Genomic DNA, 144,179 nt, shown 5'->3' with positions numbered 1-144,179 from the left:
AATTAATTCTTTAAATTCATTGTCAAAATGAAGTAAATAAAACTTCTACAATTAACGAAATAAAACAATTAATTCTCCTTCTTTTCTGTTCACATGTGGAGATTTTGGCTTTCTATTTTGTATGTCTGCCAATACTCGAAGAGTTGATCCCATTCCAGCAATAAAAAATTCTGGGAGATTGAGATTTGACGTGTTTTACTCTCAGAAGTAACAAAACCGCATTACATATTCATTGGTCTCTCTTAATATATAAGTCTAGAAGTTGAATAAATCTTGTTGAATAAATAAAGAACAGACTTCAATTTGAGTCCGAGAATTTAGAAATTTTTGCTAAATTTTCGGAGTTTCTTCAGCGAATTCGGGAAAGTTGGCTTTCCTATGTCAAGAACACCAAACAAAGACAGCAAAACGGCAATACACTTAAATGACACATAAAGCATTGCTAAAATTAAAGCCATGCCAGAGACAGCCAACATCAAAAATTCAGTAAACCGAGTTTTATTTATATAAAATATGATAATAATTTTCAATGGCAGGGGTGTTTTAAATTCATATTATATTTACTACTTATTTTATAATGATTAGCGATTTGGAAGTACCATTTCTATAAGTATAGAAGCAGAAGGGAAGATTGATTGCAGTTGTAAAGCTTTGCTACAAATATTTCTCATTTTTGTACACATATTAATAATATTTATTTGAAAACTGTTTATTACACGTAAAGAGACATATAGATTTATAATTATGCTTAAAATTATTACTTAGTTCTATATCTAAATTTTTTATCTTAAAAAATGATAACAATTTTATAATTTATATTCATATAAACCTCATTATTGAAAAAGTATAGTTAACTAAATAAGAGTGGAGCTGAAAGGTACTGTCAGTAAAACGTGTGAATTTTCTTTGAAGTTTATAAATTTTTCATGTCAAAGAATAGATTTAACGGTTCGGTTACTAATGAGATTTTACATTAAATATTCAAGAATCAAATGTCATATATGAAGTATATGAAAAAAAACAGCAAAACAAATTATCATTATTTAAAATAAAGTATTTTATCACAGATGTTTTTGGCTGAAAAATTAATAAATTAAGTACAAAAGTTTTAAAAGTTAACTATTATATTTAAATTAATTCTTTAGTGAATTGAAAAAATTTCTAAGTTTACAAGATGTAAAATATCTTATGTTGATATTTAAATAATTTGCTACATATAAGAAATAAGTATTATTTCATACATATGAAGTAAATTTACTAGGTATGAAAATATATAGTCTATAAAACTTTGAAATTCAATAATATTTATCAATTATGACTTTACAAATGCATACTTAAGAAATTCGGCTTAATATGTACTGTTTAAATATATATTTTTTAAATTTCATCATATATTACTCGCACGTTAATTTAGTTCAACGTCTATTAATTCGAAAATAACAAATGAAATTAATTGAATACGCTATACTGTAGTTTCTTCTCTGGAAAGTGCTTACCATAAAGTAAGTTGGCATTGCTTTAAGTACTGTAACAGCTGTGTGGAATGTCTTAACCTCTTGTAAAACATTTAATGCAAACTACAAATGACATATTCATAATATTTGATAGTTTCTTTAATATTTTCCCATTATGTTAATAATTTAGATTTTAAATATAATACACTGATATAACTTTTGATTTATTTTTGTAACCAGAAGAAAAAGAAAAACATTGTCACTCTCAGATATAAATGATAACATCAAAACATTATAATGAAATTTTATGCTGTGTGATTTCTATATAAAAATGTTAGTAAATTGTATATTCAAGACCTTTTTCAAAATTTTAAAAGTGGTTAAATGAAATATCGCGGCGAAATTCTTATATTATAATGATGATAAAATCGATATGACAAAAATTCTGTAAGATATTAATCTCTTGAAAATTTATGTTTTTAATTCCAAACATGAAATAGTTAATAAGCACAATACTAATTATAGCAACTTCTACTTCATATCACTCTATGTATAAAGCAAATTTCGTTTCGGTGACTAAATTGACATAGACTACCTGTCATAAAAGATAAAGGTATCTTTTATATCTTTTGTTGTCTGCTAAAAAGAATTTAAAACATTAATTTTTTAAAAGTAGAATCTTTAAAAGGAGAATATTTTACAGTGTATTAACTTGCGTAATAAGATTTTTTTTATTAAAATTACCTCTTCAATTGTGTATATTTTGAATTTTTGATTTTTCTTTCAGATCCGTACAGACGGATACTGATATAATTAATAAACTTAATATAAAATTCTTTTAGAAGTTACACAATTATATAGTTTATTATTACTACGATATTGCACATTTTTATAATTAATTTTACCTAATATTTAATAATATATTTTGAACAGCTTTTTCCTTTAAAATATAAAATAATTTTCAAAAGTTTATTTAAAATCTTTCATTCAATCTAATATTATAAATTAAAAATATACAGTACATTTTAAAAATGATATCATCAATCAAATACATTATGCAAGGTAACACTTTAAAGAATTTGTTTGCACGATATCATATTATTATTAACATAAGTCAATATTATATTATAAGCGGATATTAACCAAATGGTTACATTCAGAACTTTTCAACAATGCCTCGCACTGTCCTGATGGCGGTGAGAGGCATTATCACTCAGCAGAGAACTTTGAAGTACTATTATCCATCTCACAGTCCTGATCTCTCTCCTTCGGACTTTTCGACACCGTTAAAGATGCTTTAAGAAATCATTGACCTGTTTCAGACCATGTTGTCTAATAAGCGGTGCATATCTATCTTAACTCTAGCCTGGAAGTTTCTTTTCTATAGATAGATGAAGCAAGTGTGTTGAGAATCTAAGGAACTGTTGAAAATTGATGTAAAATTTAGTTTTGCAATAGAGTTTACAAGAACATTGCAGAAAATTTCAACTTGAGCCTCGTATTTATGATTTTTAAAAGAATCAGTGCAACGAAAACAATTAAAATGATTATTTTAAAATGAAATTATTATAAAATGCAACAAGAAAGTTTAAAAAAGAATTATGTGAAATCACTTTTAATTAAATTTCCTTTATTTTGCTCTAATGCATCTGAAAAATGTTCTGGCAGTTTTTTAACTATTATCTTTTGTTAAATAAATCTAATTATATGCAGCGTGCAGATTTGTTGACAATTACGTGGAGTACATTACCTTGGTTCTATTTTGAAGCACATTACAGAAATATTAGATCGAAATACGAAGTATTTCCTTACAGCAAATACACATGAATAGTTTTTTCATTCTAAATATTATGTGTCATCATTATTTCACTGGGGTTTTCTTTTTACTAGAAGTACAGAAGTAAAAGTTTAGAAAACTGCCAACACGAACAATATTAATTTGACGACCGTCAAATAAGTTGACATTTCATTATAATAGTTATATAATTTAATTAGTATTTGTGTGTATTTGTACAATTTTGTTATAAATCGTATCCATATTAATTAGTATTTGTATCTTCTTAGTTCGGTTTAATTATTATAAAGATATCAATGTAATTAATTGTATTATTTTCTATCAATTCTAATATTCATTGATATACAGAGCTTTAATTCATAACTTTTCTAACTTCTGAAAGTACGGAATTTAATGCTAATGAATTTCTAAATTAGAGATGTCTCTTTTCATTTAATATTAAGGGATAGGTTTATAAGTTACACAGAACATGTTTACCCAAAAACGAAAAGTTAAGAACTTAAAAACAAAAATTGAAATATGTAAGCATTGTATTGCTTGTTTTTTGCTAAGAAAATATAAAGATATTTTTTCTAAATGTCATTATCTCATTTTAAATGATGCTTTCATAACATTTAAACTGTAAACTAGCATTCATTCTTTACTGCGCGTAGGCAGAAACCTACTTAGCGAATAATGCTTGTTTACAAGTAAAAGAGATTTGCCGCTGCAAATAAGTGTAGGAAGAAGAATAAAAGATTATTAAATGTACGCATTTAACTTCTGTTAAATATTTAATAATTTGAAACTGTAATAAAATACATTTAAAGCTCTGTTACATTGGGCAAGTTTAGTAACCATTTGTCGACGAATTTACTCGCTGCTATTAAACTCGCTCAATGTAATTACTTCGACTAGTAAACTCGCTTGACGATTTATCCGAGGGATTGAAGACAGGGCTACTTTTGTCGTTATTCATTTGCAAGTTTACTCTTTGACTATGAAACTCTGTGTACATTAGCTCATAGAAGATTTACATCTATTGGCTGAAGTAGCTCATATGAGAATTTTGTCTGTTGCTTGTGAGACTTCGAGACGTAATGGAATAAAAAAACATAATGAAAATTTTCTGACAAATCTAATACATTAAATAATAATTATTAATTTAATGAATTTAATTGATTCTTTCGGAATTAAATATAAGTGTGATTTAGACTACCAAGTTAAAATTAGACTTGACAATATTTCATGTTATCAACATATAGGCTAATAATAAACAATGCTTTTAGCCCACGACTATAAATTGGTTTGATAAACCCTCCGATCGTTAAGTCCTATTTATTTAGGTTATCTAACTCTATCCAATTTATCAATATATGTTTAATATATTTTATTACTTTTTAGTATAGCCTTGAAAACGAAGCTAGTAAGAGGATTTACTATATAGCCTAGTTGGTACTCACTGTGTGTGTGTGTGTATATATAGGTATATATAAACTTGTTTACTCTTTTGCGAGTTTGCACGATGGCGAGTAGCTAGTAAACACGCCCTATGTAATTGACCCCTCACAGAATCAAATATTACAAATCTTTACCAATTTAACAATTTTTTTTTAGTACTGAAAATTAATTTATAAAATAAAACAAAATAGTATTAACTGACAAAAAATATAAATAATATGGACCTAAATATAACAACAAATATTTAAACTGCGTTTACTCTGTTTGTTTTATGTAGAATATTTGAAGAGCATTTAAAATCAAATTTAGTATATAAATAAAATTCAAAATTTATAGATTTACAGTCTACAAGTATAGTACATCAGATAAACTAAAATTGAACTTCTAAAAATGTTTGAAATTTATAGAATTTCTATCAAGTTAATTAATGACTACGTAATACCTATCTCCATAAATTACAATTCTAAAAAGTAAGCTTAGTATAAATTAGTTCTATGAATTTTCACAAAAGAACTAAATCCAATCACAAATCTCTCATTCTTTACATATAAATGTTACTATAAACATCTATTACGTGTTTTAGCTATTAAAATATCAACTATTAATTCCTTTTTTTTATCTACAGCTAGCGGAGATACTCGGAAAAATTTGATATTGAACCCTGAAATTAACATTGTAAAAATTTTTTAAAAAGACAATTTACATTCAAAAATAGTTTTTATTATAAATCAGAATGATATAATGTTTTAGTTTTAGGATAAGGTAATTTAATTTCGTCATTGCAAAAGGAATGATGGCTTAAATTTAAAAGTTGCTTGAAAACTTCATATATCTGGAAATATGGAGCTGAAAACTAACATGCCAGTTTACATAATAGAATCGCTCAACAAATGCTTACTCTCGGTGTTGGAAAAGTACTAATCGATTCGAAAAGCGGACTCATCCTGTGACATTACAAAAACTAGGTATCAGTTTGGAAATTTGATATAGAAATTATAATTAAAAATGAAATGATAATGAAAAATAATCTTTGAAAACCTCTACAAACATGCATCGCCTCTTAGAAAGTAAAAGAGACCTGGGGAAATACATGTTAAGGATCTATAGAAAATTAAATTAATGAAGGAAGTAAACGAAAAAATATGTATAGGTGCTCCTATTTCTCGGAGCCATTGCAGTGGCATCGCTTACTTGCTAGTTTTGAAGAGATATGTGACAAAAATAGTCGACCATAGTTCCCGACTAATGTTTTCGCACTTTATTTTTTATTTAAAATAACAGTATTAAAAGGCTTAGAATTTTTAAAAGGATTGTGGCTACATGCCTGTGTAAGCTAATGAGTTATTATTTATTTTGAACTTTTAACGCCAATTTATCAATTAATAAAACACTCCGAATGTTTAAACACTAATTAATTATACTAAATATTATATTATATTTACAAGATCACGCGACTGTCTGATCTGACCGATCTGTAACCGTCCATGGCTGTATCGTTTGCTCATTTCCGAACTGTAAGATATATAAGCCGATTGCAATCTTTATATTCGACTTTGGAGGAGTGACCCTCTCCTCCATATCGCTATATAATGAAGCCTTTGGCCCAGGGCAATTTGCTCCTTTTGTCGCTTCTTTGGACGTCCCTGGATACATATCCTATACTTGATCACAGTGTGATGTTTAGTAGTGCTCTAATACTACAGAATGCAATAATTTCATTGGTTAGATTTATAGGTCATCCTTGTAGACGGAGAACCTTTTTCCCTGGATAAAAGTAGCTGTTGACCTTCGCTTCAAAGAGAAGATGACTTTTGAAAAGTTTCTTGCATTTGCTCGTATCATCTTCAAATTCATAAAGAACAGACAAACAAACTTTTCTCTTTATATGACATGTAGTATATAAGATGTAGATTATTTTTGCCCATTTTCGTAATAATATCAAAATGTTAATGTTCTTATTCTTAATATAACATAATTTAATGCTTAACAATATATCATCACTTAAAGATCATTTTTATAGGACCTAATCGATCTTATAATAACTTTTGGCATCTAGCTTAAAACTATTTTCTATTTAAAGAAATTAATTTAATATTATTTCAAATTAAAAAACTATTTACTCTAAATTATTTCTATTGATTTTTATTTTTTATTTGTACCTATATGTTTTACCTATAAATTGTGTAATAATTTATAGCTAACACATTTATACATTTATATTAAAACACAATTTATATTACATAAATGATTATATAATTTACAAGAAAAACATATCTTAGAAAATCTAACAGCGAGTTGCTTAACTTTCCCGGTAACTTTTGGTCGCCTATCTGTTACGATATTTTATTAAAAAAAGAACTTTTTATATTTTTAATTATCATAAAATGGCAAAAAACTTAATTTTGAGAGTAGGGAAAATTGTAATGCTAATAAAGAGTAAAATCGTCATTGTCAGACCCTACTTGACATATGACTTTGGAGATCCCCTTTATCTCTCCACTCCTTCGATCTTTAATCACCAAAATTTAATAGCATCAATTCCCCTAATAATCAAACCTATCAGGCTTCAGAAATTTTCGACAAAAAGCACAGGCGTTATTAAGCTTCAAACATGGTGGACAATATCATGTACACACACACGCACACACATCCGTACATACAGAAAATTTCCCAAATTTTTTTTGCATTTATCGACGTTTCAAGGTCCCCTGAGTCAAAAAATGTAAAAATCTTGGGTGTCATTTTTTGACGCTAGCCGTACTTTTCCTCTGTTATGTATAACACCCGGAAAAGTAAAAAATAATTGTTTCGAAACGCGAAAGCGCTATCAGATTTTGATTTTATTAACCAATTACTCATTGTTAATTAGAAAAAGATAAAAGCATTGAAACGAAATTTTTATTTCATTTTAAATTTATTTATTTCAATATAAATGAAATTTTAAATTCTATCTTATTTAAAATTTTTATAATCATATAGCTTACATTAAATCTTGGAATATATTACTATTTCCTTGTCTACATTTTCTGTCGCTGAATATTAGATATTTCATCTTCATAGTAATTTATTCACATAAGAAGGATTTGATTGATATCAAGAACTCGTTTACATTCATTCATATCATAAATTGACTCAAAGATGCGAACAATTTTCCTTGCGCGATGTCTAACGCATTATTAGTCATACAAAAAGAATTATAGTTAATATATTTTCATTTTATTTTGTAGTAAATGAAGAAAACACGAATGAAAAAGTCTGCTACAGGAAATGTATATTTTCTTGAAACAATTCTCACACATTTCTTTATATACATTTATTTTTTACATTCCGCTATATTAGATAGGAAGTTATGTAAAGACAGATTTATCTAGCAGACACATCGATTAAAGCTTCATCTATAGACTCTTCTAAACATTTATTCTGTAAAAATAAATAATGTTTATTTAATTTAACAATTATAAAATAAATAAATAAATAAATAAATAAAGTACTTCATTGTATTGATTGTTTTTCTCTTTGCGTACAACTTTCTAATACTAAAAGATGACTTCACGTTTAAGCTTGACTGTTATGGAGCAATGTAATACAGGTTACACCAGTGGTTCTTAAACAGTGGAACACAGGTGATCCGCAAATCTGTCTCCAGTGTTCCACGAAATATTTTTTTAAGGTTTTATTACATCTTTATCCTAATGTACTACAATATATTATCATATACATAGATAATTTCATGTTTATATTTTATTTCAAGAATCGTAATGGGTTTTCCTAAACCGAGTTCTCGAGAACAAGCAACGAATTTAACTCGTTGAGTAACATTAAAATACTCCGATAAGCCAGATCACAAAATAACTTGGTTTCTATATGCAATTACTTAATGCGAGTAGAATTTCCATTGATTGAGAGAAATGCTAGTTCTTGATTCTCGAATTGGCTTGTTTGCTATGGTTCGAGCTCATAAGAACCACATGAGTTCTCGGTAACAACGAGAATTTTTAGTCTGTTTGTTACTTCTCAATTTTTACATTTGAATACTTCCATATTTAGGGATGAATCACTTTAGATTCATCTAGATTACACTTTAGTAATAACATTATTTTAAGATCGTCTGAATGGCCATAATGAGAAATTACTTGTATATCTAAAACTGTATAAATTCGAATAAAATTTTTAAATATCAACTCAAAACTAATTTAAAATAATAAATAATAATACAAAATAATATGAAAAAGTTAAGATCATCTAAAGAAATTTTTCATCAATAAATTTACAATTTCTTTTACATCATAAATTTAATATTTTTATAATTTCTTTTACATCATAATTTAATATTTTTATTGTAATATTTCAAAATTTCAAATATTAACGATATAAATTAAATTTTTATATTTCATTTATCACATTATTTATTTAACGTTAGAAATACACTTCGTATGCGTGATATAATTTTTTTAAACCAGCAAAAATATTAATTAGCTATTAAACTACAATTGATTATTAAATAATTTATATATTTTCCAAGCAGTTATAAATTACTTTTCTTCCCGTATTTTAAAAAAAGGTTTTCCTTCAATTATTTTGTTTTTACTGGTATATTTCATACACCAAATGATAAAACGCTATAATTTACGTGATAACTTACTATTCTATCTAATAGAAAATTCGGACTAAATTTCAAAATATTGTTTTATTTTTGGAAGCATCCTTTTTTTAAATCGTAATAAATTAAAGTACACAATTATTTTCAATTTAATCATTAATTTAATTTGTTTAAGTTAGACATTTTTAATAAGAATACTTTAATTGATATCCACGTATCAATTCCATTTTAATTTATTATATCAAAGTTTCAGTATATTAATAATATAACTTATAATTCAATAGCTAAGGTAATAAATGTCGTATAAGATATCTAAACAATAAAAAGTATCTTTAGGAATTTAATAACATTTAATAATATCTTTTTTTTCCAAATTATCGAGTAATTCGCGGAATGCAAGAATTTCTTAGATGTTATCCAAGAAATTCTTGATCCTCCTTTGTGTAAATGTTTTCTACCGAGTTTTTTTTTTTTATCTTTGCTTCGTTTTTGATGTGTGTATTCTATAAGCTGATTTTTACTTTCCAGGCTCAGTGCCGTCTTTAGGGCAGGGCCTACGGGGTCCTGGCCCAGGGTCCCCAGACCGTAGGGGGCCCCCTAATCCGAAAGTAATAAAGTTACAAATACAAAATAGGTTAACTGAAATAGTTTAATTAAACTTTGATTAAAAAGTTTCATTATAATTAAAAACTCAATGATTAATATATTAACTTAATTTTTAAAATAATAATTTTTGTTGTTCTTAGAATAAGAAAACTTAAAAAATTTTTGATACTTCTTATTCACCACACCTCGGCCGAAAACGGTAGGCCTACTTTCTTCCTGCTGCGTAGAAAGAAAATTCCACTTCCTGGCCAAGGGAAGTGAAAAATCATATATACTCCACAGGAAGAAACAAATAATTCATCCCTACGTCTGTAATATACTATGGTTTCTGTTTCCTTAAGGGGGCCCCATCTTGGTCCTGGCCCAGGGCCCCTTACGTTCTAAAGATGGCACTGTCCAGACTGTTATACTGTATATAGTAGAGTGAAAGTATGGCAATCGGTGAAAAAATGACCTCCATGATTTTTACATTTTATGACACAGAAGGCCTTGAAACGTCGAGAAATGAAAAAAAGAAAAAATCGGGGGATTTTTCTGCATGTATGAATGTTAGGTTCAGTGTGTATGGGGGCACGATTTTGTTCATCCTATTTGAAACTTAATAACTTCTTCTGTGCTTTTTGTCGAACACTTCTGAAATTTTGCAAAAAGTTTGCGTATTAGGGGATTGATACTATTAAATTTTGGTGATTAATTAAAGGTCGAGAAAGTGCGGAGATAAATGGGGTCGTGTGTATCTCCGGTATGGTCGAACTTAATAACGATTTTACTCGTTATTACAATTTAAAAGTTTTTTATTAAACTCCTCCCTACCCTCAAAATTAAAAGTTTTTTTGTCATTTTATAATAATTAAAAATATAAAAATCTTTGAAAATAAAATATGATAACAGATGGCGCAGCAAAAGTTGCCGGGAAAGTTAAGCAACTCTTTACTGTATTTTTCTTATTAAAATTGATATGTATTTTGTTAAGAGTTTAATAATAAGTAAAATAATAACAATGTAAAGCAAATCTTCATTAAACAGCGCTCTACAATTTACTTTTTTTAAAATTTTTCTTAATGATTTTAATTAATAATTAGAAATTTTTAAATACTAAAAAACATTCTATAAAATTTGTAGAAATAAAATATATATCCGTATTAGGGTTTGACTTTTTCAAATTACTAGTATTTTAAGCAAATTTTGGAACAGAATCATACTGTTGGAAAGATTTCGAGAAAATTAAATAACTCAAGTTATATCTAGAAATAATTTTAATCTATTTAGAATATTTTAAAATAGGAAAAACATAAAGAAAATATTATTTCATTAATATATTGTGTATTTATGTAATATATATTATGTAGATTATATTAATTCTATATATGTTTTTAATATATTAATTCTGTGTTCATTAAATTCGAAAGGATGCAAATATAGCATACCTGTACCTAACTAAAATCGACTTAATCTTTATTGTTTGATTCGTGGTTAAAACTTTGTCATTGCAACTGATGAGATATAAGTAATTCATCGAAGTTTGTAATTGGTGATGTCATTTCCGAAACGGTGACATATAGCTAGCGTGTTTCTACCTTGACCAATACATCTTTCGAGAATTAATCTTATTGACATAGGCCTATGACATTATTTGTATCTTGTGTCATCTTCGTTTATAATGTCATTTGCGTTTATTTCTCGTTTCTCTGACGTACTGCTCTTTCTATCTTTATTGTTGACTTTATACATGAATAGAGAACAACACAACAAAAACCTTTTTAAAGGATTGAAATATATTACGGTATTATCTTATCTATTTTTTCAGCTTTTTTATTTTATAAAATAACAATAGAAAATTTTAAAAAGAAACAAAAAATAAACATTTAAATAAAGTAATTATAAATTCAATAAAGCAAATCATCACTTAAAACATCGTCCATAGGTTATTGAGAATTACGACGTTAAGTGAAACGTCGTATAACGAGACCAATAGTACCATAGACTAAATGATATAAAGAAAAGTTTCATTCTTACGGCTCATAATAACATCAATAAAATTTTAAAGAATCCAGCAACGAGTTGCTTAAACTTTCCGGTAATTTTTGGAGGCTCCATCTGTTATTATATTTTATTATTTCTTTTATTTTTATATTTTTAATTATTATAAAATGGCAAAAAAAACTTTTAATTTTGACGGTAGGGATAGGTTTTATAAGAAATTATAAATGCTAATAACGAGTAAAGTCGTCATTAAGTTAGACTCTACTGGAGATACACATGACTCCATTTATCTCCGCACTTCCTCGACCTTTAATTAATCACCAAAATTTAATAGCAATCCCCTAATACGCAAACCTCCTTGAAAAATTTCAGAAATGTTCGATAAAAAGCAAGGAGTTATTAAGTCTCAAAGAGGGTGAACAAAATCAGTAAACAGTAAGAGGTTTCAGTAGAGGTGCGGCATTTTATTAATACAATAGCAAGTTAATAAAATTAATAGCAAATTAATACAATTGTAAGTGAACACTGGTCGTTGATTTGCGCCTCTCCAATGTGCTGACCATGAAGAGTTTTCCGGGTTTTTTTCACGTTAGTAACACCTAAATAGGAGCCACTTTCCCATAGAAAGTCCTACTGGGAGACATCTTCCCTCGTCAGATTGCTCATGTGTCGTGTAGCCGTAAACAAATAAACCAAAGCAAACTCGTCGCCAATCAGAGAAAAGCGACGTTAGTTGCAACTATGTATTGTATTACAAGAGATGTTTCTCAAGTACAGTTCATGCTATCAAAATACAGTGGCCGGACTTTGAAATTGCAATTGACACTTCGATCTATAATTTGAGATATAGAGATTTTGGGAAAAAATTATTTCAGAAAAACGTGGAAAATGTATTGAATTTATGCTGAAAATGCAGGGGGAAAATAAATTTTGAGATAAAAAAGTTTTCCAGATAGACAGGTTTCAACTGTAATTTAGATATAATTCAGAATTAAATATTCTGAATTGCACATGTATATCTAAAATACAGTTATATCTAAATTATTTGAACAGAGTTATAACGGTTCTCTTCTGAAGGAGATTATTACTATCGCTATCATCTAAACTCTAGTATAAATTCTTAATATAAAGAAGCGAGATATTCCATTTGATTTCATATTACTTCTCGTTTACTTTCTCAGATTCTGTTAAAATCGTTAAAGTAGTCAAAAAGTTCAAAAATCTCATTACTCAGTTGTGTATAAGTAGGTTTTGAATTCATGCTTTGATTGTGTACTCCAGTTTATTGATCAGAATATACAAATATGTAAAATATGCGATATTTTCGTTAGAAACTACAAACAAATATTCTTGTCTTTTTAATGAGTACGTTTATTTTAAAATCAACACAAATACAGCTGAATAAATAAAAATAAATACTATAAAAATCTCTTTATAAAAGATTTTTTATAGTGTTTAGTTCTTTACGGTATATTTATGGCAATTTATTTTCAAATCTCTTATCAAGAGATTTGAAAATAATGTGAAATTTTTTATTATAGTTTATCAATTAATTAATTTGTTTGTTATATAAATCATATATTTATATTTTTCTTCTAGCATTTTTTTAAAAAATTGACTTAAATATTTAATTTTAAAAATTGTAAAGACTTTTCTAATGCTATTTCATGTTTTATTAATAGAAACAAGCTCTGAATTCGTAAGCTGTATGCTTCTATTTTAGTGGTTATTTTTTATGTTCATTAAAAACTTAAAAATAGCTATTAAATTATTTTAATTAAAACGTATACGCTTATTCTAAATATTATTCGAATAAATATTTGAACTTTATAATATTTTAATGATTTTAATATAAAAAGTGAAGTTCCGAAACTATGTGTAAAATTCACAGAGCAATATTAATTATAATTATTTTGTATTATTCAAATCTAATAGAAAAATTCTATAAGTTTTCAATCATTTACTGACTTGTAACTTATGGATTCAACTAATGAATAATCAAAAAGTTCAATCATTTTTCTATGAAAAGTGGAAAAAGAAGAAACGTTAAAATATTTTAATAGGATGGGATCGATTGCATTTATAAGCTCCTTAAAGTAATTTTTTCTTTAAATTAAATTAATATTCCTTAAGTCTGTAATGTTTTCCCTTTTAATTACGGATATGGAAAATGGAAATTTTGAATTTTATTTAAACATACTTTAAATCATTTAATACATCTGTATTATATTCTATCATTCAAGCGCTAAATCTAGATTCATTTTAAATGAATAACTTATTAAAATTCATTTCTATATTTCTATATTAATTATTTTTCAATGATTATATTACGTTTACTGATTATAACTAGAAAAAAATAATGAAGAATATTTGTGTATAACAATACTTGTACTAATACGAAATTCAGTTATATAATACAATATACTGTATATAACTTTTTATTATATATTAATAAACAACTATAATACTTAGTGTACATTATCATACCTCTAGTTTTCTAATCAATACATAATTTGGAGAAATATTAAAAAGCATTAAACACCATCTCTAACGTAATACGTTCTTTATAAATACTTATTTTAAAAACGTAATTAATTAAAATAAGACAATTTCTAAGTAAAATGTTCGTTCTATGAAATTTATATTTCAAAAAATATACGTTATAATGAGTAATAATCATATTATTAGAAAAATAAAAAGGGAGTTTATAAGGCATCTCTAGTATAATGATATTTATTTACACATCGTAAAATCAATTTACAATTTTTCAGAAAGTATACAATAAAAAAAATAAATAGTGTTTATTTTTATATAAAAATCTGCTCGATTGGTTGGAATAATGCAATTTAACATCATTTTTACAGATTGCTTGTAAAAGTGTAGAGAAAGACGTCAGGTTGATGTAAAATGTGCACTAACCTAAAATAGAACAAGCCATGAGGGAATGCATAACCATAATATTCTAACTTTATTCTCGATATAAAAGCTTTGCAAAAAAAAGAATAGAAAAAAAACAAAAGTTTAAGTAGAAAACATTTCATTATATTATGGATACATTTTTATCCATTTTAAATCAAACGAAAGAAAAGATTTTATTCATGTTATCAAATGCACAAATGGAATTGACTACTCAAAATAATACAATACTTTTCTTAACAATTTGAAAAGTTGGTGGGTTTTTACCTCTAACATTTTTTTTTTTTTTTTTTTTTTTTTTTTTTGTTTCTTGTATTTATGAAATTTCTTACGAGAATCAACCAATATTCATTTTAAATGTGCTATCTTAAGCGTATACTTTCGTGATGCTTAGAACTTTCCCTGTTATTGAATATTTAGAATTTCTCTAAAAACAAGACATTTATTTAAGAGTTATAAATTTATGTAAGGTATACCTTTATAATGCAATATAATTAGATCAAACAGTTTATAAGCATTTAAATATTTTAATAACTGTTAATTGTGTATTCGTAAAGTAAAGTTTTCCTACTTAATTGAACTTTAAAAGTGCCTCACTAATTGTTATCAGATAATTTGGATAAATACTAAAATCATTAAGAGTCATCTCTGTCGTATATCGTTTACAAATAATATTTTAGTAATTCGAAGAATGTAGACGAGTTATTCAAATTACATCATGACTTTAATAATAAAATTATCAGCAATAAATAGTGCATATTCGTGACACGTTCGTTAACAACTGAAGTTTACAACTCTATTATACAACCAAAATAATAACGAATTTTATTATGCTTTTGGTTATATAAAAAGTTATAAAATTCAGTTTTAAAAGCGGTTTGAATGTAAAGCGCTTTATATTTATACGGTAGGATTTGATAATCTAGCTTCAGAAAGTCTTCTCCCTTTAAACTGCTTCGAGAATTTCATCCTGTCTAAGGTTATAACAAAGTGATGAATCTCATAGGTGTTAGTTATATTGATAAATTTAGTTCATATTAGTTCAAATAATTTAACAATGAAATCAAAAATCACGAGTAAAGAAGGGGAAAAAGTCCTAACTTCTTATATCACGAAAACAAAAAGTTAAAGATCAAATTTATAGCTACTTCGATGTTTCATGCCACGTAAAGCGCTCGCGGCTGACTGGGCTATTTTGGATAATATTTCAGGCTATTCATAACTATTTAAAACTAGAATATTAAGAGAATTAAGTCAGCTAAATTCAGTTAAAAATATATATATATTATATTGTTATAACTTACAGTAATGATGTTTAAGTAAATTAAAAAGCTAATTAAATAAAGCATTCATGAACAATTGAAACATGAATACTTGTTTTAGAATTTCAGCGACGAAGTCAGATCAAACAAATTGTTCGACTCTATTTTTACTTTCACTGATTTTCTTCTTTTGAAGAACAGACTACAGTTCAAATTCATAAGAATCATGTAGAATCTATATTAAATTGAGAAACATTAGATATAATGTTAAACACGTGCCGCCATACTGCAATATCATTTAGTTAATCTCTATAGAGTTAGAACTTTTTAAAACTGATCCAAGATAAACGAGTAGCAATATTACTGGAGATAAGATTAATGATTCAACATCAGTTTATTATCGACTATCGCAACTTAAGATAAATATTCATTGTTAGAAAGTAATCATAAACTCATCTGCGAAATGCCGATTTAGTGAAATCATCATAATTCGAGCAATCTGTAATGTTATTTTATTTGTGTAATTTCTATTAAAATCGCAGGGATCTTAACTCATTTATATTTTTCACCATTATTAAAAATTTTCTGATGTGCCGATTAAACCAAGATTATATAAGACCGTACTGTACTGTACAGTACAGTACATTTTATTATTTATTTTTCTTAATTCTTAATTTAATTATAATTTATTTTCCTGGCGATGAAATTGCTCTTGTTCTTATGACATTATTAAATTAGAAATAGAGGATTACAACTTCGTTGAGATTAAGTTATTAGAAAACTGAAATGATAATTAAACGAAATATTATTGTTTATATTAATTAATAATGCACTAATTAAAAAAATATGTATTTTAAATATAATAAAAGTTTAATTATTTAATGATTTTCCTTTAAAAATCGAATATAATTGAAGCATTTATTCAATTAAAGCAATAATAGAAATTTAATAAATATTAATGATAATAAGCAATTATTTCTGGGAAAAAAGTTGTACTTAATTTAATAAAAATTTTTTCAAATTTTTCATGGGTAATGTTAATAATTTATGTTATAAAATACGAATTTTATTATGTATTTTCTGAAAGTTTTATGGAAAAAAGTCCGCGAATCATACTGAAAGATGGGAGTTAGGTTTTAACATTCCAAACGGAATTTTAAAATGAATAAAAATGAAGTAAAATAATCAAAATTAATACAAAATTAAAGCAATTCGTTAAAATTTATTACGAATTTGCAGATTTTGAGAAGACATTGATAAAGAACTCGGATGAAATAAACGGAAGGGAGAATACATGTCGCCATCTATTGGTTGACCATTGAAACCACGAACGAAAGATCTGCGGTTTCTGCAGTTATTTTTATATTATTTATCCTGATTTTTAGCATTTTTTATCAATTAAACTAATTACAAGTTTTAATGTAATGTACAGTTTGTGTAAAATGTTTAATTTTTATACGAAAGGTCGTTTAAAAATAATTTATTAAATGACAATTAATTATAATTTAATAAAATTATTATATACAGAAATTTAATGATTTTAGAGATTAATTAATCAAATAATTAAGTGTTTTTAAATCTGATTAATGTAACTTTACTATTTAATTATTTAACAATTAGTTATTGATGAATGATTATAAGAAAATTATTTATATTGCATTGTGTGATCTACAACCTACAGTAGTGTAGATTACAAAAATGGAGCAGAGCTAAAAGCACTACGACCTAAAGAATCCCCACGAGAAACTACTGTAAAGACTAATATCATTTAAAAACAAAAAAAGCAAACTTTCAAGAGAAAACTGGGAGATATCATTAGAGATTAGAAAAGAAGAACCCATATAAACAAGTCTACCTGAACAAAAATATACACACTGACAAATGAAATGTAGAAGTTTCTTCACCAGATCCGCAGATCCAGCGGCAAAAAGCTGAGAAGGAAAGTTTCATTCGGCACAAATGTTTGCAAAATTGATCAAAACTGGCTATAATGACGACTAAAATGTAATCATAATTCTTGTTATAAACTAGAACATTCACTGTTCGTAGAGAAAGCAAGCTTGGCAAAATTCCTTAACTGCTTTAGACCAGGAATTAACCTTTATTACTTTCAATGACTGAAAATAGTTTTTGACAACTTTAAAAACAAGCAATTGGAGAAATACTGATTCGAGCCTTACAAAGAGCATGAAGCTCCCTTTTAAGTTAATAAATCAGCACACTCGGTACAGTACAATAAAAACAATTAATTAAATTTATCATAAATAACTATTAGAATATTTTTATTTTAAAAATTTTTGTTCAAAAATAGGAATCAAGTAGAAAAATAACAAACGTCAAACAATAATGATCGAAATTTTAAAAGAAAATAAAAAATATCTTAAAGCATGTTACAAATACACATAATTAATTATTATTAATGAATAAATTTCCTTTGAATAATAAAAATAATATAAATTTATAACATGATGAAATCTATAAAAATTAAAACAATTGAAACGTTATAGATTTATAATTGAACTTATTTAATCATTTTCAAATAATTTTTATTGAATTTTAAAAAGTGTTAATTTTTCCATTGCAAAATAAAAATTCGTAGATAAATTTTTAAATTTTTTAATAATATTAGTAAAAATAGTATTACTGTAAATAGTAATTATCTACGCTTATATGAAAAAGTATTAAAACAAACTGCTCTTAAATAAGATTAATTAATTTTCAACAAATTACATAAATCAAAAACAGTTATAACATACTAAATATAATAATTATTATCTCATTTTCGAAACCTATCCGTTGTATTTATCTTTATTGATTACTTTCAAAAGAAAAACTAGTCATAAGTTACAACAAATGATTGTTGTATTATGAAAGTGTAATTAATAACCTGTCTGTAAGTAATAAAACATTTTCTTCTGTTTCATTCTTTTTCGAATTAAAAAAATATTGTAGAGATTGTATCGGAAACTTTGATATTTCATACAAAATTATCTTTAATTAACGCGTTACACACAATTTTTTATCGTATTTGAAACAAAAAGAAATGTCTGTGTCATTGTTTAAAATCAAATTACTGTATTTTGATATTTATTTCTACACATTATTATTTTAGGATTAGGATACAATTTTAAAAAGTTGTAGACTCATAAATTCCCACTCGTCCGTCCATCCATCCGTTTGTCTGTCTTTACTTCTTTAATCTAGAAAACGGAATTAGATAGTTGAAAGTCGGCACAATATATGGAAAGCTTAAGAAATATTCCCCTGAAAGGAGTTACATAGTTGACCGGCAGGACTGTGATGCTAACAGAGAAAGTATGATATACAGGGGCATGACCTACTAATTTGAGGTGGAGATCATATATTTTAAATTTTATAAATTAAAAATTGCATCCCGGAATTGTGAAGATGTCACAATAAATAATTTGTTTTTACTCTTTCCTGTTTATGGATACTGAGTGGACCATTTTTAGGTACTTTTTTGTCCAGGCGAATAACAAACGACGGATATGAAAACAATGTTCCCCGAGTGGTGAGGGACTGAGTCCGACATATTATGGACGGATCATCCCTAAATATTCCTAGAATTTTCGTGTCGCTTTGATTCGATCTGGAGTCTCCCTTAGCGTAAGTTGAGACTTTAACAGTCTCTGACATCAGGCAGGCTACTATTCAATGACTATATAATTTGTCATTAAAATCGACTCTTCTGTTTAATAAATAATTAAATGTATTTAAATATTTTATTTTACAGTTTAATTTATTCACACTGTATAAACTTAATTAGGAAATCAACTAATGTTCGAAAACGAAACAAAATATATTTAAAATATATATGTGTCTTTATTCAAAACATAATTTGATTTATTTCATTAAAAAATTAAGTCAGGTTAAAATTTCACTTATTAATTAGCTTTAACTCTTCGTATTTTTAATTTTACATGCACTGAGAATGCTTTACTAAATATAATTTCTTATACAAAATATTAATATTGTTAGTAAATTCTTATAAATTGAAAATATCGGCTAATGGAGCTATCGAATGTTTAATTTCGCGATTTTAAGTGTCTTATATAAACAAATTTAAATTTATATCAGTTATTTTTTGTCGATGCTTTTAATATCAAATTTTATAACAATTCATCCAACCAAGCTATTGTCACATTGCCTCTTCATGCGATCTTAAAACGTAACTATAAGATAATACGAACATAATCCTATTGCGTGTGGCCACATCTAGTTAATAAACATGAGTAACACGCAAAAGGATTATGTTCGTATTGTAAAAACAGAAAATTTCACATTACTTTAAAGGATTTTTACGGCTCAAGAAATACGAAATTCACAGCAGTCTTTTGATTCATCAAATCTATACTTATTAGGGTTTCTGCCTCAGAAATTCCCGGAACAAAATTTCCTGAAAATTTCAAAATTTTTCTTGAGATTTTTATAAAGTTAAATGTACAAATCTAAAGCAGAAAAGTGTTCAATTTATATTATAATTTCAAACTTCAAAAACTAAGTATTGTAGCATAGAACGTTTACTGCAAGTAATGTAACTATATATTAACCAATAAATTGTTGTTTATTTTTTATGCTTTTGTATTTCTTTCAAATATAATACAATAATATCATTTTAATTAATCTGACTATAAATAAGATGCAACAAACACGCTCAGATAATATATTTTTATTGTGCTTGTTCCTTCCGAGTAAGTTCGTGTAATTATCAACGATATCAGATTTGTTAGTTAAACGCGTATGCGAATTCAAGGTAGGTATTTTCCTACTGGTGTAAACGTTTTATATAACCTAACTTTATACATATTTTTTATTATAGAATTATAAAATTTTATTATAATTACTAATTAGTTCATTTAGAGCAGACTTAGACAAATTATAGTGGGATGTGGTCAACTGTCATGAATCTAATGCACTAATGATCTACCATCATATTTTCATTCTTTCATAGAAATTTATTAACGTACTCTTATAAAATAATTTTGCAAAACGCAGTAATGTTTATTTAGCACACGGTAATTAACATTCAAGGTTACTTCTTTTTGATAAAGACATTAAGACATTAATTAAACAGCAGAATTTATAATTCACAATAACATAAACATATTTGTTACTCTCATTTGTCGAACAAATCACGAGTTTCGCTTCACTTTGGCTCACTCGTTTTGCAAATAACTGAAATTGATTAGGGCACAACAAAGCAATTTCTAAAATAACAACATAATCTATTGATAGATACGACCATTTCCACGTATTTCTTGTTCAGTGTCGTTATGGGTGAAGATACTGAACAAGAAATACCGATTTTGATTTTCTAATTATGTCGCATCAGAAAACAAAAACGGCCATACGCTATCTCATACAGCACAGCATTAACAACCTATTACAGAGTACGGTACTTCAAAGTTTCGAGAAGGGAATTCACATTTCCATAAAAATTATAAAATGTTTTTTTATATTATATTATGTGGATGATGTCTAACTCTCGTGGCTGTTGGCGTGAATTGTTTTGCACTTTTTGATCTGATTCACTTTTGCTTTCTTCTGGAAACATGTCAGAGTTTCCGTCTCAGAAAAGGAAAAGTTATTCGCCACTATCTCAAGACGGATCACTACGAAATGTAAGAAAACGAATCGGGAGCGAAGAAAATGTCTCAGGTGAGTCGACAAAACAATTGATCTTCTCTTATATAAGTGCAGAAAAAGTGATTAATGTTCAAGAAGGAATCCGACTTTTGTTGAAACTGCAAGCTTCTTCAAATAATAAATTAGAAATACTTTCGAACCATTTAGACAGAATACAAGCACGGGTTGAGAATATATCAATAGATACAGCATTGGTAGTTGTCAAATCTAGGCTATCTGTCCTCGAAACTGATAGAGAAAAGTTTGTTTTAAAGATGACAGACAAATCAAACACAGAAATTAGTGTAATTTGTAATAACCTACATAAACAGTTAATGAAATCAGAAGATAAAGAATGAATAATATTGTAATTTCAGATATAGAGGACAATGATAAATCGGACGATTGTTAAGGTTCAAAAACTTTTCAACGATAAATTAAAGGTTACAGATGTCAATATTAAACGTGCTTTTAGAATTTGAAAATTTAAACCTAATATAAAAAGACTGATTATTTGTGAAGTGTTTCATGTTGACGATAAATTAAAAGTTTATGAAAATGTTAATAATTTAAAAGGCTTAAATATATTCACTGTTGATGACTATTCGGCGAGTACCAAAGCTATCAGAAACTAACAAATACTGAATAGAAAATAAATGTGTTTAAAAGGAGCTAAGAATGTCAAACTGCGTATAACAAACTAGTTATAGATAATACGCGTTTTATCAGAAATAGGCTCTGATCATTCATCTGTTTTTCTTTCAATGATTCCTTTGATAACATCAGGAGTTCCAAATAGACAATATGCTGGTAAACGTGCAATATAGAAGGTTAAATTTAAATCTTCTTTTGCTGTTAAATTGAATAAAGCTTTATTAGATGAATACGGAGGAAACCTCACATCCAACGATCTGGTGAAATGTATAGCTAATCTCTAAATTTAATTTATGACGTTAAATCTGCAACTTTTAAAAGGCATACAACAAATGCATGGTATGATAGCGAGTGTTACTTCATGAAAAAAATCTATGGAAATTGTTTAAGAAAATGAAAAGATTAAATACGGATGAATGCTATGTTTTGTGTAAAATTAATTAAAAGAATACAGTAAGACCCCGCTTCACATTGCCTCGATTAGCGCTTGATTCGATATAACGCAGTTTGCTCGAAGTCTAAAAACAGTTCAAAATTTACGCCGATTCAAATTAACGCGGCATTTCATTGATTCGTATATAATACGATTATTCCTGAACACGAACCAATCAGTAAAAGGTGGCATTTTGTCGTAGCGCTGTACAGTACATAAATCTATGTTTTATTAGTGCAATTTTAAAACAAATATAACATCATGAATGCCATAGGCAATATCGACTTCGCTTGGCAAGAATTAACTGATAAATGCAATGAACGAAGTGTGGAAAGAGTTATGGCTGAAGGTATCCAAAAATTCTCAACGAGAAGAGCCTGCATCATTAGGTGATCAAATTGCCAACCTAATCGATACAGCAGGACTAGGAGATTGAAGATGAGCAGGATATTGAGGAGTTACCGCAGGTTTCTGGTGAAAGCCTTACCAACGACGACCTTCAAGAACTGGCAGAACAAGGAAATCACGTAAAACTGGAAAATAGAGATTCTGAAAACGAAGAACCCAAAGAACATGCTACAGATTTCCTTAGTAAAAGTTTGGTCACGGTAACCGAAATCGTTGATCAAACTGTAGCGAATGAACCAAATTTTGAAAGGAGTGCGTAAAGCAAGACGAGGCGTTTTGGGTGCGATTTCTTGCTACCGACATTTGCTTAAGGAAGGGGAAAAAAGCGACAAATGAAACTACACGACTTTATCGCAAAAAACAAAAATTTCAAAAAAGCCAAGACCTTCATCACAAAAAAATAAACTTTACATTTTTGTCTGCATATGTTTATGTGTTATTTAACATATATTATTATGCAAATTAATACAAAAATAACTTAAAATTAAAGTAAAATCAGTTTATTTTTGATCACGTGTTTCTCCTTTTCTATTTACTCTGTGTTAAAATGACCTTGTTTAACGCTGTTTCTTTTAGCGCTTTGTCGTCTAGGTTAACCTCCCGCGTTAAGTGAGGTCTCACTGTATAAATTATTATGTTAAAAGAAAAAACCAGTCTTATTTTTGGAACTTAAATAGCAGTTTGGTGACATGCAATAACTCTAAAATATTTTAGCAAATAATTAATAGTTTTAAACGTAAAAGTTCATTGGGTAATTCAAGAATTCCTTCGGTAAGATGGTTCAATTATTATGCTACTAAATTCGCTAAAGAACATTTTTTTTTTATTTATTAATGATGAATAATTGTTGATGAATGTGTATAAAGTGTTTCCATAGAAACTGAATATTTTACATATTTTACACTGGAGGAGCTAAAAGGAGATATTAACCGTTTTAAATCTGGTACCTCATCTGGAATTGATTTTATTAGAACAGAATATTTAAAGTGTTCTTTAGAAAATTTTTTCTTACAACATTGGACATACAATTTTGTTCTTACAACATTCTTACAACAATTTTCCTTACAATGTTTTTTCTTACAACTCTATTAATAAAAGAAATTCTACTTTCCAGGAAAAATGGATTGAATCTTTGATTAATCCAATATATAAAAAATAGCGATGTGTATACTCCAAAATTATTGACCCATATCTTTGGTTCCTGTAATTGGTAAACTATTTACGTCTTTATTAAATAAAAAATTAGAAGATTGGATTACTAAATATGATATTTTGTGTCAGGAGCAATCAGGTTTTCGATCTGGTTGAACTTGCCAAGATCAAATATTTGTATTAAATGCTTGAAATTACAAAAAAAAAAAAATAGAGAAAAAACATTATGCTGTTTTTGTATACTTTAGATCTTTCGATACAGTAAAGTTCAAATCGTTTCGTCCGGTCTCCGGTCCGTCAAAAAGACACCTTTCGACTCCTTGAACTCAAATTAAGTCCATTTATTTGACGCCTATTTACAATGTATACACTGCAATATCTCTTGCTTGCTTCTAACGACAGTCTTAGGCTAGACTTGTTTCTCCTCACAGACTTCCGTTCCAAAGGTCCCGTTGCCTTATATCTAAGTTCTAGATCCGTTGGCCGACCAATCAGGAGCTGAGCTGAGTTGAGTTTTCTATTATCAGGGCGCTTAGTCTCAAGTTTTTTGTGTTACAACTTGAAATAACCAAAATGCATTTCTCCCAACTTGTTGAAGATGTCACGTGGTACCATCTCACACTCTGACGTCAAATTAGTAGTCTCGAGTTATAACTCACGTGCTTTCCCATCTAACCATGTGAGTTCCTACTCACTTTGAGTTGAGCATGTGAGATCGCTACACGAAAGTGAAAATGACTGACGAATATGCTATTCTTATCGCAATCGAAGCATTAGAAAGAGCTGAAAGACGTAATTTAAGAAGGCAAAGAATTTTTCGATCAATTATTTAATATAATTTATAATAATAATAATAATATAAATTATTAAGAGTCTCCTCTGCATCCATTTAATATTCACTGATCAAACCTTTATAGAAGTTTGTTTGTCTTGTATAATTTTAAGTATTATAACATTTTTATATTAATATCATCTGAACAGGGACTATTCCGATAGTCCGAAATGCATTTTGGTTATTTTATGTTAATTACTCATCTAATCGAGTTTTAATGTAACCCCTTTTGTTTTATTAAATGTATAGTAGTATATTGATACCTGAATATTTGTGCTTATTATCACTGGTGGGATAAGTCCTTATTATCTACCCCATATTAGTAGATATTTAATTTATTTAATTAGACAAGGACTAAAAGCAATTCTTTGCAATAATTGAGCCGTTTACAGGCCAAATCGACTAATTCCATTTGTAAATCTATATCTATAATTCTATATCTATATATATATAAATGGACGTATTTGTGCCTATATTTTACTCTGCAGCCAAAACTACACATCGCACACGAATGGTGTTTGTGTGTGGTAGTAGCCCCAAGTCTCCCATCGTGTGCTGTGGTGGTTGCGTCTCGATAGCTATAAGGGTGTGGGAGATATGGGGGTTGAAAGTGGTTGACTTCGAAAATGTGTGACGCTTTAATGAGAATGTTCCAGTTTTTTCTAGAAAGTTCCAGAACCTAGAGGTGAAACTTGGTACACAGTTAGGGTACGTCATGAAAACGCACAGTAAGAAGGGAGTTTTCGAAATTCCTCCCGCAGGGGGGAGAGGGAGAGGATTAACCTGAAGAACGGCTTCTACTGTACTATTTTAGATGCAATTTTTTGTTTTTAATTACGTTTAGTCTTCATTGAGTACTTAGGTACGGTTAGGGGTATTAAATTGATAACATTTCAGACATTGTTATAAATATTTTTTATATATTTCGATTTTTTTACCAAATGTTCAAACCGTTTTAAATTCGAATTTCTTTTTGCATATTGGTTCGACTATAGAACGATTGTAAACGTTTCAGAAAATTTATCAAATTAAAAACAGTTCGTTCTCATCATTCTCAGCGGTAGGTGTTAAATAACAATTATTATGGTTGTTGAAATATTGAATGTAAATAGGGTTTGCTTGCAAAATATGCGCGAGCGAAGCTGCGGGTAACAGCTAGTCTTTAATATAATCTAAATAAACAACAACTAACCCGTTATATATAAAGACCAACAACTGCCGAATTATCGGGCTAGCAAAATGGCTATAGTAATATTAATAATTTAAGTTAATTTGGTACTAGAGTTAGGCGTTAGGTGCCATCTCTTGCTAAATTTAATAATTAGAATTTTAATTAAATAATTTAAATAAATTTAGGCTTAACTGGAAGAAAAGAATCGGCCCGAAGCGGGATTCGAACCCGCAACTTCTGCTATCCGTGCAGACACGTTACCAGTTACGCTACCCGGACCTTCGGTCCGATCCTCCTCCTCCAGTTGATATATAGCCGCATTGTAATAGCCGTCGATGGTCGTACGGTAATCTTATATCAACTGGAGGGGAGGATCGGACCGAAGGTCCGGGTAGCGTAACTGGTAACGTGTCTGCACGGATAGCAGAAGTTGCGGGTTCGAATCCCGCTTCGGGCCGATTCTTTTCTTCCAGTTAAGCCTAAATTTATTTAAATTATTTAATTAAAATTCTAATTATTAAATTTAGCAAGAGATGGCGCCTAACGCCTAACTCTAGTACCAAATTAACTTAAATTATTAATATTACTATAGCCATTTTGCTAGCCCGATAATTCGGCAGTTGTTGGTCTTTAATATAATCGTCATTATTTTCAATTTTTCGCGTAACTAATTTTACGTTATATTAAAGCATAATATAACGATATATAATAATACATTCTGCAATGTTTACTTAAAATTTAAAGTTTAAAGGGAATTTTAAAAAATAATTTATATTATCAATTTTTATTCTTTTTGTTTCGTGAAGTTAATCGATTTGGCAAGTGAGTCGCTCAATTCACGTTGATTTGTTCATAACTTGTTGCAGTTAAGTTTATTGGTCGAATCATTATAGTCGCAAACCAGATGCATTGTAAATAATCCCATCATGCATAAAACACCATCTCGCTCTGAGTGATAGTCTACCACCCTTCTTGAACACTATCCCTTTTGTTTTTGAAACATTTATAGTTAATCTAGTCACAACAAAGTTCCTCTAGAATTGTGATTTTCATTTGTTACATTTGTGGAGTATCAGCAAGGATTACACTGTCAACATCAATCAGTACATGTAACTCAACTTGATCAGAGTGAGAAATCCCAGGTATGTCAGATCCCTGCAAAACTCCAATGTCAATACCAATTGAATCAGTCGTTTCGGTTAAAATATTTACTGTTGCAGTGGCTTTGGAGTAAATTTCAATTATAAGGCCAAGAAACTGTTTATTCATATCCATTCTTTCTAATAGAGACCATAAAACTAACATGATTAACGGTATCAGTCAAAGAGGTTTCGTGCGTTGACAACTAAGTCACGTTTTCACTCGTTGGAGCACGTTTTCTAGAAAGGGACGGTTAGCGATTCATCCTGGACAAGTCGAGACAGGTATGCCAACCGCAGCAGACCTGGGCCCTTAGTCTCGAGTTTTTCGTGTTGTACTCGAACTGACATCATTGAACTCACTCGTGTTACTATGACTCACATAATTGGTAGTCTCGAGTTAGACCCATCGAGCGAATTCCAAAGGCGAGCGGAAATACATCATACTCACTTGGTTACGTATACCGTTAATAATCAGCATATACAAGTCGTTTCGAATCACGTATACCTGGGAGTAGTATTTTCGTCTTCTCGCCAGATTTTACAGGCTAAAACTTATATTCGTAAGGCTAAAATGACACTGGGTTCTATGTGGCCTATTCTTTCAACAGCTAAAATTAATTCTGCTCATACTTATATAAAATTATTTCAATCAATGATTTCATCTGTATTACTTTACGCTGCTCCTGTATGGGCAAATACGTATCGCGATAAAATGGAAATTGTTCTTGCTTTATATCGTTGAAGAATTTTAATGTTATATCATAAAATTCCAGCCTATATTTATATGTTGCGATTGGAGTGTTTCTAGAATATTGGTATTAATAATAAAATCAATAGTTTCTTTTCACGATAAAACTACATGTACAGTTTGTTAAAGTAGCGTATAACAAACTGTATAAATTATTGTGTGTCCTTCGGAACTTAGCATAAAGTTGCTATTGAGAACAAATCGTAAAGAAACACTCATTTTGATGGAAAAGAGATTTATTTTCTATAATTTAGAATGGATATGCATTTCGGGCTCCTGATAAAAATACAGCTTTTACATCCGTATGTTCATCAGGAGACTTCCTGTAAAAGCTGTATGTTTGTGCACCTTTTACACATTGTTTTTAACCACTTTTTATTGATTTTAAAGATGTTAACTTTTTACTACCTTTATTAGTCCAATTTTTCACACATTTTAACCAAAATATGTTTATTTTTACAGTTTTACTTGTACTAGCCCACAGTTTCATACGTTTCAACAAAAATAATTTTATTTCAGTTTTATATATTTCACCTCACAGTTTTAATAATTAGTTTTCCAGCTGTCACTATAATTATTTTTAGTTTTTATCGATACACATAATAAAATAAGGACTGAAGACTCATAGACATGCATATCCGTTCTAAATTATAGAAAATGAATCTATTTTTTCCATCAAAAGGAGTGTTCCTGTATGATTTGTTCTCAGTACCAACTTTATGCTAACAAACAGCCTAAAGGCATACAACTAATTGAGAGAACAGCAAGCAATCAAGTACTCTGCATAAATTGTGTTTAATGGTGGATAATTATATATATAACTGAACGTTGGCATTGAAAAATCTGTTAGATCGACACAGTTTCTCGTTTTTATGGTTGTGTGAAGATCCTCATTTCATCGAAACTTATCAAACATTAATTATTAAAGTGTGTTGCGAACAGAGCATACAAGAAGATTGGTCTTTGTTGGAAAAGTACAAGAATCAATTATATCGTATTTTTAAAACAAATTATATGTGTGAGTATTATTTATGGACATAAATGATCATATAAAACGATTAATTCTACAGCTGAGATGTGGTCAAAATTATATTTTGACGTGTAACAGTAGACTAAACGTAAACAAAATGTTTACGTTTAACCAGTAGCAGATATATATTAATTTTCATATATATTTTTGTTATCTCTAATTAATAATAAATATATAGGCTATTTGTGCTTTTTTGGGTACTTTATGCTTAAATTTGTACTCTGTTTGCATCAATTCCAAATAATTTTTATTATAATAAAGCTTTAAATTATAATTTAAAACAAGGTTCGAATCCCTATACATCGAATCTAATACCTAAACATTCTTACCCACTGTTACAAATCTATATTTTCAAAAATGGGAGCTCTACATTACACAGTAATTGATAGTCTTACGTTACATTTTCGATTACTGAGTGTTGATAAATATTGAAAGACTAAATTAGGATCTGCAATTATCTTTAAATTAAATCGAGAATAACTTCTCAACAGTTGGAGTCTTTAGGGTAAAATTTAATATTTCAAACTGACAAACTTTCGGTGATAATCATTGTTGAAACAAATCAATAATTTGCTAAACAGTAGAATAAAACTTTATCTTAAGTTTAACAGACAGAGTTTAATAAATTAAAAACGAATTGAGATTATATCTGTTATTCTGGGAGAATCTTATGAATTTATAAAATAGAATGGCAATAATTGGAACTAGGCTGTATAATTAATTTTATATGAAAATGGTAGCTACTTGTCAGAAATATCGAAAATTTGTATGTTAAAAGGAAATTCTAATCACACAATAAATTCTTTATTGCCTTCATTCATTTTGTAAATAGATGGAAACAGTAAATCTTTTTCTGTATTTTCTACAAAACTAATTTCATCTAGGATTATTTGTTTATGCAAGTAAATTAATAATCATTTAATAAATTGTGTATTAAATTCAACATTAATACATGTTGAAAAATGCCGTTAACGATATCCCATTTTCATACATTTATTTTAAGCTATAAAGATGAGGAATATTAGGCCTAAATAAACCATTAAACGAGCGAATTATTTATAAACGTTTCAAACAAAATTATTTCAAATATTGTTACATTTTAAAATAATTATTTATATAAAAATGGTTTTATAAGTATTAATATTTTGAACAAAACATCAACAAGATGGTTTTTAATATCAGTAATATATTTGTTAATGAAGAAAACTGCGAAAAAAATCAAAATTATGTCAAATATTCATTATATTAAAAAAACTTTTTGAAATTAATTTAATACTTTTATGTGGCTTTAAGTTATAATATATTCAAGAAAAAATATATATATATAAATCTCAATATTTTCTTGCTGAATAACTGTTAAATTAATATAATATACAACATGAGGAATATAATTTTACAATCAGATACAAAAACCTGGATGGTTTGATTCAATAATAACTTTATTAAATACATTTATTACGCTGCAAATAAATTTAAATTTATATATAAATTATAATGCGGTATAAGTTCTAGGAAAATAAATTTATTTTTTATTTTTTGAAATTGAATCAAATTACAAATTTTTTCGAGTTTAATAACATTTAAAAAGCATTGTATCAAACAATTGCCTTTATATTTTATTTAATATAAATATAAATAAATAATAATTAAATAATAAATAATTTAATTTAAATTTATTCCATAAGATGGCGCCACAATTAAAATTTGTATTGTGTTCTGTTTATGTAATAAATAAATAAATAATATACAGGTGTTCCCATACTGACTGTTTAAAGATTCGATGTTTATCAACATTGCGCATGTTAGAGTAATTTATAATTAATAATAAACTACGGTTTAATTATGTTTATTTTGGTTGATTATACAGTATATATAATTAGGTGCATTTTGGGCCGACTTACATTTTACGGCTCCTAATCAGTAACTAAAATTATTAAGAACTAGGTATAAGTACAAAATTAATTAAACGTAAAATTGATAATAGAACGTATTAGTGATATCTTACTTTGTATTGAATCAATCACCTTAAACAAACGAATGTACGCGGACATGATAAAAGACATATTTCATCCATACATACAGCAAATGATACCGACTGATACAGCGCATTAGATTACGGATGTTTTCTGCTATCTTAATAGGCAGTTAGTCGTTAAAACTGAACTTCGTATTGTGTAACCACCTTGTGGCTAACAGATTTACTGCTCCTTGACCTAGCCACAATTAAGAGATGATGTCATACCAAACCCTTGGTGCTAACCACGTGTGAAGAGACACATATTTGTATCCCTTCACATGTGGTTAGCAGATTTCCTTTACGTGAACTATTCTTGACTGCTATGTGTTCTTTAAATGTCCTTTTGTATATGCCATTTTTATGATTTAAAATCTTAATCTGATTTTTATGTAGTGTGCAACCTGTGTTCTGCGTGATGGTCCAATGGTGATTGTTTATGTTTAAGACGTCTAGCGACATCGTGTTCTTTTAATCTTTTACCTAGTAGACTAAAAATGCATCTAGTTATATAGTAATCAACCAAAATAAACATAATTAAACCGTAGTTTTGGATCGTTGAATTACCGGTAGCGTTCCTATACACCTGCAGACGAAGGATTACGGAATTCTCAAGAATTTTCTTATTGGAATGTAGCTGGTATCCCAACAAGAAAGGAAATATTCAAATTAAATGGGCAAAATATAATTTTAAAAACGTGGAATCTTATAGTGAAACAATTTCATTAGAATGAGGTACGCGAGCACATTTTTAAAAACACATCAGTTTTTTCAAACATCAGCGGGAAAAACCTCGAGAAATAGAATTACAAAAAGCAATTTTTATATTAAAATACTACGCCTACTCGTGTTAATTAAATAATGTTTCGTTTACTCAGTAAAATGTGAGGGATTTGCCGAAATTTATCTCATTGTAAATGAGATGGCGTATTCATAGATGAAAAACATAATCATAATTTACTCAATTATTAATCGAGGATTCGAATCGTTTCGTTGTTTGTACCAACATTACTTGTAATTGATAAATTAAAAACTAAAAAATGGAAATTTTATTACAGAAAAACAAACTATAAGCAACAGTTGTTTTTGACCATACACCCAGGAACACTAACATTTTTCGTGCCCGTCGTGAGTTCGGACAGGCTCACGGGAGAAACCGGATGGCGAAGGAAAGCCGCCCATGAGTTCCTCGTCCAATAATCACAATCGTCTTACGATAATCGTACAATTCAAAATATTTGCGTAACCACTGTATTGGCCGAGAATCACTGAGATCGAATCGTCAGTTTGTTTGTTATGGCAACGCAACACTTGGGCGATCTGCCTAGGTGGAATGCCTTTCGGGAGGTCTTTTAAAAGAAACTGGCCCTTATTTAGGAGTTACAAACGTGGAGAAAATTCGGAAAACTCCACGTGGCCATCCCGTCCAAGCAAGGCGCGAACCCACGACCAAACTCTCAGTATTCAGGGTGAGAAGACCGCTTGGCCACTGGTGGGCCGAATCGTGAGTTCCTCGAATACTAATCTAACGTTTTAGCCTCCCCGGCCAATACAGTGATTACGCAAATATTTTGAATTGTATGATTATCGTAAAACGATTGTTTTAATTCGACATTTGTTATATTTTATAGGACAGGCAAGATTTAAACTTTTTAGCGTGAAAATTTAATATATTTTCGCTCTTTGCTGTCAAAACATTAGATTCGGCATTTCGAATGTAGTTTTGAGACTAAAGTTTGAAGTTCTCTCGTTTCCGACCTCAGTGTATCCATGCAAACAATTTTAAATGAATTTTAGTACTTTGCAACCTTTAGTACTTTTTAAAACTCCTTTTCCTCGATACATGTATCGATATAATCGTGCATGCGGGTCTACAGACACCGAATACTACACTGCTACAACTCACGGATGTTGTAATTTCTATGATAATGCCGCTCCAGATCACTCACACTCATAGATGGTCAAAGCTGGCATCCATCTGCCTTTCCATTTGGCTCCACAAGTGCTCGATAGATGACAAATATGGACACTATACAGGCCAAGAAAATATCACAACATGATGAAGACGTTCCTACAAAACCCTAGATGTGTGCGGCCAAGCATTAACTTGCTGGAGAATGACGCTGCTATTAAAGGGAACATATGAGTGTGAGAGATTTACTCCTGAGCACAACTACAACAGGTCACTGACTATCATGCGAAATGCTATTCTCTACCAGGTGCCCTTTAATAATTAATTCGAAATTGAAGCGCTCACCCGTGTTTGTCCACACAGCGTTAGAATGTGGATTTCCGTTCCATTAACAAACAGAACTGGAATTCGTCGCTAAAGAGGAAATGTTTTCAGTCCTTAGCAATTTATGATTCCATCACGGTACCACTATGATCAAAGCTGAGTTGGATTGCTAATAGCGGGACGCAAAACAGTCGTTGTACATGAAAATTTGCGTTTGCTAGTCACATGTCTATGATACTTCGAGACAGAGTTCAGTAACAAGACAAGCTCTGATAGTGAATAAAAACACAGCTGCAGCTAATCGTGCTTGTTTTACGATCAGAAGTTCATTTCTCCTGGTTTGTGTCTGCGGCGTTCAGAGAATAGTCGTAATGTCAATGTTCCCTCTGTATTCAATGCCCCCAACATCTCGTCAGAACGGCCCAGATGGATAGCAATTCGGTGAAACAGCATCCTGATTCCCTCAGCCCGAGGCGGTCTTTGTCACATTTCGTTAAGCGAACTTTATACGATTTTGCTGCCAACTTGGACTGTTGGTCGATTTGATGTCATTAAACGTGTTGCCTGATAAGGAAATTGTCCAACATTAATTTTGCGTTTGAAAAACACGACAACTTGTTGCAGTGAACGTCTCAGATGATACTAACGCTAACTTATAGGTAAGGAGTGACAATATCTGACATCAGGTGACTGGTTGCTAAAGGAAAATGTTGCCTAATATTCGCTCTCTCTACAAACATTATCTGGCACAGATTTATCCGTCAACCAGGGCCGGATTTACCAATGCAGGGGCCCTGGGCACAAATTCGGTGGGGGCCCTCTTTAAGAGTAGGCAAATTTGATGATTTAGAAAATTTACACAAAATACTGTACTTTTAACTAGATTTCAACTAGGAAGTTGTAAATTTCATTTAAAAAAGGTTATTGTAAACATACATATATTTTATTGTGTAAAACTAATTATTTTAATTTAATTGAAAAATACCTACGTAAAATTTTTTCCCGAAATTTTCTGATGTTTCATAGGTTTTTTCTCGGGTTTGGTTTTCTTTGCATGTGGCCCTCGTGATTAGGACACACTAGGCTGTCGCTAGTAGTAGGGAAAAAAAATTATGTTTAAACATAGTTTTGTGGGGGCCCTGGGCACTGGCCCCAAATGTCCTTATGTAAATCCGGCCCTGCCGTCAACCATGATTGGCCTGTAAAATCTTGAAATGTTCGCCTCGCTTTGCTGTGCATAATGTCTTTAACTGCATCGTAAAGACATGCTTGCGTTAAAAAATCCCAAGCAATAAATACACAAAAATTCTGAACACAATGAGTCTGCGAGTCTTTTTTTATAAGATACTAAGGTAGCGATTTTAAGGCAATCATAACTTGGCATGGAATTGAAACACAATATACAGGGTGGGCCAGCGAAAAACGAAACGGCAGAGTGTTCGTGTTCGTCCAAGCAAAGCGCTCGGACAGGTCGATTTTACTCTCGAGGGGACATCTTTTGCAATAAAGTTTTTGCGATTCTGAATATTAACTAAACAAACATTTATTTCGAAAAAAATGTTTGTTTAGTTAATACAAAATAAATGAGTTTTTTAAAATTTTTGTTGTCTTTTGTATTCAGAATCGCAAAAACTTTATTGCAAAAGATGTCCCCTCGAGCAAAAGATCGACCTGTCCGAGCGCTTTGCTTGGACGAACACGAACACTCTGCCGTTTCGTTTTCGCTGGCCCACCCTGTATAATCATTTACAATATCATAGAGAGCGGTAGCTTCCTGTAGTAAAGCTCCTCCGCACGTTTAATGTTAAAATGCCAACTTTGATCCATAATATCTCTATGACCAATGAATCGATTTGGATGAAATTTAAAATATTTAGTGTCCACAATGATTACTAAGAAGGTCTGAAATTTGAATAAGTTTGTTGGATTGTTTTAAACTTACGCGATCAGCATTTTGATCGTCGTCTAGATTTACGAGAGAGAATAGTAAGACCAAGCTACCGAACAATCTAAGAGTTTGCATATGTTTAATAGCTAGTATGAGAGATAGATTGACAGTAAGATTCAACATATGAATCAAGTGTACATTACACAGATCACAACTGCAGAAAGTTTTGGATGAAACAACGCCACCATGATAATAAATCAGGAAAACAAGCATCATTATAGAAAAAAAGCTTTGATTTTTTACTTTGTGCCTTAAGTTCCTTCACTAGAATTGCTCAAAGGTGCTCTAATGATCAGCCAAATTATTATACATATACCGACTTTTCTCTAGTTGTTGGTACGTATTCATAGACAACATTTTTTAAATATCCCCAAAAATAAGTCACCCGAAATCAAGTTTGCCGATCGTGTGAGCCATTGTACTGGTCCACGACGTTCAATTCAGCTTCCATTAAAGTGATTGTTTTAACAATTTACTACAATTCGTGTACAATCCTATTTAACATTCTTTGATTTGTAATATGATGATAAACATCTTTAAGCTCTGTATCAGTTAACTATTTGAAAAAACGTGATGCCATCAAATAATAAAAGTTTCATAATGATTCTTTAGAGATTTTCTTCCTTTTTTTCCAATAAACTTCGCATATATTCATAGAAGCGCGCGCGCACGGTGTGGTAGCTGTGTAAAAGTTCAAACGCTCATAACTGCTGATAAGTACGTCTTTAGAAGAAAATGTTTTCGAGATAAAAGTTTATTTGTTTTTTGATGTAAAATCATAATATCTGATAAAAACTGTTTAAGAAAATGGAGTTGACCGTTATAGCGCTATCTTTGATGAAACGGATAGCTTCATCTTGTAGCCGCTCGAAATGTTACATTTTTGATTCAATGATTTTTTTTTTGCAAGATGCAAATTTTTTGAATTATTACATATTGGATGATTAAAATGGACCGCACTGTATATAGATATATAAACCATATAAACCTTAGTGGCAATAAATTCCAATAAAGATTTTTCTCTTTTATGTAACGTATACAGTAATACCCCGAACTTACGCGATAGGTGGGACCGAGCGATAACCGCGTATGTCGGATATAATTTCGCATATAAATACATATAAATTATTTTTAATTGAGGTCGGAGAGAAAACAATAAGTTAGAAAAAAGTGTTTAATAAAATCCTAGATAATGCATATGTATAACAAATTATATTATTAAAATCGTAAACCGAAGTTATTTTGATGTAGAAGGCTTCATAAAATCTAACAAATTCGTCTGACGGCTCAAAGATTTTTTTTTCTCCCGCAAAATTTCCTCGTAGCATGCTAATAATTTTTTTAATTTCTCGTTTTGTAGAAGAAATGTGCTCTTCGTTGGAGTCTATATTTTCTAAAATTTGTAACCTCTTTTCATTTTTGTATCGAAGTCTTTTTTTTTTTTTTTTTTTTTTTAACTCTTTCCGCCCTGTGGGCACTAAGAGGGCCTCTTTTAGTAGGCCCATTATGGGTTCGGCCAGGCCCACAATGGGGCGACCGGGTGGTGAGGGACGGGGCCCGACATATCCGAACGGACCACCCCCCGAAAAATTCCTGGGGATTATTCGACCCGTTCGGATTCGATCCCGGGTCCCCCAGAGCGGTAGGCTGCCACCTTTACCGCTCGGCCATCCGGCCTTGTATCGAAGTCTTCAATAATGTTAACTTTACATTCCAAAGATAAAATTTTTCTTTCCTTGTTAGATGCAGAAGAATCAGCTCTATTTCGTTTGGATGACATAGTAGAGTCTCTCAAGTCTCCGTAGATATAACAAACACAGAAATAAATAACAAAATAAATTGTAGCTATGCGTCGTTCCGCGCGACACGTCCGAACATGTAAGCAGAACAATAGTGTGGGGGGAGTGAGTAATCAAGAGCGGCGAAATTTAGGTATTTTTACAAGATATTATTATTTATTGTGAAATTTTGCCGCCCCCTATAAGTGCCGCCCGGGGCGGGCCGCTCCTGCCGCCCCCACTACGCTACGCCACTGATCAAGAGTTGCGTGGAGCTCAAACAAAAGACGAATCGACGCGATTTAAAAATCGCGTAACTCCGGGTTCGCGTAAGTCGGGGTAGCGTAAGTCGAGGTATTACTGTATTATTCTCATTCAATTCATGTTGGTTTGGCAAAACGTATTTTATATTATCATTTGTATTTGCATCTCATTACGTTTGTTACAAAGCCCATTTAATCGGAAATCGTAAATTTTTACTTTAATGAATTTAAATCTTGAAATACAGACAATACTTTATTGTTCTTTGAACCGAAAGGGTTAATGATCGTAAAAAATTCCTTAATCCGTTTTTCTTTAAAATATACAAAAGCTAATTTATTTATACTTTATATCGAGTATAGGAAACTTATAAAATATTTATATAGATATCTAACGTTTTATTCTTTACTCTACAACGCATCGACTATAATAATATTACGGAAAGGAATTTATTTAAATCATCCGCCTAAAAAAAATAAAAATTGAAATTTTTGCCACTAGGTACCGCTGTGCGTCACGTGACGTGAGATAGGCCGACAGCCATTGCCATCGTTCATTTTAAAAGTACAAGAAGCGATGTATGTTTTTAAGAGGGGATAAAAGCGATGTACTGTTTTAAAAGTGAATGAAGCGACGTATTGAAAGCAAATCGGGGCTGGTAAAGTTGATTCGGAGACAAGATGGCCGAACATAGTACCGAAGAAATGGAGGTGAGCTGTATAGTTAATGACTACATTTCATACCAACTGCAGATGAATGGTTATGAATGGAGGTCGCCGACGGCTACTCCGACTAAAGTGAACAGTTCACTCAGATCGCTCGGAAACGAATTCAAAACCAGATATCGAGACAGTTTTTTGGAAATGACTGATAGTCTGGACATCCAACCTTCTACTGCTCGTGCCACTTTCTTAGGGGTTGCCAACGAATTATTCAGCGAGGGGGTCACTTGGGCTAGAATCGTGGCATTGTTTGTATTCGCCAGCGAAATGGCTCTCATTTGCCATAGAATGAGCCACATGGAAATCGTCAACGACGTGGCAGAATGGTTGAGCTCGTACATTAAATCTAATTTACTAACGTGGATCAGAGATCACGACGGCTGGGTAAGTGTAAAATAAAAATCAACATCCATTTTTGCTTCCATTTTACTCATAGGCGCTGCCTTGCAGGAAATTTAAAACCAGCTCTTTAATGGGTATTTTAATCCTCTTTTAATTCGTCCAGTCGTCTTATGTCTGCGTGTTTTTGGCTAATTGTAAATAGGTTATTTCCGATTTTTATTTTATTATTTTGGGGGCAGAAAACGGGAAATTTTCCTAGAGATAAGAAATTAATCGATGATCCTATAATAAATATTTTTTTTTTTTTTTTTTTTTTTTTTCGCTTTCGATATTAATGTTTCTTCCTGTTACTGTTCGCTTAAAATCGAATACTTTCTAACATTCGATTAAAGTCGAATGTTAGGTTAATACTTTCTAACATATGCCGGGCTGTCGTAATAATTATGAAATTATCTTCGATGATTTTGAAACCTCTCAATCGTCCTATAGAAAATTGCATTTCGTACTTTTCTGCTTGGAAAAAAAAATGGTGAAAAAAGTTAGACGAGTTGTGGCTTAATAAAATCTCGGTAGTAAAATGATATTTAGGATGTATGTGTCACATATATTTTTATAAATTTGATACAAAACGATGTTTATCTATAACGTCATAATGAAAATAAAACTTAAGGATGAATGCGGTTGCTACGAGATAGGACATTCGCATTTTCGAATTGCAGGTAGGACGGGGATGTTGATTTTGATCGTAAATTTTTCTACCTCGAAATAAAAATATTACACATGAATTACGATTATGGCGTAAAAGAATAAACGTTGTCTTGTAAATTTTTTTTTCGCGTTTTGTCTACATTATGTGATAAATGACCTTTTTACTCATCTTTTGGCGTGGGTGGTATGACTAATGTGATGTTTTAAGAGGAAAGGAGTGTTCTGTGAATGAATTGTGAAGAATGTAAATATATCAAAATCAGGAAGTTACAAACTTTATCTCTTTTTTTTTTTTTTTTTTTGTTAAATTTGCAAAACTCAGTAAATTCTTTTAAATGTATTTTATTAAAAATATGCATTTGAAAATATACTTAAATTATTAACAATTTTTTTTTTTTGGAATTATTGGCATATATTAAGAATATATATGGTATTTGATTAGTAGATATTAGATATTAAAATATTAATTAAACATTTCTTGATCGTTAAATGTAGAATTGCATATGCACTATGGAGATTGAAAAGTCATACCATATTGTTTTGCAGTTCAAGACAATTACCGTTGCTCTAAACTTGTCTAAAAGTGAATCACTTGTCAACAGAATTTGTTACTTATGCATTATTCTTAAAATAAAAAGAAAGAAGAATATTATTAATTCTATATATTTATAGAAAAGTGTAAATGATTTCAAATATTTCAATATCATTTATTATAAATTAACTTACTGTAAGATTAAAAGTAATTACAATGTAAGAAGTCAATTAATTAATTACTTGTCAATATAGTTTTTATCATTATAATCAATTAAAATTTCTATAATTAACTTATTTTTTGTCAAAGAACAACATGTATTTTTGTGTACTTTTCAAATGGGTAGACTGCTGCAAGATTTTATTTGAGAAATGAGTATGAATTGACCAGAAATTGCAAGATTGAAGTTTGTTTATTGTTAATATTTATAATTATGAGAAATTTAGAAATTTCTCATAGTAAAAAAAGTAGAATTATAGCTGTCATAAAATGAGAACTAGGAGTAAATTACTATTTGGTTCAAATACTTTATGCAATATTTTGTTGTCATATTTTGAATAATTTATTTCATTTCATTTATCTTTTACAATATGTCAGTTTTGACACTTTATAATATAATTCAAAGAAAAGGTTTCTGATGTAGCTCATCTTTTTGTGCACTGATTTAGAGTTTGAATTTATTATCTGTTAATGCAGCTGGTTTTATGAAAGACAAAATGTATACATTTAGGCAAAGAAAACATATTGAAGTATTACAACACAAGTCAGGAGTAAGTTTTTAATGAAATAAGTTATTGCTGTCTTATATTTGGACAAATAATTTGAAATTAAATTAATACTTATTAATGCTGAGTTTTTTTATATCCAAATGCAATTTGAAATTTGATTTTATCAATTAATATTTTATTTAAAACTTTTTTAATTTCAAGCAGCTAAAGACTTAAATCAGGACTGTGTGAATTGTTCAATTTTTGTAAATTTTCAATCTTTCAACTTTTATTTAAAGACTGAAGAGATTTTTATTTATTTATTTAATGCCTAAGAAAATTGACTCTAGTATTATTTTCTTTTATTTAGCTGTATGATGCTAATGTATCTTGTTTTGTGTTTAAATAACTTTGCAAATGAATATGAAATAAACAAAATTGTCTTTTGACCTTAAAAATTCTTTTACAGTAGTGAAATTAACACTTTAATGCTAATTGAATTATTACTTTAGGGTTAAGTCTACTCTGTAGTGTTTAAAGAGGTTAATTCTTTCTAAAATAATGTAATTTTTTCATGAAAATTTAAGTTGCTATATAGCAAAGAATTTTTTATAAAGTAAATGAATAATTCAAATATAAATTGGTCTGTTTGTTGTATGTATCTTGTCTACAAGTATGAGTAATGAGTGAGTTTGTTCATGTCAGTGTGACTTTTGTGCTCATCAAGAATAACTTATTTCTTGATGAGCACAAAATAAGAAAACTGTTGGTAGCCAAAAACAGGTACAAATAAATAGTGCTGACAGATTTATTCTCCAGAACAATTATACTTGTATCAAAATATAATTACAATTACTAAAATGTAATTTATGGAAATTTTCTTTTTAAATGATTATATACAAAAGTTATTTATCATTTTAAGAAATTAAGTTTTATTTTTTTTTTGTAAATGAATGAAAAATTTTAATTTAAACAGAAATTTTTGTTTTTACATTATGAAATCTGATAAGGAATGAATAATCTTTTAAAAATGAAGTTTTGAAGAGATATAAAAGCTTGTTGTGTGAAGATTTGTATAGAGGTCTTAAATAGGAAAGGTTTGTTTTGACTTGTAAAAGAGCTTAGAATTGTTTGAAATCTTCTGAAAAAGACATGAAGCATTCTTAGTTACATTAAATAACATGTTTATTTGTGATTTAATATTCCATTTACAAATTAATAATAAGAGTAATTTTTTATTATTATTATTATTAACATTTTTTTTATTCTTTCCACCATATGGGCACCAAAGAGTCTTTTTAGTCAAATCTATTGTAGGTTTAGCCAGGCCCACAATGGAGTTGTTGAATGGTGAGGGATGTGACCTGATATATATGAAATTTATCAATTTAAATGCAGAGCTCAGAGAGAAACTGTACTAAAATTTGCCTTCTTGGGTTCAAAACCAGAGGGATGACAATTTTTGTTGTCAGTGGAGAATAACAAATGATTGATTTATACAGGATTTAGAATGTCATATTTTAGAAGATATAAATTATTTCATAATTTAATTTAAGTTATAAATTGAACATCTTAGAAATACTTGATTCTAAGAATAAAGATTCTTATCTTTTAGTAAATTTTTATTTATTGAAGAACTTAATATGTAACATTTACTTAATATGTAACATTTTTAATATTAAATTGTATACTTTAGCTAATTTCATTCTAATTAATTTTTAAGTTTACTTTGATTTTTATGAAATGTTTTTAATAAATAATAAAATGTCTAAGAATTACTTTGTTCTTGCTATAATATTTCATTTTTATGTTAAATTTCACCATTTTACTGTAAATTTTAAAAAAATTTTTAATTAGAAATAAATTCTTCTATTTAACATTGATATCTGATTTAAGTATTAGGTAGAAATTTTGAAATATTCTTTCTGAATTGTTCAGTTTATGTTTTCATTAGTTGAAAAATATTTTTCTGTGTAAAATTTCATGTTGATAGCAAATTTTTGATATAAAAATTTTTCATGAATACATTTATCTATTTCATTTTTAAAACCACTAGTTTACATATTTGCAGTTAGTCTGAAAATCAACTCAAATTTATTTACCAATTGACTCATCATTTGAGTAAAATCAGTATTACTGATTTTAAACATGTCTTATCCTGTATTTTATAAATTTGTTTAGTCATTGCAGTATGTTATATATAACATTATTTTTAAAAAGTTTGTTTTTAAAAACCCAAAATTAAAAAATAATAATAAAGGCAGAATTATTACAAAATTGCTCATTTAACATTTTGATATGAAAGAACTGTAAATTGAAAGAAATTCTATTATTAAAATTCACTTGGGTAGACAAGAAAACAATCTTTTTTTGCTTAATTATTACTATTACATTACTGTATTATTCTAAGATATTTGATCTTATTTCTGCTAAATGCAGTTTGAATATTATATTAGATTTTGTTCTTTTTAACTAACTTTGGGGGTAATCTCTGTATGTATGGATGTTAGTGTGTGTGCATAGCATGATTTTGTTTACCCTGTTTGAAGCTTAATAACTCCTGTGCTTTGTCAAAAATTTCTGAAATTTTGCAGGAAGGTTTGTGTATTAGCAATTGATGATTATTAAATTTTGGTGGTTAAAGGTCAATGGAGTAGGGAGATAAAGTGAGTTGTCATACCACAAGTGGGGTCCGATGCAGTGGCGTAGCATAGTAGGGGGGCCTGCCCCGGGCGGCACTTTTAGGGGGTGGCAAAATTTCACAATAAATAATATCATCTTGTAAAAATACCTAAATAAGGGGGTGGCAAAATTTTCTCCCCTCTAGGCGGCTGACACCCACGCTACGCCACTGGTCCGATGACTTTGCTCATTATTAGCATTTACAATTTTTTTTATAAAACTTATTCCTACCTTTTTAAAAGTAAGCTTTTTGTCATTTTATAATAGATGAAAAGTTTAAATAAAACATGATAACAGATGGTGCCACCAAATGTTGCCCAGGAAAGTTAAGCAACTTGTTGCTGGATTCTTGCTATAGTTTTATATAATACTATAGCATATAGTATTATAGAAAATAATGCATAAGCATAGTTTATACTATATGCTTATGCATTATTTTCACTCTTATGTTTCAGATCTATAAAAATAAGTGTTTTGTTAATTGCTTAACCATCACAAGATCCAATAAAATTTATTTCTGTGATATCAAATTTTAAAAATTTAAGATTATCAGTTTAATCAGAATGAACTTTTTATATCCAAAATATTGAAATGGTAGACATATTACATTTTAAAATTTAATGTCTAAAAGTTTTCTTGACAAGTTAAGAACAAAAAATTCAAATATGTAATTGTTAGGAAAAAACTTAACTTATCTAATAAAACATTCTTTTTATTTAGATATAACAAGATTGTGCTCTAAGTTTATTTTATGTGTGAAATACAAATGAAACAAGCTAAAACATATATAATAGCACTAAACTGTTTCATCAATGACCGGGTCTCATTGATTTCATTTGTACAGTAAAAGGGTCCTTTCACTTATCAGTACGTTAGGAACACTGTTGCCAGCTCAGGAGATTTTTTTTAATATTATCAGTCAGATTTTGTATTAGGGGTTTAGGATATATTTCAAGATTTTCCTGCAGTAAATAGAGCAGTCTATGGAAATTTAATAAATGAATTTGTATGTATCATATACTGTATATAACTTAATTTTTAAAATAATTTGTATCTCCAAATATTACTTGAAAAATATTGAAAAATATATATTTTATTAAATTTACATCAACTCTATCTTGTTGAATATATTAGTGATTTGCAAGCTAAAGGATTATATTTATTTATATATATATATATTTATATTGAAACAATTTTTTAAAATTTACAAAAGTATGCAAGAACCTTTGACAGGAATGATTTGTCGTTTTCATGTACAAACATGCAAACTCAAGTTACAGAATGTGGTTGCATTTGAACAACCTGAAATCTATTTTTCTTCAAATACTTCTATAGTTCAGTCAAAATTTGTATTTATACTCTCTTCCATTTGAGTTTGAAATGTAATTCTGTTCAAACTCAACCATTTGATTATTTCATGTATCTCTTAAAAAATTCTAGAAAATAAGAACATAACATTTGATCATTTTTCAAAAAGCTGTTTGATATTCATGTCTTTGTTTTTGAAGACAACTAGTGATTCCTATAGAATGTTCTTAGGAGTTTTTTGTAAATTTTTTAGAAAATTGTTGTTTTCAAATATAGTTTAGCATCAAAAGACAGATGTCTTTTTATTAATATACTTTTTAATGAGAGTGCAGTTGGTGCTTGTTCATTTGATACAGTAAATATTCTGTGACATCTGTGGTAACCATTAAAGTGAAAATCTAAAATTTTTGCCTTTAAACATAAATTTTTATCTTTTTAGGTACTGTACTTGCAGCAGAATTGGCACTATAATCCACAAATCTATAAAAGCACTCTTTTACTCATACATATAGGGGTCACACTAAAAAATTAAAAAAAAATTATTGCCAACCATTTTGCCTGTTTTTCATTTTTTTTTGCCACTTCAAATTATTTATCACTATCAGTTTTACTTACTAATTAACGCAGGTACTGGTCTTATCAGTTTAAAGTCTAGAAAGCAAAAGTAACACGTTAAGCCATCACTTACAAATAGGAATCATATTTGAATAATTTTTTAATGAATAATTTCGAATAACACATTTGATCACAATGCTTAAACAGTATGACATGACAGAACCTTGTGAAATAATTTTTGTGCTTTTAGTCTACTGAAAAAAGATCAAAGTGAAAAAAGTCACCACAAAAAATTTGAAAAAAACCATACATCGAAATTTCCAATGTAAAGTTACCTAGAGAGTGACGATTATAACGATGTCTTAATCCACTAGCCTTTTTACATTTAGAAAACAAATGAAATTTTGAGAAATTGTCATTATATCTAGGACAGACATTATTGGAATATAAGTTGAGTATTGGTCTAAGTTGAATAAAGAATTTTTTAATATTGAAGGGTAAGTTTGTTAACATATAGCTGTTATTGTATGGATATTCCAAGATTGTGCCATACCACTCCGGAGATTTCCGCTTGTGAGTATCTTCGACATCCTGAGTTAGATTTCCAATATGTTTTGAACCAGTTCAGTACTTAACTCTTCACTTACCTCAGGCAATTCCATAAATGTTTGTATAGAAAACCCGTAACTATTGAGTGCTTTAGATCAGTGTTTTTCAACTGTGAGTCGCGACCCTCGGGGGTCAAAAAGCCTTACACGGGGGTCGTGGGTAAAAGAAAAAGACAAGTGTTTATAGGTCCTACACTACAATAAAAAGAAAAAAACGTTACTATTTGCAGGGCTCTTGCGACTTCTTTGCACAGTACAATTGGTCGACAGTTAGGTCTCAACAGATAGAAAATTAAATACGTAGTTTTTAAAATCACTAACATAGTTTTAATATGACCCTGGGGGTTGCCAGAATTTTTTTAACTTGTAAAGGGTCGCGTATTCAAAAAGGTTGAAAAACACTGCTTTAGATAATTGACCTACCCAATTTCCATACTGCCCATTAATCATTGATTTGTGGTATAATTGTCTCAGTAATATAGCCGGTAGGTTTCCACCATCTCTAATCTTAAAAAGGAATTTAATACATCTTTTTATAAAAATCGCATATAATTTAAACCTACTCAGTTCCAGCCTGAGCGCACTACCAGGTGAGTTATACTCTAATGTAAATATTTTATGTATAAACTTGTTCTGAATAATATCCAGCTTCTGATATTTGGTAAGGTTCCAAATCGGAGAGGCATACACTATAATAGAATTAAACAACTCAAAATGAACATGAATATTCTTTAATTTAATCGTTGAAAACAGTTTCACCATGTTGTTAATTAAATTGTTAGCTTTAACCATGCTCACTCTAACCTGTTTTTCGAAGGATAAATTTGGTGTTAAAATAATTCCTAAGAACTTAATTTGTTATACCACCTTTAGCTCTTCATTGTTAAAATAAAAGGACATATTCTTCCTGGGAAGTCTAGCCCCATTTCTAAATATCATTATAAATGATTGATTTACTAGAGCTAATTTTTAATTTTAATTCCTCAAAATATGCTTTCAGTGCCTGTATTTACCTTCATAAAGCAGCCGCTGTTGGGGCTATTATGAAGACATCATCAGCATAAGAAATTGAATGAACTATATGTTCATCAAAAATGAAACTGTCATCATCTCATTTGTTCATATTGAACATGTAGAAATTATAAAGATGAGGAGACCAAGGATCTCCTTGTAACAATCCCTAATCTATCTTAAATGATGGCCATTTTTTATTGTCTTGTTTGATTATTGTCATAATGACCAAATAGTAAACCTATTATTCTCACCAATTGATCCTCTGCTTGATATTGAATCATCATCTTTTGTAAATCTGTAATGCTCACGGCATCCTATGCCTTCTCAATGTCCTAGAATAGTGCAAACACCTTGTGTCTCTTTCTAAGAAGCTGTAACTGGATAATTGCCATCAACACAAAAAGAGCCAATTGCATGCCTCCATCCTTGATTATTATTTTAGCCAATTGCATGCCTCCATCCTTGATCCTATAATTATTTTTGTCAATCCAGGTTTTAAACTTTGTCAGTAGAACTGATGTAAACAATGTGCAAAAGCTTGACAATAATGCAATTGGTCCATAATTATTTGGAGACATTCTCTCACCTTTCTTGAACAACATATAAAATATCACTCTGTTCCAACTGTTTGGAATCACACCCATATTAGAAAAGTCATTGAATTGTCTAGATAGGTAACCAACTATATCCATTGGTTACTTAGCTATCCATTGGTAGATTTTTTATTATATAGTTAGGAATATCATCACAACCAGCAGCTGTTTTTTCCTTTAGTTTTTTAATACAGTGATTTAAATTCTCCACATAAAACATCTCTCTGAGCAATTTTTCCTTAGGAATAACTTTCCATAATATTTGCACTGTTTTTACTTATGTAATCATCTGAAAATTTCTTAAAATATTGATACAAACTACTATACTTCACTCTACTTGTATCTCCAGTTATCAAAGAAGGTCTTCAAAACATATTAACGATACTCCAGAATGCTTTTGTATCTTTTAGCTCTCTTAATTTATCACTGATTTCCAAAAAATATCTTTTCTTCTTTGTTCTCACAAAATTTATATATATCTGCTTATTCTCCATATACTTCTTCCAAGATGATTCTAAATTGGTTTTTCTGAATTGTTGTAGGCTCTTTTGTTTTCTTATCTTATAATGGTAGCACTTGTTATTGAACCAGTTTTGTTTGAATTTTAGTCACTTATTCCTTGGACATCTCTTAAATCGATAAGATTCAATTGTAGTTATTAGGTTGTTGTAATTATCAATCAGTTTATATTCTTTTTCTTGTGATGATATTTCTTTTATGAATTTCGATTTATTAAATATTCTACTATTGACTGGTCTTAATTCATTTTGATTTTGTATATGATTCTGCATTGTACTTACTTCTTCTGTATTTCCTACTAATTTCAATTGGATTGGAAAATGATCTGATTCATCTATATTGAATACCGTCACTTTTTTACACTGATCTAAAATAAATTTGGAACAAATAATCTGTAGTGGATTTACCAGTATAAGTTATAAACATATATTCATCTGGGAGATTGCCGATAAACCTGCCATTTAGTATAAATAATTTGTTTTTCTGTACAAAGTCCAGTAAAGTTCTCCCATCAGTGTTGACTATTTTATCTTTAGATTCTCTCTTGTTATTGATACTAACTTTTCTGCCTTTATACCCTGTGTCTAACTTCTCTACTATACGGGCGTTAAAGTCCCCTCCAATAATCACAGATTTGTAAAATTTGTCCACTGATCAATGATTTTTTGGACTTCAAGAAAGCTTGCCGTTTTATCTGCTGATGGAGATAGGTATATTAATATAACTCCTACTCGCGGCTCTCCCCAAATTACTTGGAGCCTCTGTTCCAATTCTGTCGGAGCAAAAATATATTTTTTAGTTAAATGAGATTGTAATAACACACAAAGAGATCTTTTAATTAACAATAATAGACCTCCGGAAGGATGCCCAAATCTCCTTATCCTCTGAGCTTTACTGCTTAACACCATGTGTTTTCTTTCAAGATATTCTTTATCTTGAAAGAAAATTCTTATCCATGTTTCAGTGAACCCAGTTATATCATATGCATTTGACAAGTGTCACTGAGGATTAATTCTGGTTAGCCAGTGAATATAGTTTGTTGCCCTTTTAGTTTTTACACAAATAGGAATCACATTGAGCATTATTCCCGGCATTGGTATTTGTCTCTGTATAGCATGAATGTCTTGTACAAAAATATTTTGTTGCTTGCAGTGCTAAGTGTCATATTGGCAAATTTTAGCACTAATTTTACTGAAATTAAATGCAGCAGACATTTCTGTAAAATGTCTGCTGCATATTTTGAAATGCCACCATAGCAAATTTGGTTACATTGGGACTGCTAAATATCTTTTTATTAACAGTGTTAAATAGGAATACTTTCATTTTGATTGTAATGCAAAAAGTATATACCAGGTACCAAGAGATCTGTTGGACTGTATTGGGCGTTATCTAATATAGCCATAATATAGCCTAATATTTAATCTGGCAGATCATTTGGTATTAATCAAGAATCAAGTTATGTAATGTTTAGATACCAGGTAAACATCATTATCAGATCCAGAATTTGAAAACTTCACAAAATTGAGTATCAACTCATTCTGTGTATGCAGATCCATTAGTGTAATCAGATTAAATTATGTCAGTCAGTTAATGTTACATTTCTGAACCTGCTAATTTTGATAAGTTAGCACAGTTTTTACAAATGTAACTTACTCAAAAATAATAAAAATATCATTAATGTTTTTAACACCTGATAAACATGAAAAGAGCTTATCAGATGGTTGATAATATGCAATCATAAGTTATTGTTATAAGTCTTAACCAATGTTTTAAATGTTTAGTTGTAATAACATTATTTCTTGCAATAAGAGTTTAAATTGCTGGCATTATGCTAATTAATGTTAAAGTTGGTAACAGACAACAGTATTAGATGAATTGCATAATAATTAACTTTTATAATAATGATCCTCTGTTATGATATTAGTGTGGTGCCCAAAAAAGTAGTCTCAGTCTATGTTAGTAGAAACAGAATAATACAGTAATAAGTGTGGAAGCCAACCATTGGTATCACTAATAGGTGTTGAAAATGTTATGACAAGCACAGCTGTGTATAAATGAGATAAGTCATACTTAGGAACATTCAATGTAACATAGTGACATCAATGACTATATGGTTGATATTGTTCCTCAGTTATGTTGTATATGGATTTGCACAATATGGAACAGCAGTGTTCACTTACCAGTTGATTAGACTGTTGTTGTGGTTTGCTGATTTCCTTGCAATATATCAGGACCAGCGACTTCAACTAAGACTAGTTCATTTAGTAGTAAAAGTGCTAGCAAGTCGGTAATAATGTTTTGGGGCACCTATGATGATTGTTTGCCACTACTGCAGTAATGATGTCATTGAAGGCATAAAAAAGAATTTTTAAGAATTACAAGATCTTTTGTACAAGCACATGCATCTCAAAAATGAAATCATGGACCTCCTGATTTTTATTATATTTTTAATTTGTCTTGTGTAAAATGACAAAATTTAATCAAAATCAACCTACTAAATTATGAGAATTAAATCAATTCTATAAGCCACATAGAAGAGGCTTTGCTAATCTGCCTCAATTACACAATTTTTGTTTTTATTATTTTAACATGTCCTTTATAATGTTAGTGGAAATTCTGGTTTCATTAGTGAGTTTAAACATTTGTATTTTCCATTATGCTGTTTATAAGTATAATAGTGTAACATTGAGCATCATAGATAGCATTTGTGCTGTAACTTGTTATATTTTGAAAATGAGATTGTTGATGTGCAATTGTTCTTGCCTACTCCTTATTGCCTTAAGATTACCATATTTCATAAATTAATCAAAGGAACATACTGTATGTTTGATCAAGTAATCTCAAATTATAAATTTTGAATTTTCAAGATTTACACATTTCTGTACAATATGCCAAATATAAGAAAATTAACATAATTTAGTAAGCAAATGGAATACTGCTACATATACAGAATGTTACTTTAGTTAATAATTATTAATAATAATATAAATACTGTATAATTCAACATTGATAATGTTATGCACACTCTACTATTGTACTGTGCAGACTTACGGCATCCATCTTCTCTTCATCAGGTCAGAGTTCTAAAATAGAATGTAAGAAAGGAACATATGATTGCTTTTAAAAGTTCTTTAAGAAACATATGTTCCTTTTATGCATTGCATTTTAGAATTCACTGACCTGATGATCTATGCAGATTGAAAACATTGTTCTGTCTTTTCATTGAGCATGTAGCAGCGTCTCCCTCGCTAGATAAAAGAATTCTTCAGTTGCTTGTTTGCTGTTTGTTTGTATTGTGTATGTGCAAAGGTGTACAGCTTCTCAAGGACAAAATGAATATCCTTACTTAGCATTCACAGCATTATCTTCAAGCAACATGTGAACTGTAGACAGGGCTGCAAAAATTTCCTTGCTATTGACAGGATTTCAAGGTGGTGCCTCACTGTTTTCATCGTCACTGCTGAGAACATCTAGCATTTGTGCTAGCTGCATTCAGGGTTGGAATTGTCTCGTCAATATCATAGGTTTTTGCAATATTATTAGCCACATTCATTTAATCTGGGAAGTTCATAATGTAATCAATGTTTTCTATTAAGGCTTCCTATTCAGGTGGCACTTTAATTTTTTTTATTTTGCTGGCTACTTTCAACATCATTTGCATCTGCATACCATTGAACAAAACCTGGTTTTGCAAAACAGTTGGAATTTCTTGAAATTTGTTTGTTAGTTTGATGCTTTCAGCTGAAATTTCTTGAAATTTGGAGACCAAAACATTCTGCAGAGCATCCAAGACATTCCATTTTCTGATTTCTTCAGCAGATAAATTTCAAGAAATTTCTCCAAGCATGTACTGCACCAAACACTTCTTCTACCCAGCTTTAAGTTGTGAAATTCATGTCTTGGTCTAAGAGCTTGATAACACTGGTAGTGTTTGCTTGTAAAAATAGCACATGCACATTGGGAAGGGTAGGCCTTCAATATTGTGAGATGACACTCAATCCAGCAACTGGACCTTTCTTTTTTGTGTTGTCATATTTAGGGTTACTATTCACCTGGAATGTCAGGAAAAATCAGGGATTTTTGTTAATGTTCAGAAAACATCATGGAAAGTCAGGGCATTAGCCTTCTTGGCTGCCTTGATTATTATTTATTTATTTTTTTATTTGATGGAAATATGCTTAACTAAGTGTAACTGTCTGCAGGCACAATATGGTGCAATATAACTTATGAAAAGGGTACAGAATATTTTCAGGACCCAAAATTTCTCCCAAGCATACAAAGTAATAAAATGATAAATAATTTTGATTGTGTAACAAAACAATCTTTTCCTCTTTATGAAATATTAATAAAGTTCAGGAAATTTATTAAGGGATGAGTTTAATAAATATATACTTTTTGTATATGTATTACACAGAATTTGTTAATGAATAATAAATAATGGCTTTTTCTTTTTAAGCCACATAGATTTATGATTATGGATTAATAACAGGATAAACTATTTTAATTTAATAAAGCATTTTACTTTTAGTTTTATGTATTATTTATAATTGCCAAATTATTAACTGTTAACTAGAAAAAAATAACTAAAAAGCTGGAGAAGCAATAGAATATGTGCATAATAAGTTAAATGCTGTTTTATTTTGTTGATGTCCCATACTACAAGGTACATGAGGGTCAGGCAAAGTCATGGAATTTAAAAGAAAAATTTGAGTAGGAATTCTGCATTTTGCAACCATCTTTTCTTTGATCAGAGATTTTGACAAGAATATTTTTTGTGTGTATATCACAAAACCACTGGAAAAGAGCCTCTTCTAATTCCTCATATTCAGCAGTCTGCAGACACCTTTGTTTGCCAATTTTGGCACCAGATTCAGCTGATTATTCAAAGTTGTCGGTTTTTTAGTCATGTTTATAGAGGCAAAAAAGAATATTGAAAGCTCTTGCAATCTCACTTTTCAAACATTTATTCTTGTTCACCACCTGGAGAATTTCTAGTGTTTTTTGCAATTGAGATTTCCTTGGAGCTTCTCTTGGAGCCTTTTCCTAAGGCTATATTACTTTGACAAATAAAAAAATGTTCACTTTCTGCCAACTTGTTTTGTACTTTCTGGTTGTATGACAGATATTAGCTAGATTTAGCAAAATGATATATACTGCACTAACACCAAAGTTAAACAGCACATATCTGGTGAGAACCTTATAAGTGGTTGTAAGAACTTATAATCAGATAGAACTTATCTGGCAACTTAAAAGTAAATCAAAATTCTTGAAATGTAGTCCAAATTATTTTTAAAGTAGCCTAAAAATGTAGTAAGTCACCTAAACCTAGTAACAGATCCCTACAAATATCTCAATCTGTTACTTGTAGCCCAATCTTGCAACCCGAAAGCCAGTCAAATTTTAAAAGATAAGAGTGATAAAAGTAGTTGATAGTTAAGGTGAGTCATAGGTAACACAAAAATGTGTTACTGTAAAAGCAAAGCCTCATGGACCACATTAGAGTTGTATTGGTCTATTGTTCTCTTGCAGTATGGAAGCAATTTGATCTAAACATACAAGTTAACATAGGGCGCGTTTCTTTATGCAGCGCTCGAGAAGCGCTTTACAGTGAATACGCTAGAACTGGTTTCTAATTGGCCAACACTGCTCGTGACGTCATTTCGCTACACTCTCGCTGCATAAAGAAATGCGGCCATACACAGTTCAGACAGAATTTTAACTTCAAAATATGGCTACTTCAGAATTTGAACTAACCAAATTCCTTAATGTGTAAATCCCTATATATCTGGCTGGAAAATTTGATTTGACTTTGATGTTAAGTCTTGCATTCATTTCCTAATTTTTAAGAGATATCTTCCTGTAAAATTTTGTTTTTCTCCTGTGATAAATTTGCGTTATTGATTTAATAACAATTTTGTTTTGCATTGAAATTCTTGTTATTTACATATGTTGAGCTTCTAAGTTTATTAATACAACCATCATTAATGTAATATAAATTGTTATAAATTTTTATACTAGATCAGCAATAGGCAAAAAAGTCATAATCTTTGTCATAAGTAAATAAGTAGTTATTTTAATTTTAAAATATTTTTACATTGAATATAAAACTTTATTTTGCTTTCAGTTTATGATTTATACTTAATTGAAATTTTCACTGAACTATAAATCTAAGAATCACCGTGATTATTTTTTAAACAAGACATTAGCATGTTAATTTGGCTGCATAATTGTATTGTATCAAAATTTGTATTTTCTTTTTGCAGACAGATCAAAATAAATAAGGAATTTCACAAACAGGAAATGACATCATTCTTTTTTATAGGCAGTTTATTCATTATCCTATGATCAAAATCAATAAATAGCAAGAGATTTGAGATTTAATTATAAGCAAAATTTGTATTACATATATCACTTACAGCACTGTTATGTATATTTTTATAGTAAATGTTGCCAGAAATTGGGTTATAATTATGCATAAATTTAAAACTTGGTAAAGTATATGTCTGTATACATTATAATGATTTGTGAAATTCAATGTCTTTATTTTTAAAAATATAATAAAAGAACTTTTACCAGCTACATTTTAATCAGATAACAATGAAACAGTGAATAACAACTTTTCCCCCAAAAAAAATATTTTTCAATATTAAGTACAGTATTTAAAAAGAATATATCGCAGGTTGTTAACATCATCATCAATTTTTTCCAAAGTAAGTTGAATATAGAAAAAAGACAAAACAAATTATTTTTCATTTTACGTCCTGTTTCCTTTAATAAAATTTAACATTAAGGAAAGACTGTTGTCAAAATTGGGGATAAGCTTTGCGGCGTACAATGTTAAAATTTCCTTTAGATATTTTGTTGAACAATGATCATCATTATTTCTATTTATATTTCATTTTTGCAAAGGTTTGTTTTGAAAAGTATACAAAATATTCTCCATGTAAACTTAAGACTTTTAAAAAATTTTCTTATATAGATTTGTAACACTTTAACAAGCTCTCCTGTTTAAATAGGATTTTTAAAATCCAGTTGTAGCAAGGTTTATTAATTCTAGTTGACTTGAAAAGTTTATATTGCTTTGTTGATCTAGTCAAATGTTGGTGATAGCTTGTTTTTACTCTGACCATGTTTTATGTGGGGTGGGTAGATACTGCACCAAAAGCATATTTGGCCCCTGGGCAAAATACAGTGCTGCGTTATAGGTTGGAGACCCTTACTTTATATGATAACAGTAGTAATAGTTTAAGTAAAAAGGAACTACTACAAATTTTGTATTGAAAATAATTATAAAAATGAAATACTAATCTTAAATTTTTTCTAGACTTTTAAATCTTTAAAAGTAAAGTTATCCAATTTTATTTCTAGTTAGAAAAATGATTTTTAATTTAAACTGAAACACTCTCAAATTACACTTTTTTTTTTAATTTAATAATTTATCCTTTTCGTAAGTGTAATTGAAAATACAATTTTAAAATCCAAAATCAAAGCTAGGATAGGTAACTTGTAAAATCAAAACCATTTACTTTTCCAACAAATAGTTTAAATGAAGCAAAAACAATAAAAAGAGTATGATGAAACACCACTTAAGAATGGTGATATTCAAGGCCACATTTAAAAATAGAGATTCTGAGTCTTTATGGTTAATAGACCTATCTAATGCTTGGTGGTCATTCTTAATAATTCTATGGATTAATTATAAAGAAAAGCATATGCAGATTGGACTGTTATTGTTCACTATTTTCATTTTATTTTGTGCTTGATTTTTCATTAATATATAAAATACATTTTCAAATATATTTTCTGTATCCAAAATTACAATATTAAAAAAAAATTTATAAGTAACATGGTTAACTGTTTGAAACATTCCAGTTTGAAATTTGAGAATTTTGTAGTTTGAAACCTGAGGTAGGTTTATAAAATAAACCGAAAAAGTTTGAATTAAACCCATTTGCTGGAAAAGTATGAATTATGCAATTTAATACTGTATGTAGCAGGGGTGGCCAACTTTTGTGTACATAAGATCTACTTTTTATCTTAAAAATGTGTCGCGATCGACTTGTTGTCATAGGCATAGTCTAAGTGGGGAGGAGAAGTGTGAAATACATACTATGTTTATACACTGTGTTTCAGTATGAGGTGTGCTGCTTATGAGTCAATTCATAGCTGCATGTGTACTATTGCATTCAGTTACAAATATAATATACTAGCTGACCCGGCCACGCGTTGTTGTGGCTCAAAATGTATCTATTATAAATGTGTAACAATTCCCCGTGGGGGGAATTTCAAAAAATCCCTTTTTAGTGTATATTCTGTTGACGTCACCTATTAAAACGCAATTAAAAACGCAAAAAACCGCATGTAAAATAGTATAAATAGAAGCCGAGTTCTTCACGGTAAGCCTTAATCCTGTCCCTTTTCCCGCTGGGGAATATCGAAAAATCCCTTTTTAGTGTATATTCTGTTGACGTCGCCTATTAAAACGCAATTAAAAACGCAAAAAACCGCATGTAAAATAGTATAAATAGAAGCAGAGTTCTTCACAGTAAGCCTTAATCCCGTCCATCTCCCCCCCGTAGGCGGAATTTCGACATGTATATTATATAAAAACACATGCATATTCGAATGCAACATTATGTCAAAATTTCAAAGGAATCAGTAGGAACAAACAAACGTTGTATTTTATTTATATAGATAGGTAGAAAATGATCTGCTTAGGTCCATTCTCACAGAAAACATAATGCCTCACAGAAAGCAACTTAGGTCGTCGGAAGTTAGCGCCATCTGTTGGACATAAAAGCCTTAATCCATATATAAATATATTTTTGAAAGGGGGGAAATGGTGATCTTTACATATGCCACAAACCTTCGTGGGAATGTATTAAACAACTTCCCAAAGTTTCATGGCATCGTGAAATACATACTATGTTTATACACTGTGTTTCAGTATGAGGTGTGCTGCTTATGAGTCAATTCATAGCTGCATGTGTACTATTGCATTCAGTTACAAATATAATATATTAAGTCAAGACAACATCGCGAGCGATCGACCAAAATTGGCTTGGCGATCGACTGGTCGATCGCAATCAACTTGTTGGCCACTGCTGGTATATAGGATATAAGTTGGTTAAAAATTGATTTTAGTTTTTTTCAGATAAAGAAATTATCAATTCAATTTGAATTGACACCTACATTTAAGAGAGAGAGGATTCTATTAACAGTTTTAATATAAAAATTTAAAAACTAATTCTATAAATTTTAGTAAAAAAAATAAAATTTATAAAAAATAAAATACAGTGTACTCTGCTTATTATAATCAGATATTATTTATTTTAATATTGTTATAATTAGACCAAAATGGAAAAATAAAAATAGAAGATACTGTAATAGTAGCATTTTTGCTGCTATTATTAGCTATTATACTATCTTATATTTTTTACAAGTAGTAAGTGACCCAATGGGTCGTAGGTGGTCTAGTTTCTAATAAAAGAACAGTTTTACAGGTAAGAAATACTGAAATTTCCATATTTGCAATATTAGTCAATGGTTAAACCCTTACACACACACACACACACACACACACACACGTGTGAATCTTCTGGCAGTCAGTGTCAAAACTATCAAGTGAAGTTGAGATGAGTCTGTTAGATACAACAATAAAAAAATTGCTATAAAATCTGTGTTGGTTAACAAAAGTTTAAATTAAATGCATTGTATTTCTAATCAAAATGTTAGCTTTTTTTCAAAGTATGAGAAAAAATAATCATTTTTTTTAATGGAGTTTTATTTTAAAAAAATGTACAAAAATAAATTAAAATGAAACCTAGAATTGCTTGCTGTATATATTAACATATATGTATGATAACTTCATCAGAAATTTCTTTTCACTATCAAAATTTTCAGCACATTCTTCATTATCATTTTTATTGGCATTGCTTTCATATTCAATAATCAAATTTTTATCAACTGACTTACTATCGGCTGTAATTCTTCAACATCCATCTCATTGTCAATTTGAGCTGTGATTATTTTCCATTTTTCAGACAGAAAACCAAAAAATCTAAAAAAAGGAAATGGTAATATGTTCTAATAGGTTGCAGTATCTCTCAGATAAGTTAATGTAGTGTTAGGCAAAACTGCATATTTTTCAACTCAACAAAAAATAATTCTCAAAGCTATACTAGCTAATCAATGTTGCCAGATTCTACATTGTTACATTCAGAATCATTTAAAAAATATTTTAATATCTGAGATCAATCGGCCGTAATCTCATATAAAAGAAAAATTAATATATAGTGGCGTATGCCGATAGCAAAAATTATTTCAAGACTATTTGCTTAAGTCCATATTCTGGAATTAATTTGTTTTTGATCTTGATTACAATTTTTTTGCTTGTTTGTTATTTACTATTATCTTTTTTGGTATGTTTTGAGTGTTTTAGGTATTTTCATATACACACATGATAATGCTTTATTACTATATGCTTTCTGTAACAAGCTATGAATCTTTGTAACGAATTTTAAATCAACTGGAAGTAAAACTTAATATACACAGTGTACATTTTTGCAGTTCAACTGTTTAATAAAATGTATATACGTAGAAAAGTTAATTCTATAAATTTAAAACATTTCAAAACTAATAACAAATTACAACTTTTTATCCCATTAATAATAATGACCGCTGTCCAATACGCTGATTTCAAAATTTGGTAAGTAATTAAAAAATGAATTTTTCAGAAATTTATATAATTTTATCATAATTCAGAGGTCGTGCAATGCAATTGTATTGAATAATATTCTATTAATTATTTTGCAATTTTTAATATTATGTATATTTTACAATAAATTATGTAATCACAGAATTTAAATGTTTAGAATGACAGCATTTAAAGACAAAAGAAAAGTTAGTTATCGTTATCAACTAACAATCATCTGTTAATACTAGTGTGTGAACGTTTGGTAAAAGTTGCATGTCGTTCCTCCAGGAAATAGAAAAAGTAGGCCACCTCTACAACTTAACTACTGAATAACTAGGAAGATAATTTTGTGTCCGTTTATTATACAATCTCCGCCAGTCGACGGAGCGTGGTTCCTGTTTGCTGGCGTGATAGTCTAATTGGTCTGTTGAAGATTTACTCTTAAGAATTGTCATATTATACAGTATATCTAGACGATAGTAGATCACTGACGTGTGACCAACGGAACAATAACAGTTTTCTATGGGATCTGTTTATTCCATTCATTCATTCTCCGCTCGTTATCTATCAATGTACCTGTTTGTTGGTGAATGACTTAGGTGCTTACTATATTACAGTACAGGTTTTTCCGTTTAAGTTTTTTGTAACTGTAATTGCTCGTCGTATTTCGTCCCATTATAATTGACGAGATATTTAAAATATATATAATACATAATTATTTATTTTTATTTTTTTTTTTAATGCAGGATGGCCTGGTGACTTTCCACGAAGGATACGATGACCTTCGATCCGAATCTCCCTGGCCCGTTCTCAAGAAATTCGTCTGTGGTGTGGCTGCGGGTGTCATCGGCGCCCTGACAGTGGGGGCCATCTTGTCTTCCAAATCGTAGATTGAACCGGTGCTGTAACAAACTCGAAATATCGAATAAAAATTACAAGGAAAAAAATGGTTCGATATGTCGTCGTCGTATGTGTGTGATTGGTGCGTATGTTTCGTGTGAAAGCAACTCCTCTCCCAATCACCATGGCAACCGTTCGTACCTCGTCGAACCCTCCGAACTCTTATCTAACCTCACTTTGGATTTTTTTATTATATTATTATTATTATTATCAAAATGGAACATTTTCTTAACGATGAAAAAGTATAACTGTGGAAAACATTCGTCTGTAATAGGATGATTTTATTTGTGTATTTTCTGGTTCAATTTTGGGTTTTCCCGTTCCCTATGTCCGAACGGATTTCGAAAACATTTTATTTTGGTACAAATTTCGTTGGGCAGTTTCTCCACTAAATATTCGACACAGAGATTTATATATAAGATATATATATAAATATATGCATAGATAATGGAGCACGACTGGCATTTTTATTACCCGCAGATCTGCAACAATTTATTTGCTGTAATTTTGTAATTAAACATTTTTTTTTTATTTTTAATGTATTACTAGCTGTCATGATTTGGAACTTTATTATTATCGACTTCCATTTTGTAATTCATGCAACTCGGCTTTGTTAGTGCGACACTCCCATTCTCAACCGAGCTATACGATATCATGAATGAACAATTTTCTGGTTTAAAAAAAAAGTTCGTGGAAAGCGAACCCAACAAAATGTATCCGATAACACCCCAAGTTCACCGACCCGACGTCATCGTGTTTTGCTATTGATTGACTGACTCTATTCAAACGAACCGATGATTATTTGTAGAGTCGTCGACCCAAAAAAAACCTTATGTATAATATAATGATGAAAATACTATAGATTTCCCCTTTCGACCCTAGAAACATCGCACGAGATTTATCAACATGCATTTATTTTAAATTCGTTTTCGACTCATACGGGTAGATAATGTTTATCAAGTAATGCTAATTAATGGTTACATCTTTCCTTACTAAGTACCATTTACCAACGAGTTCTCGAGGGACATTTAAAAATGCCTTAATTGAACTTTTCGTAATGGGAATGGTGCGTTTATAATCGTCTGTAATTAACCTTGGTAGATATGGATCCCCGCGGATTTCGAATCAGGTTTTATAATTTTATCGTGTTTTTAAATTATAGGTTTTGATCTCAATTAATTAACCGGTAATCCATGCGCTACGGATTCGTCTGATTTTTTTTTATTATTATTATTTTTATTTGATCATTCCGTGAATTTTATTCTTAATAGAACCGATTTCGAACAAACCGAAAAGCGAGTCTTTAAAAGCCAACATTAATTTTGTTGATCTGGAGGCAGGTGGAGGATACAGCTGTTTAACGTTTAGGGTAAGGAACAATGGTGGACACGTGGATGGCGCGTGACGCGGTTCCCAAATGGTACTCGGGGTTTGAACCGATTACGTCGATTTAGGTTAAGTTCGAAAACATCTGTTCTCCTCTGATTTTTTTATTTCGTGGAAATTCTGTATTTTAAGCTTTTTGAAATAAAAAGTTTTAAATATTTCTATTTTGTAGAAAATTTATTTCTGGTGTTTGTTAATTATTAAAAATAGGGATTAAACATGTACGGTTGTACTGTACGTGTGTATAATAATTGCTACATGTACTGTACCAGTACAACCGTAAATGAATCGCTTCGATAAATTGAATACGCAGCGGTTAACAATAACCTTTTAATTAGTCTAATAAAAGGGAAATTGTTAACACAAACAAGAGCGTTAATGCAATCGTTATCAACGGTCGACATAACTAAGTTGTATTGTAACAAGAGAATATTTTCTATTCGTGAGCTTTATTAATGAATTATTCCTATTAGTTTAAGCAAAATGACAAGTGATAATTCAGAATCTAAATAATCAACGTTAAAATTACTATTAAATGATAATTAAACTTCTATCAGAACAAGGCCGTGTACACGGAAATGCTTGTGGATTTAAGCCCTATATGCGAAGAATTTAAAATACTAAAATAGAACAATATGTTTTATGTAACATACTTTGTACCCGTTCAGTTCTGAGTATTGTTACTCTATTAACAGCTTAATTTTTCTCAATTTTTAGTCTAGAAATCTAATGTTTAAAACTCCAAGCTTTTATCCTGTCATGGGCATTTATCAGACGTTTATATTCAAGCTATTAATCGATTTAAAATAATGGATTTGTTTTCTTTTTCAAATCATTTTGTCTAAGAATCTGCTTCTACTTAACTGCTATTTTACTCGAATTGCGAGTATATTTATGGCTTCTTAAACACGCATATCATTTGTTTAACGAACTTAAAATGTCGTAATTCGACCAAATCGATATTTTGAGCTTATTCTTCCACAAGATAACTTCAATAAATACGCTTTTTATTTTGAATAGTTGAATCGAGAGAGCCAATTATAGGAAATTTAAGCTACTATTTCGATATAATTTTTTAAAACTAAAATGTTGCTTTATCAATTGTTAATGTTAATATTGTAATCAATATACTAAGTACTCCAATTAGCCTGTATTACTCTTTAGTTTCAAGCAATAAATTATTGTAGTCTACATAATTGCGTCTGTACGATGCTGGCAGTCTAATTACAGAAATAAGTAGTAATGGATGGCTAATTGCACTGACATTCTTACCTAGAACGAATGACATACTGCAGGACTCTAAATTAGTCGTGTAGATGCATCTTTTGGTTTTGAGTATGTGCACAGTGGGATTCGACCATCATATATTGACGTGATCAGATTTTCATTGTTTTAACTGTGGCCTGTGGACTTTAAGAGGATGTATCGTATCCATCGGAGTTCGGACAAGCCCATAATAGACGGGGCCCAACATATCTGGGACTAATCAGGAAAGGAGTTTGAAAAATCATTAAGAATCAAACAATGCTGAACTTCTAACTAAAACAATGAAGTACAGAAAAGATAGAAGGAAATCCTGGCTGAACTAGCAAATAAACCGTCCGAAAGTCGGGTGATTTGCTTTGTATATCTTTGGTCTCGTCTCTCATCATTCTTCAATCTATTAAATTTAAATTATACTCTGCATTTAAATTTCGTTTAAAAGAAAATTGCTACCCATCTTCTGGTAGACAATTTTTCTCTTCTCAAACAAAATAAAAACTGCATATAAACTGAAACTACAAGTTAGACTTTCTAATTCAATAATAATAATAATGATTGGATGTACGAAGGTCCTGCCAGCCAATGAAAATTCTTGCTGCGAATATTTAAACCATTCACTGGGACTCTACTAAGCCACACGCCCTGGCAGCGGTAATGCAGACTAAATCTGCTCAATTTGAACGATGCACTCTAATATCATTTTAGTAGCAAGTACAGCGGACTCCTGTATAATACTGTGCGATACGCTCTGCTTTATTCGAGACAAGCATTTTATGCAAGTTTAAACTTGTGTTATACGGGAGTTCACTAATTGATAAAAAAATTTATCAATCACAATACTTCGCTGGCCGGATGGCAGAGCGGTTAAGGTTAAAGCCTACCGCTCTAGGGTGGCTGGGTTCGAATCCCGACGGGTCGAAAAATCCCCAGGAATTTTTCGGGGAGTGGTCTGTCCCGATAAGTTTGGTCCCAACCGCTCCATTGTGGTCCTAACCGAATCCATAATGGGCTTGCTAAAAAGAGGCCCTCTTAGTACCCACAGGAAAGAGTTTTAAAAAAACCACAATATTAAGGTAACACAGTGAACACGTGAATTATAAGTTTACCTCATCTTGACTAATCAAAAAGCATATCTGCAAACATCCACTGTTTATCGGAGTTACTTTTGATCAGTAGTGCTTCGTGTTTTCATAAAAAGAAAAAGATGAGCACCTTCACAATCCGCCATTTTTAAAATGTACACAGTGCATCCTCTCAGTTTTTTTTTCAATTTTTCTGTATTAGAAAGATGTAAGGAGCAATAGTGAACAACCAGGGATCCGCAGTTAGGGACAATCCATAAATAACTCCCTCCCTCCCAGTGTGAACGTTAAGACAAATCGAAGGGGAGGAGTTGAGCTTCAGTGGACGTCCGTTTATTTAATTAAATGCATCAACTGTTTAAAATTTTATCATCTTTATTTCAAAATTTCTTGTATGTCTCGTTTCTACTTATGGTATCTACAATTCATAAATTGGTTTTAAAAGGGTCAAGTTTTGTTGGACGTCCGAAGAGGAGTTCGGAAACTGGGAGGAGAGGGGGAAAGGAGTAAAAATTTCAAGAAAAATGCGGTCGTAATTTATGGAAAACCCCTTACGCGCAAGTCAAGAGTTACAAGCATCTGTTTCCAGCGCCTACTGGAAATGCCCGTCGGTCCTTCAGGTAGGTTCTTGTCTAACCTGACGTAATACTTGAAGATTAAAATTGTTATCAAGTTTGTTCACTATAATCGAAACAAGGCTAACAATACCGTGAAAAGAACATGTAAGATTTAATAACGGATGCATGTAAGAATTAACGGCCGATAAAGCTGCGAGGATGACAATAGACGTCGTTTATTAATGTTTATAGGATTAGCAGATGCATTGTTTTTCTACCCCATGAATCACAAAACTCGTTCGTATTGAATTATTGATAAACAATATTGATTATCGCATGCAAAATTTTAGAACGGTTAGGTCATAACTTGCATTTATATATTATTTTAAGAATGTTTCAGACAACTTTCAAATTTTCTTAAACTAACAACGGCATAAACTCGGAATTGAACATTTATTAATAAACTTATTAACAAAATCCAAATATTGAAAATATACGAGGTAATTATATTTAAAGAGTAGGTGTTCCAACCTCTGTAGAAAGAACTATTGGACAAACTTCAACAAAATTTGGTATACATATTGGTTTCGATTTTCGGAAAAAATTTAACTTCAAAATTTAGCTGCCAGGGCGAAATTTGACACTGCTGTTGTAGTTGTTATTGCTTACATATACATATCTGCCGAGGGGATTCCCTTCCAGGAAGACCTTCTATGGGAAATTGGCTCTTATTTAGGCGTTACAAACGTGAAGAAAACACGGAAAACTCCACGTGGCCAGCCATTGGCGAGGCGCGAACCCACGACTATGATATCTTGTATGGATAGAAATAAAAGATTTTCTTCAAAACTTTCGATACCGCCGTGTAGGACATGAAAGTGCACTACCATGACAATTTTCTCAAACCTGCTCACTGCTCTACTACTACAATAGCAATGTCTTCCGTTTTCAGACGTCAAATCGAATTGTAACCCTGTCCTAGTTTCACAACTTAAATTATTTTGCCTTTTAAAGAGACTTTCTGAATTTTCCAATAATCAGAGAACCTCTTTGTAAACTTTTTAAGCGCAGATCTGCCACTGCTATATCGTTAATATGAGTTAAACAAATCACCAAATTTCTCCTTAGCAACTGAAATTTTAAGTAAAATATTATTAATTTCATTGAGAACTGCCCAATAATTCCTTCTATACAGAGCTCTGAACACCCACTCTTTATTTATTATAACCATTCTTTCGAAAAACTCAAGAATCTCATTTCCAGATTTTGAGTTTTAGCCAGATGTGAATTACCCAACACACACAGGACTTACTATCAGTATTTCAATCTATCGATTGCCATGATATATCGATAAAATCATTTATAATAGATGAAGAAAAATCAATTGTGAAAAGTACTGTAATAATTAATAATACGATGATGTCGAGAAACATAACTCAGATTGCATCTGTTGTTACCCACTGGATTCTGCTTTGTCATACGAAGTTAAATTAAATGCATTTTACCGATCCACGTCGATTGGTATAAACATTATACGTATCCAAAAAAAAAGATATGCACAAGCAGGTGTCACTCCAATGTGCCTGTAAGACTATTTAATATAATCGAATAGCATACAATGAGATTATTATATTTTTAACTATTATAGTTTAGAAAATATAAACTTTTTGCCATTTTATTATAAAAGGGCGAAATTTTTCGGGGGGAGGGGAGTGGTCCCTCCGGATATATCCGGCCCCGTTCCTCATCACCCGACCGCCCCATTATGGGCTTGGCCGAACCAATAATGGGCTTGTTAAGAGAGGATCTCTAGTGTCCACAGGGTTTCCACAAGTTAAAAAGAACATCCCAGCAAAATTTCAAAAATTTTCGACAAAAAACAGGAGTTATTAAGCCCTAAACAGGGCGAACAAAATCGTGCCACGCGTACATACATACAGAAATTACCCGCGATTTTTTTTATTTTGCATTTCTCGACGTTTTAAGGTGTCCAAGTCCAAAAATGTAAAAATCTGGAGGGAGTCGATTTTTACCGGATCGCCATACTTTCCCTCTGTGTGACAGCCGGGAAAGCAGTAATCACTTTATAGCGGTGCACATATGGCAATTACAGTTATTTAGGAATATAAATGTTTTCTTCGTAAATTCAACATTTTAGCTGAGAAATCGGCGGAATAAGTAGAAAAACTGCGGAATTCCGCTTAAAAGGGGGTCTATTTTAACAAGCAAAAATTTTTATGAAGAGTGCATTTTTCTTGAGGTAGTTGTGGAATGAATTAATTCCACAACTATAAACAAAGAAGTCATTTGGGCTAAATGGATTTATCATCATTTAATCTTCAAGATTAAAACTAGCATACAAGCAATAAGTAGCGAAATTTTTTTGAAAGTCTCGTGCAAAACCATTACTTACAATTTCATTTAATAATTTAGTTATCTGCAAATTCATAACTTTTAAACACTAATTTAATAATTAATCGATATAATAATAAACTAGGAGCAGCATACTTGTATCACAATCCGTGTCGAAAAACCGTTTATAGTAGTGGGAAAAATTACTTCGTCGATGTTTCGGATGTGACTAACACAGACGCTCAGGGGGAATGTCTTCTCGCAGTACTGCTGGCGTATTATTATTATGAATACAAATAAAATATTGGCGAGGTTAAGATCGTAGATAGTAAAAAAATAGTTTTAATAAATGTTCCTTAATAAGTTTAAAAAACAGAATTGGACTTTTGTCGTCTTAAGTAGGTCCAATTACCGTATGTGCGGTGATCTGGAACCCGCGGTATTATCGAAATAGACATATTCTATAGTTTTCTTGTATTTAGAATTTGTAATATTCACACAAAGTCGCCCGAAACTGAAAGTCAACGCCTTTTCGAAGATCCCATTATCTATTATATTTATATTATATATTTATTTTTAAACTATTGCGAGTGACCTAGTTTAAATCACAGTGACTTATAAAATTAGAAAATGTTTGTAGTAAATACTAATAAGTATTTAAATGCGAGTTTAAGAGGGAGAAGTATTTTCAATCTACATTTATACTAAATATAAATGTTATCGATTATTATTCGTGATAAAAGCGTAAATCATTAGAGGTTTCTGAAATTGATTCTTATTGATCGGAACATCTATTTTCAAAATAAACTTCCTGGTGTACTGATACGTTGATACGAATACAGTATACACACAAACACCCGTACAAGCGATTTAATAAAGATTCTTTGTTATATAAAACATAATTAATACTGAATTTAACTGTGACATTTTTATTAGTAAAATCGAAGATCAATACACTGCTTTTTGAAAGAAAATAACCATTAATTTTATATTTAGCCTATTAAACACTGAATTGTAAAGAAATACTTAAGTCAATAATGAAGCCGAATTAACTGATTTACAATATTGAAATTTTTTTCGCCGTTAGTATCAACAGATTCGGCTTTTTAAAAATATATCACCACCACCACTTGGAAAAAAATATTACAATTTACATAACTAAACAACCTTTTGTATCACAATGACCTAAATTTCGAAATAATCGATTTATTTATTCAAAAATATTTTCGCCGAGTAGAATGCCGCATACTAGCAATTAAAAGACTGAATCATATAGGCTACATAATTATAAATTATGATGAAATGCATATTTCATAATTATTTTCGACTCGATACGAACGTAAAACAAACAATAACGTATGTATCGTTTTCAATTCCCGAGTAGAAAATAAACCCCTTCTCGGTCTCTAGGGTGGACAGGTAACGAGTCACATGATGCAGTATCGACGAACTTCGATCGATAACACTACAACGGGCCGCACCAGTTATTTTAAAAGTGTCGTGCGTAAATCACAGGCCGACGTTTTTTCGATAAAATATTTAAAAATTTTACACGGTCGATCGAAGGGTGGAGAAAGGCGTTGTTACGTCAAACGTTCCGAATTACGTAGGGATGTACTGTACTACGTCTACGTGTTTTGGCCGCGTGCCAATCGACCGACGACCTTCGACGCGAACGATAATAAATTTTCGATAGCATTTCGCGTGAAAATGAATGACGCAAGGAGGGAGAAACGCGAAATCTCTCGACAAAATATTACCCAAACGCTAAATATAACGTTTATTTGATTCTTTCTGAAAGGTACAAGACTTTCTCCAGTAAACAATTATAATCAAATTGATCCGAGATGAGAATTTGACAGTTTTAAATTTCGCAGAGAAATAACATTACGGATGAATAATAATAATAATAATTATAATTATATAACAATATCGTATAGAGAAATAATAAATTTACAAAATTGTTCCCTCTTTTTCGTTTCTTATTTACTTTACAAATCCGTAAGAATTGCTCTTTACAATTGTTTAACTGTAGTTTCCACGACTCGTTAAATTCTTTCAATTTCTTATAAATGTCCTTCCTCTACAGGGGGAAAAAGGAAAATCATAAATACGTGCTCGAGCACTTATTACAACAAAACAATTCAAAGTAACTGTTTTGAAATGCAACATAAATAAATAAAACAAAAATAGCATATCTGTAATTACACGTCGTCATGTCGCTGATTAAATTTGATATAGACTATTACGTAAATAAAAATGTACTGTACTTACGTTATTGTCTTTTTCTCTATTGTTTTTGGCTCCGGTCGGGCTCTGTTTAAAACTTTCAAAAAATCCGATGTCTTAGCCCTCATCCGAGAGTGAATATAAGCCTGGAAAGAGTTTTAAAATTGCCTTTTAAATCCAAGGGATTAAAAGTTTCCACATTAACATTTTTTCATTATTCATATTAGGAAATTTATTACATGTTTATATTAATTGCTATAAATCTATTATAAGGCAACTTATCAGTTAATATTTCAAATATTTTCTAGAATTAATTATGAAGACTGCCAAACTATCAAAATATTTGAAGCTCAATAAAAAGTAATTACAGTACTGTATACCGGAGTTTAAATTTTATTCACTCAATCTTGATAAATTTATAAATGCAGAGGGTATACAAAGAACTATTTTCCTAATAGATACTTCTACAAAAGACACAAAAACTTATTGTGCTTTAACAATTAAGTATCCTATAAATTCCCTAAAAACAAAACTAAAAAGTAAAATAATTTTACTGCTTTTAATAAATGAAAACAATTTAAACTTTTTATAATTGTCCCAAATTCTAACATGAAAATGTTTTTGAATCAGAAATACTATTTTCCAAAAAACAAAAACCTTTGTGACAAATATTTTACTATAATATTTACTTTGAAGCTATTAAAAACATGAGTATTTATGATTCTTAATTGTTGTATTATAAACCAATAATTGCTGAGTTTAAAATTCAAAATTTGCATAACAATTTTTATAATAAAGAAATAGAAAAGAATAAAGATCATTCTTTTTTATTCATTTAAATTTTGAATTTATACTGCAATTTTATGTTCACTAACATTTACTCATAGATTAAAATTAATTTGATTGTAGAGGCAGTCAGTCAGTCAGTGGGAGAAAAAATTAAATCGAGACAGTTCAAATTCGTGATAAATACTCTAGCATTTTCTGTTACATAAATTTTAAATGGAAGGGTACAATGTACAAAGTGAGTGACAGAAGTGGAAGTGATTATTTCAACCAAAAATAATTCTTTATTGATTGTGTTTGGTTGGAATAAACTCACCTATCATAAAAATATACTACTAAGATATATTAGAATGCTAAATTTTGAAAAAATGAATCAAATTCTTAAAAATATTTTTATAAGATTAATTTATTAATCTAAATCTATTATGCCGTAAATTGAATGTTCAGATTATTGTTCTTTTATATGATAATTATACTGATAAAGTTAATAAGAAAATAAATTTACATAGTTTAAAGAAAAAAAAACAAAACACACGAGTTTGCAAGTCATTTTATGTAATTTCCAAATAAACATTTTTTAAAATATTAATTTAACAGTAAAATTTATATATAACCTGATTTCAACTATTTTCTGAAATTGCACAATGTTGTCTGCTAATGACAACCAAGCTTTTTCAACTAAAAATTCAAACATGAAAGATGATATAAACTTTTGAGAAGTCAATTCAACTAATCGAAACACAATTATAAAAAGTACAGTATTAGATATTTTTGAATTTTCCAATTTATGCAATTTTATATCATCAATATAAATTTCTCTGATTATAGTTATTTAAGTGTATATAAATTAACAATGTTACATTTTTCAATGGTTTTAAAAGAATAAAGTTGATTTATTAAATTAAAAAGTAATATGTCTACAGTACATGTAATATTCCATTGCCTAGTAAAACCCTGTACATAAGATATGATGCAACATACAGTACTACTTAAGCAAATTAATGAAACTTTAAAAGCAATTTTAGTAACACTGCATTGCTATAGTTGGTGTGTATATTATTGTGGCCAAAAAGAAAATGATGTCAAGAGCTATCATCTTTGTGTTTGGATGATATTTGCTAACTTTCTGAAACAGCAGTTAGCCAAAGTCATCATACCTATCTTCCATCCTTCTCTTGCCAATATAACAGAAAAGTGTGAAATCTAAAAACAATTATATAACACATCTAAACAGCAGCAAAAAGGACTCCATTACTCTATCTGGCAGCTTCTCTTTATTCTTTAACACCATCTATTGATATCATAGTCTGCCTTTCCTTGTTTGCTTTCTCTACCCATCTTTCCTATTCCATGCTGGCATTCTTATTTCATCCTATTATACCTGAAGATAATTAATAGGACAGAGAAGGAATAGCCTAGATCAAAAATGCTTTGTCAAAGTGTTAAAAGTATATTGTTTACTTTATTAACTGTGATAGCTAGTTTGACTTTATGTGGAGAGAAGTTGGCACCTAAAACTATTTCTTTAATATACTGAAAAGAGACAGTTTGAGATGAAGATAATAATATAAGAAGGCATTATAGCTGATGTTATATCTTATTACATGTTTTTGACTAACAGTTTGACAGTGAACAGGAATTAAGATAAGATCCAAGAACTTCAATTGCAACTTTTGTGAAGTGATGTTGATCCAGATTGGTTTATAGATGATAATGCCCATTTTTATAAAGTTTGTGAATGAATATCTTAAAAATAAAGATATATAATAAACAATTGGCCAGCCAAATCCCCTTATTTTGTTTGACCCAATCAAACTTGTTTAGAATTCTTTATAATGACAAGTCAAGTCACAAGCCATCAACTCTTTCCAAAAACAACTTATAGCTGAAAACTACTGTGTTGAAAAATGGGAATGCTCCATACTGAGCTCCTAAATGTTAAAAGACCTATACAGTAGTTTGAGGTGATCGTACAGTAAAACCCTGTTAAGAAGTTTTTGAATGACCACTGTGAAAAGACTTCTTAGGCAGAAAAACTTCTTATGCAGGAATTGTAAAAATAACTTTTATTCAGTTTTATTCACGTTAATATAATATAGCATAGTGTAACAAAGTAGAATAATAAGATGCATTGACTATAGCAGGTGTTTAAGTGTCTAGTGTTGATATGACATATCAACAGTTAATAGACAGCACCAGATAGGAAGTATTGTCAAAACAATAAGACAATATGGTGAACATCTGGAGTTTTACTTTATTAAAATTTTACTGTTTTTATAAGAGATAAAGTTATGGTGAAGAAAAAGATTACAATTTGTTTATAACAGAAACTTCTTAATTGGATAAAATATCATTGATGGAACCAATATTTTGGAATTTCTTACACAGGAAAACTTGTGTGTTAAAATTTCCTGCAAACACCTTTTAGTGTAAATGATGAAACTGGAAAATTTGGATTTCTTATGTGGAAACTTTTTCAATGGATTCTACTGTATATCTTTAATGACATCAAGTAGAGTATGAAACAGCAACATAAACACTGAAATATACATATGCTTGTAAAATGCATATGAAATCAGCAATCTACATCTGATTAGGAACAGCATGCTATTGACTAGATTTAATTTTTAAAACAATTATCACAGTTGAAAATAAAATCAAGAGAATTTCATAAAACACATTTTAAAAGATAATAATTGTTGATTACAAATGCAAGTGATATTACATAATGAGAATGCAGCATATATTCTTCATATTTAATTCTTTAATCAGATTACAAAGTTTCAACTTTGTAATCTGAATAAAAGAGAAACGTTTACTGGACTGTAAAACAAACGTACTACACCTTTTAAGTATCCAGTAGGAAGTTTTATTAGAATAAAAACGTTTTCGGCCGCATTAATCAGCCTTCGTCAGTTAACGAATATCAAAAACGAACAAAATTCGAAATTACAAAAAAACGGCGTTCGAAATTTTACAAAAAACCGCGCCTGCGCATTGACGGGTTTAAGCCCCGTTTTCCGTGTCAAAACGTGATGCTAGTCGACAAGAGATTTCCAGGCCGATGATAGGCCATCCGCATCCCGGTGGTTGATGCAAAGCGTAGATAAGTGCGCCTTATGTATTTCCATTTTTTCCAAGTATTTGATAGCCTGCCTGGATCGAGTGGCTCTGACAATGGAGGCCTTATCCCAATGCACCGTTATATCTTGTTGCCTAGCAAAGGTCGCTAGGACCGTGCTGTCACTGCCACAGGTTATTGAGTATTTATGCTCTTTTATTCTTTGTTTGAGGTTACGTAAAGTGGCACCTACGTATACAATACGTATACAAAGGTGCACTTTACGTAACCTCAAACAAAGAATAAAAGAGCATAAATACTCAATAACCTGTGGCAGTGACAGCACGGTCCTAGCGACCTTTGCTAGGCAACAAGATATAACGGTGCATTGGGATAAGGCCTCCATTGTCAGAGCCACTCGATCCAGGCAGGCTATCAAATACTTGGAAAAAATGGAAATACATAAGGCGCACTTATCTACGCTTTGCATCAACCACCGGGATGCGGATGGCCTATCATCGGCCTGGAAATCTCTTGTCGACTAGCATCACGTTTTGACACGGAAAACGGGGCTTAAACCCGTCAATGCGCAGGCGCGGTTTTTTGTAAAATTTCGAACGCCGTTTTGTAATTTTTGAATTTTGTTCGTTTTTGATACGGAAAACGGGGCTTAAACCCGTCAATGCGCAAGCGCGGTTGTTTGTAAATTTCGAACGCCGTTTTTTTGTAATTTCGAATTTTGTTCGTTTTTGATATTCGTTAACTGACGAAGGCTGATTAATGCGACCAAAAACGTTTTTATTCTAATAAAACTTCCTACTGGATACTTAAAAGGTGTAGTACGTTTGTTTGTAATCTGATTAAAGAATTCACTACAAGTTCCTTCTTAAACAAATCCTTATTAGAAATTTAAACCACAAATATAGTTTTAAAGAATACAACATGTCTCACTAATAAGATAATTCTAAGCCAGATATTTTATATTACTTGATAAAGAATATAAAACAATATTTCATTGGCTAATCTATTTCAATATAATTTACCAAATGCATATTAGAAAAATTTGAATATATATACAAATAGTCATTGATTCTTGATTTCAATGAATGACAAATGGATAAAACATCAGTGATCTACAATTTTCAGACAGTTTGCTCTTTAATGTGAGGATGAATCAAAAATTATCTGCACTCTGGCTGTAGAATTTATTTTAATCAACTTTCAGAAAAGACAAATATATCATTTTTGACATAATTCCCAGCTTTGTCTATCTGTCAATAAGCTTTTGTATTCCATCATTAAAACATTTTTCAGCTGTCATGAGCTGCAAGTCTTTGCCTCTTCATCAGATGTGAATATCTGTCCTTGTGAGGCTTCTTTCAGGCATCCAAACGGGTAATACCTTAGTGAGTGAGATCAGGACTACAGGGAGGATGCTCCAACACCTCAAAAAAAGTTTTTAAAGAATGTTGACAGTGTGTGCAGTAGTGTATGGACATGCATTGACAGTCAACTCTCTTGGATGAAGGTCCTCTGCATTTTAATGAGATGCTCTTCAGTAAGCATCTCACTATAATGAGCAATATTGATTGTAGAACCTTTTTCATGAATAATGTTCCAATACTGGCCCTTGAGAATCCCAGAAAACTGTAAGCATCAATTCTTCAGCTGATGGTTCACATTTGAACTTTTACTTTCTTGATGATTGAAGAGGTTTGTCTGAATTACTGCATAGGCAGAGTCATGGCTGATTTGTCACATTATCCACTGTCACTCATCTATCCAACAGAATCAGTTCATGTGCATGCTCAACTCAATGTTGCCATCAGTTGTGGAGGGGCATCAGCTTCTCCATGGAGCTGGATGCCCATCCATACTAACACATCTTTTTGTTTAACTGATAATAAACTGATCTTTCTTTATGTTTCCTGCAATAAACTAAAAGTAAACATTTTGACTTCATTCAGTAGCCAGTGTCAGACCTACAGAAGTTTACAAAAAAAAAAAAAAAAAATATATATATATATATATATATATATATTTTTTTTTTTTTTCTTGTAAACTTCTGTAGGTCTGACACTGGCTACTGAATGAAGTCAAAATGTTTACTTTTAGTTAAAGAACTATTCAAGAATATATATATATATATATATATATATATATATATATATATATATTCTTGAATAGACAATGCATAGAAATGTGTCTTTTAACTTAGTCCTTTCATTTGCATATGAGGAAATAACAATTCTATGGTGGAGTCAACTTTTTATTTGAGGCTTCTCGTCTGTTCCAGATTTCAAAAGTTCTGCTAAAATTCTTCTACAGAAGATTTTTAGTAGAACTTTTGGAATCTGAAAGAATTTTTGAAAAAACAACATTCTGGAACAAGTTCTATTTAAACCAATTAAACAGTCTAAGTTTTTTGTTGTCATCAACTATCATTATTAATGTCCAAAAATTTTAACAAATTTAACACCACGCAATAATATTGCAGAAAAACATAAATTATGGCTCACAAATAAAATAAACTGAAATGATTTCTAATGCTTATAGGTACATATAGATGTGTGTGTATAAGCACTTTCTCCATGTATAGGGCATATGTAGAGATATGTTGTAGGAACATAGATACACAAACAGTTACATTTGACAACATATATTTTATTTTAAAAAATTACAAAATTGTATAATAATTTTTTTATATGTATAATTTAAGTTCCATGCATATGTGCAAGAAACAATTTTAAAAATTGTTAGTTTTGGTTCTATTTCCAGAATTCAATGTTCTGTTCTTTATGAACAATATTGCCTGAAGAGGATAGTTACATACTGTTGAAAGTACTTGTGAAATAAATCCTTTTCCATAATGTCAGTAGACGATTGTGTGGCTTATCTTTTTTTAATATAATATCCTTAAATCACTTCTTATGTCATATTTAGTATGTCTTACATTTACAGCTGAAAAAATTTCAAGTCATCATGCAGTGGCATTTTCAATTTTTGTTTCAGTAATATTGGTCCTTTGTAAAAGTTAAGTTTTATTATCTACTTTTTCTTTAATTCAAGGTTTTATGCATTGTAACACATTCATATCAAAAATATAAAACTCCTCTATTTTAAAGAAAGATTTTATAACTGTTTAATTTTATGGAAATAGACTCCTTTATAACATGAAATTCTACTGTTCAATTTTCAACTTTCATGCACATTAAACTTATTACACATTTTAAAAAATGCATTTTATCCAAAAGTGAGGATTGCCTTTATATTTTATGTTGCTATCATATACAAAACATTACCTAATATATAAGTATGAGAATTGTCAGTGCATACATATAAAAATTGGAAAAGGCTCACAATAATAAACAATATGTGCAAAATCTTATTCAGACAGGATGTATTAATTCATAACTGATATTTGCATACCTAATAGTCTTATCTCAGAAGTAACTATGATTAAGAGATGAATAACTTTTTATGAATAACAATGTTTCAATTATATAATCCTATTAATATATAAAATTACATACCTTTGAACATTTGATATGATAATGAAGATAATCACGGAACATATGAATCAGATTAATTGTATTGTCTCTAGCTTGTTTGTTTGTGTGACGTGGAAATAAAACTGAAATGGAAATAAAAATACTTATTGATTAAAGATAATATTAGTTTAATTTAAATTATAAATTTAAAAATAAACTACTTACATTAATGTATTATTATTAATGTGTTATTATTAAATGTAATTAGTAAATGTAGTATATTGTCATTCCAATTTGGGTAAAAAAAATTGAGAAAGTGCATGCTCTGCTACTGGTTCAAACTTTATTTCATTATTATTATTATTTTCTATGCTATTTTTTCCTGCTGAATCTGTCTTTCCTTTGTGCATTATCATTATCTTCTTTTGAATCATACTATACATCCTTTGAGTTATTTCTCTAAATAATTTTATTTATGTATATGCAAGCTATATGGATAAAATGGTCATATGTACTGCTCTCTGAAAACTGTCTGGTTCCAGAACATTAAGAAAAGCAATTTTGATCACCATCAATATAAGTTACCAGCTTATATATTTGGCATTGCTCAACATTATAAGAGTAAAATTTAAAACACACGAAATAATTGTTTTTATGAAAATACCGTTCAAAAAGAAAAAAATCTGACTCCTTTGATGTAACAATTTGACTTTAATAGCAAAAGCAAAAAAATAAAAAGATACTTTTCACAGTATAACCTATAATAAATTCATATTAAAAACTATATTACTTATATAGTTTTCACAGTGTAACACTTTTGACTCTATGTATGTGAATGCTATGTGCTACCATTTCCAGTAATGATACAGTGTGTCTATTGAATCATTTGTGAAAGCAGAAGTGGGTAGAAAACCATCCATTTGTTGTTCACTTCTATCTCAGTATACACTACACTGTTAGTTTTCACTCTCAATGTTGTGGAAAATCCCCATCTTCTGGTTTTTGTCTTCTGTACAGGGAGTAGCCATCATCTCCAGTTTGAGTTTCTGCTTTAAATTTGCAAGGATATTTCTTGATATACTTTCCATCTTTCATATAACGTAAACAGATTAATTTGTCCACATAGACAATGAATCATGTTCTTTTTTACAACATGAAACAAAATGGAATCATCTTTAGCATTTGAAAACACTGCTGAAATTATGTTATCAATTTGAGTTGAGTGAGCTTTTTCTTTAAGCCAAACCAACATATGTGCATGTGGTAGCCCTCTTTTTTGTTTTTTGCCATTCAATTGAATATATCCAACAGCATGTTTCACCATATATTGAACATTTTGTTATCACATTAATTAATTTCATGAGTTTTTGTTTGAATACTTGTATTGTCAAACTATGGTGATCAAAGAGACATTGACCAGTTAAAAGTTCCTCATTAATGTCAGACCAAGATGGATTACATGTGATGGCTATAAAAGGTTGGATCTGCCATAATTCCTTACATATATCATTGCATTTTAAGCATAAAATGTTATACTGTGAAATCTATATAAGTATTTGGTTTTTCACATCTAATAATTCAGGTATTTTCATTCCTGAATAGTACTTTCTTAATTCTAATAATATTGTAGGATATATCACTAATTAAGTGAATATAATGTTTGTTTTTTAAAATTATATTCTTTTTTGTATGAATTTAATTATTTTTTAACACTCTTTTTTTAACAAATGGCCCTATAAGTAACTGCAGCAAGTTGTATGTATAAACGACCCCAAAATCAATATTTTAGGGTAATGTATAGCTTAGTATTGATTTTAGGGTCTAAGTAATACCCATACAAACTTTGGTTCAGATCAGTTAAAAAATAAAGATTTGTATAAAGGGCAAACCAACAAGAACATAAAAGCTTATTCTACCTGGAACTTTTGTATAAATAAATAATAAACTGACCTTTACTCATGTTTCCAGCAATTTTGATATATATGTAAAACAAATGTTTTCTGCCTCATTCAGAGACCAGCATAAGGCTTTTTATCGGAGATTTTATAGCCAAACTTTTTAATTTGTAACACTGTTTGAAAGAAAGAAAAGAAAAATTGAAAAGTTCAGCTATAAAATCTTCAATAATCAAACACTTTTATCATTGCCAAGAAAGTTTAATTTAAAACAAACATTTTCGACCTATTCCATAGGCTATCATCACGTTGAAAACTAAGAATTGGAACGTTTTGTTCCAGAAAATCAAATACAAATATTTAAATTTCAAAAATTGACAACGGATTAAAAAATAATAAATGAATAGTGTATAAAAAATTACATCTAATAAAAACGAAAAATAAAATAAAAATTAAAAATAAACTCAGAAATACTCCTAAATATAAGTATTAACTAATAATAATTTAGAACAATAAAATTAACGTGTAAATTATGAGTTCCTAGCAGACTTTTTAACAATATACTTCCAGGCTGATGGAAGGCCTTCCGCGTCCCTCGCATTTATACATGTCTCTTCTAGTTTGCTTTTATAAATCTCTATTTTCTCAGTGATCTTTGCTAACGTTGGGGAGCTCACGGGTTTGATAATGTCCACTTCATCCCACTTAACTACCGAGCTTTGGGTCTGAGCCATCTGGGATAGTACTGTCACGTTGGAACTTTTCCTGATGTTATACTTGTGATCCTTGAGTCTTACACTCAGATTCCTTGTTGTAATGCCGATATAATCTTTTCTAATTCCCAGTTGTGTGTTTTTGTACGGTATCCTGTACACATCTGCTTTTTTCTTCCTTCCTAATGCTATCCTTGTCATTTCTTAAAATTTTATATAGGTTCGGGTATATACATAATTATTGTTGACTCTTTGCGGTTTGCAATTTCTTTCATAATGGGAATTAGGAAAGATTATATCGGCGTTACAACAAGGAATCTGAGTGTAAGACTCAAGGAGCACAAGTATAACATCAGGAAAAGTTCCAACGTGATGGTACTATCCCAGATGGCTCAGACCCAAAGCTCGGTAGTTAAGTGGGATGAAGTGGACATTATCAAACCCGTGAGCTCCCCAACGTTAGCAAAGATCACTGAGAAAATAGAGATTTATAAAAGCAAACTAGAAGAGACATGTATAAATGCGAGGGACGCGGAAGGCCTTCCATCAGCCTGGAAATATATTGTTAAAAAGTCTGCTAGGAACTCATAATTTACACGTTAATTTTATTTTTCTAAATTAGTATTAGTTGATACTTATATTTAGGAGTATTTCTGAGTTTATTTTTAATTTTTATTTTATTCTTTGTTTTTATTAGATGTAATTTTTTATACACTATTCATTTATTATTTTTTAATCCGTTGTCAATTTTTGAAATTTAAATATTTGTATTCGATCTTCTGGAATGAAATGTTCCAATTCTCAGTTTTCAACGTGATGATGGCCTATGGAATAGGTCGAAAATGTTTGTTTTAAATTAAACTTTCTTGGCAACTATAAAGGTGTTTGATTATTGTTTAATATTTTGCTGAGCACGTTCTATATAATATAAAATCTTCAACAAAAGCCCGATGCTGGTCCATAAACAAGGACAAAAACATTGTTCTACATATATATTGAAATTGCTGGAAATGTACAAAAAGGTCAGTTTAGTATCTATTTAAACCAACAAGAATTCATTTTTATATTCATAGATAAGAGAAAATTAAAAAAAATCACAAATTCTTGTTAAAAATGTAAAATTGAAACAAGTGAAATATAAAATGAGGACTAAACTTTTTCTCAGGGATACCCTCCAATATTAATACATTTTCCCTATTATTTTATTAGTCCCTCAAGACTGATAAAGTATTGGGTATATATATTTACTAGGACTATAGTACAGAATTATTTTGTGCATTGTTTCAGCCATTTCTGCCTTTCATTTTTAGCTTCTACATAATAGAAAAATTGTGTAGTTTTCAATCAATGATTTTTTTTAACAAACCACAGATAATTCCTTGGGAGAAAGCTGGGATTGTAAGACATATTCAAGGAGCTCACTTCAGTTCTTGAATTCTTTCCAGAGTTTCGTGTGTTGTAATCTATCATCATCATGCAAAAGAAATAATCTTACTGTCAGTATACCTGTTTTCTGAAAATTATTTCCTGAAATTTAAATAGAATTTCATAGCAAGATGCATTAGTCACATTTTACACTTGCTTCTGAAAATGGTCTGGAAATCCTACTAGAACAAATCCTAAAACACAATAAGCATAACCTAACCTGCTAATGACATAACCTTTAACTCTTTGCTTGTTGACTAACTGAAATGTTTCTATTGCATTACAGCATGCTTTGATTTGAGTTGATAAGATACATGCACAATGCATTCCCAATAACAATCCTGTTCAGTAGGTCTTCTTTATCAAGATGTTGCAAGCGACCCCATAACTTCATTGTTAAAGGTTTAGTTCTAAGCATACATTTTTTGAAATTTCAAACAATCATGCATTATATGATAGACTAAACACTAAGAACATCTTATTGCAGTCTTTATAGTAACTATTGTTATTCTCTTGTAAGCTTAGATCATCTCTTCCAACTGCTTAACAGTTGCTTTTTTTGCAATCTCAACAGGGATAAACTGTTCTTTGTTTGGAAGATATTATCATATCTTCCAAACAAAGAACAGTTTGTAGACTTTCTACTAATGTCTAGTTCTTTTCAATCCTCATCATTTTAATTCTACAATTTTTTTCTTCAACACATCATCCCATTAACAGTACATTACTTTCATCATCATTTTATGGAGTTTCATCAATTAATTCGATTTAAAAGTCTAATAAATCTGATTCCTTTCTTTCCTGATTCAATCCCACAAGTCCCAAATTTTATAAGCTGTCATTTATAATAATAATAATCTTAAAAAAGTCTTATTTATTGTATGTCATAATGCTGGGATGCAATTTTTAATCATATTTTAATTTAAAAATTATTTGGAGTCACTGGCTCAATCTTTCTGTAGCTGGTCTCAATTTTCATCTTTCTAACTCCATTCTCAAGATTAAGGAAAAACGGATAGACAGATGAATAGAATTGAAAATTGTAGTCCAAAAAATAGTTTCAGATCTGTGGATGATTAATGATAAAGTACAGTAGTGAACCGAAAATCGGAATCAATTGGGGACTGGGGTTGTTCAGATTAGGGATTTGTTCCGATTACGGTTTATGTACAAAAAAATATATTAACCTGTCCGATGTTCAAATTTTTCTCCGTTGCGTGTCACTTCCTGTTGAATTTTTCTCCATTGCGTGTCGCTTCGTGTTGAATTTTCGTCGATTTTAAGCCTAACGAAAATTTTTATAATAATAATCGAGGCTATCGTATCGTTAAAAATTATTTCTGCATTTTGTACAAACAAAATAAATATATTGAAGAATATAAAAACATGAAAATTATACTTTAGAAGTAAATTTAGTATCAAAAACGTTCGATTCAGCACGACACAGTCCGACTGAAAATCGTGCCGATTACCGGCGATTCTGATTACCAGGGTGCCGATTTACGAGTCTCTACTGTACTTAATTTTATACAGAAGAAAAAAAAAATACATCCAAATAACCTCATTTTTGAAAATTTTTCAGTATTATCATGAACTACAACTCTAGGCTAGTTAATTAACTAATTTCAGAGATCCTAATTTGCATAAAGAGCATTAAATCTTCAACTGGACATCATCATCATTGTTCATAAAACTGGCTGCAAACATATTGACTGACAATCTCTTTCATAGCTATTCATGCTCAGATGACTATAAGAACAAATAGTGTAACAATTGTAAATTGAGTTATCTTCTGCAAGCAGATAACAATCCAACAACTATTAGACAACAGTTTCAGCATTTTTATCTGAATTCTATATTGATATAAGTACCTACACTCCACTGATCTCCCTATCATCATCCCATAACCCATGATCCCAAATGTTTTGAGCCACCACTGCCCTCTTGGTTCCATAAATTTATACCCAACACTCCCTAACCAATTTCCTTGTATGAGAAAGGCTTGGAAATATTCTTACAAAAATTTTATGTGAACCTCATACTTTGTGTCCATACATTGTTCTCCATATCCGGAAACCATTAAATGCAATGTTTTTTCTTACCTATTTTAATGGATTAAAGGAACCGTTCAGTCATGACTCCAGCAATGTCAAGCATTGATGGTTGAATGAAATTCTGCAGTTTAAGATGTTTGCTCATAACAACTCAACAAGAAATTGTGACCATTAAGATTATTACTGCATGATGGCCATTAAACTGTACATTTCTTTTCTGTGGACACTTACATTCCAGCATGACTGCATCACAGAACTATTCTGTATCTGCATACACTTGTTTGAAAGCATGACTTGGCCCCAGATATATGGCAAATAACATTACAATGCTTTTCATCACTAGGTATTTTATTGACCAAGTGATTTACTACAGGTTTATGTCAACATATGCAGATTAGATGTTCTGAAAAGTTCATATGTTGATACTTCAGTCCCGTCAAAATATTCATCAGTACCTATGTTACTATAAAGTGGAATCCACCACTTTTACTGGAAAACATGGCACTTCTTGGCAGAGAATTCATGTCTTCAGATGAAGCTGTACATTGATCCAAACTTGCCAATAGTCTTTTTAAGAATGCCAAACTGCCACCAGGCAAACTTTTTAAGGCAATGCCCCCAACCAATCAGGTAAAGGCAATTTAAATGTTGATATGTTTTTTGTTTTCATTTGAACATTAAACATGCTCCAGAATTTGTTTGCTTTTTTTTTTCTATTAAATAAACATTCTTTTGTCTTCAAAACTGTTTATCTTCATTTGTTCAAAAACCTGTTACTTCCATTATAGCTGTTCTGCTTTTTTTTGTAGTGTTTTTATTGACATTTGTTTGTATTTTAAGCAACAATATAAAACATATATGACAATCACTACACACATTGCAAAAGACGTATATTTAAAAAAAATTAAGACTAAAAACTTTTTCTTATATTAAATAAATCTTAATGTTTTATATATATCTTCTAATAAATACAATTCTTTACCTAATTACAATAAATCTAACTTACCAAATGTTATATATCCAATATTATCCCCAATACGTGCATCAGTATTCTGCAACTCCATTGGGGGTTCTCGATGACTAAATAAAACTTGAGGAGCGGTATGACTTGCTTTTCTGCCTTCTTTAAATTCCTAAATAAAAGTAATTTATTATAAATAACTATATAACAAAATCAAATTTATTTATTCTGTTTTATATTGACACAATGGAGTGATATTTTTCAAAACACTTGGCATATTATTCATCTCTTTAATATGCCAAGTGTTTTGAAAAACGTCACTCCATTGTGTCAATACAAAACAACGTAAATTAAAACATGGTTTCACTGAAATAATAAATAAGAATAAAAATAAATTTATTTATTCTGTTTTTTACAATGAAGTAATCATTTAAAACTAATTAATGTTATTAAAAATAATTATTTTTATTTATTTAGTTTTTATTCTTATGAAAAATTTGAAGAACAAATAATGATTATTATATTTAAAATATACATTATAAACAAGATTCAATTTAGCTTAACACTTTTTTTAGTTTTGACAAAAATCAACATATAGAAAAGATAAATCTAATTTACAAATTTAAGAAAAGCAATTACAATGTATTTTGAAAGTGCTGAATAGTAAACATTAAAAATAAATTACTGATTTATAAATTGAAGTATAAAATGCAGTTTATTATGATGTCTTATAATTAAAATTAATGAACTTTTATAGCTATAAAACAGTGGATAATTTAAGAATCTTATAAAAACTATCCTAATGAAAATAAAACTCTATTAAATTTTTCTCTTTAAATAACTGTTTAAATAAAATAATTAGTAATGTTTGTTTATGTTCCATCTGTGTGCCCATGAAATGTATGAAAATTTGAAATTTTACAATAAAAATAAAGATTAATAGTTAAATGTTTTAATAATAATACTTACTTGCATAAATACTTTTCCAATAATAATATCATCTTCATCTTTAAATATAGTACTGAAAACAACTGTTACTCTATCTGGTTTTGCTTCTACGTATCTGAAAAGTTAACAATGATGATTATTAATATATTTGATTTTATACTATAAAAGAGAAATACCTGGGTAGTTTTAAAATAAAGAAATAAATATATTTGAAAATATGATAAAAGTAAAGATTTTTATTCATGTTATATTTAAATCACTTTAAAAGGAGTCCTGCACAAATTGTATAGAAGTGGATCCAGGTGGATTTGCCTGAATCTTTAATATTTTATAGTCTAGTGGTCCTGATCAAAAGTCTCCATAGGCAGAAAATCAAAAAATGAACAGTTTTTCAGTTATCAATCATTTAAGATACAAAAGCAGTTAAAAAATTGTGTTTTGATACTTTATAATATGATATCTACACATGACAAAAAAATGCAACCACATGAAACAAGTTTCTTACATATTGAATTATTTTAAAAATATTGAAGTTATTTAACATAAATCTTTTTCTGCAAGATATGTGATATGTTACAAAAAATATTAATTTCAAAGAAAAATGATCATTCAATCAATCAATCAAATCTTTATTCGTACTAGGCAGTTGCCTGTTACATCAATGTGTTGTAATTAGTAACTAATTATAATACACCACAGTTGGTATTAACATACAAAACAACTAATTTTAACACATTCTAATTCTTATCTTTGTCAATAACAATATTATTTTAATTATTATTAGTTTAGTTAATTTACTTAATTTTAATAACTCGATTACAAAAAAATTTTTGAGACAAATTATATATTATAGCAGCATGAAAAAATAAATACATAATTTTTTCCACAACAAAATTGTTTAGAGTATAAAGATTAAATCTATTACATAACTCTAGGCCCTCCTTACATTCACAAAGCATATGGAACTTAGAAAATTTATCTTTATATCTATAGCAGCGACTATTAGAAAATTCATAAAATTTATTATTGATTATCATCTCTTTATTTACTCTAAGCTGAATGAAAAATTTTTTAATGCCAAAGGGCAAATTAGCCAGCACATAACTGTTAACGTATGGATATTCCAATATTGTGTTATATCACTCCGGCTTTTTTCATTTATGCAGATCATCAATATCTTGGGACAAGGAAATTTCTAGAGCATTTTGTATCCATTGAATACGAAGTAGTTCACTCAACCAGGTTATTTCCAGAAGTGGACCTATACAAAAACCATAGCTATTAAGAATTTTTGATATTTGGCCTACCCTATTTCTTCTCTGTGAATCCATACAAGATTTGTGATATAATAGCCTCAATAGTATCATTGGTAGGTTTCCACTATCTCTTATCTTAAACAGGGATTTAATGAATCCTTTTATAAAAAATCGACATAATTTAAATCTATGCAGTTCCAATCTAAGTGCACTTCCTGGTATATTATATTCTAGTGTAAAAATTTTACGGATAAATTTATTTTGGATTATATCTAGTTTTGGTAGCTATTAAGACTCCAAATCAACAAAGCATACCCTATAGTATTCATAATTATAGAATTAAACAGTTTAAAATGAACAAATATATTCTTCAGTTTAATCTTGGTAAACGATTTAACCATGTTATTAGTTAATATATTGGATTTAGCCATGATTTTTTTATACTGTTTTTCAAATGATAAAGTCAGTGTTAAGACAATTCCCAAAAATTTAATTTTTTGAACAACCTTTAGTTCCTCGCTATTGAGATAAAAGTACACATATTTCTTAGGCAGTCTGGTTTCCATTTCTAAATATCATTATGGATGATTTACTTGGATTAATTTTTAAATTTAATTCTTCAAAGTACTCTTTCAATGTTTGTATTTTCCTATGTAGGGCAGCAGCTGTCGGGACTACTATCACATCATCATCACATAAGATATCGAATGGACAACTTGTCCCTCAATTACAAAACCATTGTCTTCTCTCTCAAAGCAATTGTTCATATCAAATGAATAAAAATTAAAAAGGTGAGGAGACCAAGGATCATCTTGTAATAAGCCTCGATCTATGTCAAACGACATAGATCAAGGCTTATTTCAAGATGATCCTATAGAGAGCATTACAAGAGATCCAAGAGGCACTCTATATTGTCTTGTTTGACTATCACTTTGTATCGGCTCGGCCAAATAATAATCCTATTATTCTCACTAAATGATCTTCCACTTGGTATTTAGTCATCTTTCTTGTAACTCTCTAACAACCACAGAATCATATGCTTTTACAATGCCCAGGAATAATGCAAACACTATGTCTTTTTCTATGAAGCTGTAGCTGGACTATTGCAATTAATATAAAAACAGCCATTTGAGTACCCCATGTTTAATGAATGCAAACTGTGTACTATTTCTGTAGTTATTTTTCTCAATCCAATCCATAAACCTTGTCAATAAAATTGACAAACAGTTTGTGAAAACCTGACAGCAACACAACTAGTCGATAATTATTTGGCAAATTTCTCTCTCCTTTCTTATACAACATATAGACATTAACTTTACTCCAGTCTTTTGGAATCATACCTAAATTATAAAAGTCATTGAATTGTCTGGCCAAGTAGTTAATGATATCCATCGACAAATTTTTTAATGTATAATTAGATATTGTATTGTGGCTGGGGGCTGTTTTTTTCTTTTAGTTTTTTAATACACTGGTATAAATATTCAACATTAAATACCTCTTCAAATAATTTGTTCCTTGGTAGAATCATTTCAGTAATGTTCTCTCTGGTTTTACTTATATAATTATCAGAAAAATATCTTAAAATATTGAAACCAACTGCTGTATGACACCCGACATATTCCTTCCATTTTTGGAATAGTTCTTCGAAACTTATTTATAGTATTCCAAAATGCTTTTGTATCTTTTAGTTTTATCAACGAGTCACTAATTTCAGAGAAGTATTTTTTTCTTTTTTGCTTTCATAAGGTTTATATATATCTTCTTATTTTCAAAGTATTTCTTCAAAGATTGTTCAGAATTCATCTAAATTGTTGTAGGCTCCTTTGTTTTTTAATCTTATAATAATAACATTTATTATCAAACCAACTCTGTTTATATTTTAATATCCTGTTCCTCTTAAACTGGTAAGATTCTAGCAACACCAATAAATTATTGTAATTTTCTGTTGGTTTATTATTCTCCTCTAGTACTAGTATCTCATTAATCTCAGTGTCAATTTCCTTTTCAAATCTCAGCTTGTTAAATTTTTGTCCTTTGTGATTACTTAATTTTTGATTTTGTATGTAATTCTGCAAATTCCTTGCTCCTTCTGTTTCCTCTTAATTCTAGTTATATTGGAAAATGGTCAGACTCATCAATGTTTAGTACCTTCATCTTTTTACACTGATCTAAAATAAAATCTGAACAGGTAATATAGTCAATCGTAGATTTGCCTGCATGAGCTATATAAGTGTAGTCAGCAGGAAGATCGCTATTCAGCTTACCATTCAGTATATATAGTTCGTTTTCTTGTACAAAGTCTAGTAAGATTTTTCTGTCTGTATTGGTTATTTTATCCTTGGATACTTTCCATTATTAATATTAACATTTCTTCCTTTATATTTTGTATCTAGCTTCTCACCTATTCGAGCATTGAAGTCTCCTCCTATAATCCACAGATTAATAAAATTAGACCACTGAGCAATAATATTTTGAATTTCTTTTAAGCTCGACTTTTTATCTACTAATGGAAGAAGAAGATATACTAGTATAACTCCTACTCATGATTCTCCCCAGATCACCTTAAATCTCTGTCCAAATTCAATCAAACAAATATAATTTTTTCAGTTATATAGCATTGTAATGACTCACCAAGATGTCTTCTGATTAGTAATAAAATGCCTTCAGAAGGTCAAGCAAATCTTCTAGTTCTCTATACTTTACTAAATAATGCTATATATTTTCATTCAAGAAACTCCTTATCTTCTCTATTCATTTTTGTCATCCATGTTTCTGTAAAGCCAATAATTGGGTGAACTTTCATGTATTCTTTTAAGGAATCTTTGTATAGTTTCCTTGCAATCCTTGAATATTCCAAAAACCTATAAAAAATTTATTTTCATCACTATGATTTATTATTTCTAAGGTGAAAAGCTCAATTGAATTACTATTATCAATCTGTTTTTCCACATTTCAAACATGACTGTTGTCCCATTCTATCTTTTCTGTTTTATTTATTATTAGCGTTTCTTGAGCTTATTGTTTCTTTCAGTCCATTTACTGACAATTCCGTAGTCTTAATCAAATTATTCCTAAAAAACCACTTAGCTGAATCACTTTCTCTAGATCAGCAGTTCCCAACCTTTTTTTGACCAGGGACCGCTTTGATTTTATTGTTGTTAGCAGGGACCACAAGGTTTAAGAAAAATAAACTGTGTCAATCTAAAAATTAACTTTAATCAAAACTTTTAACACAAGTAATCGTTAAACTCAAGAGTAACATGTTTTAATAGTACTATTATAACAGAAAACATAACATTTTTAGTAAAAATTAAATTCAGTTTGTATCAATGTGGAAATAATAGTTTAAATTGAATAAAAGTTTTAAATCTTTCGCAGACCATATTTTAGCTCTTGCGGACCACTGGTGGTCCGCGGACCACTGGTTGGGAACTGCTGCTCTAGATTAATGTCATACGTATATATTTTATTATCTTTTATATAATAATCATCTCTTACTATTATTTTATTTCGTTTAATTTTTTCCTGTTTGATTAATATCTGTAGTTTTTTCTTCTTAGTATTTTTCTTCTCTTACATAAATCTGCTGTAAATGCTATTTTTTTCCTCTCCTTGTTATTAGATTTAGCTTTCATTTTCCAGAATTCTTTATGTATTGAGTTTCTTACATATAAGAAATCTAATGTTATTTTCACAATAAGTTTAAGTTCACTATTTGTTAATCTAATTAAGCTTTCTATACAGTTGTTTACTATTCCCAACTCCACATTAATAAAATGGTTAATTTCCTTTAGATAGTCAAATTATCTGTTCAAATCAACTATAGTTATGATATTTTTATTAGTTCTCTCATTTGCCAGTTTATCTATTTCAAATTCTAAGAAACATGATCATTTTGATTTATAGTCATTAACAGAATACTGATTATAAACATCAATAAGTTCTTTATTCTTACAAAAGGTAATGTTCCAAAGAACAAGAAATTGCCTCCCCCTGCAAAACTCGAGTAAAACAACAATCAATGAAAAGTATAGTAAAAAGTAAAAATTAACAACAGAGATAAAAATAAATAAATATATATGAAATATACAATTCCATACAACATGTACAAATTCCATTTACAGAGACTCTTGAAAGTTTTAAGATCTAAGTGGAGTACATCCTCAAGTTCAACAAACATGTGTGAAAAAAATATGTCCTTTGTGATAGATAATCTGTTTCTTTGAAGTATCTGAAGTTTTCACAAATAATATTTAAAGATTATTTTAGAAGATTAAACTATTCCAAATACAATAATACTTACAAAGTTTCATCATCTCTGTAATGTATAACAGCTCTCTTATGACCTTCTTCCCCTTTTTCTTGAAATTCAAAATATTTTTCAAACACAGAAGCAAAACAATTCCGTTTTAACATTCCTGTTTTTTGTATCAATTCTTCATAGTTTTCAGGAATATTTTCAAAGTCGAACAGCAGACTAACATTATATCCTGAAATTAAAATAACCAAAAATAGATTTTATTTGAATAAATTAATTGTTAACAAAATAGAAAAGTAATTACATATTACAAAAACCTATTTCTATAGTTCCTCAGTTATTTAAAAGGAACATTTATTGAAATTAAAGTGTGTATTGTGATTAAAACACCATATATGTGAGTAAAATAAAAAAGAAATTTATAATTTAAATTAAATGTAATAAGAAAAATTATTATTCAATTTATTATTATTCTGTATCTGTACTAATATATAAAACAAGAATGTTTGGTGGAGGTAATCTCAAAATGTGCTGAACCAATTGTTAAAATTGTTTTGCTAAATTATTGGAATAGTCATGTTCTAAATTATTTAATAAATATGAAATCATTATAATTATTAATTTTGATAAGAGATGACACTTATCTATCTCTAATACCAAATTACTTAATTTTCTAGTTATCCTTACAGATGAACAGTATATATTCATATTAAAAAATGAAAATGCACAAGAAATATACAGTAGAGCGTTGTTTATCCGAAAGCTGGTCAACCGAAATGTCGGTTAAACGAAAGCTTTCCAGTCAAACTGTGTCGTGCTGAATTGAACGTTTTTGATACTAGATTAACTTCTAAAGTATAATTTTTTGTTTTTATATTTTTCAATATATTTATTTTGTTTGTAAAAAATGCAGAAATAATTTTTAACGATACAATAACCTCAATTATTATTATAAAAATTTTCGTTAGGCTTAAAATCGACGAAAATTCAACACGAAGCAACACACAACGGAGAAAAATTTCAACATGGGATAGGTTAATATATTTTTTCATACATAATCGGTTATCCGAAAAAATCAGTTATCCAAACAACCCCAGTTCCAAATTGATTCAGATATACGACACTACTGTATTTTTACTGCATTTGTCTCATATCATTTGTTCAAGGTCAATCCCCCCTTTGCCACCTGGTGGCTCTTCCTATAAAGTATATAAAGTGAGATTGTTTATTGTTTCTTACTTCAAGGTAATCTTTAAATATACTGAACCAAATTTTTTAATTCTTTCACAACGATGGAAAGCTTTTTAGTTTCTAATGTACAGTACTGTAATAAGCTACTTTAAAACTTAAGACCCCTCACTCCTTGCTGATTCCATCTCCCATACAAACCCTTTGACCGAACTGCACTAAATTTCATACAGTTACTCACTGATACTCTGTAGAAAACATAGACCCCTCACTCCTTTTCTCTGATTTCATCCCTTTCTCTGAAACGCCCTAACCTTTTGAGTGATCTTGACAAATTTTGTGCAATTACTATCTACAATCCTCCAAAAATTATATGCCACTTTAAAACTCAGATCCTTCCCCTGATTTCATCTTGCACAAACTGTCAACCCCTTTGACTGATTTGAACCAAACTTTGCATAAATGTCATCCTGCAGAAAATATACACCACCTTATAATGAGCAATTATTTATTGTGACATTGTCACAATGCTAGGCTGCAATTTTTTATCATATTTTTAATGCATTTAATTTAAAATGTACGCTCTCCACTTAGAATTAGTAATAGCTTGCCCCTGTATGTCATACTTTTCCTTTAACAATAGAGTTGTGTCAGTCATCTATTAACTCTTTTCACAGGAAAAGTTTGAATTGAAAAAAAGTGACTTCTGTTTTGCATCAGAAGTTCATATATAGTTAATCAGGGCCTCCTGCCCCTAAGGTTTCCATATTTGGTCTCATCTTTCATCTATTTCTGTTCTCAAAATTAAGGATAGACAAACAGCCAGACAAGGCGACAGTGGAAATTTATAGGTTATGATTGGATAATGGCATGTGATGTACAATGAATGTAATAAACAAAAAAAATGCTTTATTAGAAATAATAAATTAAAAATACAAAATTCTTAATATTATCCAAGAAAACCTTTTCAACCCAGAAGACAAGTTTGGATTTGCCCAATCTTATACAGCAGTTGGTTTGGCTTTATACTAATGAATCAGGTTTTGTGAGTTGTTTATATCAGCGGTCGGCAACCAGCGGTCCGTGGACAATCACTGGTCCATGAGAAAATTCAGGTGGTCCTTGGAGAAATTTGGACATTGAGCAACTGAAGGTTATGCAAAGTATTACAAAAGAAATGCAAAATGCTTAGTTGCTTTTTTCCATTCATTTGGGGTTTTTATTTGAATCTAAAACCAAATACAAAGTGACTGTTATCAATAAATAATGAACAATAAACAAAATTGTGAGTGCGATTGTCCTTCTTCATGGAAAAGCACTAAAAATCCATAAACTTATTTCAACAAACAAGCAGCAACAAACTTTAGGCTTGCATTAATTTGTTATAATTAAACACGGTAGTGTCATATTAATATGGTAAAATTGAACTTTTATGATCATTATTCTACAGATTTTGAATTGTTTAAAAAAAATTCATGATAGTGGTCTGTGAGGTCAGAAAGGTTGCCAACCATTGGTTTATATGTATATATAACCCATGCTGGAATATGCAATGGCTGGCTGAGTATCTTGTATGGGAGTTTACAGGATGAGAGCACTTGATGCATCTCCAGTCAAACCACTGTCATGTTTACAACTCTTAAGTTAGATGCCTCTGCTCCACCAAACAACCCTACAGAGTACTAAGAAACTGTATTTTAATTATTAGCAGTTGGTCACCTATGGTGGTATTAAGGTAACTGAACATACAAAGTCAGACTGAGTTATATGCTCGAGCTCTGGCAATGCATCCAAATGGAGATCAAGCCTACCTCACTTTCCTTGCTCTCAAGTACAACACTCTTATTACTTTGACATACAGTTTTGTGTGCAACCTGTACTGCACTGGATTGCTCTACAATAGAGTATTGCTCACACTTTATCAGTCAGCGAGGTCCCCCCTATCTAGGGGGGACCTCGCTGACTGACCCAGTGCATCCACTGGACTATAGATCGAAGAGACACCAAAAACAATTTCTATCAATTCCTTTAGTGTCTCTAAGTTTTCTTTACTTGCTGAGAGTGTTCAAAGTACTTGGTCTTTGGGCTTGTTCCAATTGATGTGATTAGCCCTTCTACGAAAGTCATCCATTAAGGGCATTCAAGTACATAATTGCATCACTGTGCGGACATCCACAGGAGCAGCAACCATCTCATGTCCAAATTTGGACTTGAAATGAGGAAACTTCTCATGTCGCATAAGGACTTGGGTCAGTGTCCAATTACAACTGATCAGAGTTCGGCAAACTTCAGACATGAAGGCATAGGTCAACCTACTGTACTGAGGTTCCAATGCTCTTGACAATACAATACAATACTTATATTCTGCCTGTATAATACAATACCAGTACCACTGAGGATAGCTGGTAGTAAGATACAATAGAGGGCTATATACATGGTGTTTGAAAAACATTTTCATAAGCATTGTGCCAAAAAGATGCATATAGTAATTCACAAGTTGAGTAAACAAGGTTAAGTGCAACAATAAAATTCATACATTAAAATATGCAATAAAGCATACATTGTTTGTTTTGTTGCATGACAAATACTAATATCCAATACATATTACAGAATGAGCATGAGATGAACATACAATATGAACATGTGAATTGAAGTTTACAGTAAGCATGCAATATGAGTGAGCATGTCACTGAGGAGGAGTCAGTGCTACTGGCTCAAGAAAGGAAGTGTGCTGACGGTGAAGTACTTCATGATCAAATATTTGAAGTAATTGTAGTTTTGTTTTACGAGAAGGTATTTATGTGCATCATGCCAAGTATCTCCATTTTCTTTTACTGATATTATATCAGTGGAAGAAAATGGAGATACTTGGCACGATGCACATAAATACCTTCTCGTAAAACATTTTTAGTTGATGTCTTTCTAGTTCTAAACCAATACAGTGAAAGATGTGTGTGTGGGAATGCCAGGAGGTAGGACAGAGTCGGACCTCCTTTTTTTCGGCGAACAGGTCAGAAAGACCCACCCCACTGTCAAGGATGGCAAAATTTTTATGATATCCCGACTCGTCGGGATTGGGTAATTAATTGTCAGGTCGAGTGGAGGAAGTGTGTGGGTTCGTTGATAAGGTTAAGGCGATATTCGAAATAACGAACCAGGATAAAACAGATAGCGATTTATTTGGATAGATAACCTAATACAGAGAATCTACGCATCCCGTCCCTAATCGCGTGGGAGAGAGAGTTCACAAATGTTGGGGGAATCATACCTCGTCTTCTGATGTATCGACAACAATCGTAGGACGGATCGGTCAGTGAAAGGAGGATCGGTCGTTCTTCGGCTCTGGCGGTGGGCGGAAGGATCGGGCTTGGCGGCTCGTGGTCGGCGGCTCCGGCGTCTTCGGGTTGGCCTTCGATTCGGATTCGGATTTGCCGGGACGTTCGTCATCTTCGGACGTTCAGCCACCACCGTTCTTGGATATCTTCCCCCTTTATATACTCCCGGTCTCGTCCTCTGCGATCACCAATCGCGACGGAGGGTGATGAGTCGATCTCCGTGACTCAGAAGTCGGATCCGGAGAGGAGGGAAGCGAGTTTGACGGCGGGAGGCTGCACATCCTTTGAATCTTGATCACTATCTCTCGAGGGGGTTTGAACAATAAAATTTGAAAATCGGACTGGCCGGTTTAACCCGGTCCTCACATATGTTTGTGCTATCATTCGAAATGTTACAAAAGGAGCAGAGGTTTGTTTGTTGTAAATTAAAGTAGTTAAGGTAAGAATGAGACCTACCATGCCCAGTTAAAAACTGTGTGACATGGCAATTAATGTTAATCCAGTTATTGTTGATTTAGTCTTCTATTGCAGGGATACATTTGTAAGTCAAACGATTATGATTGTCATTCCATTTAAGTTGTCACTCTTTAATAAGATTCTGTTTAAGCATGTTTTTAATGTGTTTTATGGAGATTTTGGTGTAGGAAATATGAAAATCATTGTCCTACGAAACATATTTTGCTAGCTCATCGGCTCTCTCATTTCCTTTTGTGCCAATGTGAGTTTTTGTCCAGTTAAAGGAAACAGAGTTAGAAGAGGTGAACGCTCTTGCCAGTATGTCATCGATCGTTGCAGTAGAGTATTTTTTATATAGCTTGCTGGAGATTCTACCTTCTCTGTCACAAATAGGCCCTTGGCCACTGCATTGGCCAAGTGATCAGCATGCTTGTTGCCCGAGATCACAATGTGGCTTCGGACACACTTTGGGTCAACCTGTTGCACGTGCCTCAGTATCTTATATATGATCTCAGTACCAATCGGCCTCAGTGATACCTGTCGCTCAAGGCCTGAAGCAACGACTGGCTGTCAGAGTATACCGTGATTGGCTCGAGACCAAGATGGTATAGGAACCACTGGGACGCTTCTGAAAGAGCCACCAGTTTGACCTGGAACACGGTTGCCTCCTTGTTCAGTCCGACTGATGAACTGTACACTAGAACTCTGTCATTATAGATGCAGTACACAGTGCCTACTTGGCTGACAACTTTTGGCTGCATCGGTGTAGATCTCAACACCACTTCACATCAATTCACAGACATCCCAGCTAATTCCAACCCTACAGAGGGTCCTCAGATAGTACTGTAAGTAACCGATGATGGTTATATCATAGTTAAATATACTTGAAAGAGGAGATCAAACTGCAGGTCTGGATAGCATAATTGACAATGCATCTAGTGTGCACTACAAGTGGGAGTTGCAAGTCTAGTCCTGCTTCAGGCAAATTCTTTTCTTCCAGAATATTCTAAAATTATTTAACTAAATTATAATTATTAAATTTAATATGATATGGCACTTAGCACCTCCCTCTAGGATAAATTAATTGGTAATTAAAATTATAATCACCAGAAAATAGCCTGATCTTAAATGGCAATTGGTTTGGCTTTGTACTAATGAATCAGGTTGTGCGAGTTGTTTATATGCATTAGAATATATGTGGACACAAAACAACACATCATACATAAAAAACTGCCAATGTTTTATAAATAGGTGCCTAAACACCACTTGCCATCTATGGTAGTGATCCTGAAATCAAGGTACATTTTGATAGTATCTGAATTTCACACTGCACACACAATACAACAATGTAGCGATAAAGTCTGTCCAATCAAGAGAAGACAAATGTAAAATTTAAAAAGCTTCCATTTTGGCAGTACATTCCATTTTCAAATATAATCTGACAATGGTAATTTAAGATTACCAAAAACATTAGTTCATCTTATTAAACTTAAATTTTATTTTAAAAATTGGTGGAGTTTGGTTTTGTAATTTGGTATTTTAATGCATATCTGCAAAAACAAATTATTCCATGCTCATTTGTTAAACATGGGACTGATAACACTTATTAATAGAGAAGTTTTCAACAGCCATGCAAAGAATAAAGCCTACTGTTACCATAACACATCTGAATATGCTTCTTTAGTCAATATATTTGACATGTAAGAATCATCAAGATACAGGATCTGCATCTTGCTGTTATCATGTCTTCTTTTCACGATATTACTAATCTCATAATCTTTGCAACTTTATTGTATGTTTGAATCGTACTGTGTTATAATTTCTGCTTTAATTTTATCCGTTAGTTAATTTTTCTCAGTTATATCAAAAATAAAAAATATGTTTAAAAATAACAACATTAAAAATTCATAGATGAAACTTTTAATGTTACATTCTAAATATAAAAATATTTCATAAAATCTATTCAAAATTTATTACTCAAAAGCCTCATAATTATAAAATTTACTCTTTTAGATACTGCATATCTAAACAACTCGTTCATTGATATTTTAAAAATATGAATATTTTATAATGCACATATAAATTAATTATAATTAATAAATTTATATGCATTTCAAAGGCACTTCAGTTGTTTATTTTAATTTAATTTCACTCCGGTGTTTATCCTTTATACTTTATAATTAATAAATGCTAATAATACAAATAATATTAAATTAATAAACTATAAACTAATAATATTAAATGCAATAGCTAAAATAGTAGACAACTGTAATGAATATAATATAATGAAATATTTAAATTACTAACATAATTATTTATTGTAAAATGGAACTGTTAGGAGTTTAAGATAACTAATTAAAGATAATGATGTACAGTACTCACCATCTTCTGGAACTGTCAAAAGTGTTCCATATTCTCTCCTGAGTAACTAAAATTATAAATAATAATTTATCATCTTAAATTTGCATATAGGACAAATGAAAACATTTAATTCTAGTTAAATATATTAATAAGTGTATTAATCAGCAAAATGACTTTTCAAAAACTAACACAGTTTAATATAGAATTTTAAATGTTATATAATTCTACAACAATAACTACATTATATATTCTTAATTTTTTCCTCTATTTGTCAAAATTGTTCATTTAAATGTAGGTAAGGTAAATAGATAAATTCAATCTACAAGATCTAAAAATTTTATAATGATAATAATGTACACACAAGCACTTTAAAAAATTATATCTTATGACTTACCTCATCAGCACCATGTTCTTGCAACTCCTTGTAAAACTTTAAAGAAATACTAACCTAAAATTAACAGAATTCAAAATTATATAATTATACCATAAGATATTTATTGTCATAAAAATTATAATTAAATTTCAATATTAATCTAGACCAGTGGTTCCCAACCTTTTCTAGGATGCAGAACACTTTTGTGAGCAATTTTCTTTAGCGGAACACTTACTTAAGTTAATATGAAATACATAAGCTTGTCATCAGTTATTTTATTAGAATTGAGCAGTTATAATTCAAAATCTCTACTCATATTATTAACGCCAATTCTAAGACAGGAAAAAATATACCTAAATAACTTTAATGGGAAACTTGTGCCTGATGTTTTTTACATATTTCATTCAGTTTTTATCATTGCCTTTATCTTATTCGAAACAGTAGTACACTCCATAAGTACGAGTCGTACATATATATTTAAGTTTATGAAAATTTTATGATTTTAATTTTTTGATATTCAGTGGCTCGAATACGATTGTACATTTTCCGATTTGCGACTAAATCTGCGGAACACTTGGGAGATGCTTACGGAACACCGGTTGGGAACCACTGATCTAGACTATAAATCTATAGAAAGTGAGGTTTTAATCTCATTCAAATGTCCAACTAAAAAAAATCTGACCTTTGACAAGTGTTTAATTACAGAAAAAATTTGAAAAATTAAAAATTTAGTATAGTATAATCTCATAATCTAGCTATTCACTAGTTCAACAATTCCACTAATTTAAGTAGTTGACTTTTGCTGACTCTCAGGTATTATTACTGACATTGTTGCCAAATCATAAACAAGCTTCCCACTGGTTCAAACTCTAGTTTCAACTAAATTTGAACACCTCACTAAACATCATGATCGCATGATATTAAGCTTGAACACTCAAACTTGGAATGATATTAAAGATTGTTAGGCTCATCATCTTAGGCTGTTCAAAAACGGTACAGTATCTTATAATACAAATAGTCTATAAATACGAAATAAGTCTCCCAAAATTTCTCCATCAAAAATACTGTATCTCCCACTAAATTCAGTGAGAATTCACCAACTTGGCAACATTGATTACTGACGATAGCAATATGCTTTGGTCAATTGTCTAACTATTTTTCTGCATCATTAACAAGCGACTCCATGCTATCAAACACATTTGTGTGTCATTGAATTCACCTTACTTTCAACAATACACCATATTTCTTAATTCAACACTCTTCTAGTCCCATATATGTTGGATTACAGATATTGTACTGTACTATTTTTACTATTATGTCAAAATTTTTTTAATCCAAAACTTTAAAATTATAATTATTTTTATAACAAATTGCTAATCATTATATACCTTTCATTTTAATATTCAATACAAAATGTATATACATACTTAAATATTTCAATTTATTTATTTTTACAAGTTTATTAAAAAATGATAAGATTGAGTGGGATAATTGTAAATGTTCGTATTGATTTCCCACTATTTACAATTACAATTTTTTGCAACTTAAGAAAGAACATCTGTATATTTCTTTTTTAGTGGTTTTGTCATTGTACTAATACTAATCACATTATATCTGAAATTATCTCTACCAGGTATATTAGTAAAGATTTTTTTAAAATATGCTAAAAAATTCATATTTACATTTACCCCATTCAGGAGGAGTAAATGTAAATACTTTGATTAGTAATTGTAAATCTCTCAAGGCTTTTGTGCTTCAGACTCTACATGTCTACATGGCAGGGTAAACGATAAATGAACATCTTTGAGATGCAAAACGAACAAAATTGAATAATTTTATTTCACCAAAAAGAAAATCAAACAAGAAACCTGCATTAATATACATCAAAATATGTTCAAATAAAATAATTCAATACAAAACTTTTTACCCTACATAAATTAGACTAACAAGGAAAGGTCAAAAATTGATATGGACACTTTTTAATCAAATCAGTTAATCAAGGCCTTTACAAACAGGTAAAGTTGTTTGTTGTGAACAGTGAATACACAAGAAAAAACTTGAAAAAAATATATATGTATTTAATAAATTGTTTGCCTAAAAAAGTTTAAGGCCAACTGCAACATGTTGCATTTCCTGACTTGAGTTCCATTCATCTTTCATTTTTTAAAATATATACAAAAAATAACTTATTAAATTTAAAGGATTAAAATACTTTGTGTTTTCTTTTATTTTGCAACAGTTATAAATTTGATATTTTGTCTCTAGCTAAAATCAAACCTACTACTTTTTTTTAACTTTGTTTTCTTTCTATATTTCTAGGTTCCAAACCTTTGCTGATAAGAATTTAACTTGTGATTTATCAAGAGTGGTCTACATGTGAAAGTACAATTACCATTGTTTAACAATCCTAACAGTATCTTCACATATACTTTTACAACTAACAATATAACATAACAAACAAAAAGGATAAATAGAAAAAGTAGCAGTTTGAGTTTAACTAGAAAGAAAATATTAAATTTATTATAGATTCTGTCTTTATGTGTGTTTGAGATTCTAAAAGTTTGTATCAGGTGCTCATAGTTAAATAGACCTATTCTTAACTGTAAGTACTGTCAGATTTGTATTTAAAAGTATCACTTACAATTATCTTTTCTTCTGATTTTGGTATGAGATGATGATAAATGCTAAATTTTGCAGTGTCTATGGTACACAATCAAAACAGGGAGATAAAAATTCTACTTAGTGTATTGTTTTACGAATTGATACAAAAATGTAGCAAAAAATCTTATTAATGACGGCAGCAGTATCATTTGTGGACGATATCAACTAATCCTAAAACAAAAATGGGCATCTCATTTTTAGTAAACAAAATAAATACAAACATGAGACCACAATGAACACTTTCATAAACTCAATTAAGTATTAAACAACAGCATATAAATTTTAACAATTTGAAATTTTATTTCAAAAATATATATACATGTAGTAGTATGAAGGCAGCATGGTCATGACTCATGACCATTTTAAGATGTTTCTTATGCAGCATAAAACAAAATACATATATAATGAGAAAAAAGGGAAAAAGAATGTTAAGCTCACGATATCTCTTTGTTAACAATTCTTCATGTCACTAAACTCATATAAAACTCTCCATAAGAAAGCATTTCATATAACATAAATAAAAATTTATTCACATTCACAAAAATTTTATTTTAATAATGTGAATAAAAATTTATTCACATTATTAAAATAATTCCTTTAAGGTAAAAAGGAAAAGAATATAAAATAGAGAGAAACAAAAAAAAAATCTTATGATGATAAAAACGAGTACACAGTATATTGTTGTTTTATGTGAAGATTGTATGTCAGCACTGCTACATAAAACAAAATCTGGCTTAAATTTGTGCTCCATCAAATATTCCCAGATGATTGCCTAAATACTTATGCAACCAATTAGAATTATTAAAAAATGTTAAAATGAATTCAAATCATTTTTACAAACAATCAATAATATTTTAGTCCAAATGTTTCTAGATACACAAAAGCAAGCTTTTATTATATTATTGAGTGCTACTATTTAAGAAAATATATATGCAAAATTGATGTTGTCTCATGCTGTCACGTGGGAGTATCTGCATTCACTTGGTTTAATATTTTGCATGTGAAAGATCTATCTTAGTTTCCGTATATACTGTATTTCCGTTTCAAAGTTCTTGCGACATGCAAATCAGGATAGTCATCACAGCATTCAATAGTTCTCTAAGTTTGGAATGCAGAAGATGGTTGGTTTGCTTAATTAAGAGTCACATTTGGTAGTATTAAGAATGGATTAACCCAACAATTACAAAAATATGAATTATATATAACAATCCTGTGTAAAATAAGATCCTAATGTGTATATATATATATATGTTACGGTAAATGTGATTAATCTGGTGATTATGTGTAATAACCAGTAATTATGCATAATCACCGCTAAATTTGGTAAATATGATAAATTTTTGAAAATTTATCAAATTAACCAGTTTGTTTGCATAATTCCCAACTCGTAATGGTAAATGTGATAAAAGCCCCTAACTTTATGAAAATTCGTTCAGTTTGCACAACTGCTTGGCTTCTATCAACACGTGACAATCACGTGATTTCAGTAGTAGTTCTCATTTTGTTGCATCTAGACATTTTTTCGCTACCCTCTCATATTTTATAAAATATTGAATAATGGCTGGTATGCTTGAGCGTTTTAATTCCAAATTAGTTAATATTATGGATACTAAGAATGCAAACAGTGGTTTTCTGACGAAAGAAAGATATGATTTGTTAAAAAAAGTGAATAATAGTAAAAACAAAAGTAGTGGGAAAAATCCGGAAGATTATCAAAGACTAAAAAGATATGATGTAATGAAAGTAGGCAATGTTGAAAAACTTATCTTTCCTGTAAGTACAGACAGCTCCAATGTTAGATTTTACGTGTACTTTGAAGAACTTTTTACCATAATTCATGAGGTACACTTATCAATAGGCCATGGTGGTAGAAACAGGATGTTAAAAGAACTTCAAAAAAAGTACAAAAACATTACTACCGAAGAAGTCATGATTTACTTAAATTTGTGTGAAAGTTGTCAAAAAAAAAAAAAAAAAACCAAAATACCTAAGAAAGGACTTGTTAGGCCAATGGTCTTTCAAGAGATGAACTCAAGATGCCAAATGGACCTAATTGACATGCACTTCAGACAGGCAGTCGCAACCAGATAACGACTTTAAGTTTATATTTGTCTATCAAGACCACTTGACAAAGTTCGTACAGTTGCGTGCTCTAAAAAGCAAACGTGCAGAAGAGGTTGCATATCACCTAATTGATATTTTTACTATATTTGGAGCCCCCAGTGTACTGTAAAGTGACAACGGTCGTGAGTTTAGTAACAAAATCGTAGAAGCTTGTACAATATGGCTGGATCTGAAAATTGTGCACGGAAAACCTAGGTACAGCCAGACTCAAGGTTCAATTGAACATGCAAACCAGGATATTGAAAATATGCTAAGTTCTAGGTTGGAAAGCAATCACACCAGTAAATGGTCCGAAGGGTTACGTTTTGTGCAATTTATGAAAAATAGAGCATTTCATGAAGGCATCAAGTGTTCTCCTTATGAAGCAATGTTTGGGATGCATGCAAAATTTGGCTTGAAAATGTCTTCTTTCCCGAATGACTCTATCGAACATCTTAGAACTGAAGAAGAGCTTCAGGCATTAATCGAGACAGTCAATAATGCTGTTTACCTAAGATGCCCAAAAACATTTACACACAGAAATTAAAGCCATTGCTGGAATAATAGAGTCTTATTGAAAAATTTGTCTTCTGAAAGAATATTTTTTGTATTTCAATTAATAATAATGCTTTACGTTCAATGAAAAAAAATGATGAAATTCAAATATTTCAAAAGAATAAATTTCATTTTGTTCAAAGAAAATTATCTCTGATTAGAATGTCATTAGTTTATAATAGTTTCACATAAATGATTAAGAGGTTTTTATTAAAAAGAATGAAATCACTGAAGATTTCATTATGTTCAGATTGGAACACTAGCGCACCCTAAAACTGGTGCATGTTTAGGATGACACCATCTTGAAAGAATTGAGTATTCTAACGTTTAGAGGTGCACTTTCTGGATTCTGATACTCATTAATGCACTCTAGGATACAGTAATGCTTTAATCAAATGCAACTTATGTGACAAATCACTTGAAAGTAGATGAAGATAATAAAAACATCATAAAATTTTCATTGATGTAATGTTAAAAATCTATATTTGAGAGAAACGTTGCACATTGAACATTAAGAAATATTCTTGTAAACTTCACTTACCCTAACTTTTGTCTTGTCACCATTAATATTGCATATATGAAACAAAACACCATCAAAATCTGCAATAGTTATATCAACAGATTCTGCTTTATTCCTAAAAGAAAATTCAATGTCACAAGTCATCATAATATATTTAAATTTCAAACTATAAAATATAAAAATAGGTAAAGAAATGAATGATGATAATATAAAAAAAAATTAATAGATACAATCAAAGACAAGTAAGTAAATGTAAATATAAACACAGCAAAAGATTAACTATGTTTATAACTTACCTACTATAATTGAAAGACTAACAATTAAAAAGTCAAATATCATGACAAAAATTTTATGATGGTTTTTCTATAATTTTGTTCCCAGTTTTGATTTATTTGCAAATATTTTATTTTACTCAACTACTGAAAACTGGGAATATGTTAATAAATACTGCACAAGTAACCTATATCCAGCAAAAAGAAATTACAAGAAAGCAAATGTTTTCAACTATGGGCATCAACAGCCTAATGATGCCTGTTAAACACAGTTGAAAATGTTTGCTTTCTTGTAATTTCTTTTTGCTGGATATAGGTTATTTGTGCAGTGTTTATCTTATTTTATAATTATTATTTTTGAATATTTTGTCTATCTACAATGGATTTAAAATATATAATATAATTAATGTAAAGAATCCGTCCCGAGTCGTTCTTTACGCCTCGAGATTGTCCGTTTGATGGTCCGTTGAAAGTCACACCTCCACACTCGATAATTAGTTATATACAGTTTATTTACAAATATTTACAAAGATATACACTATGTAATAGCATTACGTACACTACAGTATCGAAGCTGTGATGCAGCACGTCGACTTAGCTGGCCCGGGAACACGAGTCACTCTTCCGGAGATGGCTTAACCTCGTGGCCGTCCGTCTCTACAACAACCTTTCTCCAGAGGACTTTCTAAGAGGAGAACACTCTCTCTATCCACCTCAAAGGTCTGCCTGTTGTTAGAGACCGCCACGTACCAGGTCCCTCGCCCTTTCTCTTCGCTTTTTTGCCACCCTTCCAATTTAAGGGATTCTGGCACTGCTTCCTGCGACCAATCAGTGCCTCCCCTTTCTTAGAGCCTACCAAGACGTCCGCCCTATCTCCCGCCGACGTAGCTCACATTTGCGTCCGTGCTTTATTTATTTTTGTTCTCTCAAGCTGGCCGGCACGTGGCCAACGCATTGACCCTTAAGTGGGGACGCTCCACCTTTGATCCTTCCGGCCGTTTATGGCCCCAGCTCCAGGTGGGAGCAATTATTTCAGTCGTGCGATTTCTTTGACTCAGGCCGCCAAAGGCGGACATTTTATAATTATTATTTTTGAATATTTTGTCTATCTACAATGGATTTAAAATATATAATATAATTAATGTAAAGAATAGAAATATCAAACAAATTTAAAAGGAAATTCTATATATAATCTAGTAATCACTTTGTAGTATTATTTCACTTTGATTTTTAAATTCACTTTGTAGTAAATGATAAAAAATTTTCAGTTGAAATTAATTTAACAAAGTAAATATTGTTATTGGTTTTTAATATACTTAACAATATTAATTATTAATAGTGGAACCATCTACCAGAATTTGGAAAAGATAAGAGAAAATAAGACATTTACTGGTCCCAAATAATATGATATATCACATTGTCATTGTATTGAAAAATTTTATACTCGATAATTTTAGTTCTTTAGCTAAATTATGGGTTACATTAAAAATTGTAAATACAGTGCACTGTATATATTAGATATTCTTTTGTATTGGTTAACTATTAGTGTTATAATTATTATGTTGGTGCCATGCGTTTGTAAGCTGATGAGAGGTCCTTGTACCTGAAATGCATCCTTACCTAAATTTGAAATGTGATTATTAAAGACTAACTTTTTCGTAAAAGATCTGGTCATTCTTTCTGTTGGTCTTGGTGTGATAAGCCCTCCATATTGTTAAATCCTATTTATTAGGTTATCTAACTCTATCTAATTTATTTTTCTAGAAATCATATATTTTTCTCATTCTTAAAAGTAGATAGATTTTCATTAAATATTAAAAATATACAAGTGAATTGCATGAATCAGAAGAAAATGTGATTCATGGATTTCTATATGACTCATTTCACCCAATCTACTAGTCTGACTACCGGTTTATTTAATCCATAAACTCTTTTCTAACCTTTGTATCCAAATGGATGACTCATTTCATCCATTACAAATAAATTCATGTTATATAAAAGCAGTTGTAAGTCACTAATAGGGCAAAATAAATTAATACAGAGCATAATCATAAGCTAGAACATCTAAGCACTTCATGCCATATTATGTATTACTGAAACTGATAAGTTTCCAAAGTACAGAATCACTCAAATACCTAACATCCAGTTTTATAATGCATTACCCATGTTTTGAAATGACAAAGTTACATTTTGTGTAAAATGTATCATTTAAATGTTAAGCACTTTCCCCCGGGGAAATATTCAAAAAATCCCTTTTTAGTGTATATTCTGTTGACGTCACCTATTAAAACGCAATTAAAAACGCAAAAAACCGCATGTAAAATAGTACAAATAGAAGCCGAGTTCTTCACGGTAAGCCTTAATCCTGTCCCTCTCCCCGCTGGGGAATATCGAAAAATCCCTTTTTAGTGTATATTCTGTTGACGTCACCTATTAAAACGCAATTAAAAACGCAAAAAACCGCATGTAAAATAGTACAAATAGAAGCCGAGTTCTTCACGGTAAGCCTTAATCCTGTCCCTCTTCCCGCTGGGGAATATCGAAAAATCCCTTTTTAGTGTATATTCTGTTGACGTCACCTATTAAAACGCAATTAAAAACGCAAAAAACCGCATGTAAAATAGTACAAATAGAAGCCGAGTTCTTCACGGTAAGCCTTAATCCTGTCCCTCTTCCCGCTGGGGAATATCGAAAAATCCCTTTTTAGTGTATATTCTGTTGACGTCACCTATTAAAACGCAATTAAAAACGCAAAAAACCGCATGTAAAATAGTACAAATAGATGCCGAGTTCTTCACGGTAAGCCTTAATCCTGTCCCTCTTCCCGCTGGGGAATATCGAAAAATCCCTTTTTAGTGTATATTCTGTTGACGTCACCTATTAAAACGCAATTAAAAACGCAAAAAACCGCATGTAAAATAGTACAAATAGATGCCGAGTTCTTCACGGTAAGCCTTAATCCTGTCCCTCTTCCCGCTGGGGAATATCGAAAAATCCCTTTTTAGTGTATATTCTGTTGACGTCACCTATTAAAACGCAATTAAAAACGCAAAAAACCGCATGTAAAATAGTACAAATAGAAGCCGAGTTCTTCACGGTAAGCCTTAATCCTGTCCCTCTCCCCGCTGGGGAATATCGAAAAATCCCTTTTTAGTGTATATTCTGTTGACGTCACCTATTAAAACGCAATTAAAAACGCAAAAAACCGCATGTAAAATAGTACAAATAGAAGCCGAGTTCTTCACGGTAAGCCTTAATCCTGTCCCTCTCCCCAATGGGGAATATCGAAAAATCCCTTTTTAGTGTATATTCTGTTGACGTCACCTATTAAAACGCAATTAAAAACGCAAAAAACCGCATGTAAAATAGTACAAATAGAAGCCGAGTTCTTCACGGTAAGCCTTAATCCTGTCCCTCTTCCCGCTGGGGAATATCGAAAAATCCCTTTTTAGTGTATATTCTGTTGACGTCACCTATTAAAACGCAATTAAAAACGCAAAAAACCGCATGTAAAATAGTACAAATAGAAGCCGAGTTCTTCACGGTAAGCCTTAATCCTGTCCCTCTCCCCGCTGGGGAATATCGAAAAATCCCTTTTTAGTGTATATTCTGTTGACGTCACCTATTAAAACGCAATTAAAAACGCAAAAAACCGCATGTAAAATAGTACAAATAGAAGCCGAGTTCTTCACGGTAAGCCTTAATCCTGTCCCTCTTCCCGCTGGGGAATATCGAAAAATCCCTTTTTAGTGTATATTCTGTTGACGTCACCTATTAAAACGCAATTAAAAACGCAAAAAACCGCATGTAAAATAGTACAAATAGAAGCCGAGTTCTTCACGGTAAGCCTTAATCCTGTCCCTCTTCCCGCTGGGGAATATCGAAAAATCCCTTTTTAGTGTATATTCTGTTGACGTCACCTATTAAAACGCAATTAAAAACGCAAAAAACCGCATGTAAAATAGTACAAATAGAAGCCGAGTTCTTCACGGTAAGCCTTAATCCTGTCCCTCTCCCCGCTGGGGAATATCGAAAAATCCCTTTTTAGTGTATATTCTGTTGACGTCACCTATTAAAACGCAATTAAAAACGCAAAAAACCGCATGTAAAATAGTACAAATAGAAGCCGAGTTCTTCACGGTAAGCCTTAATCCTGTCCCTCTTCCCGCTGGGGAATATCGAAAAATCCCTTTTTAGTGTATATTCTGTTGACGTCACCTATTAAAACGCAATTAAAAACGCAAAAAACCGCATGTAAAATAGTACAAATAGAAGCCGAGTTCTTCACGGTAAGCCTTAATCCTGTCCCTCTCCCCGCTGGGGAATATCGAAAAATCCCTTTTTAGTGTATATTCTGTTGACGTCACCTATTAAAACGCAATTAAAAACGCAAAAAACCGCATGTAAAATAGTACAAATAGAAGCCGAGTTCTTCACGGTAAGCCTTAATCCTGTCCCTCTCCCCGCTGGGGAATATCGAAAAATCCCTTTTTAGTGTATATTCTGTTGACGTCACCTATTAAAACGCAATTAAAAACGCAAAAAACCGCATGTAAAATAGTACAAATAGATGCCGAGTTCTTCACGGTAAGCCTTAATCCTGTCCCTCTTCCCGCTGGGGAATATCGAAAAATCCCTTTTTAGTGTATATTCTGTTGACGTCACCTATTAAAACGCAATTAAAAACGCAAAAAACCGCATGTAAAATAGTACAAATAGAAGCCGAGTTCTTCACGGTAAGCCTTAATCCTGTCCCTCTCCCCGATGGGGAATATCGAAAAATCCCTTTTTAGTGTATATTCTGTTGACGTCACCTATTAAAACGCAATTAAAAACGCAAAAAACCGCATGTAAAATAGTACAAATAGAAGCCGAGTTCTTCACGGTAAGCCTTAATCCTGTCCCTCTCCCCGCTGGGGAATATCGAAAAATCCCTTTTTAGTGTATATTCTGTTGACGTCACCTATTAAAACGCAATTAAAAACGCAAAAAAACCGCATGTAAAATAGTACAAATAGAAGCCGAGTTCTTCACGGTAAGCCTTAATCCTGTCCCTCTCCCCGATGGGGAATATCGAAAAATCCCTTTTTAGTGTATATTCTGTTGACGTCACCTATTAAAACGCAATTAAAAACGCAAAAAACCGCATGTAAAATAGTATAAATAGAAGCGGAGTTCTTCACGGTAAGCTTTAATCCTGTCTATCTCCCCCCGTAGGGGAATTTCGACATGTATATTATATAAAAACACGTGCATATTCGAATGCAACGTTGTGTCAGAATTTCAAAGGAATTGATAGGAACAAACAAACGTTGTATTTTATTTATATAGATAGGTAGAAAATGATCTGCTTAGGTCCATTCTCAGAGAAACGCATAATGCCTCACAGAAAAGCTAACTTAAATCGTCTGATGTTAGCGCCATCTGTTGGACATAAAAGAAGTAATCTATATATAAATATATTTTTGAAAGGGGGGAAATGGTGATCTTCACATTCATGTTATATAAAAGCAGTTGTAAGTCACTAATAGGGCAAAATAAATTAATACAGAGCATAATCATAAGCTAGAACATCTAAGCACTTCATGCCATATTATGTATTACTGAAACTGATAAGTTTCCAAAGTACAGAATCACTCAAATACCTAACATCCAGTTTTATAATGCATTACCCATGTTTTGAAATGACAAAGTTACATTTTTGAATGTATAATTTAAACTTTATGCATTTTTCAACAATATATTAGTAAATTATTTGAAATTATGTCATACACAGTTTAATTTGTAAAATTTCAAGCTAATAAACTACAAAATACTATATATATCAAATCATATACAGGTTACCCTCGGTTTATGACAGCTAGGATTCTGTATTTCCCAGTCTTTTGCTTGTCCCAGGATTCCCGGATAAAAGTGAACTGTTTCCCGGGATAGAATTAATTATTTTTAAGATATAAAAAAATCTCTTGAAATCAAATGATATAATTATTTTTCATTTTTTAAAGTAATTTAGTATGTTCTGCAACCTCCAAAAATCATATTAATAATGGCTGTGTAAGATATATATTAAAATTACCTTTGAATTGAGTTAAAAATTTAAAGAATAAAATAAACTTAGATCAAACTTTTAAGTTAGAAGGTAATTTTCAATATTTAAATAAAACACAATACAAAATATTATTGTAAATTTTTATCATAAGATTTTAAAAAGCTAAGATGGTCAATATTCCAATCACTCAATCTGAAAAGTCCTGCTACAGAGAATGCCCTTTCCGATGCATTTGATGTGAGTGGAATCATGTTTAATGCATTTAAGAAAAAACGAATGTTATGTGTTTTTTTCCCCTGTAGCCTGGAAGCTTTCTAGTTCGTTTTCAAGATTGCAGTACTTCTTTTGCTTTCTAGTATACCTGATTTATCTTCTTCGGCTGCAGCTGCTTTAATAGTGGCATCGAGCTTATATCCTGATAATTCAGCAGTTCGTTTGTCTTTAATAATCAGGTTTATGAAGAAAAACTTCATACTTGCAGACTTTGTACTTGTTTGTATCCTTGTCCAATTTGCACAAGCTGGTGTTACGCAATTATTGAAGCTACTGGAGATGGTTAAAAATTAAGACAGCATAAGCACAATTATTCCAGATATTACAGGTTCTGACAAGTAAAGAATTTTCAGAGTCCTGTCACAAATAGACTACATATTGATTATTGACATTCTGTGACATGCCATAATAAGGAAAAATTAAAAAAAACTAATAAGTAGGTTTAAAATTAATAAATACAAATGTATTCAGACGGTTTATGAGTTAATTATACTTTCTATTTGCAAAATTTCCTCAACCTTAACACAAAAAAAAGAAAAAAGTAAACTTGCGAAAAAGAAATTTGCGGGATTTCCCGAGATGAGAAGAATTTCCAGGATATTTTCTGTGTTAAAAAAGCAACCGGGATGCCATTTGAGAAACCCTAACGCCAGTTCAATTTATGCTGATTCACAATAATGCCGCTGTGCAATTTGTGGTAGCCCTCGGTTCACACCGACACCGATTCACAATAATGCTGTGCAGAATTCGTCATTTTGCTGTGTAATTCCCAGATTTTCCCTATGCTAGACTGATTTTCGTTTCAGTGTTGACATATTTACTGAGCCACGACATTGTACTTTCGTTAAAACAAAGATTTTTATTGAATATATTTATTTTTTCTGTTTAATATTATTGGATATGTATACATTTACATTAAATTAATATTAAAATAAATACACATACACACACACAAAAAAAAACCTTTTTTATATCCCAGTACGAACAGGTTTAGACAAAACTAACATTTGCGACTATAAACTTGGTCTTCATCCGGCTATTGAAAAGTATAAATTTGAAACTGGAATTCAAATGTATACTGGTGAATAGCCTGATGAAGACCAAGTTAAAGACTGGGCTTCATCAGGCTAGCATATGATGGTATCATGGAGATTAAATGCATGTTGGATCGTTCTCAATTATTGCACGCGGGAGAGGTTCTATCATTTGAATTTTGAAAGAATTCTATTTGCATTGCATTCTATTTCAAAACAGTCAAAAAACCTGACGAAGATCTCAGAGGAGAATCGAAAACGTTAGTTAGTTGGTTGTTAATTTTCGTATTGGGTACCGGAAATTTAAAAGGCTTAAGAAGTTATATTGGATATTAGATGTACCGGTATGAGGATTGTTTTCTAGCATATGAAATAAAAGTTAAGCGGAACATTCTTCACGAGAAATAAAAGTTACTAGCATAAACTTTTATTTCTCATGAAGAATGTTCCGGTCCAGGTTTTAAAGTTGCAAAAGATAGATTAACTCTTTTGTTGGGAGCCAATGTTTCAGGAACTTTGAAACTTAAACCAATGTTAGTGTATCATTTACAGACACCAGGGTCTAAATAAAGATATGTTGCCAGTTTATTGGAAATGGAACAAGAAAGCTTGGGTCACACAAGATGTTTTCACAGATTGGTATACAAGTTATTTTTGCTCTACTGTGCTTCGCTTTTGTGATGAAAATAAATTACCACCCAAGGCACTTCTTCTCTTGGACAATGCTCCAGGACATCCTCAAAACCTTGATGAAATAAGAACACCATTGGATGTCAAGGTTGTTCACATGCTTCCCAATACAACATCTCTTTTACAACCAATGGATCAGGAGAGTTATTGCAACCTTCAAAGCTTATTAACTCCATAATACATTCACAGAAATGATGAGAGTTTTAGACATTTCAGACAAAACAGTTAAAGACTATTGGCAGTCTTTCAATATTTTGAAAGACATTAAAAACATCAAGGCAGCTTGGGATGAAGTTTCAGCAAAATGCTTAAACTTCTGCCAGCATTTATGCACGATTTTGATGAAGTAGCACATCAGGAAAATTTAATTGAAGACATTACCAGACTTGCACATGATGTGGGATTGGAAGATGTTACAGCTGAATATGTGACAACTTTCAGAAGCCCCACGATCAGCTACTCTCGAATGAAGACTTAGGGCTGTTTCACACTGTCACCGACCGGTCCGACCCGCCCGAGCCTATAATCGGGCCGACTAGTAGTAAAAGAATTCACACTGAGTACGATTATGTCGGTGGCCGACTCGTAAGGACCAATCGGAACGCGTCTTACAGATCAGAACACTAGCCAATCGTGGTAAGTTTTTCAATTTAAACAGAAAACATGGCCGTCTTTATAAGGTTGTCGTGTGTTCGCGGGCTAACGACACCATTTTAGCATTTTTAATGTCGCTTTCTCTTGTAAATGAAATGTATTATGGTGAATTAAAGTAATTCGTTTTGTTAATATCGATGAGTGCCTGCGTATTTCTTAATAAAGTTGTTCTTAAACGAAGCAAATAGATGGAAATAAAAAATCGTTCGTAACTTTTAAACGGTTGATCGTAAGTAATATTTTTTTAATACCAATCGATTCAGCGTATCAAATTACATTTAGATATGTCTACGTCTATTCGTCAATATGAAGTTTAAGACTATTTTTTTAGCTGGATACCTTTCGCTTTACTCTAACCAATTATTTTTTTCAATGTCGCCTTTATAATCGGCTCGCCGAATATCATAAAGCCATGGATATTTTCTAACTTCGTTTATTAAAGCTTCCGAGAAACTTTACCTTCCGCCATTTTCTAACTTCGGATAAATCTAAACTCTGATTGGTTATAGCTTCGAAGCTCTCATTGGCTGTAGCTCACCGACTGCTCCGACGCGACTACAAATATTTAACTTTTTAAATCTGTCCGACTGGAACGACCAGTCTGTCGACCGACTGCTGTTGCCATGGCAATACGACTAGGAGTCGGACCGGTCGGCCCAGTCGGTCATAGTGTGAAACAGCCCTTAGAAGAATTATACAAAGGATTAGATCGTGAACAGTCAGAGAAGAAAGAAAACAAAGAAGAAACTCCGAGAGTTATGAGAAATGCCAATCTAAAGCATATCCTTTCAACTAAGGAAAGTTTGACAGATGAACTTTGCGAGTTAGACAATGATTGGGAGTGAAGTGCAAGTGTAAAAGGAGTGTCATCACATCAATTCGACCATATTCCAAAATTCTTAATGAAAGAAAACAAAAATCTAAACAATTAAAGATGGATACTTTTTCCAAAAACATAAGAGATCCAAAACTTTGAAATATCATTTGTTTCTCTTAAGATTTTTCAATACAAACATTTCACTTTATCATAAAATACATTTTAAAAATTAACTTTACAATATATGTATTTTGTATTACATTGTATTAATAAACAAAATTATTTGCTTATTTTTCACTTATGTAGAACCTAACCCACTGTAAATATAGGTTCATTTTATGCCGGCTTTTGCAGGAATGGAACTTCAGCATAAACTGAGGGCTACCAGTAATTGTAAATTATATATACAGTAGTAAATAGTCAGTGATCAAGTCTATCCAATTTCAAAAAGGCATACAATATCTTATCTGTACCCCTTCCATTTATCATCAACTCCTTTATATCTATGAACAGAAAAAAACTGTTTAAATTGTTATTTGATTTACTTTTAGTCAAGAATAATACTTTAAATATCAAAGATCATTTGTAATTTCAAAATGAAGCATTCAAAATATAGTAATTCCTTGTCATTTCTTACAGATTTAATAATTTTAATTTATCGTACTTGTTACTCACCCTGATAAAGCATTTTTAAATTTTAACCTTAATATATCTTCCACAATTCTATTATTTGTTTCCAGTAATATCATTTTCTTACTTTCGGATTTACTTTTCCTGAAAGGGAGTTGCCAAATCTCTCTTTACCGGATATGACAACATTTATGCATTTGCGACCTCTGGAGGAAAAATCACTTCTAAAAGGAAAAAAAAAATCATATAATATTTGTTATGGCGTTTATAAGTGAAGGTATAATTCTTTAAGAGATATAAGATTAAAACCCAACATTAATTTTGTGTTATTTTTGGATTTTAGCTTGAAACTCTTTCTTCATTATTGTAAAATCTGAATTTGTCTCCTATCACTCGGCTTCTCCCATTGTGGCCCTAGCCGAACCAAAGCTAGGTATGATTAAAAGGATTTCTTAGGCCTTTTAAACTCGAGAATTAAACTCAAAATTTTCATCGATTTCCTTAAGTTTTCATGGTTTCAAAAATCTACTTTTCGATAGAGCAGCGATTCTCAACCTTCTTTGCTCCGCGACTCCGACGGCCGGATGGCCGAGCGGTCAAGGTGGCAACCTACCGCTCTGGGGAACCCGGGATGAATCCGAACGGGTCGAATAGAGGGGGTGCAGTCACGTGATATAATGTCATTGCTCCGCCCAACAAAACAATTGTCCGCCATATTGGTTGCTGATTTCACGTTACCCTGCTTGATTACTTTATTACGTCAACGTGGAAGAAAGGAATTTTACTGGCTTTGCAGCCGATTTAAAAGATAATGATTTGATAAAATATAAAGAGAAAACTTCTTTTATAGAATTGGATCCATAAGAAATGAAACAAATGGATTTTTCATCCAACGATTTAACCACGTGGCCAACTATAGAACATGGAGAGACAGTAAATTATTTGGAAACTCCTTTACACAAAAACTCCTGATCAGCCGATTCCAGGATGTATTAGTCTGGAATTGTTATTTATGCTAAGATTGTCTTGATAGATATTTGTGTTTATACTGTATAGGTGTATGTAGGCTGATGAGTTTTTGTGCCCGAAATGCATTCTACTAAAAATTTGATTGTGGTTTATTAAAGGCTAATTTTTGTAAAAATTTAGTCTATTTTGCTCCTGTCAGTCCCTGATGTGATAAGCCCTCCAATTTATTCTAGCCATATTTATTAGGCTAGTTAACTTAATCTTAATAATAGAGACTTGCGCAACACAAAACCATAGTGACAAAAGAAAAAATTTAATGGTAATTATAAATACAACTTAACTTAAAATGTGACTAAATATAAAATTACATTCATCTTTATATTAACGCAGTTATGTTATGAGTAATGGAAAGTCTCACATGAAGATACGTACTGTACCTCTCCTACAAGCAAAATTAAATCATTACGAATAAAATATCACGATGAATAAATCCGCTTGTTAAATTATTATGAACATCGAGTGATTTGTATGCCTTCATCTGATCCAGTGTGACAGCGTTAGTTGTTAAAACCAAATAATTTGCTGCCTCCATGTTCTATAGTTGGCCACGTGGTTAAATCGTTGGATAAAAATTCCGTTTGTTATGGATCCAATTCAATAAAAGAAGTTTTCTCTCTATATTTTATCAAATCATTATCTTTTAAATCGGCTGCAAAGCCAATAAAATTCCTTTCCTCCACGTTGACGAAATAAAGTGATCAAGCAGGGTAACCTGAAATCAGCAACCAATATGGCGCCTGTATATGTGAGCGGAGTCATGTGACGTCACGTGCACCCCCTCTATAATCCCCAGGAATTTTTCGGGGGGTGGTCCGTTCGGATAAGTCGGTCCCCGTCTCTCACCATACGGTCACCCCATTGCAGGCCTGGCCGAACCCATAATGACATGTGAGGCCTTGGGCCTCACATGTCATTATGGGTTCGGCCAGGCCTTTTTAACTCATTTTGCCCTGTGGGCATAAGAGGCCCTCTTAGTGCCCACAGGGCGGAAAGAGTTAAAAAAAAGCTCCGCGATCCCCCAAATAGTAAATACTGTATAAATAAAATTAATATTTCGCGACCCCCACCCTAAGGAATAATAACAGTAAGCCTTACTATTACTAATTGAATTTTGACTGTAATTATAAATGTAAATTTTTTTAAATATTATATAATCACATTGCACTAATTTTATACATTAAGAAAATACCGACGGTATAAAAATTGTAATACAACTATTCCTATTATTTTATGTCGCTGCGTTTATAGCGACGCGTATGAACATGCGGGTATGACGTGTACTGTACATACATGAGCAATTTACAAGTTCCAACATGATGTGTACGTGCGCTTTGTAATTTGATCTCCTATAATAGTTTCCGTGAGAGCATGTTTGAACATGCATATGGATGCGTTTGAGTATCGTGCTGTCACTAGTATAAAAGAGGCGCTGGCGATTGCACCACATCAGATAAATTTCGAATGCGAAGGGTGCGTCTGGTGCTTTTATTTTAGTGTGCAGTCAACCGTGAAACTGAATTGTTTTTTTTAAATTTCTAATGCGAAATGAATAAATTTGTGAAAAAACGAAGTGAGCCATTTACATCTCAATCGGTTGGTAAAAAGACAAGATTGTACAATGACAGTTATCAGTATATTATATTTTTGGGATTAATTATATTTAATGTGTAAAATGTCAAAATATGTTTGGGACTTCTAAGTCCCTTCAAGCCTAAGGAGATTTTTTTGTAAATGTTAGCAATTTGTATTTTGTACATTATTTTTTATAGATTTATCAATTTGTTTAACGTTTTAATAGATAATATGGATAAAAGACTTATAGATGAAGAAATAGATGATCTTTTATTAGAAGAATTTCCATCAGATATTGATACACCAGTTGAAGACAGTAGTGATGATGAATCAGAGAATAAATGTGATAAAATATCACCACAAACTCACATAGCTTCGGCTTTATTTAGTGAAGAATCTGACAAGGATGATTCTGATGAGGAAGAATTTGCTATTAATCCATCAATAAAAAGAAATTTTAGAAAATGTAAAAATGTAAGTACTGTTCCTTCTTTTTCATTAACGAAAGGAACAGTAAATCAATTTTTTGAAAATAAAGCCACATCAACAGATGTTTTCTTGACAGTTTTAGGAGAAAGTACAATAAGCAATATTGTATTTCAAAGCAATTTGTATAGCCAACAAAACAAAGAAATATTAAGACAATTACAGAACGAGAAATGTATGGATTTCTAGGACTGCAATTTCTTTTCGGTTATCATCGTTTACCACAAACCCGTCACTATTGGTGTAGTGATATAGATTTATGCGTTCCCATTGTACGAGAAGTAATGACAAGGGAAAGATATAAACAAATTTTATCAAACTTACATGTAAATGATAACTTATCCATTCCTCTAGATAACAAAGACAGACTATATAAGATACGACCACTGATCACTACAATTAATGAAAACTTCACAAAATTCCGACTACCAGATCAATTCCAGAGCATAGATGAAAGCATGGTAAAATTCAAAGGCCGTTTATCCCTCAAGCAATACAATCCAATGAAACCTGTGAAGAGAGGTTATAAATAGTGATGTAACGAATATTCGGTTACTACCCGGTATTCGGCCTATTCGGCCTAGTTTTCACTATTCGGCCGAATACCGAATATTTAAATCACTATTCGGCCGAATACCGAATATTTAGTCACTATTCGGCCGAATACCGAATACCTAAAAACAGGAGTAAGAAATAACAAAAACACAGTAAATTAATCATTTTGGTAACTTTTATTAATGCTGAAAATTGAACTATAATTATTAAAGTTAATAAGAAATAGCATCTAACTCTAGTATTAAATTATTTCGTAATTAAATAATATAGCCTTTATCTAGCCCGATATCTTATGGCATTGATGGCGTGTAGGTTAGAATGTATCGGGCATTAATATTATTGTTTAGTTAATTATGTTATATTCGTATTCGCGTATATTTTTATATTTTTTACGATACAGTCAAACCTGTTTTTATGCGGGGGATAGGGACCGCATTAAAAAAAACGCATAAAAAAATCTCACGAAACTTCACGAATGGCTGTAAATAATAGTTTTCGCGACACAATTAAAAAATATTTTTTATGCGGTCAACAGGGACCGCATAAAAAAAGTCTCACATAGAAAATAACTCAAAACCGTACGAAATAGAATTTATTGACAACAGATGTCAGCACTTGACTGCATCGTCTGGTCTATCGTCTGTTTTACATATTTTTGTCCAGGTGGTGTTTTGTTGACTTAAAAAGTAAATTATTTCATTTTTCGCATATTCATGCAATAATATTACTATAATAAGTGCATTTATGCTATAATAAGTTTATTTAGCTATAATAAGTCAACGTAAGACATGACGAATCGCACGAGACTAGTCGCCAACTATACCGCACAAATTAAAAATTCGCATTAAAAAAATCGCACAAATAAAAATCGCACATAAAAAGAGCGCATAAAAACAGGTTTGACTGTATTTTAAAATGATTTACGAAACGTTTTATTGAAACTTATCGTATTTAATGAAAGAATTATTTATCTATTTCTAGAAGATGAGTAACTAATATATAATTTATTTTATATATAAAGCAAAGAATGAGCATTTTTCATTATATGCAAAAGATAACATTTGAAATCATGTTAATTTTAAAAATATTGACAAAAACAATAGCACTAAAATATCACAAAATTTCACAAATAGAAAACCCCCAATAATATATTTGAACTGTTCCACAACTGGGCAGAAACTAGACCATATGTCCCCACTAAAGTATATCCTTAGGGCACTATTCAGTCTACAAATACGTAGTAAAAACAAAATTTTAGCGTTAAAAAGATCGATTGCAAATAAAATAACTTATAAGTGATAACTTACATCTAAATACCAACAACTGCCGAATCATATCGGGCTATTTACGGCTATTACATAAATTATAAACCAATTCGGCCCTAGAGGTAGACGTTAGGCTCCATCTCACATTAACTTTAATAATTATAATTTAATTAATTAATTTAAATAATTTAGACCTACTGGTAGAAAAAATCGTAGTGACAGCGGTCCAATAGAGAGCAGAGTGCGCGATCCTTGCCATAATGCGGTTTGCACGCCAATTTTCGTACGTGCGTTAATCAAGCCGAATAGTTTGGCCGAATATTCGGCCATTCAGCCACACTCCTGGCCGAATATTCGGTATTCGGCCACGTTCCTAGCCGAATATTCGGTATTCGGCTGAGGCCAAATATACTATTCGTTACATCACTAGTTATAAACTCTGCTGTCGTGCTGATATGTCAGGATACATTGACGGCCGGATGGCCGAGCGGTCAAGGTGGCAGCCTACCGCTCTGGGGGACCCGGGATCGAATCCGAACGGGTCGAATAATCCCCAGGAATTTTTCGGGGGTGGTCCGTTCGGATATGTCGGGCCCCGTCCCTCACCACCCGGTCGCCCCATTGTGGGCCTGGTCGAACCCATAATGGGCCTTCTAAAAGAGGCCCTCTTAGTGCCCACAGGGCGGAAAGAGTTAAAAAAAAGATATGTCAGGATACATATATGAATTTATAATTTACCAAGGAAAAACACATGATGATCGTAAGAAAAAACTATTTGGTCTAGGTGGAAATGTTGTTGCAAAGTTATCATCATCCCTTCATCATGGAAATTTTGTAATTATAATGGATAATTATTTCACATCTTTAGAGTTGTTTGAATACTTAAAATCACAGGGTGTTTATGCATGTGGAACTATTCGTTCAAATCGAGCAGGACTTCCAAAACTAGCAATTGACAAGGACTTAAAAAGAGGAGAATATGAATATCTGATCAGGGTATCGCATATTTCAAATGGAAAGACAATCGAAGTGTTCATTTATTATCCAATTATCATGGAACGGAAGTCGTAAATGTAAAACGCACTCAGAAGGATGGAACAAAACTAGATGTGCCAGCACCACTTGCTATCAAGGATTACAATACTCATATGGGAGGAGTTGATAAAGCTGACATGTTAAGATCATTATATGATCGAAATAGAAGATCAAAGAAATGGTGGCATAGACTGTTTTTTGCAATCATAGAAATGGCTCTTGTGAATGCTTATATAATTTTCACTGATTTGAATGAAAAAGTTCCATTTTTGCAATTCAAAAGTCAAGTATCACAGGGTTTATTAACAAAAGGAAGAAAAGCATCTTCAAATAGAGGAAGACCAAAACGAAAATCGCTAGACCAAACAACTGATCCATTACCGAAAAGAAAAAAATTAGCATTTTCTGTAAGCAATGATATTAGATTACAAAATCAGGGAGGACATTGGCCCCGAATTTGGCCCGACATTGGCCCGAATTGGCCCGAATCCTAATAGAGGTCGATGTGAATATTGTGCTACAAAGCATATAGAATCAAGACCACATTCAAGATGCACACTATGTAAAGTTTTCTTGTGTGTAAACCAGAAAAAAAAATTGTTTCATAGATTTTCACCAATCATGAATTACTAAAACAATGAATTTTATTGCAGTTTTACGATAATGAAATAAACTGCAATAAAATTGCAGTTTATTTCATTATTTTTTAAAAATTTTAACATTATTATATTGTAAAAATTATCAAATACATTATTATGCATTTACTCTGCCAATTTCTCTGAAAAAAGTTCTTTATATAAAATAAAAATATTTTATTTATGTAATATTAAACAAAAAAGGACTTGTAAGTCCCAATGTGCTGTAAAGCCTGACGGGACTTCTAAGTCCCATAATTAAAAAATTGTTATTATACACTTTAATTTTTTTTATTAACTTATCTGTGAACAAACACCTCTTCTGATGATAAAATGAGAAATTAAAAAAATTTTTATCAAAAAATAAAAATTCAGGCAATAAAGGGTTAAATTATGGTTTTACCTCATTGGATGGAAAACTACAGTGCGTTGTTTGCGCTCAAGTTCTCTCTGATGAAAGCATGAAGCCATCAAAATTAGTTCGACACTTGGAAACTAAACATCCGGCTCATAAAAACAACTTGGAATTTTTCGAAAGAAAATTACATACCTCGAGAAATCAACAAACTTCTATTTGTAAGTTAAGCCATACTGATGAAAGAGTACTCGAAGCATCTTATCTCGTAGCATTAAGAGTAGCTAAGATGTCCAAACCCCATACAATCGCCGAAAATCTCATATTGCCTGCTGCAATTGATATGGTCAGTGTTTTAATAGGTGTGGAAGAAGCAAAAAAAATTGAAAAACATTCCGCTTTCTAACGACACAATATCAAGGCGAATCGATGACATGGCTGCCGAAGTTTGCGATCAGATAATTTAGGAAGTGAGTTCGAGTGAACTTTTTAGTATTCAATTTGATGAATCAACAGATATAGCAAACATGTCTCAGTTCTTATATTTTGTGAGATATGAATGCGATAGGGACACATCAATTAAAGAAAATATGTTAGTTTTCAAAACAGTACCGGGTCATGCAACAGGACAATGTCTTTTTGATGTTTTTTTTATGAAGCTACGAGAAACTATACTAATATAGATTGGACAAAATGTATCGCGGTATGTAGTGATGGTGCAAGAGCGATAACAGGAAAGAACAGTGGATTAATAAAAATATTAAGAGATCGTCTTATACCAAGGGCGGAATGGACGCACTGCTTCCTTCACAGACACGCTCTTGTCACAAAAAATATGCCGGAAAATCCCAATCAAATTCTTTGTGTAAAGTCGGTTAATTTTATTAAAAGCCGACAGTTACAGAACTGGCTGTTTACTAAACTGTGCGATGAAATGGGCGAAAGTAAAAAATCTCTTCTTTTCCATACAGAAGTTAGATGGTTATCGCGAGGGAAAGTGTTAACCCGGGTATTGGAATTGCGAGATAAATTAATAATATTTTTCCAGGATAAACAAACGCCATTCTCATTATTTTTACAGAATAATGAGTGTATGATGTTGTTGGCTTACTTAGCTGATGTATTTTCGCATTTAAACGACTCGAATGTGAATTTACAAGAGCGTGATAAAAACATTTTATTAATGACAGACAAAATTCATGCGTTCATTAAGAAGCATGATATCTGGATTATTCGCCTTCAAAGCAAAAATTTGGATACGTTCCCACTCATTTCGGGTTATATTGAGAAAAATTTGAATGAACAAGACAATATTATTCACCACAGTTTGTATTGCATGAAGATGCATTTGCGTGAGCTAAAAACTCAGTTGACTGACTATTTCCCGGAAGATAAAAATGATTTTCCAAGAGATGGCTACTGAATCCGTTTAGTGAAAATGTTGTTGTCGCTGCTAAGTTATCAGTTGAGATTCACGACCAGCTCATCGAAATGTCTGCCGACAAAACGCTACAACTGCAATTTACATCTGAAGATTTAAATACATTTTGGCTCGCTCGTCGACATGAATATGAAAATTTAGTCACGGAAGCATTGAAAATATTAATCCCTTTTTCCACGTCTTATCTCTGTGAAAAGGGTTTTTCGGCTATGGTTGCGCTAAAAACTAAATACAGAAATGGTCTTTTATCACTAGAAAACAATTTGCTTTTGTGTGTTAAATCCACGTATAGAGAAAATTTTAAATGAAAAAACAAATGCAATCATCACATTAATTTCTTTTTTTTTGACATGTGTACTTGTTGTAAGTAAAATGTTTATAAGTTTATAATAAATGACTTTTTCTCATAAAATGATTTCATTATAGTTTCGCGACCCCCAGGATGAGAAACGCTGCGTTATTCTAATAGTTCTTTATCTCCAACTAGAGCATCCTGAACAACGAGATTTAAGCCGTGGGCAAAAGAAGGTAGATTCCTGATTTTTAATTACTGCGCTGCAGGCACCTAACATGTTGGCTGCATTATCAGTAGTTATGCATACGATTTTATCTTCTAAAGACCATTTAAAAAAATTTCTTTCAACAAATTTGCTATATTATCTGATGTTTGAGTAGAAACCGCTATCAACGTTTCAAGTACAAACGATGTAAATATATCATTAAAAATAAAATGGCGTGTTACAGTTAAATATGACCGATTATTTATAGAAGTCCACATATCGGTAATTATGGATACACGTTGCACTGTATCGATCATAACTTTCAATTTTTCCTTACACTCTTTGTATAAGTTGGGTACAAAGTATGTTGCTGATATATTTTGTTGAGGGTAGTTCATATCTTAGTTCTAATTCGTATATAAATTGCACAAATCTCTTATCTTTAACAATAGAATACGGTTGTGAATCGTATGCAACGTATATTCGTATGCAACGTATATATAACACTAGCATATATATTAAATTTAATGTATACGCTAGTGTTAAGCTTCAAAGAAATTAAGCTTCAAAGTTATACATAAAGAAATTACCTCCAAAAACGTAAAAGTCTTGGGGATTTTATTTTGACCGATCGCCATACTTTTTCTCTGTTATATGATACATAACAGCCGGAAAAATTAAAATTAAAATTAAAGGCCTTTTATCGTGTTCATTATGGATTTGGCCGGGCTAAGGAGAGTGGCCAAATGATGAAGGCTGATCTGATATATCCAGGAAAGACTGTCCGTGAAAAAATTCCTGAAATTACTGACTGAGTCTGGATTCGGGATCTTTCACAGTGGCAAGATTATGCATTTACAGCTTCTATCAGCCCGTGATAAACACCTTTACTTTCCAAAGACAGAAATTCAAATATATTTCAAAACTAAAATTTCTGAAAAATAAATTAATCAAATTAGGGAAATTACAGAAAAATTCAAGAACGAAAGCTGATTTTCGATCCGTTTATAATTGATTTTGCCGAACAGCTAAAGCGCTTTATCACTCCACTCATTCTAATGGAATTGGTTTCGAATTCAGGTCGGATTCCCATAAATTTTTTATGATAATATGATTAGAATTCTGTCCTTCAATATCCAACAAACTAACTTGGACCTAACCGAGAACACGTAATAAGTATTGTTAAAAGTGTCATAGAACGGAGAATGTTAAAAAGTACAGCCAGTGGCGTAGCGGAGTGGAGGCGGCAAAATTTCACAATAAATAATTATATCTTGTAAAAATACCTAAATAAGGGGACGGCGAAATTTTCCTCTGTCCCGGGCGGCTGACACCCACGCTACGCCACTGCTGGTCAAAAATATGCTTCTTCCGAAATTCGTTAAAACTTTATTTAAAAAAATCAGTTTATTTTCACTTAAAATTTATTACTTTAAATAAATAAATTATTAGTTCTTGGAAATAAGTCTTATTAATATATAAGTCACTTTAATTAACGTTTACGTAACTAAACTATAACACGCATATTTCATATAACCAACGTCCGATGACGTCAGGTAACCGCTTTTAAAATGGCGTCGGATAAACGAAATATTACGAAATTTAGCAAAAATTGCGCTGTCGGTCAATCGGAGAATACTGGACGAACGAGAGGAATGATTTGTTCTAGTTTTGGGGGTGGCGAGGTAAAGATGACGTTCGATTATAGAAAATCTTGCTTCTAACCCCTTGTGGAGAATGGAAACGGAAGCGGAGAGCGGTAGGGAGTCTCTCGATCCCAATCCGTCGTCATTCGGGGGATAGAAACGTAAAAAATGCAGATATTTAGCCTTAAAATTCAAAAAGAATCCATTACGTCAATCGCATTCGAATTCGTTAAGCGCTTTCTAATCTCCATAGAAACGGCAACAATTGCCGTTTCTATGTTTCTATGGAAACGCGTATTGTTGCAACACGATTTTGCGTCACTTTGCACGTTTTTCGCTTGCCGGACGGACGTGTGCGCTCTTTGCTCCTGTTTTCGGGTGTTTTTTGCCTTTTCTCAGTGTTTTTTGCTACCCGAAGTGGTTTTAAGAAGACTTTTGGACGCCGACAGTATACAAAGTAAGATTTTAATTAGAATTTAGCTAGCTGTAAGATTTTATTTTCGTTTCGTTTAATCCAACTTACGGAGACGGCATCGGCCGGCGTATTTGCGTTTAAATCTGCCGTCGCTTGTGAATTAGGACTTTTAAACGAGCCGCCACATTGGAAAGCGACCGAAGCGCCGAAAACGGATTAAGTATTTGCTCATTGGTTTATTTTCGTAATTAATTCATTTATATTTTATAAACACTGTCAAAGAATAAGGATTATTTATAGAAATTCAATTAAAAATTATTTAATACTAACTTTAAATACGAATTCCATCGTAATTTTAACTGAAATATACTCTGGTAACATTGATGGACGGAGACGGCATTCTGAAGCATGGGATGTTCCTTCGACAGGTCAAAAATTTCGCCCTTTGACCTCCGACTTCTCCATGCAATTTATGTATTAGTTACAACGCTTTTCAATGGCTTATTTTGCCAGAATTAAATTGTCTGCAAACACGTCTAATACTAATACACTTGACAGTTATCTATACAGGCTGGACACAAAGAATTCTTTTCCTTAGGCTTTTTGTGTCTTTCCACGAGGTGGTCTTTTCTGAGTGCAGTCGATCTTCCACACTTACGTAACCCTCTGCCAATGCTTTGTGCCACTTAAACGTTCGTGTCCCGAATGGCGAGTTCGGCTGTGGACACGTTTCGCTTCTTCGTACGTTTGTCTTGTGTTTTGGACGACTCGTTGGCAATTTCTTTGCACGAAACTCTTTTAAATGCCGTCGTTGCGTTTATGCGACATACACGTTAGGGTAAATTGCTCTATAACGAAACACTTGTTACGACTTGGGCTCGAGTGCTTTTTCCGCATGGCTACGTGCGGCGTGTCTTTAATTTTCCGTCGTACAAATACAAATTACATGTAAGAGAGTTTCTTCGTTCCGGGTCGGTCGTCTCTACTGCAAATACAGTTGGAACGTTCTAGCAATTTCCGCTAGGATCTAACGCGAGCTATCCGAATTCCGATTCGTCGTGAACTTTTTCTGCGTTAAGTATATCCGAATCCCATTAATATATATATATATATTATTTTTCTTTCTTTACAGAATGAAGGACTGGCGGTTTTGGCGGTGGCTGCGGCCTAAGAAGATGAAGAAGATGAAGAAGTGTGAAGGGCGTTCTCCTTCCGCAATGGATGAAGAGAGGGCCTTTTCCCCCTTTGAGCGGGGAGAGGAACTCTCTTCCATCAATTGCGGAAGGGGTTCTTTCTTCACCGGAACGACTTCAGGAATAGAAGATGTCGACAGCATTCTCTGTTCCGCGTTGAACGGAGAGGAGGCATTTCGCTGTTCGGACTTGTTCCGAAAAGTGAAAATTCTCCATGTTGACGACATCATCTTTGCCGCACTGGGAGGGGAGGAATGTTTCGATCATTCCTCCCTTTTCCAACGAGTGGGATCCTCTCGTTCGGTGTGGGCAAGGATGCAAAGGAAAAAGCGTCGCTTCGCAAGAGATGTGAACGACTTTTTCCTTTGCTATTTCTGAAGTATCATTTAAATTTAAGGTTTTAGTTTCAATTTACTAACGTAGTATAAGAAGGCAAGAGGTTTTTTAATTTTTTTTCCTCTTGTCGTACTAACATTAAATTTAAGATTTCGGTTTCAATTTACTAACGTAGGATAAGAAGGCAAGAGGTTTTTTAATTTTTTTTCCTCTTGTCGTACTAACATTTAAACTAAAACCTTAAATTTAATTAATTTTTTTTTTCTATTTAATCTTTACCGGATTAGACACTTTTCACCCGGACTCGACACCTTTTCCCGGACGTGACCCACGGACTTGTCTCCCGAACGTGACACTCGGTCGACGACAACGGATTTGACTCCCGATTGTGACCACCCGGACGTGACACGTTTCTTCACCGGAATCGACATTCGGCTTACCTTTCTTCCCAAACAGCTGTTATGAGGATTGAGCTTCCGGTTAGGGTAGGTTAGGTTAGGCTAGGCTAGGTCAGGTCCTTCGCTCTTCTCATAACACTGTTCGGGAAGAAAGACTGTCTGATAAAGGTAATAATCTTTACCTTAGGTAATGAATGAATCAACTTCTGCTTTTCTCACTGTCTTTGTGTTTTGTAGGAACATTTGGGAGGGAGATTCTTCTCCCTTCCCAACTTTACCACGAAGAGGACCAAGTGGACATATGAATATTTTCCGAAATCTTCGATGGTAAGAACTCTTTCGTTTCATTTTTTAACACATCTTATTCTCGTATCGTAATTTACTGTTTTTCTGTTTATAGGCATGCCGAATACGTTCTTCGATCACACACACACACGGACACAACATCACTGTACACGAAGATATACACCGTTTAACCTTTACTCGAATTCTCGCACTCACGCACTTACACGTCAAGCGCCACGTTCTGTGTAATTCGACACAATGAAACAACCCGAACACTCGCTTCCCACAAATCCAACCCCTGGGTCCTCGTCCCGGGAAGTGGAAACGCCAATTTTAAAGATTAAAAGACTTTAAATTGGCGGCCGAAGGGGCTCTGGTATCACACATCTTGCATGGATTAAATAGAATTTCAGACATTAGCATCAATAATCGTTTTGTGATAAATTTTTCTGTTAAATTTACTGTGGTAAGAAATTATCTGCGCACAAATCTCGCTCGTATTTTAGTACTGTTAACTCTTACCTAAGATCATTAATTAAAGATCTTCGTGCTCATCGTATATTTCATCACACTTGCAATATGGCAGCTGGTGATTCTTTGTTTTGTTTATAGAGGGCCGTTTTAATCTTACCCATCGTCGGTTTCTGAAGATCCACAATTTGGGCTGCTGGACTGTCTTGACACACCAGATACAGATCGCCCCGGGTTCTTCAACAGCCCGAAATCGATCTCAGAGCGGTAGACTGAAGTCTTAATCGCTCAAACATCCGGCCGTCACCTTGTTATACCAGGTGTTGAAAGTAGCGAAAGTATGGGACCAGATAGAAATATCGAAGAAAATCAGGGAGGTACTAGAAAAAGGCCCTAACTTTGTCCCAGATGTTGTAAATAGTTGGGAAACCTCCATACAGGAGATTGAAAGAGGGGTAGTTGGTATGGATCCCTTGGATAAAGAATTGTTTAGATGGAAGACGGTCATCAGTAACCGCCCAAAGAAAAAAGCAACTAGTATTAAGAATAGAGACATATGGCTTACGAAAGAGTGGTTAAGAACGAATGACTTAGTGATGACCAAAGCAGACAAAACTAGGCATTTAGTTATCATGAAGAGGCATACTTTTGAGAAGGAATTACATGCTTACATCAAGAAGACCGAGTGTGACATTGTTGATGACAAGATTATTGGGTCTTTGGACAGAAGGGTCAAGAGGTTAGAACGCTCAAGTCTTGCTGCCGTTTTACCTTTTCTGAAAAAATGTCACAATCCAAACGCAGGAGCTCCAAGATTGTTTGCGTTTGCTAAGACGCACAAAGCCGAAGCGAATTAAGACCAGTGGTAGAGAAATGTAGGGGGCCACCTTTGTCTTAGAAAAAAGATTACATGAATATTTATCCTCACAACTTGAAGATGATAGGCTGATGGTAAAAGATCCTCTTGTCGTAGTCAATGAAGTACAAAATATTTCTTTAATGGAAGATGAAGTAGTGACCGTTTTGGATTATGAAGGCATGTATCCTTCAGTAATGATTGAATCTTGTGTGGAGACATTATTGAATTTCATGTACAACAACAAACCACAGTTGCTTAATTACACCCAAGACCTAGAAGAGCTAGCTAGCCTTGTATGCCATCAATCTTGTTTTAATTTTTGTGGTCAAATGTACAGATGCAGATTTATTTATTTCTAAAATACTGGGGTACAGTACATACCTGGTGCCATAGACATATAACCAGGTGGAAACCAGAACATATTTACAATGTTACATTTTCAATAATGAACAGAGGGTACAGAATTAAAATAACAATAGAAGTGTATGAAAATGAGTACAGATGGGTTAACATATTGTAAGATACAGATACAGGTACAAAATAAAATACAATATAGGGAATAATACAGTAGATGGATATTAAAGTACAAAATACAAAATGATGAACACAGATAATAAAATACAAGAAATAAAATATGTACAGTACAATTAATATACAAATACAGTTCGCAAAGTGGTCAAATGTACAGAAATTTGGTCAAATGTACAGGCAGAAAAGAGGGGTTCCGATGGGAAGTCCCCTCTCTGGAATTCTTTGCGAGTTAGTAGTTAGAAGATTAGAAAGAAGAGTCCTGCGTGGTTTTAAAGAAAATATTATACATCTCTGTAGATATGTGGATGACATTTTTATTTTATGGAGAAATAATAACAGGATACATGAGTTTTTAAATAGAATCAATGATAACAAGGATGGTCATATGTAAACTTCAAGCGCCTATTGGGAGCGGTATTTAAGCCTTTTTTTCTCTTCGTTCCTTTCATACTTCTTGAGTAATCCAACAATAGTGCTTTTTTTGGTAACCTAGGGTCTGGGCTACTTGCAATATCCTATTAATTTCTTTATTTCTGTCATCGATTCTATCACAATACAAATAATCTCCTCTTATCAAAGTTTGAAAAGCGGCCATTTTATATCGATATGGATCCATTGACTGTGCGGGTATATATAGTGGGGTGTAAGTAGGTTTCATATACACGCTGGTGGACAAATGATCTCCCATGAACTTGATATTAATGTCTAAGAAGTGCACATTCAAGGAACTTTTTTTGTTCCAATTTTAACATATAATAGTAATTTGAATAGTATTATGAAAGAAGTTGCTAATCGAAAACAAGCAAGAATGATTTTAAAAAGAGCCCCCAATTTATATAAGATATTGAGGAACGATAAAGACAGAATAAGAACAGAAGAAAATACAGGTGTCTATAAAGTACCTTATGAGAACATCCAACTAAATGTTAAGAAAGACTATATAGTCGTCACCAACAGAAGCTTGGCAGTAGGACTAAAAGAGCATAGATATAACGTAAAAAAAGGATCCAATGCTACAATTTTGTCGCAAATGTCGCAAGTCCAAGGTTCGGTGGTAAAATGGGACGAGGCAACAATTATAAAACCTATATCTTCCCCCACTTTATCAATGACGGCGGAGAAGATGGAAATATATAGAAGTAGGCTACATGAGGGATGTTTAAATGAGAGATGCTGAGAGCCTGCCGTCAGCGTGGAAGTACTGTACATGATTAAAAAGTGCACTAAAAACTCGGACTAGAATTAGTTTATTGGAAGATTTATGATATTTTTTATTTTAATTCGTGTTAATCTTATATGTTCTTCCGTTTATCTTGGATATTTTTAAAAAATGTTTTTGTTCTAAATTTTGATTTAAATACATGAAACGTATCTGTTCCATTTTCGTTTCCTTTTTTAACCTGATGATGGCCTGTTAACCAGGCTGAAAACGTTTGTTTCAAATATATTCTTCTCAGCAACAAATTAAGGTGTTTTATTTCTATGTGTTTATTTGCTGAGCACTTTTAATGTTACACCAAACGATCGCCTAAATATCGGGCTATAATATGGCTAATTAAAGATGTGACAAGTATGAGTTTAGTGAAGATCCTTACGTAATCCGTTACGATCTTTACGATGATCCGTCTCGAGTTGGTTCTTACGACTCGAGAATGTCCGTACGATGGTTCGAGGAAAGCTACACCTCCACACTCAGTCTAGTGAATATTTACAGTTTATTTATAAAACAAATATTTACAGGATGTACAAGTTCGACAACATTACATACACTATGCAACAAAGGTGTGGTGTCTCACGTCAGCTTGTCTGTTGGGGACTATTAGACTCCGGGGAAACTCCAGTCGGTTTGCGGAGTTGGCTCAACCGTGTGGCCGTCCTGTCTCTACACTAACCCTTCTCAGAGGAATTCCTAAGAGGAGATCGCTCATTCTACACCTCACGGGCTTCCTAAGTGTCAGAGACTACCACATATCCGGTCTCTCGCCCTTCTCCCCGTTCCACTCGCCACTCTTACAATTTAAAGAGTTTCACGGCGACCACTTGCGACCAATCAAGTCCTGCTTTTTTTCCTGGGAGCTTCCAAAGACGTCCGTCCTCCTCCCGACAACGTAGCTTACAGTCGCGTCCGTTTCTTGTTTACATTTCTCAAACCGAGCAACACGTGGCAGACACATTGACGCATACCCATAAACGGAGACGCTACCCCTTTGTTCTTCCCGGCCGTTTATAGCCCCAACGCCAGGTGGGGACCAATTATCCCGGTCGCGTGGCTTTCGACCTGCTACGCTAAAAGCGGACCTTTACAAGTTTATTAAACATTAACTAAATATCTGGTCAACAGTGGCGTAGCGTAGTGGGGGAGGCAGGGGCGGCCCGCCCTGGGCGGCACTTATAGGGAGCGGCAAAATTTCACAATAAATAATAATATCTTGTAAAAATACCTAAATAAGGGGACGGCGAAATTTTCCTCCGCCCCAGGCGGCTGACACCCACGCTACGCCACTGAGTACAGCCTGACATATTGATCACATATTATGAAAAGATATCATAGCCTAAATTAATTATTATTTATGCTATAATTATGTAATACATCTTTCTGAAGAACAATAAGGAAAATCTTGTAAAAAAAAGCGACAGTTTTATATAAATGTAAACTACGAAATTACGTGGTATTAAAATATCTTTGCCATCCAGAAGAATAGCTAAAATATTTTAATTTAAAGTGAAAAAAAGTCTAATTTTAATAAATAATATAAAATTTGTATGATTTTAGAATTAACTTTTTAATTTTTTAAAAAGAAATATGTCATTTACAGAATAATAATTTTTTAAACGTTAACAATCATTTAGTTACATCTCATCAATGGCACAATATATTGAAATGGAATATTTGAAAAAAAAGGACGAAGGCATGTACAGTACATAGACAATAAGATTGAACTACAAGATTATATGTGGTAAGCTTTAATAATTCCATTAAAATAAATTTTAAATAGGAATAGTGAAAATGTATTTACTCGAGAAGCAATATGTCCAAAAGAAGGTTACAACAACGGTACGATAGACAATATTTAAATCTGAAATAAACTTATAGATCAAAGTACTATTGAGAGTGTAGTAAGATGAATAAATACGAACAATCCATTCGAAATAAAATATCCAGAATATAGATCTGTTAACCTTGTAGATAGATATCATTTTGAAACCACCAAATCGTGTTCGGAATAATGCGTGTATATCTGAGAACGATTTGATGTTTCCAAAAGTTGGCGTGATTTGATTGATATGCAAGTATCAATCAAAATGTTTTCAAATACTGTTTCTTCTCACGAAAACAATATTGTACTGTACTGTACATATAAATGCCAAACTGTAGATAAACAGCATCAACATCCGGTTCATGCAGCAGTAACGAATAACAGATTAGAGATCTTAAGAAGTAATTTAATTAATTTGTTTTAGTGTATTTTATATTATTCTTTATATAAGATTAGGAGGCTTTTCCTCCGCTCGCTTCGATCGCTCGCCGCCTATTTGTTCAAAAATTTCGTGACGATTCATCGATTCCCACTGCCACAATTTGTATTTCTCCCCCCCACCATGATAGAAAAATGTGTAGTCACCATTCTATGCTAATTATTTTATATAGGCTATACTGTACTCGTGTAGTATCTTGTGATTATCTCCATTTAATAGATAAGTAAATGAATTATTTATAATTATTAAAAAGACACTTTATTTTATCGTTAAATAAATTTAAATCCTTAAAACTGTTTAATTTCAAAAAAGAAATAAAACATAATTAACAGCGTTCTGCATAAGGCCATTTACAGAGAAAATCAATTGAAGCCGCATGTTAGTTTATGAATAATGTAAAACAGATAAATATAAAACAAATTTTAAAGTTAAATTATAAATAATGAAAAACAAATTTTTGTTCATTTAACGGATGAATTTGTTAAGATGTTATTCGAGATCGTGGCTTTAATTCTACTGCGATGTGAATGTTTTCGTCTGTTAATTTTTGATCATTATTTATTGCTTAGAGAAAACGCCTATGATCACTGAAGTGTGCCACGTTGCTTTTAATTAATAGTAACTTAAAGAAGACAAATGAAACTACAGTATGTTAACCTTTCATTTTATGAATATTCTTTTCATTTTGAAAACAGTGGAAGATATATATATTTTTTTGATCTGTTTAATATTTACTTTTCCGTTGCATACTTTTATATTTTAATTCACATTTATTTTAAAAGCTTGTACATAAAAATTATAATCCGTAAAACACGTTTCATTATAATAATTTACATTGTAAGTGATTATTATAAATGATTTTTCAGATTAAAATTCTTTAATTTGACGATTGGATCGAAACATTTTGAATATTTTGTACCGCACATTATCAAAATACAAATGACAACCAAAAAAGCAGTTTTATTTGTGGCAAGTGCTTCTTTTCTTCTTCTTTTATCCCTAGCTGGCATTTGGTTGCGGGTGTCCGCGCAACCAGTATGCTGCTGTGGGTGCCACAGGAAGTCGAGCTTTCTCCACAATGCCCCTCCAATGCCCCCGATCCATGGCCGCCGCTTTTGCCTGGTTCAAATCAAGCCGTTGGCAAGTGCTTACAAATAAAACTGCTTACAAATGCTTACAAATGAGGTTGCTGTTTCGTTGCTCTTTATGTTTTTACCAAATATATTTTCATTTATATACATGTACCAGAAGTGCCATACTGGCGAGTTTTGTTACTAATTTTTGCTTTTTCTTTTATGGAAATATTTCCGCATGTCTTGAAATGTCACAATACGAAATTCGGTTGCTTTTGGACTACTAAACACCTCTCTAGACGTTTAATAGGTCATCTTAATTACAATTTTCTTGTATTAAAATTAACACTACTGTACTTTGAAAAGTGTTTCTTGATTATTTTCGAAATATTTCTATCAGTTAGCTTTTTACTAAAATATATACACATCCTAATTAAACTAAAATTTCATTGAAGTTTTAGTTTAATTATTTATAATATGTAAAAGAATATATTTACCATGAAAATTATGCTTTCGTTAATGTGTTCTACAGTGTTAATCTAAAATGTAAATTTCAAATAAATTTTTTGGCTTCAATTTGAAAAAAAATTGTTAGACCTATATATTCCTACTCTCGTTCGTCTGTCTGTCTTTCCTCAGAAGAAAATCGAGACAAGATGTAGGAAGAAAGGAGGTAGAAGGACCCGATTAACCATATCAGGCCTGGCCATCCCAAATTGTTTCGCGGGCCACTTTCATCACGCGTAACATTACGGTGAACCACAATTTAGGCAAATATGCTTTTAAAAAAGTAAAACAAATACAAAATGAATAAGATTTTATTGTTATACCAAGAGTCTGTACTCTCACTTGCGCATTATAACAATGACACACGCAAATTTTCATTTATTTAATTGTTTTGGTATACACATAACGGAAAACAAAAGTTTTAATAGATATATAATATCGCTTAGCGGGCCACACAATTTAACGTGACGGGCCGCGGGTTGGCCAGGCCTGATTTAAATCATGTGCATTTGATCACAGACTATTGTTACTTCAGATATTTTGTTCAGTAAAAAGAATTTTCGTTTTAATGACCAAAAATGTAAAAGATCAAAAAGTGTCTCGAAGGTTCTCGAAATCTAAATACATTCTATAAATAGGATTTCTAGGAACCAGATCAACCAAATCTTTTTGATTTGGTTTATGAAGAGACATAAACGGTTCTATCAGAGTTATGCAAACAGGGAAATAAATGTTTATCTACTCAAAACTACATAATTTGTTAATTATTCGAAGAACAGACAAAACAGTGGATTCATTGGAGTATTGTAGTAGATTATACATAGTATTGCCGATTTTACTACAACAATACCAAGTGTTGTTGAAGTGTCCTTCTACCTGTTAAGCAGTCTTCTTGTTCTGTTTTCGCTCATTTGTGGTTTGTATAAAAGTTCTAGAAGCTTTGCTATTCGTTCAGGTATTGTTAAGCGATTCGTAACTGTCCCTCCCGGAAACAAGCTTGAAGACCATACATAAATAATACAGATAACAAAGTGGTGATAAGGAGCAAATCGGTTTTAATTGAAAATATTACGATACACATCTCAGTTATTCTTTTTTGTTTAAAATTATTGTCCTAAGGATGTAAATGTTAATACAACCGAAGGATCATTAACATACTAAAAATATAGAATCGCGAAAATCCATCAACAACAGAACAGAAATTTGTTTATTTTTATTCTAATAATTTATTACATTACACTTTTACTGATTAAAAGTGAATTTTAATTATTGAATTAAAAGATAAATAATTAATATAAATTTGAAAGTTTTAAAGAAAATTGTAATTATGATATTATAAATTATATTTCATATAATAATAAGAAGAAAAATAATTCTTCATTTTTCATTAGCAATGATGCTATTTTTTATCTGAAGTGCAAATTAAACGTCGTAGTCGACGAAAAAGGTTTGCGAGGAAATCCATGCATGTAACTTCCTAAAAAATAAAAACAAAAAATTTATAAATAAACAATAAGAAAAGAAATTTTAAAATATATTCTAATTAATGAAATTATATATAAACTTCAGAGTCGTTTACATTTAAAAAATAATAGATACGGTAATTTTAAATTAATAAAGCAATTCGTATATAAATTTTTATAATATTAAGTTACTTTTTTCAAAAAAAAAAATAAATAAAATAAAATATAAATAAATAAAAGTAAATATTTATACATAAACAGAATTTCAAAAAATATTGTAAAATAGGCTACGAATAATTAAATTTCCGACATTTGCGATAACAAAAAATAATAAAAATTGTTATCTGTAAATACAATTAAAATAAATAAATTCGAAAATTCATTTCAAGAAAGGTTCTTCAGTTAAATTAAATTATCACAAATTTAGTAATTATAATTAACAACGTCGTTAAATGATAGCATGTTCACTTCTAGCACACAATTTTCAAATTATTAAATCTTTTAACAAACATCGCCTATTTTCCGATTAGAATACAATATTTTAATTTTCTTTAACATATGTTACATTATAATCAGACATGATAAGAAAAAAAATTGAAATCAAACTGTGCTTCGTATATTTAAAGATATTAATCAGTTTTTATATCTAAACAAGAGCAAAACTACAAAGTATTTTCTCACCTCTTTTTCTGTTTCTGCATTGAATTCCTCATCGTCGAAATTTGGATAGTCATCACGTTTAATTACTTCGAAATCAGTTAATTGATTTGTCATTTGCCCTTCGTTCTTGTCGTCAACATTTCTCTTATTGCTTTCTGAAACACAAAATAATTTTATAAATATAATTTTAATCGTTTCTTGATAATAAATTATAATTCTACCATTAAGTAAGTATAAATAAAATATTAAACAACGATAAAGTATAGCAGAATTAATACAATTCTTATAAATTTTAATTCCACTATCCTCGTTTGAAATTGATACAATAATAGAGAATTCATATATCTTGAATATAAATTATCCAACTATGATTAAATGTGCACAGGGTAATAAAATAATTCATCGAATTTAAACTATATGAAATAATGTAAGTACATATAGTGTACAAAGTATTCAAACGAACAAACTGATTACGTTGCACTATAGACAGTAAGTGTAGCCTATAACATTATCGCAATGGAAATAAATACCAACGTAGCTTTCTCTAACACCAAATGAATTGTGATAATAATGAATATAATACCCTGAATATAAAATCATATAGTATTGTGATTTTCTTCATAACTTAGAGAATCTGCTTCTAAAAGTCAATTTAAAACCATGTGCAGGTTATGTGTTCTACTGAATCAATTATTGAGGGTTACATTCAGAATGGAGGTTATATGTTGTTGCGTGTGTAACAAGAAATAAGTGAAATTCACTTTACGTTTCAATTTATGGCAGATACTGAAACCAAAGGCTATTACGGTGAGTTGCAAGAGAAAACATTAATGTTAGAGATGAAATTATTGTTGTCAAACATACTAAACTTTCACAAGATCTAACCATTTTATTTGTAATGTTAATATCACAATCTTTCAAGCTCTATCATTTATAAATCATCTGCGTACTTCATATGCAAAAAATTTTGTCAACAATATTACTTGTTTACTTAAATTTGAGAAAATAAAATTATACTGATCACAAGAAGTCTTTCAATTCATATATTTTGACGGATGTTTATTAATTTCATTGCATGTATCGAGTAGGGCCATTATTAAATATAATCATCATATCAAATATAAATTAGTTCTTTAATTAGTCAAATAAATTACTGACAAAGTTATAAATTATAATTGTATCTTTTTGCAAATAATTTATATCTTAAGAAGACATCAATAATTATTGAAAAGCATTAATAAATAAGTGTTTTATAAATATTTATATTGTGCAACTTAAATTCTTAGTTAAAACAGTAACAACGTATATAAAGAACATATTTGTTATTAGAAAAAATTCTCTATATACATAAAAGAAAATTATAAAAGTATTACTTCAAACCAAACAGCTGAAAACGACTGAAGATGTGATATTAATATTACGGTTAATAATGTATTTAAAACATTTCACAATTACGTTCATATCTAAATGTACAGTACGTATAATCGAATAAGTGTTAAAGAAAGAAAATAAAAATTATGGAGTTATACAAAAAATTAAAAATCAAACATTCGATAACAGATGAAATATTTGTGATCTTACCTTCTAGTTTTTCTGATCCAATTGCATCTCCCACAACATCCTTACGTTGCGAAAGTTTCATATTTACTTCATATTTTCTTTCATCAAACTGATTTGCGTCCAATTTATTTTCTGCTATTTCTTGACATAAATCAAGATTTCTTTCAGGTTGCGCTTTAATAAGTTTGTCTTCGACTATTTCATTAGAATAATTGAATGAAATAATTCATCTATGTGTTTATTCCAATTTGTTATAGTCCGTTCCTCAGAAATACTTGACATTTTATCTGTTTTTGTTGTTAAACCTGATATGTATGATTTGATATCAGGACAAGTTGAAGTTGCAGTCACTGATGCCAATTCGTATTTTTCAGTATTTGGTTGTTGATTTTGAGCCATTATTAACCTATTTTCAGTGATATCACACTCGTCAAATATTTCATTTTTGTTCATGTCATCAGAAAGTTCGTCTTCACTTGACATTGTATCTGACTCATTACTGTAATCACTTTCTGACAGATCATCTGTTGAGTCTGGCTCTTCTTCTTCATATATTATTTCTGTTACTAAGGAATATGTTTCCAGTTCACAGAAAGCATTAAATAATGGTCGTAATCTATTGTCTTCACGATCATTTGAATTGATTTCTGCTGCAGAGACAAGAAAATTTCGAATGTTTTCCTAAAAAATAAAATTACATATTTTCTCATAAACTGTATAATATTAAACATTAAGTGAAGAATAATTCAATAAATACTGTATTTAACAGTTTTATTGTAATGGCCAAATGGCCGAGCGAACGTGTTTACAGGCATCGGAAAGTGATAGAAATTTCAATTGGAAATAACATTACTAAAATCGTATTTTATCCATGTTAGCCCATAAAAATAATTAAAATTAAATCATGATTAGCAATAATATATTTATCGTTGTTGTTGTAATTTTTGTTTAGCGAATATCCTGCAATCTTTACATATTTCATTAAGAATGACATTTTCCGCATTACGAATCTTCAGACATAAGATTTAATCATACATATTTCTATGCAAATCAAAGTTTCACGTCAAATTAAATTTATTATTTATAAATACTTTAATATTCTTACAAGTAATAAATACAGGATATATTTTAAAATACAGTCAAACCTGTTTTTATGCGGGGGATAGGGACCGCATTAAAAAAGACGCATTAAAAAAAATCGCAGGAAACTTCACGAATGGCTGTAAAAAATAGTTTTCGCAACACAATTAAAAATATATTTTTTTTATGCGGTCAACAGGGACCGCATAAAAAAAGTCTCACATAGAAAATAACTCAAAACCGTACGAAATAGAATTTATTGACAACAGATGTCAGCACTTGACTGCATCGTCTGGTCTATCGTCTGTTTTACATATTTTTGTCCAGGTGGTGTTTTGTTGACTTAAAAAGTAAATTATTTCATTTTTCGCATATTCATGCAATAATATTACATTATAGCATAAATGCACTTATTATAAAGTTTATTTAGCTATAATAAGTCAACGTGAGACATGACGAATCGCACGAGACTAGTCGCCAACTATACCGCACAAATAAAAAATCGCACAAAAAAACCGCATAAATTAAAAATTCGCATTAAAAAAATCGCACAAATAAAAATCGCATCATAAAACAAGATGCTGCATAAAAACAGGTTATTTTAAAGTATAAAAAAGTAAAGAGCGAATAAAATCATAATATAATTAATAAGTAATATATACAGAATTTATACAGTATTTCCTAAACCAGGTGATGTCAAACCTGCGGCCCAGTGCACACTAAATTTTTAAGTACATTTTCATTTATTTTGGAAAAGTATGTCGAATAATTATTCTCGTTTCACTAGATACATTTTAATGTCATAATGATGTAATCCCGATACAATCTTAAAACAAAATCGAAGAAAACTGAAATATAGTTGTTTATTGTTAATTGTATCCAAATTGTAAAAACTTAAAAGAATCAATAAAACACACACTCTTTTCTTTATTCTTTACACGCGCTTCCGCGTGTCCTTTGTGTACTCATTGGCCAGATTGAACCAAACGCAAAAAACACTTGCGGCACTAGCGATGCTTACTGTGTTTTAGTGCTTATTAATTAAATGTATTCTTACTTATTGGGTAGTGCTACAGACGTAAAATGTATAAAATTATGCCTAAATGTATTTTCATACAATAAAATTTACATTTTTATATGCATGAAGTTACAAATACGAATAAAATACGAGTGTGATATTGAACATACGTAGTTTCACAACAAGATTCTTTTAAAAGTATTATTAACTGTATTAATTAAACTAATGTTAACGAAATCATTATTAATAAGTTTATACTTCAATCAAAAATTCAACTTAAAGGAAATTTCTGAAATGTCATTTTTGATATAAATTGTATAAAAAATTCATTGTCGTTACTTTCGAAAGAGTCTCCAAATCATCGTCTGTATTAATGTTGGTCAAGTATAAAATCCTTTAGTCCAACTTTTTTAAAATAAAGTATTCGTAAGAACTAGGTGTATCCGTTGTAACTAGATAAGGTACAGTTTTAAACGGTTAGAGGAACGGGCGACGACTGGCTAAACTCGTAGCTATTTTCTATATTGAAAAGAGAGACAGCAGATCGGAAGGTAATGAGAAAGCATCGCTTTTCGATGCTGAAAACTTAAAAGACGATTTGCACCCAGGTGTGAAAGGTGACAGTTATTCGACAAAATTTTATTGTCCAGACGTTATGTTGTGATTTGGTTATGTTGTTAATAAGTTATGTAGTGTTACGGCTAATGCGGAAATCTTAGCCAAGCACAAGTTCAGGGTGGTCGACACTCGAGAGTCCGTACCCCAAGGTTCAAATCTATTCTGGGGTATACGTTCGTTCTTCTTGCTTCGCATATTTGCCGGCGTCCTAGCAACAAGCGACCAAGTAACAAAGTGTCTGAACCTACCGGTTCCTCTCGTACCACGCAGGATTACTATCACAACGACTTCCGTTGTCGCGGCTAGAGGTCTTCTGCCCTAGAGATGTTTAGTCATAATCCCACGAACAATAGCTTCGCGCCACTAGCCACTCGAACAGGCACATGTACCAAGTGTCCGTTACAGTACTCTCCCCTTTAGGACGAGACGTCTCGGCTTGTAACAATTTCTCTTAAGGGTAAAATAGTTATGATTTCCGAGGACAAAGATATTTCTGCTTAGTTCCTGGCAGATTGTCGGTGCTGTAATCTGCATCTCGCGGTCATCTGGTTCTGGTTCTTTGTCGGAGTCACTGCTATCTTGTGTCAACGTTGATTCCTTGTCCTCTGTTTGATCTAGGGACTTCATGATGAACTTCGGTGTGTAGAACGGTTTTAGGCCTTTACATGGACCTATGCCAAGGGCTACTACGAGGTTTAGAATCAATAGCCTCTATTTCATAGTTGTTATCGTTCAGCTTGCTTACAATTCTGAAGCGACCTCTATATTTTATAGGTTTGCCCTTCTGTAGTTGTTTGGTGATAGCCAGTAATACTAGCTGTCTTTTAAAGTATTCACGAAATTGTCGGCGTTTATTGTATTTGTTCATACAAAGATTTTTTGTGTTAGCAATGTAACTTAGCGCAATTTCACGAGCGGCCTCCGCGCGCCTAACCCAGACAGGAATATTTGTATCGGCCAATTCGTTGTTATCGACAAAATTGATTCTATTTAAATGTAGATCAGTAGGTAATAGAGGGTCTCTACCATATACCAAATAAAACGAGTGAAGCCTCTAGGCTCACTATAACTGGCATTATATGCGAAGGCTGCGTAATTTAACAATTCTGACCAATTCTTACGGTTTGCTTTATGAAAATGATTTAAAATATTTTTAATTGTTCTTATCGTTCTTTCTGCAAAACCGTTTCCTTGAGGATGATAAGCAGAAGTATGCTTCGAGCCTATGCACTAATTTTCAAAAATGTTTGTGTTACTTTAGAAATAAATTGCGAGCCTCGATCAGTCCTTACTTCTCTAGGACAACCGTGCCTTAAAACGATGAAGTTTTCTATAAAGTCAAATACATTCTCGGACCATTCGCTCCGAAGTGCACCTACTTCCACATAACCCGTGAAATCACAGACTGCAACTATTGCATGAGTACGTCCTAACTTATCTTTAGGCCATGGGCCAGCTAGATATAGGGAAACTCTTTCGAAAGGCGCGTTGACTGGTACTGGCATCAGCATTTCTGCTTTAGGACCATTAGGACGTAGCCTTAATTGACAGGATGGACATGCTCTTATGTAATCACGAATCATATGAAACATTTTTGGCCAAAAGTATCTTGAGTGTATTTTTTAGTACGTTTTCTTAAATGCAAAGTGTCCACCAAATTTGCTAGAGTAAGCAGCTTGAAGAACCCCTAACTGCAGACTTTTAGGTAAAACTAGCATTTGTTTTATACTAGTTGGAAAATAAAGATGTTTATAAAGAATACCTTCATGTAGGAAGTAACGCTTAATAGTATGAACACGTTTCGAATTGTTAGCGATATTACTGCTCCCTGTGATAATACTTTTTATTTCCTGGCAAAATGCATCTTCTGTTTGTGCTTTTAGCATGTCTACGTTCTCCACAGAAGTAGTGAATAGGGAAAAGTCGTTCTCTTTGCTTTCTAGGTATATGTTATTTTCATTTGGAATTCGGCTGAGACAATCAGGACATTTATGAGATGCACCTTGTTTGTACACTACATCAAAGTTGTAACACTGAAGACTTAACGACCATCTGCACAGACGACTATTCGCATCCGTTAAGCGAATTAGCCAACACAAACTGTGGTGATCAGTTACAGCTATAAAGTTTTTGCCATAGATGTACGGACGTAGTTTCTCGATAGCCCATTTAATGGCTAAACATTCCTTCTGGGTTGTCGGATAATTACACTCACTTTTATTAAGCGTTCGGCTGGTGTAGCATACGGGATGCTCTCTTCCGTCATCATCCTTTTGAAACAGAGTAGCTCCTAATCCTATATTGCATGCATCTGTGTGTATATAACACATTCTTTCTGGGTCAAAATGACTTAAAACTGGTGAGTTACATAGACTTTCCTTTAATCGTACAAAACTTTCTTGTTCGATATCTCTCCAAATGAACTTTTTATTGGTTCTAAGTAAACGGAATAATAGTGTAGCGAAAGTCGAGAAATCCTTTATGAATTTTCTAAAATATCCACACATTCCTAAAAAGGATCAAAGTTCTTTCACCGTAGTAGGTACTTTCATTTCAGTAATTGCCTTTACTTTCTCTGGGTCGGTTTTACAACCTACATCTTCAACGATGTATGCAAGAAACTTAATATGATTAGGGCAAATATGCATTTTTCAGGTTTAGCTTTCAATTGAGCATTTCTAAATCTTTCGAACAATTCCTTTAGTAATTTCAAATATGCTGGGAGGTTTTGGAAAATGCTATAGTATCGTCGATATATGTAAGGGCTTCCTTCCACTTTAGATCGCCTAAAACTTGGTCAACTATCCTCTGACATGTTGTTGGGACACCCTTTAAATCGAATGGCATCTTCAAAAACTCATATATGCCATCTGAGATTATAAACGCGGACTTACATATATCATTTTCAGCCATGGGTATCTACCAGAATCCAGAGGCTAAATCTATTACCGAATAGAGTTTGTTTCCTCCCAAGATTTCTAAGGCATCATCTATACGAGGTAGAGGATATGTATCTGAGACAGTGAAGCTATTCAGACGACGATAATCGACACATAACCGATGTTTCCCATCTTTCTTTGGTACTAGCACTATAGGTGAGGCCCAGGGACTCTTTGACGGCCTAATTATACCAGCTTGAAGCATTTACTCTACTAAATCTCTGACAATTTCTCGTTGATATGGAGACATTCTATAAGCGTTTTGCTTAATTGGCTTAAAATCAGGCTTCGTTACTATTTCATGAGATCCTAGAGTGCATACTCCAAGATCGAAACTGCTTTTGGCAAATACGTCTAGGTTCTCTCTCAATGCCTCCTCTATTTGTTTTACAGAATCTTCAGATAAATCATTCCCGATATTAAAAGTAAATGATTCTATGTTTAGTCTTCGATAAAAATGCTAACATTTCTTTCCTTTGAAGGGTTAGCGTTTGGCTTTATAGTATTTGAATCTGTTGCATTACTGTCTGATTGTGATGATAAAGACAAATTTACGAGGGAATATTCTTTACATGGTTTCCCTTTGGCAACAGTAGATTTCGCTGGGAGTAAAACAGGAGTTGGAGTGCTATTTAATATTTCATGAATGTATAATTCTAGAAATTTATCATTTTCTAGAATTATACATTCATTATTTCTCACCTCACAAATACCTGATAAAACATTGATACCATTCTCGCCCATTTCGTGCGTTATTTCTACTGTACCCTGCTTAATTGGACAGCGAACTCTTACGGTAAGCATAGTAAAAGCATTTACAAGCGTTTCTTCGGTGGTACGGAATTTTGCGTTGGTATGATGTAAGAGGGGCGTTTGAATTTTACTAATAGAATTATCTCCCATTGGCACTATAAATAAGCTGTCTCTGAAGCTGATGGTTGCTTTCATTTGTTCACAAAAATCACTACCTAGTAATAAATCATGTGGGAAATTTTCCAATACTAAAAACACAAATTCAATACTATTTCCCATTATTTGTAGTCTACACATACAAGTACCTTCACACTCTGTTTCTATTATCCGCTACGATTAGTTTAATAGGTTCAGGACATATTTTTAGTCTTAATTCTATATATAGTTTTCGGCTTATCAATGATTTCTCTGAAGCCGTATCAATGATGGCACTAAACGGAGAGCCTTCGATTTCCAAATAAATAGTGCGTAATTTTGATTTCGAAATTGCGAGACACTCTAAAAGATAAGGAGGATTCTAGCAGCTTGAAAACAGGGCTCTCCCTCAGGAGCCAGACCCATTAGTTTTTTGTTCCTCGTTTTGATTTTCGAGTTTATCCATGAATTGGCGCATTTTTTTCGAACGCATAAAATTTTGGATATTTGCAGCTTTTCTTAAAATGACCCCTATTCCAACAGTTATGACAAATAATATCGTTAGAACTTTCTTTTGAGACTGTCTGATTTCGAGAAATAGCCTGTTCTGGTGTATGCCATTGTTTCTATTGTTAGTTCTCCTAAAGGTTTTAGAACGCTTATTGTATACGGATTTTTTTTCACGGTCCATTAATTCACGATTTTGACGACTCGATGGTTCTTTGTAAAAATGGCTTTAAGGCTTAGGCGACCTTGAAATCCCATTAAGTCTATTTGAACATTTGCCTACACTGAAACTTTTGTAG

General features: G+C 31.3%; 3 protein-coding genes and 1 pseudogene across 3 annotated transcripts; 3 read left to right on the top strand and 1 right to left on the bottom strand.

Moving 5' to 3' along the window:
• The first annotated feature begins 38,020 nt into the window (after positions 1-38,020).
• Positions 38,021-60,943, top strand: LOC136977541 (apoptosis regulator R1-like). The gene is made up of 2 exons (XM_067273037.1): positions 38,021-38,615; positions 59,242-60,943. Exons 1-2 carry the CDS (start codon positions 38,190-38,192, stop codon positions 59,383-59,385), a joined length of 570 nt encoding a protein of 189 aa, XP_067129138.1. The 5' UTR covers positions 38,021-38,189; the 3' UTR covers positions 59,386-60,943.
• Positions 60,944-67,791: 6,848 nt separating this feature from the next.
• Positions 67,792-113,275, bottom strand: Arpc2 (Actin-related protein 2/3 complex, subunit 2). Its single transcript, XM_067273036.1, has 10 exons — positions 113,129-113,275; positions 102,686-102,779; positions 96,847-96,900; positions 96,474-96,519; positions 89,158-89,344; positions 83,620-83,713; positions 82,696-82,822; positions 75,645-75,745; positions 68,310-68,410; positions 67,792-68,118 (listed from the first exon to the last, which is right to left on the bottom strand). The coding sequence occupies exons 1-10, from the start codon at positions 113,200-113,202 to the stop codon at positions 68,094-68,096; spliced, it is 903 nt and encodes a 300-aa protein (XP_067129137.1). The 5' UTR covers positions 113,203-113,275; the 3' UTR covers positions 67,792-68,093.
• A 2,640-nt stretch (positions 113,276-115,915) lies between these two features.
• LOC136977550 (piggyBac transposable element-derived protein 3-like) lies at positions 115,916-119,519 on the top strand (annotated as a pseudogene).
• A 360-nt stretch (positions 119,520-119,879) lies between these two features.
• Positions 119,880-120,421, top strand: LOC136977549 (zinc finger BED domain-containing protein 5-like). Its single transcript, XM_067273047.1, has 2 exons — positions 119,880-119,886; positions 120,036-120,421. Exons 1-2 carry the CDS (start codon positions 119,880-119,882, stop codon positions 120,419-120,421), a joined length of 393 nt encoding a protein of 130 aa, XP_067129148.1.
• Positions 120,422-144,179: the final 23,758 nt, after the last annotated feature.

This window comes from Centruroides vittatus, unplaced genomic scaffold (genome assembly GCF_030686945.1).
Source record: "Centruroides vittatus isolate TY-2023 unplaced genomic scaffold, ASM3068694v2 contig_460, whole genome shotgun sequence".
NCBI classification, from domain to species: domain Eukaryota; kingdom Metazoa; phylum Arthropoda; class Arachnida; order Scorpiones; family Buthidae; genus Centruroides; species Centruroides vittatus.
Note: the sequence above shows the minus strand (reverse complement) of the source record. Positions and strands in the feature narration are given on the sequence as shown.

What these genes read in the sequence shown, in the direction of transcription:
- LOC136977541 (XM_067273037.1), top strand. Translation starts at nt 38,190, where the DNA reads ATGGCCGAACATAGTACCGAAGAAATGGAGGTGAGCTGTATAGTTAAT. An exon ending in TCAGAGATCACGACGGCTGG is followed by an intron (nt 38,616 to 59,241) that starts GTAAGTGTAAAA and finishes TTTTTAATGCAG; the next exon opens with GATGGCCTGGTGACTTTCCA.
- Arpc2 (XM_067273036.1), bottom strand. Translation starts at nt 113,202, where the DNA reads ATGATATTACTGGAAACAAATAATAGAATTGTGGAAGATATATTAAGG. An exon ending in TTGGAAAAGTATTTATGCAA is followed by an intron (nt 82,823 to 83,619) that starts GTAAGTATTATT and finishes ACTTTTATTTAG; the next exon opens with GAATTTAAAGAAGGCAGAAA. An exon ending in ATAGAGAAAAAGACAATAAC is followed by an intron (nt 68,119 to 68,309) that starts GTAAGTACAGTA and finishes TTCCCCCTGTAG; the next exon opens with AGGAAGGACATTTATAAGAA.